Here is a 144,179-nt window from a genome sequence, read left to right as displayed (position 1 = left end):
GTTCAATGTTCCTGCGGGAAAGGGTTTTTTTAGGATGAGTTCAGGTCTATATTGGAGAAGCCTTTCCTGGCATAATAATGACAGAGTGTGAGATTTCTTGTGACATTTTTATACTGGAAAAGTCCTGGTATATACATAAAATTATACCAGATAAATGGGCTTTCATCAGCATAGGGTATTTTACTTGCTAACCTGCCATAAGCCAGTCCAGGAAAAGCAGAGTTTCATTTGAAGGAAATTATCTAAACTGAGAAATCTTTTCCCAGTGTGAAGACGGCACATAAACTGTCTGTGGCAACGCGATTAGTGAACTGACTTTTCTGTCCAACAGGTGGAGTTTTACGACCACTGATGCTCAGATTCTCATACTATGCTTTTCATTCATTATAAATTAAATTAGTCCTAAGTATGTATTAGTACTGTTTAATATTGATAACGCCAGGTGTATGTACGCACAGATGAATGAAATATTGGCCTTTTTCATCTTTATGTAGTATGCAGGTTGTTAAGACACCCAAAGTCAGCAGCACTCTTTCTATCTTTAGTTATATTGCTGAGATATTAAAGAAATGGGATTTTTAAATTTTTGTTTTCAAGCACTCTCACATTACCTACAAGGCAGACATCTTGTTTAAAAAGAACTTTGCTGCAAAAATACCAGAACACTTTGTTCTATCAAATATTAATAAGCTTTACATTTTTGTTTTATCATCTGATGTAAATGACCTTTCAGTCTTTTCTGCACTCCCTGCATTCTTGATAGAATTAGTAATACATATGTCAGTGATTGTCCACCTTTTAATTACAGAAAGACATTTTGGTGACTTCCACATTATGATCCCATATTTTCAATAAGAAAAATTCTTAATTGTGTATTTGCTTAACACTGTGCATTCTGCAGAATTTTCATTCACTTTGCAACACAACAATCCTCTTACTGCAACTGTAAGAACACCTAACAAAGGCAACTGCAATAGCCAGGGGAGTGATCATGGACTGAGCTGGGATGCATAGATAAAGAGCTGTGGACTGACAGCTGCTCCCCAGCTTTAACAGAAATCAGATCCATTCCTTTGGGGTTTAGTTCCAAATTCTCATGTTTAAGTCATGCTTCTTTATTGTACACTCTCCTTCTAACCTGATGAATCTTGCATGGCTCTCTGCAGGTGGTGTAACCAGGATCACATCTGGAACAGCAAGACTTCTGTCAGTCCCAACAGGTGGAAGAAGAAACTGAAGCTTGATCTCACATACACTGGATATGTGTGCAACCTGGTTTGTTATTACATACAAAATAGGTGTGGCAGTACCATTGCCTGTAACCAACCTGATTATTGTTGATTTGAAAAGGTTGTGCCCTGATTATTCTTTCAAAGATGAGGTGCAAAGACCTGATCTCCAGGGTGGACTCCATGTTCTGGATACCAGAGGCAGGGAGGAAACTTCCTGAAGCCTTGAGTCAGGTACTTGGGCACTAGGTGAGGATGTTAAGCACATTCCTGTACCTACTGTTTCTTGTTGGTTCCCCATTTTGAGGGTGTAGGCCTTAAGGTATGCCTACGTCTCCCGATGACCCATGTAGGAAGTGTAGGTGACTAATTCTATGACCTGGATTCCATTTGAGGAGAGCCCTAAAATTAAAATGTTAGGTATGCACGCATTTAAATCTTTTGTTTAGTCCAGTCCATATTTCTTCTAAAAATCTTGCTGGGCATTTCAGTCATTATGTAATCTTGGCATTTACTCCAGGAATTGCCTGGAAGAAATATCTTCTGCTACATTTGGTACAAATACATTAAAACTGGTGTGGAAAAAATAAAACACACCAAGATGGGCTCGATGGGACACATCAGTCAGGTAAGATCATCAAGGTTCCTGATGCTGTCTGTTGAATTAATCCTAAAAATTTATTCAGCCAGCTATTACAAACTGGTAGAAAAGCTAAAGAAAAGAATTAATTGACTGGCATCATCCATTACTGACCACATCTTTCCCTTTTGCAGTCGAGGCTGAGAAACTGCAGCTTTAGCAGATTTTTAAATTTTGTGGGTGTTCTCTTAAACCAGGTGTATTGAACTGGATAGAAGCCAAACATAGAAACATCTGTAAATTATCACATGTTCCAGGGCATTAATAATTTTGGGGTGTCTCTGGCGTTCAGAAGAAGAAAATTGTATCTCAAAGCAAAGAGGCCAAGATAATACTGTAAATGCTGCAGGCAAGAAAATTAACAACTGCATACCACGCTGTATGCATATTCAAATGCTATAGTCTGGCATGTGGTTGCAAATAGCAAAAAGGAGCTAGAATTAGGTTTTCTCCACTAAATTATTACTTCATTTATTAATATGTATATAATCTCTCAACACTAAATGTCATGGTAATTTGGATGCTGGGTTCATCATTACTTACTCAGTAGAATAGCATGTTGATAACTAAAGGATGCCCAGCATTCTGAAATGGTGATGTGTAATATTTTTCTTGCTGGATAAATATGGATTTAGCTGAACTGGTGAAATCAAATCACCCACAGGGCAGTGGCTGTGAGAACTAGGGTTAGCTGTAGAACAAGAATTACTTTCAAATGTACTTCAGGGTCATCATATTTTTAAGTTGGATCTTGGTGAAACCAAGACTGAAGACAGGGGAAGCACACTGCCTACAATAGTCCAAAAGCAGGGGTTGCTCCAAAGCCCTTTTCTTGCCCTAGGCTCACTTCTTGCTGGGGGTTGCTGTCTGTGTCTTTCAAGCTACAAGGCACTTAACCTGCGCCAGCTTTGTGCTCAGGCTGACCACAAAACCCACCTGATTTGCTGGTTGCTACAGGAAGATGCCACAGGATCTTTTTGGAAAGACCAAGGCAATCCTTTCAGCTAAGTGTCACAAGAACAGGCAGGATATATGGGGCAACCTAGCAAACCAGTGGAGTCTTGGCATATCTATGCTGTGGGTAAATATAACACAAAGGACTAGTATGGATACAAGTTTTCTCCAGTATTTCCTGAAAGTAACTTTTCTACTATTGAGAATGATGGTGGAGGTTCCCACAAAGTGGGTGGCTGGCACATAGGATCAGACATGAGTTTTCACACTGCACAGTGTAGGTATATCATGTGAATCCCCTGAGCACTGGAACACCTCCATCTTTCACCTGTGTAGCCGTACAAAAATATTGTACAGCTGTACAAATTCAATGGACAGTCTTCCTTATAAAATTATCAGCCACCTTAAAAAAGATGTTCCAAAGAACACACATTACATGCTTCAGCTGAGATTTCCATTTCTCTGGACACACTTCTGGAAGTGAAGTGAAACTGCTATGTGTTAAATGCCAGACCGTCACTTTGGACTGCAGTGCTGAGCCCAGAGTGCTGCGTGCCAGACACAGATAGGAGGACTATGGTCTGCAGAGAGAGCAGTGCCCTTTCTTTATGGAATTTGCCCACCTCTGTACCAGCAGGAATGAGGAAAGTCTTCTCTTATTCTTTAAACACTCAGGGCTAGAACAAATTTTACACTATCATTTAAGCTAAGTGCTTTGTAGAAACCACGTAAAATGCAAATCCTTTTCCCAAAGGCTAAGATTAAAAAAGAAGACAAAGACTGATGGTTTAGCTGACTGAGTGGTTAATGGGTTGCAACTTAAGAGATCTGATTTAGAGGGAAAAAACTCTTGACACTGTTTAGGGAGCACGGCCTTTGAAGGAGTCTGTCTTGAGTAGCAAGGGCTGGCAGCATCCTGGGGGTTCCCCTGGGGCAGCAGGGCAGGGTCTGGCTCTGCTTCTGCCTCGCTGGGGCAGGGACCAATGGCCCCAGGGGTGTGACATGGGGTCCTGGGCTAGGGCAGGGTTGGGGGAGGCCAGGCAGAGACAGTATGGCCCCATTAGTGCCATCAGATTTTCAGATTACCAGATCTTGCTCAAACCTTGGTGCCAAAATCTAAATGACAATTGTAACATGCAAAGGAAGCTACTTCACCCATAAAGAATGGCTTGTCTAGGAGGGACTTCAGCTGTGGCTCTACTGACTCATTTTAGTACGTGATACCTTGTAAGAGTTTGTAGTCTTTTTGCTGTTTAAAGCCTGGAGAAGGAGGAGATTTAACTTGATGTGCAGTTCAATTAGCAGCTGTGGGAAGTAACTCCAAAAGGGGCTGGTGTTCTCAAAGCAAAACATGCTTCTTCAGCATCTGGGATGGTTGTTGATGAGAAGGGTGAATTTTAGCATCAAAAAGACTAGGAGGTGGAAACAGTGGAATCACAAGAATGGTCAGATCAAGATACGGTAGATTTAAAAGAAACTATTTTTCTAGAGAAAAAAACCTAGATTTTCATCAGAGCACAAATATGAGGGAAGTAAGAGAGATGATCCCTCGGATGTGATTCATGCCAGGGAACAGAACCATGGAAAAAATGTATTTTCTCTGTGTGGGACACCTTGAGTTTAAGAAGTCTGTGTGCTAGTGTCATGGTTTTAGCTGGGATAGAGATAATTTTCTTCATTGCAGCTGGCATATTGCTGTGCTTTGGACTTAGTATGAAAACAATGTTGATACACACTGATGTTTTGGTTGTTGCTGGGTAGCGCTTGTACTAGTCAAGGACTTTTCCAGCCTCCCATGCTCTGCCGGGTGCACAAGAAGCCAGGAGGGGAGGGGGCACAGCTAAGAGAGTGGATTCAAACTGACCAAAGGGATATTCCGTATTGTGTAACGTCATGCCCAGTATGTTAACTGGGAGGAGCTGGCCAGGGGAGGGAAGTAGCAATCGCAGCTCGGAGATGGGCAGCGTCAGTCGGCGGGTGGTGAGTGGTTGTATCATTTTTGTTTCTGTTTTTTTCCCTTTTTTCCCCTTTCCTTTTTATTATATTATCATTATTATTATTATCATAATCATTATTATTATAATTATTATTTTATTGTAATTATTAAACTGTTCTTATCTCAACCCAGAAGTTGTTTTTTTGTGCTTTTGTTCTTCCAATTCTCTCCCCCATCCCACAAGGGTGGTGGGAGTGAGCAAGCGGCTGCTGGTGCTTAGTTGCCAACAGAGGCTGAACCACAACAGCTACCCAGACTGTAATGGAGACTTCCCCTGTGCCTATTGTAGGGTCACTGTCTTAGAAGAGCATCTTGGGCAGTACACTAATGTCCATGAGTTGCCTACAAAACAATGGGGACCAAAATGAGGCTCTGAGGGATGCCAAGAAAGACTGAAAGAATAGCTAGGGGGTAGAAGGACACCCAGGTGAACATCCTGGAAACCATGGGAAGGAGCAGAAAACCATCCAGAGATTAAAAGTCAACAAGTATGAGAGGAAGACAGCATAAAGCTCTTGAAGCCCAGCCAGGAAAATACGTATTCAGACTCTTTATACTGTTTCTGCTGCATTTGCTCTGTGAATAAATACCAGTTTCAGGCAAAACCAATCCAGTTTACAACATTTATCCAGGTTTATACATTTCAAAGAATACAGCTAGACATTTTATGCCTAGCTTGTATCAGGAATAGTGTGGCCAGTAGGACTAAGGAAGTGATCATCCCCCTGTATTCAGCGCTGGCAAGGCCACACCTTGAATACTGTGTTCAGTTTTGGGCCCCTCACTAAAAGAGGGACATTGAGTTGCTGGAGCATGTCCAGAGAAGGGCAATGAAGCTGGTGAAGGGTCTAGAGAACAAGTCTTATGAGGAGCAGCTGAGGGAACTGGGGTTGTTTAGCCTGGAGAAAAGGAGGCTGAGGGGAGACCTTATCGCTCTCTACAACTACCTGAAAGGAGGTTGTAGCGAGGTGGGGGTTGGTCTCTTCTCCTAAGTAACAAGTGACAGGACAAGAGGAAATGGCCTCAAGCTGTGCCAGGGGAGGTTCAGATTGGATATTGGGAACTATTACTTTACTGAAAGGGTTGGGAGGGATTGGAACAGTCTGCCTTAGGGAAGTGGTGGAGTCACCATCCCTGGAGGTATTTAAAAGACATTTGGATGTGGTACTTAGGGACATGGTTTAGTGGTGAACTGGCAGTGTTAGGTTTACGGTTGGACTCGATGATTTTAAAGGTCTTTTCCCATCTACATGATTCTGTGTATTTACTACTGATCTCTCTTATTCTCTTCCTGAGTTAGTCCCCATGATGACCACAGAAATAATGGAAGTAGTCCTGATTTTCAAAGTTGTAGACAAAGCTGGAATCTGGCCCAGGAACGCATATTTTGAGATAGCTGACACTGGATATGAAAGTCCCCTAAATAAGTAATGGGCTCTTTCTGTGGCCCTGCTTGGTCTGTGTGCACCCTGCCTGCTGCTTGCACAGCAGACACTTAAGAACTGCTAGAGGAAAGACAGAGATGGCAGACAACTAGGTTGAACATAAGCAGTGATACTAACAAGGTTTGGGCAGCACCTATTCAGTGAGCCTGTTAACTGCCAAAGGCACTCCACTGTGAGGCAAGCTTATGTCTGCCCAAATTTTTTCTCACTGAACACGGACATATTTTAGAATTTTTTACAGTGTTCCCGTGGAAACTTTCCCTGTGAAACGCATGTTTTACTTGCTACAGGTCACATCCTATTTCATCCTCGGCCATTATTATTATTATTAATGTAGACAGCAGTTGTTTTACGACTGCCTTGCAGTTCTATAGCTTGCATACTCCTAAGACCACCCTTTAAGATAAAGATTTAATTGACCTAATTGTTACGATTTAGTCTGCCATTTGCTTCCTGTATATGATATGGCATGGAAAAGATCCTCATGTTTGCCAAAACAAGCAGGCTGTTTCAAGTAAAATGTTCTAAAATAGCATCTGATGTGATTTGCATAGGATATTCTCATTTTGATGTCTGTAATGTTCTGAACCCCTAATACATCTAGAGAAGGGTCATTAAAAGGGTCATTAATTGTAGCTCTAATAGCTGAGCCTATTATAGGACAGTATCCACAAGACAATTTGCTGTTTAGTGGTGTAAAAATCTGTATTTGGGAGAAAAGGGCCAGATGTGTTTTTCTTCATTTTGACTAGTAACATTCTAGATGTAAACATTTTCAGACAGATGCTGCAGCACTTCCATTATGATGATCTTTTTTCCATATATACCTTCCGAAATTTTTACCTGTTGGACCCAGGTCACTACAGCCCAAGATAAAGCATTTTTGGATCTTGACTGAGTAAAAATATGTGTGTATATATATATGTATGTATGTATGTATGTATGTTTTAAAATAGCTGCATTCTGCAATCGCTTGACTAGAAAATAGTTTTTTAGCAAAATAGCCCACAAAGAGGAAAAGTATATGAATGTGTTGCTGTAAATCAGTTTAGATCTGGCCAAGCTACAGTATGCTGAAAATAACACTTTGCGCAAAAGTAATCTTCTTTTAGAATGAGCACTTAAAATTGAAAAAATGCTGCCATGAGTGCAGAGCTAATACAATCACACATTTTCTCCAGTAACAGCTGTTTCTCAAACAACTGACTGTAACACACACCTTTTTGCTGCGGCTCCTTCCAGTTCTTTCTAATAAACAGCATTCTACATTCCCATATACCATATGCTTAGTATGTATTAAGACAGAAGAAAAAGCTGTACTTTTATATTTAACATATAGAAAGAGCAGGTCAGTGCCTACCTGTGCAATCCTAAAGAGCTAATGGATCAGATGGAGATTTGGTCAGGACTGATCCCCTGTTTCCTCCTGTTTCTACAGGATTTATCCTGGCTTCTTTATAATTTTAAGAGGATGGAAAGCCCTACCTACCCCTACTGGCAACGCACTACTGTCAAGGGTCCGCCTGTTTACAATTCCTTATCACACACAACAGAGCATGAGAAGCCTACAGGCAGGGAATAAGAAGTTAGGCAGCGGCTCCAGCGACGGTGCTTTCCCTTCATGGGCTGGAAAGGAGGAAATTATATAGTGAATTGTCTTCTTGTTCTTTCACTATATTGGAACAAGAGAAGTCCTGACATACCTCCCTTTTACATCTGCTTTTAAAGTATTTTTTGTCATGTACCCTTGTCTTCATGCTAAAATATGCAGTGCCAGTATTTTCAGTCTCTTTCCAGTGCAGAGACACTGTTGCACCTTTATAATTTTTCTCATACTTTTCTGAGCTTATATGAGGTACAGCCTGTCTGAGGTAGATAGATCTGCATAGCATAATGTATGCAGGTGAACCTGCACCACTGATTTGACTAATAGCTGACTTCCCTTCTTATTTGCATCTTTTTCCTCCTGCATCTAAACACGGCTTTGGTCTTCAGTGCCTGGCTGCTCATAAGCGTGATACAGCTTTTGCTGCAATTTGGTCTTTTCACAATGAGATGTTGGTCTCTTTTGTTGGGTTGATAGGAATGGTAGGCAAGGATGCAACTGCAGGCAATTTTTTAATATCCAGCCACAGAAGAGGGCATCCATATTGACAATGCCCCCTTAATTCTAGGTGGCTTTATTGTCAGTTGTATAATTCTAGTGTTCCCTGAATATATTTTTGAAGCAATACAGAAGTCATCACAGTGGAAGATAAAAACATTTTTGAGAGAACTCTGCTTTGTTGGAATTCATGCTTTATCAAAATTATCAGAATAATAAGATCAGGATGAGAAACATCTCTCCTCCCAGCATTTCATGGATCTCCTCTGCAGTAATGTCAGCATCTTCAATCAACTAGCTGATTTAGTGAAAGAGCATTTTCATTAACAGAAAGGAGGGATGGCTTATCCCATACTCTCTCTGAAATTGTAATAAAATAAAAAATTAACTTAAAAAAATGTAGTTCAGATAAAAAGCAGGCAATCACACATAACCGATTCTGTAGGTTTTAATCTCGTAAAGCACTGACCTTTGCTTAGATCTAAGTCTCTTTCTGACTGTTTTGCAGTAAGATTGTGCTTTTTAAATTCTTTTTATATCTCCTGAATTGTTTTAGAGAAACACCCAAACATACTATCTCTAATTTCCTCAGGATACAGTGTCCACAAAACATGAAACCGTGTCCTGTGTTAGGATGCACAATCCATCATGCAAGATAAAACTAAGGCATATATTTACAATTTATTCTATTCCATAAATATAGCTTCACCATTGTAGTACCTTTAAGAACTAATCTTAATTGGGACATAAGACAAGTTCAAACACAGATCAAACGAGTTTCCTGCAGTGTTACTCCAACTGCCACAGATCCCACAGTATTATAAGAAGGATTTGTTAACACCAAAATGTTATCTCAAGCCTCCTGCTGCACTGCTGTATTTGTACTCTAAATGGAGACCTGGGGGAACACAAATCCATGCCTGCTTTGAGGTCTCTTAAACTTACAGTTTTGCAGCTATGGAGTGAGTCAACCTACAACAGACCATGGGTGAGAATAGCGTCCAGGCAAGGAAAAGATATTCAGAAACAAACTGGGATGATTGTAAGAATGATTTAACTTAATGAAAACAAAATGTTCCTGAGCCATTTAACTGTGATTAACTCTAATCAGAATGAACTTTTCTTCATTCTCTAATGTGTTTAAAAGTCGGGTTTTCTTTTAAAATGTATTTTAAATGCCAATCCATTTATCTTAGATGCCCAAAGTCTGCAGCTCTCTGTGTTCACCTCAGATCCACTGTGGCTGTATCCATCAATACACACCATAGTTTGGGTTTAGATTGTAACATCCTCCACTAAATTTCACAAGAACAATTTGCACAAACTTGCATATCCCTAGGCCCTTATCATCTGTGCATGACCATCTAAGCTAATTTTAACTTGCAGAGTTTCTTGAATACTCTGCAAACCTATAGTTGCCATGGAAACCCCTGCACCTCAGCATGCACATATAAAACTTCCGCAAGGAAAACCACAGAGGGGAATAGTGCCTGTTTTCAGGTTAAAGGCTAGTTAGAGTTTACAAATATTACATACCTCTAAATCATCAGTATTTAGGCATTTCATAAAATGACGCGGTTTCACTCACAACAGAATGCATGAAATGGTACTAGGGAAAATGTCCCACAAAACAGAAGGAAAAGCATGCTTTGCTATTATCAGCCTGGACAACACAATAACAGCTTTGCAAAGTTTTCATTAAAAAAATGACCAGTCCTTGTATAAAAGTCGTCTTGTCCATTCTTATCACGCTGAGGATAAGAACTAAAAAGAATAAGGATGTTTTCACTTGTCCTTGTAACATGTGACTTATCCAGGCAAACAGGCAGATGGAATTTTGAAATGATGTCTCAATAATAAACTCTTCAATAAACTTTATAATACTAATCTGGACAAAAATCATCAGCTGAAATAAACAATGCACATAGAACCACATTAACGCATTAGTCAGTGGCCACAAATGCATGCTAATTTTGGTGGGTTTTTTAGGAAGGGCAGGCTCATGATAAGCAAGAGATCCATACCACAGAAAAGGGGAAGAGAGAAGGAATATCAGCCAATTGAAATGTTCTTCCAGGTGTAGCTTATCATGGGGCATTGTTAGTACCCACTTTTAGTGCATAATTATTTGTTCTGTATTGATTGATTCAAATGGTTATGTCTGGAGGGGTTTTTTTACCTTCCCTTTATACTGGAAAATATAAATAATATATTCCAAAACAAAACATTATACGCAGGAAAAATCAGTTAACTAATGCAAAGGTCACAAAGGATATCTTGTATGCTTCCACTCCACTGGTTATAGCTTAATGTTGTTTAAATTGTTTTGCCTTTTACCGCCCCTCTGGATTTTGCAGTTGTTGTAGTGGGCTAAATCTAGGTTAGAACTGAGGTACGCCTGACTTCTGTTCCTGACACTGACATTTTCTGGCTTTTTTGGATGGTTCTTTTAACCCGTCTCTTTTCAGTTTCCACATTTGTGTAAAGGAAGGCCAGATTATCTATTTCCAGTGGGTACTTTTGGTTTAAATTAATGATATAGCATTGTAAACAGATAAAACAGTGTATATACCAATCATTATTGTTATACATATAAATGTTATGGCTAGATTGAAAAATGAAGGAAAAGAATGATATAAAATCAAGAAGCCACATATAATTTATAGTTTGTACAGCTCTGATCCCAGCTTGCACTACTTTGTAAGCTAATGTATGAATTTTAATCTGAATGTTTATAAAGTTTTTGTATAAAATAATGGAATAAATATCCGAGATGCAGAGCTCACTAAGATCCATTAAGAAATAACACAAGAGAGAATTCTGTATCAATTTCAGTAGATTACCTCTACCTGGTAAAATATTTCTTTATTGATTTCTTGCCTATTAATCTCCGTAGTGTCTTTCCAGAGGGGATGCTTACCAGCTTTTAACTAATAGCATTACAACATCACTTCCACCTTCTCTATCAGTAATAAAATGTAACAAAACAATCTGCAATGGAACATCTGCTATGGAATATGAAAATGCTCTGTTCAGATTTATGTTAATGGGCAAAGGTCATGAAAAATGGAAAACTAATCCAAAGTTTTTTAGCAATTTTCATATACATCCCATCTGATTTGAAGATGGGTTCACTGCTCTGAAAGCATTTGGTATCTTTCATACAGGGTTGGGTTTATACAGCTGTTTTAATCGGCTGAAGATGAAATCAAATAGAACAAAAACAGAACACACTATCAATAGCACCATCAGCATCTTTCTTTTGATTAAAACTATTGTAATTCCAGTCTAAACCCCAAACAGAGATGTAAGGAGAGAGTTATGAGATATTGAGCATAATACAAGTTCATTTAGAAGTTAGACTTGATCATAAGTCCGTATTCAAGTCAGGTGCCCTCTTTGCCATAATGCTACAAATTTAATCATCCAGCCAAAAAGACACAATGTATAACAAATGTGTAAACTTTATAAAGTTATTTTTTTTAAAAAAGAGCATCTAACCTACAGGCCTCAATCCTGACTAATTAAGGGTTACATTTGATTTCTTTGCTATTAACCACCCAATGGAAGAGGGTGACTCAGTAAGTCCTTTGACAGTCCAAGAGTCTAGAAAAGCAGCGGTGTCTAGCATGATTCCAACAGATTCCATCTATGAGCCATGGGGGATTTTACAAGCAATAACAAACCACAACAATGAAATAATGTGTCAGGGAGGTGTATTTTACATTGGTTTTACAGATGGAAGAACTTAGGGAAATTACTGTACGAAAGATCAGACAATACATCAACAATAAAAGCAATACCGAAGCCCCAGGTCCCAACAACTTGAGTTAAGAAAACAGTAATTTGCAAATTCATAACATGGCCATGTAGGTTGTTAAGAAGTTGATGTGTTGAATAATGCTATGAAGATGCAGATTACTACTGTATTAAAACAAGGTGTTAGGACTCCTGCCCTCTGTGCTGAAGACATTAACTTTGTGAATAGTTTGAAAGATTGTTAGTCAGAAAAATACACTGTAGAACATGTCAGGAGACATCTTAGTAACTTGTGGATATAAAACTATTTTTAAGGGGTGAGAACATTGTTCTTGTTCTTTTATCATGTGCCTATGCATCAGACAGGATTTGGAGTCATGTTGTAAAAGGAAGGTGACAGGTGAGGAAGAGGAAAGCTCTTCTCCCATAAATGTTTGTTTGATCCAGTAAGATGAGGTTGAAAGAGGAAGTACATACAGTTTTCCCTGTATGAAGGCTATTTATTTAACTTTCATAGAATCATAGAACGTCCTGAGTTGGAAGGGACCCACAAGAATCATCATGTCCAACTCCTGTCCCTGCACAGGACAACACTGAAATTCACACAGTGTGTCTGAGGGCGTTGTCCAAATGCTTTTTGAATATCGTCAGGCTTGGCGCCATGACTGCCTCCCTGGGGAGCCTGTTCTAGCGCTCCACCGTCCTCTGGAGGAAGAACCTTTTCCTAATATCCAGCATAAACCTCCCCTGGCACATCTTCCTGCCATTCCCTCTGGTCCTGTCACTGGTCACCAGAGACAAGAGATCAGCACCTGCCTTGTGAAGAAGCTGTAGACTGCAATGAGGTCTGCCCTCAGTCTTCTCCAGGCTTGAATAAACCAAGTGATTTAGCCACTCCTCATATGGTTTCTTTCATAGCCTTTTTCTTAATGGTTTGTCTGTTTTTTTGTCTGTTGGTATTGGGATTTTTTTGGTGAAATCACTTTAGTAGAGGTGGAGACGGAGAGAAGGAAGATGTCAATGTATATTGTGTTATTGTGCTGTATTGACTGTAGATGGTGTATTGGACATTTTTTTGCTGAACTGAGGCCAAAGTGAATCTGTTTGGAGGATATGATCTTTATCTTTTGACAAGCAGCTACATCACTGCCAATAACAATTTGAATGTTAGCGTATGGGTTTGTGCTTAATGTCTTTATCTATATGCTCCGCTACTTAAATTCAGAAATTTTTTTCACTGTATGTGTAGACTCTTTTGAACCCTCAACATCTAAGCAATTCTCTGGTTCAGAAACAGTCATTTGTCAGATAGTATTTAATAACTGCAGCCACAGGATACATGTCACCGGGCATCTAAACAACCTCAGCATTTCAGCTGCAGCACTTGTGAACCTCTTCCCAAGCAAAGGTGGGGAAGTCGGGGTGAGTGTGCCAGGGCGAGCCAGCTATGAAGGAGGGCCAGGCTACACAGTCAGACCATGCCAGAGGAGGGGAGCAGCATCTCACACCCACACCAAAGGCAGTAGCTTACACACAACCCTTCACTTCTGCACCAGTAGAGAAAACTCCCTCCTCCCACTTTTGCCACAGAAGCTCTTGCATGTGCTTTGTACCCCGGTGATGAGGAGCCACATCACCAGACTTTACAACCAGTCTAGACTGGAGATGGTTTTCTCTATGTTCCTCTCTACTAAGTGATTGATCACTCTAACATCCTCATCCTGTCTCATTTGTCCTTTGTCTCTTCCTTCATGGTTCTTTCTTTTTATCCCCTTTCTCCATGCAAAAATAAAAATGTTTATTATTCTCACATTATTAAATCCTCCAGCTCAAGCCCTTATAATATGTTAAAAATTCCATTCCCCAAAGAGGACAAAATAACCCCAAGCGCAAGTATGACATTTTCTTTCACAGCCAGATCCCTCCCATTATAAGTTGTATAAGGTTTTCTCATCTTTCCTTCATCATGCCTGTTTAAGGCTTAAGAGCCCTGAGGCTGGAGTTGCTCATGCGTGTCTCAAGCCTAACTGGGAGGATCAGTGCCACTCTAAAACTGGTATTAGAAGTACATTTGTAACAGTGATACCTAAAGATTGCGATTGAGTAAATTTGTTAGTGATTTGCAAACATAATACTGAAAAAAAAGGCAAGAGTGGCAAAGCTTAAAAGCTTATAGCTAGTTGCTGAAGACATGAAAAAGAAAGGAATAAAGAGACCCATTAAAATCTTGGACAATTTAAAAAAAAAAATATGGCATAAATCTCAGCACTGAGCTACTTAGCTAAAACACTTACTGATACTTCTCATTAAAAAGTTTGGTAATCTTGTAATAAAATCCTTCTCATGCAAAAGTCAGTCTAGCAAAAGCATGTCTCTGAGGATGAAAAACACTCCTGTCAAGAACAGGCTTATGCTGATGAAGCATAATTATGACTTCCCATGGTGAATAAACTCTATGAACTGAGACGTGGTGAGCTTGGGAGACAGCGGATGAGATGGATGAAACAAATATTTAGATTGTTATCATATGTACACTGCTTGCTGAAAGACCAGGGCAGCTCCTTTTTAGCAACTCTTAATTCCTGTAGCCTGTGTACCTGTTAAATAGAGAGCAGAAACTGTGGGACGCTAAGTGTAGTTGGCTGCTACCGCAGAAATTGTTTTAGACATTCACTGGTGTTTCTCATACACCAAAAGCAAGTAAATGACACACAGAAGATCAGTGAATTATGTCCTCAGAAACTATGTGAGTTTAGATTAGTGCTAATCACAAGGTATTTGTTTACACAGCATCGTATTATACTTCAAACCCTCACCTAAAGCATTCTCAGCAGCTCTGACGTGTCACACAGTCTCACCTGTCCATAGATGCTTGAAGAGGAACATCTCTTAATCCAGACTTTTACTTCACATATTTTTCTCTACCCCTCCTACATACTCTCACTGCATGGTCTCACTCCCTTGCCGGCATGACTCTCCTTTCTTCTATTATGGATTTTGTCCTTCCTCCAGCCTCAGTATTGGACTTGACCTGACAGTGCAATGGGAAAAAATGGGTCTAGGCAGGAGTGAACAGATGACCATCAGAGACTTTAGAGAGACTTTTAATACTAGAATCTGTTCACTTGCTCTAGGGCTGAACTCAGTTTTGCAACACAGCCCATTTTTCTCTTCCGTCTCCTGCACACTGCCTCATATGCAACACAACAGCCTTGCTCCTGTTGGATCTCAAATTGCTCAATGGGTACAGTTTTGCATAAAAGCAAGGAAGCAAAGCACAGTGGCCATGTGGTGTGGAATATACAGGATAGCTAGAGATGGGTATTTTAAGGGAAATCATAGAGCAAAAGCCAGCTGCTGCATGGTACAGATGGCAAAGCCCAAGTCAAAGTTGCCTTCGGCTGCAGCCGTCACACAATACTGTGCAGCTTTACATTCTACTCCAGCTTCTCAGATTATCACTGACATCTTTGAAGATGTGCTTGCATAGCCCAGCTGATAAATATCTTTAGCATTATGGGAAAAAGCATTTGTTTTACAAGATAAGATATGTTTTGAAAGTCTGCATTCAGTAAATTATGAAGTACCGTAGCCTGTTTTGTCATACTCTGGTTTTGTGGTTAGAAAGTAAGTATTTGTAGCTAAAGAAGAACTGTTACAAAACAGCCCATTAAGCAATCATGTGTTCAGGTGGCTGTACAGAGAGAGACTAATTCCTGTTTAGATTTAGTTAAGTACATATGTTGAAAGAATACCATTAGCTTGAGTTTTCATGTTTTTCTTACTCTAGTAATGTCGTAGCTTCAGCCCATGGGAAAAATGGGGGACTACTTCTACCATGTCAAAAAAACATGGCAAATAAGTGGTTCATACAGTGCTCACTGGCTGTTTTACTAAATAATTTCATGCTCAGATCTGGTATAGAGCCAGAGATACTAGCCTATATTGACTGCTTGGCGGATATATCACACAGCCCTAACCTTCTGGCTTGAGATACCCTAATATGCTGATGTTCCTTACACAGACCAGCAGTTAGCTCCCATCTCTTCCTTTGCACATGCAGCATTTGGTGTGAAGGTCATTTTAGAGATAAGTGAGGTAAGTGGTGAACCTCAAGGTGCAAGATCCCAGGTTGTCCAGATCAAGGACCTTATTTTGGAATGCCGTTACCCCCTTTAGCTCTTATAGCTGAGTTTCCTCAGGAAAATGAGGTTTTCCATGAGAAAATAAGGATTGGGTGAGATGAGGGAAGGTGTGATGAATGACGAGATCTCATTCTGACATGGAGGTGACCAGGAATCAGGGGATGTGGCTGGAGATATGAGCCCGGAAATGTTCCCAAATCCTCCAGGATAGACATAATCCTGACCTGTTGTTAGGATTTCAGTTTATCTCAGGGCTGGGGCCAGACCAGACTGATCCTGGTCTCAGTTACTGTAACAGTCCTTTGGATGAAATCCTGACTTTACTGAAACCTGCTGATCTCCTCCAAGTCCTTGGCAGGAGCAGGATTTCAGCCTTTATTTTATAATTTTTTCTCTAAATGTATATATGTGTATATAAAAGAAAGAAATCAGGGGTGTTGCTGTTCTATGTCTGTTGATTCACTGATCACAGTTCATAGATTTGCTGTCCCTCCACTCAAACAAGAACTGAGGCCAGAAATTCTTTTTTATTTAAACTGAATACTGTGATTTTCAAAAAAGTATCACAATGTGGTTTTTTTCATATTAAATTGGTATTTTTTTTAAATATAGTTGACAATCAGAACTTTTTATTTAGAGTTATTTGCAGTTAGTGGTTTCTCAATGCTAATATTTAAGTCTCAGGGAGGAGAACCATCACAGTAGCAAACTGAGAATAAGGTATGAAAATGACACTGGTACACTTGCTGTGACATAGCAATATTTTGCTATTAGTGCATGTAAAACTCTGTTTGGAGAAGGACCTCGCCATTTGTATGTTATATATATTAATTAATTATAAATACCTAGTACCAGACTCCTGAGCATCCCTCTAAATTCTCAAGTCCCCTTTTTTTCCTATGTCTCTAAGTATCCTTTTTCTTTTTCCCTAACTATGAAGGCAAATATATTGCTGTTTTCAGATGTCAACAGTAAAAAATATTTGTTATTTCTCATTCTTTATGTTTATATTAGTTATCATCATCTATCTTAGTAACAAAATCTAAGCTCAACATATAACCTAAGGGAATAACCATAACTTTGAAAAACTTACCATGTGAGGAAATTGCAAATTAATATCCCTTGTTCGTATTGTTGATTAGTGACTATGTATGAATCACCAGATGTATAGATCACCAAATCTATTAAAGAGAATAGATTATATCATTTGTCTAAGATTATATGGCATAAGTGCACTAGAATCGAAAATAATACTTATTTCTAACCACTACTCTTCTGTTTTACTGTAACAGGAATATATAGTAATCACACTTTAGAAAACTTGATGGTTTTGAAGGCAGCAGTTTGTATTTGATAGTTTTACTTTTTGCTGGGCTAATGCAATTGGGTAGTGTAAACTCCTATGTACAGTTCTTATTCCCAGCGATGTCCCTCTTAATTAATCAGATGACGTCACACTTAGTATCAGTTTAGAAATTCTTAAAAGTCCTGATTGTTAACTTTATTTTTTGAAATACAAACTCAAAAATATATTATAGACCTTTGAAAGTAATTTCTTTATGTGTTTAAATAAATATTGAATTACTTTTAAATCCTTAAGTCATAAATTATAAAAAATACATTATAGGTCTTATAAAATATTGAAAAATCTCAGAAGTGAAACCCCTCATTCACATAAAAGGAAATGGGGTATAGATATTGTAGATTCCATATACTGTATTCCTCTGAATCCAATATGCATTTGCAGTGCTTGTTTTGCTATGCATATATGCATGTAGCATTCTAATGCCAGGGAACATCAACATGATAATAGCTGTCAGCATGTAATAAAATTTAGAATGTAGAATATGTCTGTGCACTACCAAAAAACTTAACAAAAATATCTAATACAGTCTTTCCTTCATCAGTTGTAAGATATTAAACAATATGTTGGTGGCTACACTTCTTCTGCAGGCTATTGGAAGATTGCATTTAATGCCTTTGCTAGCTCAAGCAGAGCTTGATATCTGTTCAGTCCAGTTTGCCTTTCAGGCATTTCTAGAGATACAGTGTCTGCACATACATAATGCTTTCAGTCTGAAAATGAAAACATTATCACAGTGACTTTTCGAAACTGCTGAACCCTTAGGCAACTATGCAACCTGCAGTATTTTGAGGAAAAGTCATGTTATACTTATTCTGCATTTTTGTTTTTATAAGAATTGTCAACAGTTCAACAGTGTTTTTGTTAACACAGACATACACAAAAGATACACATCTGTAATACTCAAAACATCAACTTATATGGAAGACAAAGGACCATATGCTATTTTCTCTTTACTTATAGGGTACGGAGTTATATTTAGGATTTTTGTTAGCAGCACTGCAGTTAACTTATAAAGTGTTTAAGTTAATGTGGCAAAATAGCACAGATGTGCCCTGCGTTGTAAATCCCCCCCACTGGCCCTTCTGTTCTGTTAGTTTATTGGAGGCATAAAGGACCTGAACTTTTAAATTCACAGTGTAAAAAGAACGTTTTCAGAGTATGTCAGATACCCTGACTTTTATAGTTTTCTGAAAACTACCTGTCAAACCTTAGGATGACCTATTGGTATTGCTGTTATGTCGTATTCTTTCTACATTACCATAACCATAGTCCTGCTATAAAAACTAATTTTTTTATTATTTTGTATTGTAATATTTTGCATTAATTACAGTACAATAATACAATAATTTTTTTAAAGGCATGACGGACATAAGCGACTGCTTTATAGATCCAAGTCTCCTTTTTGCACAGTGTAATACGCATGCATACAGGATCTGTCCTAAAGATTGCCAGCCATTCTACTGTTGCTAGATCCCTTTTTCTTAATCTTGCAATTCAGTTACACTCTAAAGCTTGCTTTATCATACTGACATTTATGTACACAACTCACGGCACTGATGTTTTTCTCCTTTCCTTTGAGGTGAGCCAATACATTATGCTGTTGATATACCATAGTAGTCACCTATCAGAGTTTTGGAAGAATGTTTCTCCCCATTTTTAGAATTGAGATTTGGTTGATTCTATATGCTATCTTTCAGAAATGTTAAGGAAATTCAATGGCCAGTCAGGTAAAACTCATGCCAAACACTGCCATCAGTTACTCTTTTTTTTTAAGGACTTACCCTTTCATGTCAGTTCACTGCACATTCTGAAAATTCACCACAAAGAAGGAGCCACTGTTGACCGGGGACTTGAACTTTGGAGACTATGCAAGTTGTGAAGGGACATATTTGCTTTCATACTGAGAGGAATCTATATGCAAATCACATGGTAAACAGAGAAAAAACTGAAAAACTGCTGGTTTATTGGAAGATATTTGGAATGATTTTCCACTATCACCAATCCTACTCTCTGTGAAGTTGGCATTTATAATCTTGATGTTGGCATTTATATTGGACTGTTAAGGATTTTGAAAGTACTGTTGTCATGTTTGCTCGTATTCCATAATATATTCCATTCTTTGGAAGGATGATTCCCACATGCCTAATCCATTCTCCTCACTCCAAGAAAGGGAGGGATTACCTGCTTGAACCAAAAAGGATACCCAGCACAAAGATGTTGGAAAACAAGTGATTATGGAGCTGATGATCCTGTTAGCATTGTAATTAATTTAGGATTACTGCTTTCACCTAAGCCAAGAGGTTGGGACTGCTTTCTGTAAACTGAAATGAGAAAATCCACAGCCTACACTTATGTTCCAGAAATAGACTTTTTTTTCCAAGTTTGCTTTTTTAGTATATAATTGCTAAGTTCATCCATAATAACCAGAGATTGGTTAATTTGAATATAAATGCTGAGACAGTGGGTCTTAGAGCTAGATTCATTGAAAATGCTGCCCCAGTTATTATAGAATTCATAAATGACATGTTTAGCATGTCTTTTGCAGTGGTAAATTACTATTTTGCTCGGCAGTGTATTGAAATTAATCTACTGCATAGAGAAGCCTGCCATTTCATTTAAATGATTATTGACCTACTTCTTTTTTTTTTTTCCAGCTAACCTGATGGCAAAAACTGCACACTGTCAGTAACACAGGGTTATCTTTCTACATAAAATGACTGACTGCTTTTTAATCAAGCAGAAATGAAGAGAGTTCAGAGGTAAGTGACAAAAATAATTAGACTCAAGGAAAGACTTCCATATGAATAAGAATTTAACAGTTTAATTTCAAAGGGAAATTAATAAGAAGAGACACGAAGAAGTAGACTGTTAACGATAGGATATTTGCCAACTGCAAGCGGTGGGGATTCTTTCACCTTCCTTCCATTTAAGCGTCTTGTGGCAACCTAGAAACTGAAAAAAATGTTCGGTCATCTACCTAACTCTGCTGTGTCAGCCCCAAATCTGCCTAATTCCCCGTTAACTTAAAATCCACACATGTCCTGCACTTTTTACGCCACAAAATCTGGAAACACTTTGTTACCTCCTTCAAAAATACTTCCCATGTTTTAAACATTCATCATCAAAGGTAGTCGGGGAGAATGAATGAGCCCCCACAGAAGTGTTGGGCAGAACCCACAGACTGCATTAAACCTGCCTAACAAGTGCCAACTGAAGCCTTCCTAAAGGCTGCCCTTACCCCCTTCTCCTTCAGCTGGACTTCGAGATGATGCCACCAAGAAAACAGGAGCAGAAAAGGGGAGAAGTAGGCTCCTTTTTGCCCTTTGAAAAGAGCCCAAGGACTCTTCTTCCTGATGCATAGACATGATCACTGCTCTCTCTGCCAGGCAAAATCCTCCACTGCCTGTCCCTGAGTGCTGTGGAGTAGTATCACATGGCTAGTAAATACATGGGTAGGCATATTGACCGTTCTTCTTTGGAGGGTTTCCTAGTGTATATGGCAAGGAACAACTCAAGACGTATGCAGCTTCCTGCATCACATGTGTCAAGTATACTGCTCTCCTTAAGAGATAATACAGACATAACCATTATCTATTTTTGGATTGTTATTGTGATATGTCCATGCAGGCAGTTTCTATTTTCTGAAAACTGTTGCACAACTTGGATTATACAAATGACATTTAAGGACATGCTCTGTATGAAAACCTGAGGCAATAACACACCAGAACACTGTTTCAATGTACTGTAAAAGTCAGAAAATTAGATTTGTTTCACCAAGAGAAAAGACCATTCTGGCCTGAGCTGTTTCTTTTAGACCTACTTCAATGTGGATGTTCCTGTTGAGCGATTTTACTGGTGCAAAGAAAATACAGGAATCTTGTTATATCCGTGTCCTGGTATCATCTGGAATAGAGTTAATTTTCTTGGCAGTAGCTAGTATGGGGCAATGTTTTGGATTTGTGCTAAAAACAGTGCTGATAATGTGGAGATGTTTTAGTTGTTGCTAAGTAGTGCTTTCACTCATCAAGGACTTTTTCAGCTCCCCGTGCTCTGCCAGTTGCACAAGAAGCTGGGAGGGGACACAGCCAGGACGGCTGACCCAAACTGACCAAAGGGATATTCCATACCATATGACGTCATGCTCAGTATATAAAGCTGGGGGAGAAGAAGGGAGTGGGGGATGTTCGGAGGTATGGTGTTTGCCTTCCCAAGTAACCATCACACATGATGGAGCCCTGCTTTCATGGAGATGGCTGAACACCTGCCTGCCCATGGGAAGCAGTTAATGAATTACAGAGTCACAGAATCCCAGGTTGGAAGGGACCTCAGGGATCATCTAGTCCAACCTTTCTAGGAAGAGCACAGTCTAGACAAGAAGGCCCAGCACCCTGGCCAGACAACTCTTGAAAGTGTCCAATATGGCTGAGTCAACCACTTCCCTGGGGAGATTATTCCAATGGTTGACTGTCCTCACTGTGAAAAATTTCCCTCTCATGTCCAATCAGAATCTCCCTAAGAGCAACTCGTGTCTATTCCCCCTTGTCCTCAGCATGTGACTCCTAAAAAAAAAATTTGTTTTAGCAAAACAGCAGCCAAAAGCTGCCCCAGGACGTGCGCCCCAGCCCTGAGCATGTGCTGACCAGCACCCACCATCAATCACAGCCGATCTGCTTTGCTTGTGTGCCTGGCTTTTGCTTTACCTATTAAACTGTCTTTATCTCAACCCAGGAGTTTCCTCACTTTTACTCTTCTGATTCTCTCCCCCATCCCATTCCAGGAGGAGTGAGCGAGTGGCTGGGTGGGGCTTGGCTGCTGACTGGGGCTAAACCATGACAATCAGCATTTTGCTTATCTCTTTAAAACACTATGTGGTGTGGAAAAGCAGTTGTGCAAAGATATGTGTATGAAGGAGGTGAGCATAACTCCTCATCCCTATACTGTCAGCATTTACAGTTTTTCCATGGTCTCCATACCTGCTCTGTCTCTATCAGGGTACCATGCCTCACCACACCACGGACATATGTATACACGTGAATATGTGTTGCAGCATAGATGTACAGGAAGCAATAAATATGAGTAGGGCAGTTGTGTTGATAGTAATGGCAGGTTAGTGTGGGTGAAGGTAGATGTACTGTGTCTTATAAATATAGGACAACAGGAAACAAAGGCTCATTAAAGCCATATGTAAGAAACAGACAACTCATCTATTAAGTCATGACTGTTTCATGTGCCAAAGCCTCCATATCAAAATTCAGAGTAATTACAGTTGAGTCACGCAGACAAGGAGACTAATTCAGAGCTGGGTTTGGTATTGCCAAGACATAATAGAGCAGCAATCACCTGGGCTGGGGAGAAGGGAGGTGCCGCTTCAAAATCTTGTCAGGGCCCAGGACCACATGATGGGATCAAAATATCTATGTTTATTTTTAAATAAAATATTCCTCATTCTATCTGGATATGAAGAAACCCTTAAAAATATAGCAGGCTACCTGTTGCTTAATGTACAGCCTGAAATATTAGCTTCAGTAGGAGTAAACTGTCTTGCTGTGCCTTTCTGAAATGTGTTGCTGGCTAAAGGAGGAGCATCTACTGTGGGGGTGAGGAGGAGCAGAAGTAAGGAGAAGGTCAGACAGTGGAGTTGTAAGCAAAGCTTGGCCTTCCTTTGGCTCCGAAGGGGCTCTGTACATCCTGGGTGTCATCTTCTTAGTGAAAAACCTATCAGCTCACATTTTCTTCCTCCCTTTCACATGGTGACTGTGAAACTACGAAAAGATGATTTATGCATGAAGTACAAGAGGGTATGAGTCACAGTCAAGCGGTATAAGTTCATTCAATGAAGTGTTCCACACTAGACCAGCTGTTATTTGAATTCACTGCCTTGGTTGAAGATTCCTCCACTGCTTTGCACAGCAAACAAATAAAGCACACAGTTAGCTAAGCTACTACTGGGAACACAGCCATGCATCTTTAGGAGACTTGCCCTGACACAGCAAGGGATCACACAGAGTGCACTTTGGGGAGATGGTAGCCCTCAGGAAAGTTCAAAGTGTCAAAGTGTTCTGTCAGCACTGCCTAATGAATCAAGTATTTGCAGACGTCTATTCCTTATGCAGCGGAGGTGCAATGCTGATGTAGCTGCAAGGGAGAGAAGTCTCACTTTCAAGTTGAAGATTACTACAACTTTTCCTTGGCCTGTTGCCACTCTTGTAATGTCCCTGTGTGCCAGGACAAAGTCTGGCACTGCAGACTAGGTTTTTGTGGGACTTCAGCCTCTGTTCTTTTCTCTAGCAGAACTGTGCCAGTCCTGTGGGCTATTGACGGACAGCCAGGTTTCTGCTACATGTGTTTATTGTGGGACCTCCCCATTTTCCTATTTAAAATGTACCAAAATTTATAGAAATACATACAACTTGACCCAATCACTTAAATAAAAACCCTTAATACTCACTAAATACATAATATATTGAAAATACATCAGGTTTAGTAAGATTTTTGTCTTGTTAGTATCTAAGTGATTAAATGTATGTTTGGGTAATAAATTTCCATTATTAATTTTAAAGAAAAATTAATTCTCTCAGTCACTAGCTAAAGTAAAAGCAGTATCACTATTTCCTAAGTAACTCTGACTCTGCAGTCTTTGCTTAGGGGGTATTGATTTGAGATTTTGAGAATCTGGAAATGAAAAAATTGCAAAATAAAACAATGCATTGAGAAATGCTTATGATTAGCTTTTCTTTAGTTAACACAAAAATAAATACAAATACAAAAATAACATTGCTAACTTAATAGCTGCACTGTATATCATTCTGTGCATGTTGCCTGTTTGGATGTAAAAGAATGTAGGTATAATGACCCTTGATGGACAAATTGTAGAGATGTCTTTTTGCACTTGGACTAGAACTAAGTTCACAAGCTGGGATGAATGTGAGGTAAAATGCGCTGTTTTGTAAGAGCAAAAGTTACTTTAAAAGAGCTAAAAATATATAGTATAGAGTAACAAAAGCAATAGGCAAAACTGGAACAGCTGTTGCCCTTGGAGTCTGTTATATCTTCAGCTGAAGTCTGGTTAGCTCATGTTGGTCTGTTCGCTGGCCATTAGGAACTACCATGACTGGAAGCAACCTAAGTAATCACCATTACTAATAATGACTACTTTATTATTAACAAAAGGAAAGGATAATTCAGGAGGAACAGCAGTGCAAGGAACAGATAGTTCCCTCTTTTCCATACCCCTCCGTAGAAAGTTTATGCTGATGATGATACCAGTGAGAGTGAGTCTGTTCTTGGAGGGGCCTAACAAGTCTTGGTCTCACAGGGAGACAGGGGGATCAAAACTGTATGAGGGTGGGACAGAAATCCAATTACTGGTTACTCTAGAGGACACTCCTAATCTCTTTGCTCTCTTAATAAAAAGTTTTATTTGAACACATCACAAATACCTGAAACAACAGGTAGAAGGACTGATAAATTCATCTGTGGAAAGACAGATCCTGTTTGCTATATTACAGATAATCTATGCAGTTTATTACCTGTATACTGTTTATTAACTGTGTAAATTATCCATGATATTGATAAGCGAGAGAAATCATGAGGATCAACTCTTCAGTCAACCTCCTTCATTTAAACTGCATTCAAAGGAGGAAGTTTTTATCTTTTCAAAGTTGGAAATCTATTTCAAGAAAATCCAAATAACATTGCTCATGCAAATCTTTCATCTCACTAAATTAATGGAGGGTTTCTGACTTTTAAGTAGCTATTCAAGAATGCATTATCTTGTTTTCATAATCTTTTTTCTCTTAAAAAAGTGGGTGTCATATGAATCATTTCTTTTTGAGTTGCATAAGCCAAAGGCTTGCGTATGACAGCTGGCCAAATTAACTTCCCAATTAATATAAATAATCTAACATAAATAGCTACTTTTTTTAGTAACCAGTGTAGCACCTTGCTGTACTGTACATAATAAGCATTCAGGCAGTAAGGGTACCAAATAATTACTACCTGGCATGTGTTAAGATATACAATATTTGCACCCGTAATCTGAAAAGAGGGATAATGTCTCAAACATTTAAATACCCAATGTTTTCATCCAAGAAAGAGAAGACAAATTATACAAACAACTTGGTAGAAAAAATTGAATGGTCAAGGCTTGTTTTGAGATGAAAGTATTCAAAATGTTCCCAGCAGAAAATGTTTCCAGTAAGAAAAATTTCACCATCTGTTGAATATAAGTAAACGGAAAAATTGTGCCATGAAAGAGTCATGGCCTTGGGGGCACTGATGGTCCTGACTGTCCCTGTCCACCCCCTGGGACTCCCCCCAACCTGGCCCAGGACCCCATGTCAGCCCTCCAGGGCCATCAGCCCCTTCCCCAGTGAAGCTGTGGCAGGGCTGATCTCCAGCTCCCCACAGCCCTGCCCTGCCCATCCACAGGCCCTGCCAAGCCGGGCCCACCCATGGGCCCACATCCTGGCTTGGCCTCAGCCCATCGGCATGGAGGTGCCCAGTCCCTAGGGCTGGGGCTGCCCTGGTGCCCCCCGGCTGCCCTGCTCCTGGCTGGGGAGGTGGGACGGCACGTGGCTGCCAGGCCCTGCCCTGACGGACCCCTGGAAAGCCCCTGCCGCTCCTGGCCCTGGCCCCAGGGAGCCACCCCAGGTGCCCTGGCAGGATGGCTGCACTACAGCCCTGCTTTTGGTTCTGCAAAAACACGCCTACATTCCTCAGCCAAATTTCTTTGCAATGTTTATTTAATCCACAAATTTCTGTTTAAAACATAAATACGTTATAAATCCTGCCTTCTTGAGATAAAGAGCATATGCATGCCAAAGCTTGAAAGGCAGAGATTTCCCATTCTTCCTCTCAATCAGAGGAGCACCAGTTGTCAGATTTTATAGGCTGCTTCTTGACCAAACAGCAGGTACCTTCACAATCTGATTTTTTAATATATTTTAACTTCCAGCTGAAGACTTCCAGTTTGTCAGTCATACAAATCATGATGTCCAAGGCTTACCTAGAGTTTCTAGTCACTGGGGACCTCCCCTGACCATCATGGCCTTTTAAAGGCGATAGAGCCTGGTCTGACAATACTTCGGCCGGTTCCCTCGGTATACTGTCTGGACCTATGACTTTATGGCCAAAGTGCTCATGCAGTACATATCTCAATCCTCTTTTACTACAGGCAGCACTTTTCTCCCCCAAACTCAGTCAGCACAGAGACCTGGAGATGCCTGAGGAAACACCTACTCAGTAAAAACTGAGGCAAAGAAGGTACTTCTTTGTGTTTTCCATGTTATTATTCAACCACCTATTCAGCAGCTGGCCACATTTTTGCTAGTCTTAATTTTGCTGATGAGGTACCTATAGCAGACCTTTTTACCTTTTACATCTCTTACCAGCTTCAAATCCAGCTGAACTTTGGCTTTTCCCTGCATGCCTGGGCAAGGCCTCTACACTCCTCCCAGGTAACCTGGCCCAGCTTCCACCTTCTGTACACCTCCACTTTGTATTTAGGCTAGGTGACGGGCTCTCATTTCAACCAAGCTGGCTCCCAGTCATGCCTGCTAAAATATATTTAGGATTTTCAGGAAAAAAACCTATAAATTTGTTAGATACTCCAAGCATCTTGATTATAAAATGTGTAAGTATTATCAATACCTATTTTGAATAGTTGTGATGTGTGTGAGTCAGTATCTCCTTTGACATCTGGATTCATCAATAAAAAAACATACAAAGAAATTATAATATCTATCTAAAATTTGTCTTCCTCCTAGATTTCTTGTACTTATTTCGTACAACTAAGTCTCTAAGATTCTTTCTTGCTTCCCTTCTGTACAGAGGTACGGATGAAGTAACATGCCATCAGCCCGTAAATTTATTGTGCAAGTAAAAGAACACTGTAAGTCATCCAGTCAGTAATGCTCCTGTTCAGTAGTCATCTTAACTATTTTATTGACTATTAGAAATTCATATTGCTTAATTATTTTATTAGTCATCTATTTAATTTATTCTAATATGACTTTTATTGTGATACATCTTGTATTCTAATACACCTAATGCATCTTAATATATCTAATACGTTCTAATACATCTTAGTATAGACGCAAGAGCTACACTCATAAAAACTATCGAATTACAAATTGGTAGAATCATGCTCATTTTTATGCTTCATTACAACCATTGTAACTCATACCCGGATTACCTTCTCTCATTTACTACTTTAACTGGTGTGTAAAATTTTAAAAATCCTGAAGAAAGTTACAGAAAAAAATGAGAATTGCAAACAATTTACTTAAAAGTGTTGGAAAAATCCTTAGAAACCAAATCATAAAGAACATGAGATGATAACACATAATTATCTTTCACTTGTGTTATTGTCTGCATTTGTGGCATGAAGGTTATTTATCCTATGAACTGAAAACTCTTTAACCATGTGTTCTGCCTCCATTATCTCCTCACATCTCACAGACTGAGCAGGAGGAGGATGTGTCATGGTGAAAGCTACCCAGGTAGTATTTAGGTAAGGACAGCAACCAGGAGAACTAATTATTCATACGTGAACTGTGGTGACTCAGTGCCTCTCATTGGGAGGACTCCACCTTTGAGATGCAAGAATGACAGAGAAATCCTCTCTCCCATCTGAGTGCCCATGGCACGTAGCTTCATAATTATGGTCAGCCTTGCATTCTGCTTCTGGTTCTGCTGTGTCACATTGGCCCACAATCCCAACAGTACTGGAGGAGTAAAGGAAGCTATTAGCCTAACCACCCTGTTCCCAAGACTGACACCAATTTATTAATGTGTCATATGCAATTTCTTTAAAAGGTACTTATGATGTGTGGGTTGCAAAATGTTACAAAATTCAGGTGCTTTCACAAGGTAAGCTTGTAGCTGCAAGTCAACTGAATGTATGAGCTCAAAGACATGGATGAACGACTCAGCCTTCTGAATCTCCTCTACTTACATCAAGGGAGAGTCATTTCCAGTCAGCCTAAAGATGCCTTATTTGGATTCCCATTGCAGGTCTTGAGGCATTAACGTAAATTGTTTTGTAAATTAATATTAGTAGATCCAGTCTTTCACTCCTGTATGTGCTTTGGTAAAGATGAAAGGTGTGTAAAACACAGATATAGAAATGGTTTATCATCAGACATATTAATGGCTGACTTGTTGCAATTAAAAATTTAAAAATTAATAAAGAAAATGTATAGGTTTGTGAGCTGCAGTGGGTATCTGAGACCCACCAATAAGGACAATATTTTTCATATGTACTTTTAAGAAATTTATGAAGTGGAGTGTTGGTTATGGGCTTGTTATGTATTTGTTTTTATGATTATAGCTGAATCATGCTGAAATGTATTCACATATTTTCCAGATCTTGCAATAGAAAATCATATATATTAGGATAAACACTGATAAGAAAACAGACAAAATTATTGAGGCCACCAGAAGCGTAGGCTATGTTCACCTACCTCTTTCTCTACATGCTCATAGTGATGCATCCCAGATCTTGTCACCGACTATGCACACAGCTGCATAGTCAGAGTAAGCTGTGCATTCTCCTGGAGGAGTCAAGGACCTGAAGGCTCATTGTCACAATTATTTCCCAGTAATCAGGATCCTAAACAGTGCCAAAGATGTGGTTAATAATGAAAAACAGCATGTGATAACCTCAGAAAAATATCCAAATACTCCTTGGTTCCTGAGAAGAATACCTTAGAGAGCTCTGGGTTTCCCCAGAAACTCTGCATATTTCTTCCACTGAGCCATGAAAGTCTTTATGACAAATGCAGATATTCTTTTGATGGGTGCTATATGCACTATTTTAAAAGAAACTGACTACATGATTTCCAGGAAGAAAAGAAAACTGAACACGTCATCTTTGGTAATCAGGATGCATCTTTTAGGGTGATAAATAAAAAAAAAAAGGCACAAGTGTTCTTGAAAATTGCATCCGAAACATTTTTACACACAGTTGTTGTAAATACTCTGCAAGATTTCTGACGGTGAACAAGATGACAGAAAGAAGTCTCTTTTTTCTTTTTTGCATTTACTTCATTCAGTTGACAGCATTTAGCGGACGGCTTTTCCCTAGTGAGGCCAGATCAAGCAGATACTTGCTTAATTTTACAGACATGAGTAATTCCTGTCCTGTGAGTTACTCCCTCATGTTCACTCATTTGAACACACCAGGCATTACAAAACCAGGGTTCTCACCAGCCTGTGGATGATAACATGGATCACCTTTGCAGCACGTCATGAATGACAGTGTAAAATCAGAGAACTGCTTAGGCAGACAGCATATATTTTTCTCACTGGTTTAAGTGAATGTCAGCCACAGCCACTCAAGGCTTTCCCCCCAGCCCATGCACCCTGCACTGCACTGGCAAACCACCCATTGGACATGGTCAGTTTGTATCGAGAACGATTAGAAAATTATTTACTTTATATTTTTAGTAGAAGCCATTCTCTGATCATTTATTTCCTGGGATGAGCTGCCCATGGAAACAGGAGGAGCCAGCACTGTGGATGATGTGGGGTGAGGGGTATTTATGGCTTCAGGAGAGTAGGCATGTAGCTGCCCCACCTGAGGTCAGTTTAAGTTGCTGTACTACCACATCCAATAGGCAAAAATATTACTTGAAATTACTTTCAACTATTATTAAACTTTATTAACTTTCATACTGACAGTTTCCCTGAAATACTAGCTGGCTTCTTTCTTTTTCCCCATCTACAGAAATGATTCTGAGATGTTAATGAAATGAAACTAAACATGCTGAGGGGAACATTAATCGGCTCATGAATACAATAAAACCTCCTCTCTTAAAAGCTCCAAGCTGTTCTAACAGTAGTGCAGAAGTGGTTTGGGTTTTGGTTTGTTGTTTTTATAAGGCAGACTACAATATTAAAATAAGCAGATCCATCAAGGGACACGTGTCATAATGTATCTCTGGGGTTTAAAGCATGCAAACAAGTGAAGCAGTTTCTTGACCTAACAGTGTTCTTTCAATTTTATACTAACTTTGATGTATAAGAACCAGCTGTTTTGGCTCTAAGGCACTGCTAGAAATTATTAAGCCATTTAGCAAAACCCAAAATGACTACATGAAGCACAAAGCAGTAAAAGATCAGGGCTTTGGGTCTGAAACCCAAAGGAGGTTTAGATGCCTTAAATCAAAACTCTGTCAACAGCACCCTCTGAATCCCTACTTTGCTTCAGTGTGTTCCGTTGTGGGTCTGCCCAAAAGACTATTTCTTCTACTAGAATCCATGGGTGCCTAAATATCTGTCCTAAAGACTCTCATACAACCCCCCTGAGCTTCTCTACACAAACCTGAGTCATAAAATAGACTGTCCTCTCTCTGTTTTAATGCATGACCCATATGAAAGTCATTCTCAAAGCAGTGTCAGTGTTTTTTTCTAAGACTTAATACCTGTGGTGCCTAGCCTAGATAGCCTCTTTCTTAGCTTGCTAGGTTCTTTTAATCCTGTTTTTAGTCTCTACATAAGCACCCACAGGCTGAAAGTGGGGCTAATGAAGAATTTGGAGACCTAAAGTCAAAGAGTAGGTAATCCCCACCCATCTTTTCATTTTTCCAAAAGTCTTTGGGCATGTGCGTTTTCACCAGAACAGTTCCTGAGGCACCTACAGTTTTTACTTTGTGGACTAATCTGGGCTTCTCATTAGCTGTAACTCTTTGGACCAACCTGCTAGTAGTCTTTCCATCTAAGTCCCAGTCCAGCAGGCAGGTGTAGGTGATGTTTGCTAGAATCATCTCTGCATTGTACATCAGACATTATTAAAAGTTGCATTATTAAAAGTCCTTCTGTGGCTCTGGCCTCTGATCTCTCAGACATCAGCAGTTTTCATGTCCAGACTAGGCTTTTTTTTCTTTTTAAATGGTACAAAAGTGTGTTTCTGTCATGTTCTTAGTCTTGGTTTTCTTTTATCATTTGACTTCCAGAGAACAATTAGCAATTAGAAGACAGTGCTTCAACTATAAACACTTCTCGTAAAATTATGTCCTTTCTTCACGGCTTCATTTCCCTTTGACACCCTTCAGGTACATTATCTCCCCCCTTCTTGATTTTCCTTTAAATGCATCTTCCTTAAAACATGGCAACACTGCCAAGACTCAAGGTTCCCTTGCTTTTCTTCACACTGCATTGTGGCTACAATTTTAGGTATTAACATAAAACAGATAGAGTATTTGTGCTGATGAGTAGAGACCAAAAGAAATATGAATATCAGAATTGGGAACAGAAATATCATCAGGAATCAAATCTTCCTTTCTCTCAGAATGAGGTACAACACACTGAATGAGGGGGACAATACCTGTTGTCTAACCGTGCTGTAGACTTTCCTGGAGGCTTTAATAAGCCTTTTCTTGCCCCCAGATCCAAGCTATTTCATTTCAGTTTTCAAAACTGAATATGGTTTCTCATATATTTATGTGACTTTGCAGTGCTTGGTTTAGGTCTCAGCTGCAGGCAGATTAGCAATTCTAATGCTACAAGGACAAAAAACATGCATGCAGGCAAAGAAGGTTAAAATTAGATGGGTTGTTTGTTACTTGTCACATGCTGTTATAGATTGCATCGGCTCCAGGTATGTTGTACTGTAAAAAGATTAATCAAAGCCAATGAAAGGAAAATAATGAGACTTTAATACACTGGAAAGGAAAAATAACTGTGTACCATTAATAGTCAAAGCCTTACCCTCAAGCACATTTTTTTTTTTGTATCCTTTTCTTGGTGTTTTCCTACTTTATAAATAAAGTTATAGCATGTCTTTAGGGAAAGCAACTGGTTTACAAGATTAGAGCATTTAAGCCTACACACACACACAAAAAAAAAAAGAAAAATAAGTTAATATAGTAGAACAAAATGCTTCCATATAAAGGATAAATGGTTAAAATGACTCCACATGATTATCCATGAAAACCTATGCTTGAATCACAGATTCTATTAATAAAAGAGATGTGTACAATAAGACCAAACCATCATGACACATGATTACATTAAACAGATACAGTACATCTTTCACAGCAACTGTATTTATAACACACAGGAGAAATAAGTGGCCTTTTTAGTAAAGACTTTTCAGATTATGACTCCGTCTTCTCTGTTGACCTTTATATAGCTGATGAGTAAAATGGTGGTCAAAGAATCCTGAATAAATCCATGATTAAGTACCAGACCCAGGTTTGCTCAGAGCATTGGGAAGGATCGGGGCAGAATCTCAACTTGGCAGAATTCTGGCTGCTTGATAAGGTTGATTTAGTTAGAAAATAATTCTCTTATATTAGGGAAGATTGTAAACATTCCCATCCTATATGTAAAAAAAGCAAACAGGAAAGTGGTTTGAGGCTAAGCGTCCCCTAATTTTCTATCTTTCCTGAATTAAAAATACTGGCATTATATTGTTACTCTTGCAATATATGGATTTTATTAGCATTTGATTAACACATACAAAAAATGAAGAATAATTTATGTGATTATTGGATAATATTTCAGAAATTAGATATTAATGTATATTTGATAATTAGCTATAAGACTTATTTTCATATCAATATCAATTTTCACTTCAGCAGAAAAATTGTTGGAACAAATGTTTTAATGAACAATTTGTTTGCCAAAAAAAAGAGTTTTGGCCAAAAGAAGAGGGTGTTTTCTAACACAAAAAATGAATAGTTAATTTCAGAAATACAGAAACACTTTGCATAAACATTTTAAAATTATTTTATATCTTGCTACTCTTAATTTCCAAAAACATTCTTCCTTTAAGAATGTATCAAAAATTACCAAAAAAAAGTTAATAGTGGGAAATGATGAACAACTAAGAGTATCATTTCATATTCAGTCGAAAGAATAGTTTTGAAGTGAATTAAAAAAAAAGATATTTTTAAATCAAAACCAGGTAAGTATTTCTGTTTCACTTGATCTAAAATAAAAATTTCCAGTTTCTCTGGTTAGTTGAATAAAAAAATACTCAGGAATTTCTACTGTGTACTTTACATTCAACTATTATAAAAGAAGGGAAACACATTTCATATGTCTTACATTGGTGATTCACTGGTAAGCTTTTAAGAAAAAAAGATAGATGGTATACTAAAGCCAAAAAACAAATACAGTTTACCAAAAAAAGGATTAAGGACATAAGAATTATGTAAAATTACTAATGCAATTTTTCTTAGAGTTCTTGGAAAGATACTCATTAGCAAACAGAAGTTGCAGTGCTGTTGGTATGTGATAAACATAATGGAAGTAATTGGAGAAGTTATTGATGCCACTTTGCAGTGGTTTGTCAGAATAAAGGTAACAATGTTGCAAAATCATGTGTTTATTCATATTATAATAAATTAATATAAAAAATGCAAAAAGAAAACCATATTATTCCAAGGACCTGTGAACACATTCTCTAAAATCTACATTTTATGCTTGTGGTGATATGGATAGGAGTGAAAGAAAGACAGAACTTTATTTGCCCACTGAATACACACGTTTTCATTACCTGAATATTTACCCTTCCAATGCTTGGCAAAAGCATTAGAAAACTCTATATTCTTCTGTTCACAGGGACGAATCATTTGTTTGAAAAAATATTTTCATTATATTTATAAATGGGCTACAATTAAACTTTATTTGTTATGCATTTACTTCTGGATTTTTCTAGTAGATGGAAACAGCCAGGTATTTCTGTCCAAAGTCCACATTTAATCGGAACGTAGAGTCAGAGGAAGGGCTCACTGCATTCAGTGTAATGAAGATTCAATTGCATCACTGAACTGAAGTTCAGTTTCCAGTAAGTGAACAGATGAATAAACTAGTTTCATGTAAAAACAAAACAAAATTAATAAAGCAGACTAGGCATCCAGAGATCCAGACCCATTTGTGCCCTTATAGGCTGCACTTAATCCCTCTGTAAAGAGTTTTCCTTAAATAAAAGTTGTAGGCGTTGCTGAACAACTAGGGATTTCAAGGAAATGACTGAAAAGGATTCACAGTGAGAGTAAGAAATTGGAAAGGGTTGGATTTGTCTTGCTTTGAAGAAAAAGGGGTTTATTCAGCTTGCATCATCTGACAGAAGAGATCTGCTTTCTTCTACAGTGTCCAGACAGTGCAGGGAAATGGTAGGCGATATTACAGATTGTTCCTACTGCCTGTTTTATATGATATAAAGCTAGATCCTTACTCACGTGGACTCTTCCAAGGCTCGGGAGGAAGGTGGGATCTAAAGGTGAGTAATGATATCTAACACAGACTTCAAACTGAACTCCTTACGTGCTGACTGGTTGCCATCCAAAACAACCACTTACACAGGTAATGAAAATAGCATGAAAATATACTTTTACCCATATATACATGTAGTGGTTTTTAAACTGAAAATGGGAAACTGCTACAGGGATTGGATTCATAAAAAGAGGAAAACTTGCTGTCCTTTACCAGACTACAGTAAACTCTTTCTAAAATATCCTGTCTTGAATAGTAAACAGTTTCAGAAGCTTCAAAAATGTCTAAACAAGAAATGGGAAATCTCAGCAATTTAGAAAGGGAAAATAATGATAAGAAATTACTTAAATATTTATTGATCAACAAACCAATAACAAACTCTTCAACTGCATATATATCATGTTCCGTATTTCCAATTCCATTATCTAATCAAGTCAACAAATCTTAAAATATGTGCATGGTCAAGATTAGCAGATGGCCATCTTTCTCTGCTCAGAAAATACTTTAAAAAGCTGGTCTTTGAATAGCAGTTGGCAGGAAAGATACGCAGATGGCAGAAGTAACTTTAATATACATCCATTACTGATATTAAATTAAAAGGGATAGATAATTACACAGCATAATTATCTATTGATTAATTGCAAATATCGGACATAAAATGTATATATTTCATATGCTAATTCTTAAAGCGGACTGCTGAGGCAGCTAGGCATTGAATAAAACAAATCCCAAATTAGGTATGCTGTTGGCAAGAATAAAACCAAGGAAAAATCTGTAACTAGTCAATCGGTAGCTCAATAAAATAAGCATCTCCTGCACTGTGCCCTGAAGGTTAGCAATCTGTGACTCTGACGGCATGTCAAGAAGAGTGATTTGCTTCAGCTGAAAAGAAGTCTGCACAGGACACACAGCATTCAAGCTTAAGAACGAGTAAGAAGAGCATCTAAACAAACCTGAATTGCCTTTTCCAGGGTAAATGCTATCATCATTGAAATATAGCCAGTCTGCTTTAAACTTAGATCCCTTTTTCCCTCAGACAAACAGGAGATAATATGTATTCGGTACCTTACAGGCATAACAAAGACCTTGATCAAGCAGGCAACAGAGAGCTGAAGTAGCTTTAGGCTACCTTTGCAACCTTCGCAACCTTCTCAGCTTGGACCACGAAGGTATGGCAGTGATTCCTAACACCACCCAAATGGTCATGGAGGCCGTTAACTTACAAGCTGCATTCTGGGCTTTTGTATCATGTATAGCACTTTGTATGCACTGTAGAGCAAACAGACTTCCATCCTTTACCTTGAATGACTGTCCTCCACACCAGCACTACCTCATGCCAACATCACACATTCCTATAGGGTCCTCAGCGTCCTCCTCCAGCCTGCTATTAGTGGTCTAAGGGCTTGTGTGTCCCTGCTGAGGCAGAGTTCTCTCCCCAAGATTGCTGGGTCTACAAAGTACACATAGAGCAAACACAGACAGCATCAGCATCTAGGCAATGCTCCAGCGAAAATAATTTCCTTTTCTGACAAGAGGATCAAAACCATGGAGGGATGACAGTTAGAACCCAAGGGTTATGTGCAAAAGGAGGGAAAAAGATGGCCAGTAAAACTACAAGTTAATATTAAAAAAAAAAAAAAAAAAAGATAGCCCAGTAAAGAACAGCCATAACCTTTCTGGGCACTACTGATAGCGACCTTCCTCTACTTTGGGTTAACAGTATCAAGAATAGAGGCAATAACAGATTCTGTAGGATGCATTTTAATCTTTTTATTTATCATCAGTCCTAAATATTATTGCAATTCCACTTTCATGCCATATTCTCTACCGCCTTTTTGAAATACATGTTAATAGAGAACAGGGGAAAACATGGGGAAAAAAAACACAATGTCTTTCACTAACCTTTTATTAAAGGAAGGTTCAAGACAATATGCTACATGCTGCCATGTCTTCTTTTTCTGTGAGGATGTTCAGCTTCTCCTTCAACAAGCAAACATTGACCGTAATCATCAGAAAGGGACCTAATGTGTCCGCACAGCTTTACTTATTCTATCAAATGACTTATCTGTGACACAGTAATTACCATAGTATCTGAGCACAGCATAAACAATGGCAGCTTTACCCTAGTATGATGAACAGTGCATTGATCAGTGATATGTACGTCAGCCCAAGTCCATTTAAAATGTTTTCTCACAGCTTCCTGATCACCAGCCTCAATTATTAGTTCTGTTGTTGACGCTCCAGCAGTTACATATTGCAGTCCCTGAATATTTATCAACAAATATTCCTATCCTGGTCCCATAGGAGTCGTGAGTCTGAGTTTAGGATTCTTCTTTCAAATAAAACTCCAGAAAGGCAGAGGTATGGACGAAGATAGTGCACAAGGGAGCTGCCAACAGAAAAAGATAGTTCAGGTACAAAAGCCACAGTATTTACCTGTCTATTGACAAGGTATTTTTCCTACAGGAAAATCAGGTTTCAGTCATTGTAACGCTAACAATCAAACCTTTCTAATTAGTAATGAAGGCAAAGACACGACCCTGCTTCAGGTTTAACCATTTTTTTGTTTTGTTTAATTCTAGTTTCTAGGCCTGCCTGTTTTGAAATGATGGCTTTCCAAAACATTTCAAGTGTTTGGAAAAGAGTGAAATACCTTCATTCTCTCAAATTATCATGGCTCAAAGCCATTTTGCCTATTATTGTTTTCCATTCTCCATCAGTCTACTTAGATTTACAAAAAAAAGTTTCCTTGAGAAACTTCGCTTGAGAAACATCAAGAATATTGAATGTACCCTGACTAAACAGCAGAGTAAGATTAAACCATCTCCACATGGTTGGCAGGACTCTAGTTTTGAAGGAAGATATCAGCTCAGAATTTCAAAACCAGCTGGCTTACTGAACTTTAAAATGCCAGACTGATGGGTTTTGTATGTGATTTCAGTCAGTTTCAGCTGGCCAACAGGACCTGTGGCTTACAGCAGTACTGCATATGGGTAATTGTACATAAATGACATGTTTTTCTGGCACACTGTTGTAGTGTGCCAATTTCTTCAACTGCCAGATGACAGGAAAATAAAATGTAGGATATAGAGAGGCAAAACAGAAATGGGTGTTTAAATCCTTTGGCCTGTATTGTCTTTCTGACATTTTAAGACAATGCATATCTGTGAAATCTGAATTTCCTGAAAGTTATAGTAGCTTTGCAATTTAATTTAATCTTTATGATTGGTGAGGACAGAGCATGTTACCAAACATATTTATTTCTCACACAGTGATTTATTTTTATGACTTCTCAGCATGAAGGAGAGATACAATTTGTGCCTATGGACCTGAAACAAAAATTCGTATGTTTATCTTGAGAATAAAATACATGTGAGGCTATTCAACATCTAGACTTATTTAAACTGGCTCTACAAATTATCTCTCTGACACCTTTATATAATTTTGGCTCTGAAATTTATAATACATACAAGTTTCCATGAAAAGTTTATTATAAGAATGGACAATCTTTGTGATAGATAACCAGTTTCACTGAAGAGTATTAATGATTTTCTGCAGAAACAGATAGCAGTGATCAAGTGTAATTAAAAAAAAATTAATTAAATCATTATGAGTTAACCTTAGCCATCCAGAATTTTTATTTAAGATCTCCACTAGGGAAGTGCATTGATTTAATTATACTTTTTTATACTTTTAGTCAAAATGTCAAAGGTATGCTCTGAATTGGATATTATCTGAGGGCTTGATTACTTGCTTGTTAATAATTGTATCACTCATCTGGAAATAAATTCTTCTGACATTTAGCTTTACTCTGTTTGCTTTTTAAAGTGAGACATGATTTAGCTAAGGCATAGAAAAGAATACGAAGTAGGAAGCATATGGAATTAATCATTTACTGTGTAAAATGACATTTACATTAAACTGTCTTAGACCAGATCAGCTGGGTTTTTTAAATGCTGACTGGTTCTGGCTGTGGATGGTGCCCTTTTTGGATTCATCTGCCCCCATGTATGAGATTGGTGTGCTCTGCCCTCTGCTCTGCCTACCCTCTGTGCTTGCTCCCACCCCTGCTGACCTGCCAGGAGAGCTCCTCACATTTCACCCAGATGTTCCAGGTCATCAGTGACTGTTTGAATAGTTTAAGCTAACAGTTTAAGCCACCACATTGTTTGGACTAATAAAAAGATGTAATGTTAATAATATATTACTTAAGCTAATACATGTCACTGCAAATGAAATGGATTGAGAAGTCATCACATGAGCTATTGCTGCTGAGCATAACAATTTCTTGCACAGCAAAGTTTTGGAAAGGATACACACCCACAGCTAAGCTTTTATGTCGTCTTCGGTGTTCAGTGTGGATAGGTCATGCTCTGGCTAGATCACATCTTTCAGTGATAGTGTTCCCATCTAAACATCAAATGCTTTGATCATACATACTCTGACAACATTGTGCAAGAGCTAGGTCTGAGCTGGCTCCCAGCATGAAGAGCAGAGCACAAATCCTAACATGCTCTGGGTTCCTCTGTACTGGATGCCTAACCATGCTGAATCCAAGCTAGTTTCTGCTGCTTTGACCTGTCTAGGCTTGTTCAGCAAATGGAAACTGAATCCAGGAGAAACTGGGCTGAAGGACTGCTGACAGCCCAGATAAAATTTCGTCACTGGATTTGGCTGCAACACATATTTGGTTTGGGGTAATAACTTTATTATGATTATTCAATTCCATTTGGTACTGCAAAGTAGACTGTTAGTAATTATCATTGGGCCTGGATAAACAATTTTCCAAAATCATTCCCTATCAGGTTACAAGCAGACTGTATTCTATTAATTTCCCTGTTTCTTGGTTAATATTAGCAAATAGTTTCTACTTCCTGGGCAATTAGGGGAAAAAAAGTGATTGTAACATATCATTTTTCCCATCACTGTAACTTGTTCCTGCATGGAGGGACATGATAGTGGGAAAATGTTGCACTTGTGTCCTTAAAAATGTTACTTCTAATATTTTATGTAGCAAATTATAAACATTAGTAAATTGTCTCAACTAAGTAAATTGAGTGTCTTCTGACCCTTTCAGTCACACCTCACTTTCCACAAGAGCTCACTCGACTAAGGATCTTCGAGTTTCATTGTGACGCATGCCGTCCAAGTCCGATGCAGAGAATGTCTCATGCCTGACTGCCAGCACCAAGCGCTGTGCCTCGTGGTTTGAGGGATGCAGAACCAATGAGGTTTTTACAGTGATGTCTAGATACATCATAGCAAATTATCGCAATTTAAATATTTCCTATTATTATGCTGAACACTACGGACAGGCAGAGTGTCAAACAGAAAACGGATGTGCTGATTCTGCTGTTCCAAAGTGCTGATCCCATATTCATCCCTCTCAACAAGAGGCTGGTGCTACACCACCACAGCCTATTTGAACACTGTCAATAATTTAAATGCAGTCAGAGCCCAGATAAGAAAATGGGCAGAGTCATGGTTCCAGTTGCTGGTTTGCAAATCACAAAGCAGAATCTGTTGTTCAAAAGGGGGTAAAAAAGACAACAAAGCAATTAAAACAAAAAGACAAAACTAGAACAGGTTTGGCCAGCTCCCAGAATTACTGTGTACGTCTGAGCTCAAGTGCCAAACTTATTACTTGGACTTGTCTCAGAGGTGCTGTATGTCATGCAGCAATTTCTGCCCTGCTTCCTCCTGACACCATTCACCTTCTCCCAAGACCATGTGGGTCAGAAAATGAGCCCCAGGGTTTTACTTAGACAAACACAGAAGGATATATATTAGAACAGACCAATGATACATGTAATTGAACATATTGCTTTGGCTTTTCACTTGTACTCAGTGCTTCAAAGCTACCTTTAAAGAACTCAGACTATGCTTACCCAGCTTAGCAATATTATGGCATGGGTAAAATTAATTCCTGATACTGTGAAGCTTGGTGATTTTAAAATATATGCTAGTTGCTGAAAAACTATGCACTTGTTGTATTCATAAAATACACTCTTTTCCTGTTAATGGAGACCAACCTCCATAGTAGAAGTAATTTGAAATACACTGTGATCATGATCCATAAGAAAACAAATAAAATAATTAAAATAAACCATAAAAAGTGAGAAGAGAAATCTAGTGGATATAGTAATTTCTGTATGTTTTATGTAACTGTTTAACATACCCTTCTGTAAGAAATAATACAAAACATTCAGAGGAGCTTTATCATGTACCAAAACTAAACTATAAAGCTGGAAAATGCATCCGATGAAAAACTGGACTGGATCTGAGACATGCTAAGAAGAATGTAATTTATAATGGAAAAGCTTGTTATTCTCAATAGTTTGGGTTTATCATTAGGAGCTGCCACACGGGGTAGTCCAGAAAAGTCGAGGCTGCCTCAGCCCCATGTTCCCAGGGGGCTGCCTGTAGCAGGGCTGAGCACATACAGCCCGCAGGCTCATGTCAGGGCACTAATAGGCCTGACTGTCCCTGCCCAGCACCCCCAGGGTGCCCCCCACGTGCTCAGGGCCCAGGACCTTGTGACAGCCCAGGGAGGTGACCAGTTCCCCGGGGCTGGGGCTGCCCTGGTGCCCCCCGGCTGCCCTGCTCCTGGCTGGGGAGGTGGGACAGCACCTGGCTGCCAGGCCCTGCCCTGACCGACCCCTGGAAGACCCCACTGCTCCCAAGGGAAAGCCCTCATGGGGAGGCCAAGCAGGAGCTCCATTTCCATGCCTGGATTATGGGGCCCCCACCCACTGCAGTTCCTCTGTGCCTCACTTTGTTTGTGAAGATGAGCCTTGAACCTGACACGTGCGGCCAATGAACCCCACGAAGCAGGAGTGGCACTGGGGAACAGCAGAGAGACGTGACCTGCCGCAGACACCTCTGCGAGCCTCTATTTTGTCCAGGCAGTGCTGCAACCCCACAAGTACGAATACAAAGCTATTATGGCTTATAAAATCTCCTGCTAATTTCAGTTACTCGTGGGACATTCATAATTTTATAGCACTATTTTGGAGAATATTTGGATTACATCATTTTACCTATACCACAGTCTTCTTTCCTTTTTCCACTAAGTATTAAACCTTGAGCCTTCTACAGTTCAAACACCAGATCTTTTTAAAAGGCCACTGAAATCCTTGCTGCATACAGTAGGTGTGCATGCACATTGACACATGACAATATGGCATCAGAGGTGAAGAATTCAGTAACTGGTACTTGTGCATTCATTTCAGTGCCTTGGCTTAGCTAAGTGAAATGCCAATGTGCTATAGCTAGCACTACTGCCATTGCCCACTTTCACAGGGCTTTTGTGGTACCTTTTCTATTCTTTTTTGTCCTGTCTTACCGGTGTTTTTGCTCATGAAGTCATGACAATCTCATCTTCTACTTGTACATTGTGTTTGTGGCTTTTGTGTTATGGAAGTAAGCTGGAAGCAGTGATTCCTAAAGATTCAAAACCTGGGGAAAAAGGTTAACGTGGCACACAATAGTTTACTTTGTTAAAGCCTCAACATTTTTAAAAGCTCAGTATTGGTAATGTAAGGAACATGTATTTCAGGAGGCAAAAAGGGTTTTCTGCTTCCCTTCCTACCCATTTCCATATATAACAGCCAATAAAGAGGCCAAGAGGCATAGGATCCATCAGGCAATTTTTTCATAAGCATAGAAGAAACTGTAGTTCTCAGTCCATTTACAAGGAGCAGATACCAAAAGATGAATTGAGCAAGAAGCAGAGGAAGAAGAAAAGAAACACTTACAGAACAAAATCTCTGCTCCTGAATGTTTGCTGGCCATATATATTCAGGTCTGCGTTCTCCTTTCTTTTGTAAACCTTGTGTTCTTGACCATGTCATTCCAAAGTGAAGAGAACCTTACACAGTAGGACTAGAGGGAGCATCAGCTCTGAAAAGAAAGTAACTGAAAACCTTCTCCCATTCCCTCCCTTCCTCCCTCCCTTCCTCCTTTCCTCAGAAGATATTCTTGCGCTGTACCTGAGTGAGGTTCTGACAACTGCCCCCACCTTGGAGTTTAACTGAAAATGCATCCTAAGAGTCATTTAATACTAACTGCAGATTATTTAAGGCATGGTGGTCAGATCCACTGCAGAAGGATCACATAATTAATGTAAGTGCAGTGATCAATATCAGCACTCTACCTGCATTTGGCTGTAACAAGCAATTCAGCTAAGAGAGTGCATGTCTTCTAACCCATGGTATCATCGTTCATTGCCTTGGTCTAGGTTAACACTTGTGGAGTGCTCTCAGCCAACATATTGTGAGCATTAAAACATGAAATGGTCTAAGTCTTGGAAACATTTCCCAGAACAATTCAAGCTGATGTGGTGGGGAAGGCACACTGAAGGTCTGTATGCTTCTCCCTTTCACTCCTTTCTTTTGGAAACACCACAGTGAAAATGGCATACCAGCAGCAGTGGGGTCTTAAAATTTCTGCAATGCTGAAACTTTTGGGGGGTTTAACCATTATGCCAACCACTGCTCAGAAATGTGTTGCTTTCACTCTGCAGAGCATGGCAAAAACAGAAAGAAATGACTTGGCCATGAATTGAGTGTTGGCAATTCAAGCGTTGGCCCAGCAGTCACAGATGTTTTAAGGGCAGCTCGTGCTGGGCTGTCCACAAGCATAGTCAAAACCTGAAATATTCCCCAAACAGTTGTCTTTAATTGGGTTTAAATGGATGTGTTATGGACTGAATGCATATTTATCACCAGATATGAAACAAGCAAGCACATTAATAGAAAAAACATTATTCAGAAACTTGGGGGACTACTGTTCTCTGTGAGTGGATTAATGGGATACAGGATGCCTTCATTACCCAGAGATCTGTTATTACGTGCATGCCAATGTTTTGTTCTCCCTTAGCACTGTCATAAATGATGTGTCCATGCCAACCGCGGTTTTAGGCAACCCAAAGAACCATCTGCTGCCTTGATTGCAGACACCTTGTCCTGACATGTGCCAGCAGGACAAGTGGCAGTGTAACAGTGCTTGGAGCACCATAGCGGAATGTGATCCTGGCCGACTGACAACAAAAGGGGCTGTTTTCTTTCTTGTTTGGATACTGGGCATGTTTTCTTCTTCACAATATCTCTGTGAATAAAGAAACAGCTTTGCAGCCACCAAATACTTAAGGCTATCAAAGGTGCATTGTCTGTTGCAGCAAAGACGATAAGGAACACCTGTATGTGTTTAAATTCTCAGGCTTATCAGCAATGTGTTGAAACTTGTTCAACGGTATTATAGCTCACTAGTGCACTTGGCTTGTATTTAAATTCAACATTTTTGCAGACGTTCAATGAGAGTGAAATAGCTGCCTGACTGTGGTGAAAAATTATGAAAACATTGCATACAACTTCATCACATCCTGGTTTTGCATTATTTTGACCTCATTCTTGGAAGCATGTCACTAACATTGAAGGAACTGATTCTGTTGCACGTGAACCTGATAGAGGAAAATACAGTTTGGAAACATATAATATGATTCTCTACTTGCAGTACACAGCCATAACTGGGAAGTATGACTTTTATCTAAAAAAAGAATCCACTGTGCTAGCTGAATCTCCAAGACAGTAAATTTCTGCATACTGTGAAACTTTTAAATAGAATTGTTTTCCCCAGGAAAGCAACCGGAATGTTAATTATTAATTATCTGTAAATAATCTTTCAAAAATATAGATTAGGGTAATGATAGGATCTAGACCTCAGCAGGGAGAGCCGTAAGTAACTATTTTAAATCCTTTTCAACATGCTGCAACTTCATAAATACTGTGCTGTTCAGATATGAGCATGGAGGAAAGATCTTACTTAAGAAAGGAAGCTTTCCACCTGTGCAGGCAAAACCTTCCCATGTCCTGTCAGGTAAATAGATATTAAGTTGCAGTGATAGCAAGACACCTTCTGTATCAAAGAAACTCAGAAATGCATTGGAATTTTTGATGATCCAAAAGCTATATTTTATTAATCTCTAGGAACAAGATGAGTAAGAGCAGCAGTTAGAGGATAATACCTCAAGTATGGAAATGTCTCTAAGGTCCATTACAGTAAGTCATGCTTTGCTGGGGTATGCTCCATGAAGCTTTTTATTTTTGCATTAATGCTTTCCATTAAAAGATACTCTTGCATTCAAACACTGGCTGCTGCCAGTTTGCAGGAAGGTTTTTCCCATCACCACTATAAGCAGAATAACAGCATGAGCAAGGAATAAAGGCCTAGCAGAGCTGGCCTATAGCATGGGGAAAACATCCTCTGACTCGCTGCAGCAGCAGCAAGGGATTGTAGCACAAAACCCACCCACAAATTTTACATTCGTTGTGGAAAACAAATACAGGTGAGCCTATCATACCCCATGGTGATGATAATTTTCCACTTCTCCATTAAGCTCACTTATGTTTGTCCTTGTCCAAACTGAAGAAGAGATCATTTGAACCGAGAGTGATCTGATCAGCCTTTACTGGGGGCTGCATGGAAGGAGAGGTTTGCAGACATCCTGGTTTTGAACATGTACCCTTCATTAAATAAGGCTCATTGCTCACAGCACTGTAGAGCCTGTGTCCTTGTTCATCCTCCTGGCATCCTCTTTACCTAATTCTTGCCTTCATGTCCAGTTGCCTGGACACTGTTATAAGCCCCTAAGTGTGTAGACATAATCCTGGACAATTCAGTGTTGACTCTGAAGAACGAAAATCATGTTTTCTTTCTCCCTTTTGTCCAAAGTTGTATCTTGGGGTCACTTTCCAGCTAAGCAGTTGCATGGTATTATTCCTGGGTCCCTATACCAGTGCACAGGATGGATGTACAACAACTTGTGAAAAAACAGCATTTTGATCTGATTTTAGCAACAGCTACTTTGACTTAGCAGTGGAAGAATAAGCTTTTTTGGTGTCTGGGTTGTGTATACAATGGTAGGGTAGCTTTGCAAGCATTCAGAAAAAGATCTGTTAAAGAGACTATGCAATGCAGAAGACTAACTGCATGATGTCTGCAAAGAAATGAACACATCTACAAACACATGGATGTGATGGGCTCTGTGTGTAATCTGCATCTTACCTTGAGTTACTATAATTTGCAGAAACCTTTCTGATTCATTTACCTCCTTTATGTATTCCCTGAGAGGCTAACAGCATCCTGCTCTGGGGCTGTAGCAGTAGTAACGAAGCACACCTGCTGCTGGCTCTGTTGTTCTGGGCTGGGAGTAGGATGGGGAGAGCCGAAGTACTGCCCATTTCAGCTCCACCTGCTAGGATGAAAATATAAAGAGACGCTTAGACCCAATGTCTGGGAAACCACAAAGAGGCAGAAAACCAATTACTCATCTTGTCTGGATGACAGCAAAAGCAGTAATCTTGCTTGGAACTCTTTTCATTACTTTAAAGTACATAATTTTTTGCATAGTACCACTTCAATCATCCAAAAGATCTGGCAATTTAAAAAGTTGAATTAATGAATGAGTTTCATTTGTGTTGTAGGCTTCTCAGCTTTTAGGGTTCATGTTTTCCAGCCTACTTTTATAGGTATAAGAGTAGAGACATTTGGTTTACTGAGAATTAATACCACCTAAGATTGTATGCTTATATTCATCTTTCTGGGAAATGTGGCATTTAAAATTCCAAATAATGTGAGATTTATAACAAAATAATGAGAAAAAACCCCAATATTTTGTAGAAGACATGGTAAAGGACAAGGACCTTTCTTCCATTTTATTATTTAGTCACAAAATTAATTTTGTGTCAGAGCTGTCTGAAGCAACAAAGGACCATAAATTTGAACAATAACCTGCAAAACACTTTTTCTTCCGTATTTGTAAGCAGCAGTATTTGTATGACTTTTGGTCATGAGTAGAATTTGTGATGTTCTTGCTCATCCTGCTTTATAAAATGAGTCTTACAGCTTTCCGCTTCAGCAGATACCTGAACCACCTCATACGTGAGGTAGCTGAAGAGAAAATTGAATAAATGTTCTTTTGGAGACACAGGTGGCCCACCCTGACACAGCATGATCTTTTTTTCCCAAACCTTATACTCACTTTTCTCCAGGGCAATGGAAACCTAAAGCAGTTTCAGAGTCACAGTGGAGACAAGAAGACTGAGTTAGCTAGGGAAATTTGAAAGTAGACCATCTGTAGTAATAATGAAAGTATTTGCCCTCAGATGCAATCTCCCTTTCATCTGATAATAACATTTAATGCTATCCAAAGGCCAGAGACCTTCAGAGTATTTTATTCTCATTCAGTAACCCTGAAAATGAAAATATTTTATTGCAAAAGCTCTTTATTTCCATGGAGTCTGTTGAAATGTTCGCCTGATATTAGAAAAAAAATTTCTCTTTGGACTCAGTTCTTTCAGGATGCCATTTCACCTGTGAATTTCCACTTTCATATCTTTCAAATTGTTGTGAACATTAGGACCTTAAAATCCCAGCATTTCTGAAGTTCCTATTTAAGCAATAATTTCTCTCTCAATACATGATTTCTTAAGCTGAAATATAGGTACAGCAGTGGTAGACTTAAATAAGTGACCTGACGGTCCTGAAATTGTGCGACATGATTTAAATTCTGCCACAATAAAATTTTTTAACAGCTGAGGTTGTAAACTTGACAGATTTTCATATATATAACAATATGACAATTTAAATAAAAAAATAATTCACAGCTGTTTGTATACAAAACCTCATATTAACACATTTTAAAATCAACAATAACATAGATTTGAGATTATCTACAAACTATCTTTCCAATCCCATGCTTTAGAAACTTCATTGTTGACTGAAAGAAGTTAGACACCAAAAGGGTACCCAAAGCTCTTAACACATTTCCACTGAGAGCGCTGCATTTTCAGGAAATTAAGTAATTAACTGAGGCCTGAGCTTTACCTCACCTTCAAATCTCAATGAAGTTTTTTTTTTTTTCCTTCCTTTTGTCTTTGCAACTGCAACTGTGGGGACCTCTTGTACCAGTCCTGTAACAAAACTCAGGTTCTTTAAGCCCTGGCCTCAGGGCACACATGACTGTATGTCCTTGACAAACACAGAGCTAAGGACTGAGCAAAACACGGCTGAGTGCCAAAAGGTTTTTCTTCTCTTTTCTTCACGCTTATTATACCATATCTCTTTCTCTCCCCTCTTTTCAAGCTTATTATGAGAGCCGAGAGCTCATTCCAACCATCAGTCACATGCTGTAGAATAAATCCATATGGATTTATTGTATTGCTGGGCTCCCCAGCTCTCAGAAGTATATACACTCATTTTAAAAAGAGTAACAGTAAATCTTATACTACATAATAGACAGACGTCTGGGAAAGCTACTGCACGCAAAAGACTGATAAAGAGCACCACAGAAAGCTGGGGAAAAGCATCTATTTCAATATTTTAACCATTGTTTTTAGGGTTTTCTTAATTGACAATTTTCATTTGTATTTCAGAAGCTTAATCAAACAATATATTAATTAATCTTAGAAATTATACCTAAATTAAGAAAAACAATCAGCACAGAGAAAGAATAGCTCCAGAGAAACTAGGTATATGAGTGGCAAAAATCAACTAACACTGAGCTCAGAAAAATGCAAGCAAATACAAGATAGAAAACATTCCAAAATATCATGGAATTGGTAATGGGTAGAAAACTGTTTGTGAAGATCTTGTTTGATATTGCTGAAACCCAAATTAAAAAGTTGTGGGGCATTTGACTTGTATATGCAGACCAACCCATTAGTACGTGCAGTGGCCTCCCTCCATCTGGCGCCAGCAGGGTTATACCTTGAATACCGTGTTTTCCTTCTTTCGAATACTACAGAACATTGGAAAGAATTCAGAGACCATCAGTTACCGAGTGAAGTCATCTTACAGGAAGAGCTGGTAGTCCTGAACTTGGGCAGCTCAACATGATAAACAGTGATTTCTGGTGGCAACATCAGTATCTATAGTACTCACTGCAGGTTGTAATAAGAGAACCATTAATGCTAAGTGCAACCTAAGACAAAGCAAAATATGATTTGAGTATGAGGCAATACTTAGTATTAAGGTGGAACCTGCTAGGCTCCGGAATGGCCTGTCCAACAGCCAGGTCAGTAGGCTCCAAGGCAAAAATCATTTGACATGCGACCTGACCACAGGCAAGAGCGCTTTCTGCACAGCTGGGTGCTACCAGGACCCAGTCCCAGGTGTCACCAACACAGAGGGGAAAATTTCAGTGTGGGAGCCTCCCATGACATCCCTCCCATCACAGGGCCAGGGAACAACCCAGAGGGAATTGTTTTCAGAGACTCTGTGGAAGAGTGTACCCATACCCTGCAAACAGGGCACTGATGGTCTCATCACTGGCTGAGAGAACTTGGTCTGGAAGTACTGCTGTTGCACTCTGGAAGGTGTAATTAGTTCCTATTGCTGCTTTTGAAAAAGGAGAAGAAATGAAATTGTTAGCTTTCGGTATGATTCTTAAGTATTACTGCATTGAGGGATACGTCAAAACTTGCTAAATAGCAATGACAGTTAATGCAAATGTATTTTCTGTAGCCTCTCTTGGCACTAGAGATTTTAGAGCAAGTCTTCAAGTAGATTACTTTCACAAGTTCCAGCTGAGAGACTCAGAATTATTTTTTTACATCTCCTTCCCTCATTGGCTTTCATTTGATAAACACTAATATATGCTGTGCTCTTGACTCCTGCAGTTCTTTCTTACTACACTTGTAAAGAAAAGCAAAACCAAGTGCAGTTTTCTCTGTAGAATCTGCTTTCCCCAGCATTTCTAACGGACTATAGGTATTTTATTCCAGCATTCTATGGATTACACTTCTTACATATCTCTTACATATCTTACACTTCTTACATATCTTGTCTCTCCTGTTTTTGAAGGATAATTACCATGCTGTATTTTTCTGCCAGCCTCACATTGCTGTCTTCTTGTGGTTTCTCTCCTTCCCTTTTCCTTTTGAATGTACTCTCACCTTTGGATCATTTCCTCTCCCTCTACAACTTCAACTTCTTGTTAATTGACCTCCTTGCATTACTTATGTTCCCATCTTTACTTGCACATTTCCGACACCTAACCTGTGTCCATTCATTTAATCCTGTATCCAGCCATTTTGACACCTCCTGAAGGTCCCTTATTTTACAAAGTCAGTGCATCTAAACCTGAATTCCTATTGCCTCCTCTGAAACCACTGACGATAGCAGTGGTCGGAAGGGTTCCCTGTATCAAAGTTAGCACGCTGTGTGAAAAAACCAAGTTCCTTATTTTCGCATCAACCTAACAGCATGCAAGCTGAAGGTAGCTACAGCACTGAGTTCCCCATTTTGAGTAGCCTTTAGAGAGCCTCTGCTGACAAGTGGAGGCTGATACTTTGAATCCTGTAGCTATATTTTTATATCACTAGTTTATTCTCCATATGTGATTCCCCAAATGAGCAAAAAACTCCTATTGTTTGTCATATGAGGTAATAACCAAAATTGCTAAAAAGTAACTTTTAACCAATCTTCTGTGAAGCCTATAAATATATATTGCATACATTTATTATCTAATAAATGTAAAAGCTGGTTTTAGATTGTACTGATAAAATTCTTTGAAGTATAAAATAACATTGCAATTGTAACACTTTCTATTTTAGTAGCATACTAGTTTAATTATGATTTTGTAATTATATATTCTAATGAGAACTTTGCAATCCCCTGCAGTACACAGAAGTATCTTTTCATTCACTGTTTTCAACACACAGTTATCAAAATGTTCTCAAGATGTAATTAGTTTCTGTGTTTTCTTACGATTCAAGCCATTGCAGAGGATGTTTCACACAAATCTGTTATCTGAAAATGAACATGCTTAGTGCTGTGTATCCTATATCCGGATATTCATTTGGGGCACACAGCCAAATCTGGCAGTTGTCTAGAATTTTATTTTCATTGAGCAATCAGTTGAACGTTCATTCAGCATTTTTCCATATTTTGACAGCAAAGCAGCACAGTCAACAGCTGTTTTTCTGACAGGAATTGTTCCTCCACTCATACTTACTTGATTTTAAATCCTAGGCACAGTGATACACGAACCATCCCCGTGATATAATGTTGACTCAAAATCTGGCAATCTTTATCATCCTAGTCTATGTCCAATTTTTTCTTCTTTGGTAATTTGTCTGAGATTCAACCTTTCTTTTTGTCCACCTATATAGGTTTCTCAGAAAAACTGTTTTTTCTCAGTTTATTTACTCCAGACTCTTCTTGAACGGCCTCCTGATACACCAACCACTTGTGCCCACTGTTAGCAAGCTTCCTTGCCAGAATATCCATTGTGTTTTCTTCTCCCAGGAATCAAGATTAAGCTTCACATGATTTTCCAAGACTTTTGCAGCTCTACTCTGCCTCCCTGGCTGTTTACCGCATTATTCTTCTCCCACACTGTGCTTGCTATACTACACCACTGGAGCAGTGTGGAGATATTCCCAAGTTAGCACTGGTCAGAGCCACTCTGAAACTGGAAGCAGTGCAGTTGCTTTTGTGCGGTATCCCGTTTGGGTTCCCAGTCCTGCTTCTCAGTTCAGCTGCTGGTGGCTACGTGGCTTTTGTTTCCTAGTCTGCAAGAGTTTGTTGCTAGCTAGAGTATACAGACCAATATTAGTGCTGTACTGAGCCATGCAGACATACGCATAAGGCAGTGAATTACTCTTCTAACAAAATCCTGCACTAGTAAAAATGTTCGGCAATATGAGCTTAGGATTTAATTTGATTTCCCATGGGAAAGGCAGCTTCAGCAGAACTCAAATTGCAGAATTGGGCTCCTAGGGTCTCCTGCATCCTACCTAAGCACTGCATTACTTCTAGGCCTCTCTACACTAGTTCTTAGTGAGGATAATCCCTAACTTCCCCATAAGAATCTCTAAACTGTAATGCTTACCAGTGCATCTAGTCTTGATTGCGGTGCCCACTTCGGGGCAGTTTTTATGTACAACACCCAAACTTTAAAAATGTCCTGGAGATGAGGGCAGCTTTGCATAGAGACTGAAAGAACCGCTATTCCAGGTTGTCTTAATTCAAAAGGGCTGGAAGATCATCCTTCTTTACGTGAACAAGCAGGGAGGCAACAGAAAGACATGCGGGGAGGTCAGCAGACCCCATCCCATAAGACAGTACTCTGCCATGTGCAAAAGAAGGGCATGGTTGGCAGCTGGGCTGATTGGTGATAGATCTTCACAAGTGGATTTTGGTGGGGGAGCAAATCAGATTTCTCTAATGGGAGCTACGCCATTTATGGGAACAAGCTGCCAGTTTTCTGCTCATATCAGGAGAAAAGACAGTTGCCAAGAAATGCTTCCTCCATTTAATGGGAAAGAAGCCTGCAAGATACATTTTCCTAATAGCAGAAGTCCAGGCAAGGTTCAGGAGAGATAAAATAACAAAAATAATGAGCCAGACAAGAATGTATCTGTGCAAATATATAAAGGCCATCCAAATTTCCAGCCTGACCTTGGACTATTCAGAAACTACATCTTCTAGATTTCTAGCTCTTGAAAGCCACAGGCACTATCCAGTGCTGAGCATTTTTTAGTATGAATCCACTGTATTTCTGAAACAAGTAAGTCTGAGGTGTGTTATGTTTAGACCTGGTGCATCCTTTAGTCAGCCATGCAGACAAACTGCTTTAGTACTGGTTTTGGTGTTTGAGAACTGACTCTGTAGGACCATGAAACAGTTACTCAAGCCTGTCCTGAAATAACCAAGGGTAAATAAGTTAAATGGCTGCCATGTGTTTTCAGGTTCAAGGATCAATAGTGATGCTTTTGAATCTGCCTTTTTGAAAAGCCTTGAGACACTCACATGGTCCTGATAAATCAGACGCAAGTTTCATTTAAATCATTAACCTCCCATGAACTGAGTTTTCTTTTATGAAAATTAAATTCCCAGACAGCCATGAGTTCAGCCTGCTGTAAGATTCTGCCAGGAGCGATCAGTACAATCTTAGTCAGATTTCACAGAAACACACAGGTGCTGGGCACTCAACAAGGATGTCTCACAAAGCTGGTCTTGGTACTCCATGGCCATCAGCTTCTCATCCCTCTGTCACTCATCCCAACCCACTATTGCTGAGGCTTCTTGCTTCCACACACACTTAGTTTTCTGTCTGCATTTTTGGATGGCAAATCAACCAGTGACAAAATTACTGAAAGAATCCTGTCCAAGACTAACATCAAATTTAATGTTGCTGGCTGCCTGACTGGCCTGAAAGACTCCCTAAACTACAAGCAAATCTACAGCTTTGTAAATCCTTTCTGCAAAACAGCTACAGGCTTAGGTTTGGCTTTCAGATGGGAAACTCACGCTGGAGTCTGAAGAACTATCTTTATCCAAGTTTTCTTCTCATCCAGGATATTTGCTTTTCAGGTGGAGGCCAGCAGATAGAAGGGGAAGAAGAAAAGGACTGCTTTCCCAGAGAGCTGATAATTTTGTTTCCAGCAGTTCTCTGAACCAACTTCTGAGCTACGCATCACACTTGTCAATGAGCCTGTAGTACCCAGCACTCTCTCCTACCCTGTGTTAAGTCAGTCAGTTTTATTATCGTCACTTACAGCCCGTTTACTTGTATTTTGCTATCACATATCGCTAGAACATCTTACTCCAGAAATGAGAACATTTTCGCCCGACGACGTTCATTCCCTGCAGCCCCACACACGGGGTGCCGGTGTCTCACAGCCCGCCCCGCCCCCAGGGTGCCGGTTCTCCGCGGGACGCTCCCCGCACCGGTTTGCGAAGCCCGAGCCCCGCGGCTGCCCGGGGACTCCGTGCCCAGGCCGGGGCAGAGGGTGCCAGGCGGGCCAGCGCTGGCGGCCGGCGGCAGCCCGGAGGCTGCCTCCACCTTCCAGGGTGCGCCGTGAAGGGAGCTCTGGGGGAGGGGAGCCGCGGGTGGGAGATGGCCAGGGGCAAGCCCGGGGTAGGTCACGTCCCTCCCGCCCGGGCCTGGCCGCCGCCCGCCGGGGCAGCCCCGGCCCGGCGGAGCCGCAGGAGGAGCCGGAGCCGTGGCCCGGCCCGGCGGGGCAGCAGGGGGAGCACCAGCCCGATCCGCGCGCAACAGCGGGGCGAGCCGGGGCTCCGGCTCCCAACAGCCGCCGCAGGAGCCGGGCGGCGACTCCTCAGAGCCGGAGGCGGCGCGGAAAGCTCCGGCGCAGAAACCGAGGATGCGGCGGCCTCGGGCTTCGGCGCCAGCGGCCTCAGCCTAAGCCGCGGGCGGAGCCCCCTCGGTGGCAGCCGCCAGGCTCCGGCACCCGCCGCCCCTCGGCGCCGGGGAGCAGGAAGCGCCGGGAAGGAGCGGGAAGCTCGGCCGGCGGGTCGGCTCCCCCCGCCCCGCGTCCTCCCCGCCCAGCGCAGAGCGGGCGCCGGCGGCACAGGCCGCCGCGGGAGCAGCAGGCGCTGGCGTCGGATGCCTGCGCTACGCCATCCCGGTGCTGCCGCGGCCTGGACTCGGCGGGGAGGCGGCGGCCGCTCCTTTGTGTCCCAGGTCGGTGCGGGAGAGCGGCAAGGGGACGCGGGGCGGTGGGGGAGAGCGGCGCGGCGGGCCGGGACGCGCTGCCGCCGGGTGTTGCGGCCCCTCTCGTAAGGCTAGGGCTGGCGGGCGGCAAACGCGGCGCGTCGTGACCGGCCTGTGCCCGCCGCGGGCATGGCGGGCGGGGGGGCTTGTTTGTGTCGGGCGGGCAGCGAAACTCCGGGAGCCGACCAGGGTGGGCTCCGCCGTACCCCCGGCTCCAAGCCGCTTGCCGCCACTTCCCTCCGGCCGGGGTAAGGCGACGGCAGACGGCTTGGAGCCGGGAGAGTTTCTGCCCGAATGGCTGTTCGCCGTTGTTGATTGTTTATCGCTCTGAGGCGGCGCGGAAAATAGGTCGGTGATAATGTCCAACCTCGTCCCCTCGATGAAGTGCCCGAGTGCCGGCCGCGGTGCAGGGGCAGTCGGAGGCGTTGCTGCCTTCCCCCTCCTTGCTCTCCTTGAGAAATACCGGGTTCTTTCAGGGTTTGCAACGGTGTTAGGGGTGGGGGTTGCTTGTTTATTTATTTTTAATGTAGTGTCTTCGTGCGGTGTGGAAAGTTGCTGGCCGAGCGTTAGGAATAGCTCCCAGCTATTTCCTGGTGCGCCGAGGGCGGCTCTGGCGGCTCCTTCCCGCCCCGCCGGGCTCTGCTCGCCCGGTCCGAGCAGGGGGGAGCCTCTTCCCCCCACCCCCCCACCCCAAAGGGCAAGGCTGTGCGTTGCAGGGCGAACGGCAGGGCACTGCAGTTAGGCGGTGCGTGCTCTCAGCAGATGCTTCTAACTCCTGTTACCATCCGTAGGGTATCTTTAGGGGTGAATTAACCTCAGGACGCTTGCAGCAGAATTTGCACGATCAGTAAGCACTCCTGTGGAAATAATCTTTGTCTTGTGTTGCTTTAAGCAAAATTTTCAATAGAACTTATTTGAAAACTCTATTTCAAGATTATATGTTGCAGACGTATCACTTTGAAGAGAAATTGCATAACGGGTTTTAAGAAATTCTAGTTGGGGGGATTTATGGTCACGTCAATATAACTAAAGAGGTGTTCATGCTGAAGTGTTTAAGCCCACTTCCTCTTTCTCCTGATTGCAGTGGATTTTTCTGATTGAAAGGTGAACAAAATTCTCTTTGAAGTCTTGCATTTTATCAAGTAAGAGGGCATCTATTTTGCTTTACTGGGTTTTGCTTTGTTTTCTAAGACTTTCAGTCAACTAGCTTAATGTTGTCTTATACATGGGCAAAGCACGTGTTTTGCTGGGACGTTATGCCTTTTTCAGGATGAAAGAATTCTGGGTTTGTGGAGGAGCAAATTAAATACTTTGGCATAGTTTTTATTATTCCATTCAACAATTCCCTTCTCCTTAGAACTGAAAATAATGTTTTGTAGGAAGTGAACAGTCATACAGGCTCTGGCTGTATCTTTGCAAAGACTTTAAATGAATGAAACACAGAATTGTCATCTTCCTCTGTTTCTTCCATACAACTGTGCCAGTAGTTGCAGTGTGGGGAACTGCATTCGATATGTCAGAGCACAGCTATAAATCTTAGTCTACACTTTCCTTGGATGGACCAACTCATTTTCCTTTTCCTGCCTCTCATTTTTCCCCTGTAAGTAGCATAAGTCAATACTTAAGGTTTCTTTCAGTAATCAGTAAAAATTACGGAACATTAATTCAACCTCATTCTTTGGAATGGTTTAAATTTCTGTTATGTGAAGTACAGTCCTTTAAAACTGGTATGAGTTGACTTATATAGATGTGAAAATATGAACTTTGTTCTTAAATTAACACCTGCTTTATTAACAAAATTGATTTATTATCTTCTTTAAATCTTTAAATTACAGCCAGTATGACTGGCCTGGGCAGGGTTTGGCGTGAATAGTCATCAGTAATAGCAAAGCACACACAGCAACTGAAATCTGTCTTCAGAACTGTGGTTTTCAAAATGTGCCAGACAACGCAACACATTTGTTGATTCAATTTAATTCAATTTGTGTAACATTTAGTTTTGTTTTGAGTTCAGCAAAACCTCAAAAAAGCACCTTGGGTTCTGTTAAAGCTTCAGAAGAAATAAGCCCTGGTGTCTCTTCTGAAGGCACTGAAGCCCCAGTGACAGATGTGAAACTGGTACATGGCACCCTAGTTTTATGGTTGCAGCATTTCCCTTGGAAGTATCTGGGTTCCAAAGCTCGGTTCTAGGGCTGTCTCTGGCATTTTATCCCACCTATAGGAGAACTAGTGAATACAGTTCCTAAGTAGAGACTGATGGGAAAATTGAGATCTTTCACTCTCTCTAATGTTTCCTGTTGACTTTGCTAGTCAACGCTCTGCTGAGGAAGGCTCTGGCAAGTTCTGGTGGACTTGATTGTTGTGGTTATAAGACCTTGTGAACACCCTGTGGCAGGATGTTACCATCAGTATCTCACTCTCACCAGGCTACATTCTGACATTGTTTTGGTGCGAGCTCTTCTTTGAGGGTGCTGGAAGAGACTAGGGTGGGGAGTGTGTGCCACAGCCACCTGGCTAGCTGTAGAGGTGGGTAGGAGAGCAAATTCTGGCAGAGGGGGGAAGCAGATTACTCTGAGTGGCAAGGTTTTGAACTACTGCAGGTAAAGATACGGGAGCCCTGTCTGAGCTCTGACTCTTGTACTGTTATTTTATTTCTTTGAAGAGAAGCTAGCTGTCCACACCAACCTAGAGACAGGTACCTAAATGTTTATTAAAGTAATGCTGAGAGTACTGGTGCCTGTGTCTCTCTCTTGCCCTGGGTCCTGTCCTGAACAAATGTAAAAGTTAAACTGGTACCAAAGATGGACCCCAGTGTGAGAATTATGATAAATGGTTGTGGTTTCTTGTTACTGTTGACCTTGTTTAGTATTTGAAGTTGCAGTTGATACGAAGTGGTGCTTTTCATCCTTACTTGGTGAATGATTCATATTCTCTTTCGTGTCTTCTGTCTTGAAATATTTTTGTTCTTTTTCAACCCCCAATCCCTATGGGATAGGCTTGGCAGAATATACCCTCTCGTTAACCAAGGTGGAAGAGTTGCATTTTTGCTGTGTGGGGTTTCCCCCTTCCGCTTTTCCTCCATATGGAAAAATACAGTCTCACTAGTGCTCTAATTGCTTTCATGACAGGATAGAGGAGGAGCATCTGTGTATTGACCAGCAATTGTTCGATGTTTATTTTGCCAGCCTGCTGTTGTATGTCAGGTACCTCTGACAGGCCATTGGATCAGAGAGTGTGTAGCCAAAATAGATATTCATATGAAGTACCAGCATGTTCAGTTTCTCTTTTGGTTAAACTGTGAGCATAACTCGGAGTTTCTTGAATGATGAATGATTTAATCTTGCACTCATTTTCCCTCCTAGTGAAAAAGCTTGGAAAATGTGGTGGTTGTTGGTTTTTTTATGAAAAGTTTGTTTACGTAGCAATCTTCATATGCTCTATGTGTAGGATATAGGATCCTACATAGGAACTTTCAAGACACAGTCGTGCTGTTTTAAATCAGGAATGAGAGACTGGGTTTGACTGGTTAAACCTGCTCAAAATCCACTTGCTTCCTGTGAGCTTGCTACAGTCAGACTATGTTTCTGAATAAATGCTACTTCTCTGTTTTTCTGCCACAGCTAGGCAAAACAGCAAATTATGTCCTTACATTTTGTTGACATTCGTGCACCGTATGTTTTCTGTGTGGCAAGACACGTGCTTTTACATTTGTTAAGCATCTGCTGATTTTGGCCTACTCTAGCATTTTACTGAGCACTTTTTGATCACGTTCATTCATGGGATACATCTCATGAAGTATTGTGTATAGAAAAATACGTCACTGTAGAAGTATGAACATAGCAGTTAAATATTTATGCATTCACTTCTAGCAAAAGCAGTTGGTATGTTGATAATGCGGTGTCACTGATATTTGTAGCAGTCTGTCATACAAATTGTCTTCCTCAGAGAACAATACATGGAACATTTGTGGTAACAAGAATATATAACAAAGAGTATACAAGAAGAAAATCTGAAAGGGAGGAAATAAGTTTGCCATAGTTTGGGGTCAGGGAGAAGTCAGGTAAGTGAATCGCGTTTACTTCAAGCAGGAAATCAGCGACAGCACTATTCTTAGAAAGAACAGGCAGAGAAACAAGGAACAGAATGAAACCTCACAGGGTTCAACTTACAAGCAGAACAAAAGTTGAAAACACTAAAGCAGATTGAAATGACATCAGTTCTATTTTTCATTAGGTAGTTTCGTGCTACCATCTTTTAAAATGGATTTCCTTTAGAGGTTTTTGGATTAGGAACATTTTCATTGCTAAGAATCTTGAGTTTTATATTTTGCAAGCAGTTTTGTTGGAAACAAGGTACAAAGTCTCCCTTACCAATATTTCTTACTGAAAATAAACAAAAAATTTTCTCATTTCTGAATTGCATGGCTTATATCAGGAAAATTGAAAACATATACTTTTTACTATTTTTAATTCTCAAGTGAACAGTTACAAATTTGTTAACCTCTAATACTATATAATTATACATACTTACGCATGCATATAGTTTGCTGAATCTCCTTTATAAAATAAGTCACAAACCTGTGTACACTACACCTGCAAATTCTTAGAATTAAGAAGAAAAAATCTACAGCATTCATCAGTCATGCAGGAAGCCTTACCTTTGATATAGAACATTTTGAAATAATAGACTGGCTTCTGTTTCAGATCTAGCTCTGCTTACTATAATCACAACCTTGTTCATGTGTTGTAACCTCATGAATCTGTCCCTGCTACTGGTCATGACATAGATCATTCATTACCTGTTGTGTAGAGGATGTCAAGCTAGGTAAGTGTATCATGCTTTCTAGCTATAAAATAAACTGAATTCTTTTTATGCTTTAAATTATTTTTCTGATGTTAATAAGCAAGGTTTCATTTTAATGTTGGTATCAGAATGGCTTGCAGTATATCTTTTATCTTGTTTTTATTTAAACTTGCAAGAGAAATGTAATAGTTCTTGCTCTTCTGCAGGTTTAAGAAGTCTTATTCAAAGAAACTGTACTTTCTTCCCAGGCTGTCAGTTCAGTTGTCACTTGATTTTTCTGCATAATGACTATATATTTCCATGTAAAAAAAATCCAACTAAACTGTGTTGCTAATGCTGCTGTCTTTTACTCGTAGAGGTATTTGCACATCTAGTACTTCTGAACTACAGTATATATTGCTTGCCCGCCTCTATGTGGCCCCTCTAGCTTTCTATAAATGCATGTATATATTTTTTGAAGATTTTCTGAATTTTCTGGGCAAACTCTGAGATTATACCAGCTATCAGATAATTCTGGTGCCTATGGTTTCATGAACCTCTGACCTTAAACCCCTCACCTCAGTGAAATAATTCAGACAAAATGTGCTAAGGTATTGAGGATATTTGAAGTGCCAAAACAGTGACACATAGATAGTAAAAATGTATGTTTTCCACTGCTTAACATGTAAACCAGCATAGAGGAAAGGACCTTATAATAGTTGAAGTCAATACTAGACCTAAAGTTGGAAGTCAAAACTTTGATCTCCAAGTTTGCAGCCATTCTGTCAGGCTGGTCTTCCTTTTTCTAGTGAAGCAAAGGCCTTGCTGCTGGAGTAGAAGCTCTGGCTCATTGGGTTTTACTTAGTGCTAATTTTACTTTGTGTATTCTTAAGACCTCTTCTGTGGAAAGTACATTGTATGGCTCGGAAATTAATTTGAATGTCATCTAATGCTACAAATGTTTGGTCTGAATTTGCGTTGGTGACTAGAAGCTGTAACAGATGAGTGTTTGACTTGTGAAGGGTGTAGAAGCTGGTGGAGTTTAGATGGAAAGATGAATTTTCAGAGCCAGTCAATATGGTCAGCTGTCGGTTTGTCTTCTCAGGTAGGACAGGAGGGAACAAGGTCCTGTTTGAAAACAAACCAGCTCTGCTACCTGCAGGGTAGGGAAAGCGTCAGATGACTTTGGTTCCTGGTTGTTGGGTCGTTTTGCCCTGGATGCGTTATGTTGTATTTAATAGGTGGTTTTGCTTATTCTAGTTGTAGCAAATTTGAAAGCAGCATATAAGGGATTTAATGATTATGAAACCTCAGTACAAGAATTTCTGACTAAATATGACAAGTAAATTGTAGGAGAAAAGGCGTGAACAAAAACTGTTCCATACAAAACATTGTCAAAAATTGTTTAAATAGCATTGGTGACGGTTCAAGCTAATCCAAAAATCAGTTTACTGCTTTGTTTTGATGTAACCCTTCAAGTCTACCCGTTGAAGCTACTGAAGGTGATCATTAGCCTTGTTTTATTTTGAATGTGTTATTTTGGAAACAGAGCTATGCCATTTTAAGTTTGTGTTAGTTCTTTTAGCAGCTTTTCAGGTGTCAATGTTGTTCTGTTGGTTAAATGCCGCGTGGGGAGGGGGAGGTAAGAGGGGCCTTAAAGGCACAAAATAAACAAAAGTAAAACTTGAATTAGGTAAGGCTGCTATATTTATCTGTTGAATAGGGATTCTTTAAGTAACTTGTATTTTGGCAGGGGGAAGCAATGCTGGCACCAAGAGGGTTGCAGCCTGTGGAGCTCAGGTGGGCATGGAGATAGAGCAGGCTGTGGTGACAAGGATGGGCCTGTCCCTCTCTTCCTCCGTGACAGGGAGTGGTCGAGCCCTTCTTCAGCAAAAATTCTTCCTGTCACGCAATGCCAGATCTGTTGGTTGTAATGCTGCGAGCAAGAGCGTGTTTCTGGGCTTGTTGGGACAAAGAGCTGCTGGAAGCTGCTCGGCTTTCCAGCCTCCTTTGCCTCCTTCGGGAAAGAAATATCCCTGGTCTGCATTGCCAGGGAGGGTTCCCAGGTGGGTGGTTGCTTCCTTGGGAAGCTAGGTCTGTGAGGAGGGAGTGGGACGTGCCGTGCTGAGTAGGGAAGAGGTTGGTTGGACTGGGCTGGCGCTTGGGCTCTGGGGCTGTGTCCTTCCCTGGTGAGGGGGAGTACTGTCTCCCTTCCTCTTTCAACTTTTGAAGTGAATATAAGGAACAAATGGAGGGTATTTTATCTCAGGAATGGCCATGAGAAAAGGCAGTTGCTCTCGCCCTGCCACTTAAACCTCTTTGCTTTGCTGCACTGAGGCTGTGGCTTAAGCAGATGGGCACGCTGAGGGGACAGCTACCCAGAGGAACTGCTGTGTCGTGCTGCCGCGCACCTTCCCTTCCCTGTCGCTGCAATAGCACTGCTATTTGTGGAGCTGTGCTTTGAAACAGGATAAGGAAGTGATCTGATCAAGCCCTGCAAAAATAGATTATTCTAAAATGGTAACTAATTCATTTTAAAATACTGTCCTACGAGCACTGTGTTGGCAGTGTTGTGGGGGCGATGTACTGATGCTGTGAAGATGGGAATGAGTACCTGGGGCAGAACTTCTGAAGCTGTTGCTGGTGTGGAAGACTTCGTGTAGTTTCACTGGCAAAGGTAGCTTAAATTCTTGCTGTGCCCTTGCTCACTTCTTCAGGGTTAGATGTTAATATTGCCATACTCTTTCAGATGTATCGGTGCAGCTGTTTGTGGAGCCATGCTGTACTTAAATCAGGGAAATGTTCCGGTTTAAATAAAAACACCAAACCCAAACAACTTACAAAGTAACCTCCAAAATACCAGTAAAGGTTTATTTTGGTGGTGGCGGGTTTTTTGCCCCCCACAACCACCAGCACAGTTGCAGAGATGGCTGTTTGAGGGGTAGGTGGGTGCAAGTCTCCAAGGGTAGCAGAGGGAGATCCTTTAAAGACTGCTGCTACTAATACATAATGTGCTGTTCTCTCATAGTGCTTACTGACATCCATTCTTCTTATAGCATATATGCTGAGCTCTGCTCAGTTTTTCAAGCTGCCATCACATTGTCCACCACTGCTGATCAATGTTGACTTTACTTCACATTTGTTTCTTCAGAAACTTCTTGTGCTGAGTGTTTGTCAATTGAAAGCATGGAATGTAGTCTACATACTGTGTTTAGTCCCTTCTCCTCTAAAGCAGATAAAGGAAAGCAGGGAGTGAGTTAATTTTTTTTTTTTTGGGTGGTAGTTGTTTTTGTGTTGGGTTTTTTGTGAGTGTTGTGTTTTTTGGGTGTGGGTTTTTCCCCCCCCCTCCCCCTGCTAGTAGCTGTTGGGTCAGATCTGGTTTGCTCCAGGCTTCAATGGTAGAAAAGAGAGTGGGGGACATCAAGGACAGAGCATTAAAATCCAGTGCTTGACTGGGTTTGGTAATAACTAAGTGAACTTACAAGGTTAGATATGTTTGAACTTAATGCTCTTCAGTTTGGAGGTGTGCTGGTTTTGGCTGAGCAGGAAATAAGTTGCTGGACGTGCCACCTGAGGTTGCAGAGAAATGTATGGCTCTTCCTCCCCTGGTCAGTATGAAGATAAGCAAGCAGCAGGAGCTTAAAGTCTTACACCAAACTGACATATAGATGTTTGTTTGCTACAATATGTTTTTCAAAAGCTTTAATGCAGTCTGAAATACTTTCCCATGACCACATTAGGTTGTTGCTTGCAATGACAGTCTGCTTAATTGTCTTTCAACTTTATGCTTGTATCATACAACCTTAACTAAATTGCATTTTATACAAGAATAATACGGATTTGACTGAAATTAATGCATGTTTTGTAATCTTCTGTAACTAACAGAAGAAGGGAGGGTCTTGAAAGACCTATGGTCAGAAAATCATTAACAAATGAAGAACAAAATAAGAAACTATGACATTTCTCTGGCGGGTATTGAATAAAGGCAGTAGACAGAAATTATGAGAAGCTGAAACAATGTTTTATATTTACAGAGTTTTTAGATATTTTTTTTTTTGCACTGAAAATGAAAGATTCAAACTTTTAACCTAAATTTATGTGCTGTAATGCTTGTCTCTGTTTTGTTAAAATGCTAGGAAACTGTAAGCCAAACCACAAGGAAAAAAGTGAAAACAAAGACTGTTTTTAAAGATGTTGTACTGTAAAGCCATCTCCAAATCAGCTGACTTTATATTAGGCAATTAACATTAGGTGTTGAAAAATAATACAGGCTTTGATACAGTGCTCCCATGTGTTTCTAAAATAACTTATATCTGTGTGAAAGTCCGAGCAGGGTCACTGTTTTTTCCATGTAGCCCATCCAACCTATTACCATAGATGATATTAATGTAGGAACTACCAAGGAAATGGTTTTGTGACAACCGATCCTGGATCAGATTTACTATCAGGTTATCTCCTAATGTAACTTTGATCAGGGAGGCAAACTATCACATTTCTTAAGTTAATACGAGTACACAATATATCATTTGCGTGACTTAATGCTTACTGTGGGAGGAAAGACAGTAACTATTTGGCATAAAGCCTTCCAATAAAAAAATCAACCTGTCAAATCTAAGACAGTATTTACTGTCTTGTCAAACCATAACCTCAGAGTAGATACTGGAACAATGACTCAACTCCTTAAATTGTGCTCTGTTTTATTTACAGAGGGCAATAATATGGAATTATTACTTATTAAGAATAATTTACTGAGCATGTACAGCTAGATTTTTCATTTCTCTTGAAATGGAAGCTTTACTCTTTTGACAGTAAGTTTGCTTGGGGTGGGAGAGAAGTCACGACAACTTTCTTTTGGACACTCTTCTGATTCATAAAATATGGCAGAGTAATGACATGAACAGTCATTACAAGCATTTTAATGCCAAATTCATCCATCCGTGTGAGAGCTATTTTTCATTTAATGGCATTGCTTGCGACATGGAATTCAAAGAGATTACTTTCTTCCTTTGTATGAGTAGGAAAATGAAGTATGTTTTACGTACGCTAAAATAGACCCTTAATATTTTATGAAGAACCTGTTCAGTTGGGCAGAATCAAATAATTTTAGTAAGCTTCCCTCTCCTACTTTATTAATTCTTACCCAGTGCCTCCTTCATAAATTCTTGAGATTAGGAGGTGAATGTATTAGGATACGCATTTTGTTCTTTAAGGCAAAATACCACAGCTCCCAGTTTATATTATTTTTAGTTTACTGTAAGATCATTATATGCTTTTTATGTAAAGTTCCAGAAGACTTTTAATTAAGTATTTAGAGTAAGCACTTCATTTTTTCCTCCTGTATTGCTCTTCTCAATAGATTGTTAGGAAAAGCTAGATTGATTGCATTACTTATTTTGCTTTTAACTTTCAATTAATTAATTGATTTACAGATGTATTTCTAGATACATTACTTCTGCTTTAGTTAGAGGCATTTATTTTCATCACTGTTGCTAAGGTAGCTTGATGGTGAACGGACAGCTTAACTGCTGATTTGCACTGTCTACTCTTCTTGGTTCTTCACATGAGTGTGCAGTAGTATTTGGTTCATTTTTGTCACTCAGCTGGTGCACAGGACCAAAGTGGAACTAAGTGCTGGATTAATGTGCTAGCATATATTCTGCCACTGCTTTTCATCAAAATGCTGCATTTTGCTGGTTTTTACTGAAAGGCAGTCACATTTGTGCCAGTTATTTCATACCCTTTTAATCATAACTTTTAAAATGCGGGTTTTCTTTTTAGAGGAAGTCTTTGTAAAAGGCAAATAAAACATTCAGCTTGGTTTGCTCATGTTCTGTTTCCTCTTTCTTTGCAAATTAGTGTTGAAACCATTGCTCAATTCAGCCTAGTGTGGAAGAGGAGAAGGGCTCTCAAAGATGATGAAGTCTTTGGTGTAAATCAGCAGCTGAAGAGAGAAGACACTAAAGTTAGTGCCTTTACTGGGAGGAAAAATACAGAAGTCAGCTAGCATGGGATCCATTTTGCAGCAGCTAGCCAGTTGCTGTGGGTATAGCTTCATCATACCTGGGAGTTTGTGCAATCTTTTGCCTAGTCAAGGGGCTGTAGAAGGTAAAGGCTTATCGTGATTAGAGGGAGAAGGACACATCAGGAGGAAAGCTGTGCTGCTCACAGAACTTTTCATCTTAAACTTTTTAATGAGGAAGCTTAGAAATAACATCATCTGTCAGACAGACAAAGACCAATGTGAGGGTAGAAGGGAATAAGCCTAAATTCAGGATTAATTATTGTATCACATATATGATCTATTAATAGGGGAGAAGAAAAGAAAGAAATGCAACATATTAATGACTTCTGTGCTCAGTGGGAATAATCAAGTTGTCAGCTCAAAGTAGTGAGTATGTTGTTTTTATCAGTGTGCTGCATAGAGGACCAGATATTGGTTCTAAATTTAAAGCAAAAAGTAGAAAAATTTGAATTTCAGTGCTTGATTAAGCTGGTTGTTTATCTAGCCCATTAAAATGTCATAGATATCTTGCATTAGCTTTGTTAGAAACATTGAATCAAGCCTTGTAATGGCTGTCTGGGAAGTAATCTAGGCTTAGGGAACCAGGCAAGAAGAAAATTGTAATAGCTGAGTTTTGCCCTTAGCCTATGAAATTAGGTCATTGTTCAACTATATTTAAGTAACTGTGGTTATTTACATATAATTATTTATAACCACAAAGCTTTAGAAAGAATTTAATGAATAAATCCTGTTTAAATCCTGAATAAAGCAGTCCATTCTGTTCTCTTTTTCTGAATGGTGGTCATGTTGCCTTTTGGGATACATGGGATAATTGGGATAACGAATTGAGTAAGTTATCCTAGATACCTCCAATAAGGGTTTTTTTGTTTGCTTACAAAATTATTATTATGTAAGAAAAAAATTAATTTAGCATATCTTTTCTAGGCCCTCACCTTTTTAATTACAGGAGGCCAGAGCTTATCTGTAGTGCTGGAAGCTCTAGTCTTCAACCAGAACACTGACACCGGGTGCGGCACAGCTGCGAAAGGATTTCAGAGGAGGACAAAAGGGTTATGCCTGATGCAGTAGTCCAGGCTCGCTCTGCAGGGGATGCAACAGAGAGGTGAAATGATCAAAATAACAGGCTGGTTCTTTGCAGCACCATGCTGAACTAATCCATGCAGTGAATTATGCTTTTTCAGCCTCACAGTAATTAAAACAAAAGAGGATATTAACTTGGATGAGTTTTGGCTGTATGGATAGATGGGACATATTTCTAATCACATGCAGAAAAATTTGGCAGGTCTTGTGCATAGTCTTGCCAAAGTATGAGAACCCAGAGAAAGCTAAATGAAAAATACTGTCAAGGTTTGCAGTCAGATTGTGCTATTGTGTATGCTTAGAAAGTAGGTATTAGGAATACCCTTGCAGGTCAGGTCAAGAACTCTGTTTTCACCACACTGAGTTTCAGTTGAAGGTTGTGTCCAAGAAACAGCTAAAATTGGAATTGAAGACAGTTCTCAGGTGGGGGGACAAACCTGTGAGTCATCGGCACAGAGATAGATGGTGGCTGAATTTGTGTTGGCAGGTGCTGGATCTCTGAGTATAAAGGAGAGGAGAACAGGGGAAAAAAAGGTCAGGGATGGAGGTGTACAAAGCTCCTACAGCAACTTAGAAGAGAAAAATTATCTGAAGACTGTGTTAAATGAGCAGCTAGAATAAAAACAGGAGGAAAATGAACATTTTGTTGTATTTTCTTTTGTAGGATTCTATATTTTTGCTTTTGACTTCCACTGAATATAAAATATTAAATCTAAGGTTTGAACAAGTTCGACTCCACAGAGTTTTGCATGTTTTTTTCTCTCTCTCTCTCTCTCTCGATCGAAAAGAACTTAGTCCTTTTTAAGAGAGAACTGGTATGACACAAGCTGTATTGCATTGTTAAACAAATGGAATAAATGTCAGTGCCATTTTGATGCGGTGTTATGCTATCAGGATTTTACAGGGGCATTATTGATAATTTGTGGTGTCAAAGATGTAATACCACATACGACATGCACAGCTGATTTCTGTTTTAAAAAATTGCAAATAATGTATTTTTTATGCTCCACTTTCTCTATTTTCTTCTCTTTGAAGTAAGGCAAAACCAGTTTAGTTTCATGTCTTGCCTGCACAAGCTGTGATAGCTTTTGTGTTTATATTTCTCTGAAACATAAGTACAGAAAGGATGCAAAGTTCCTCTAAAAAGGGATAAGTAAGCATTCTCTTTTCTTTGCATCTAAAATCTAAAGGTCGTCAGATAAAAAGGAGGCTTTGGTTGTTTTTTAAGAGTATTTTTAAGAATACCCTAATGGTTTAAGAATACAGGGGAGATGACTGATTCTTAACAAATGGTTTTAAGGTAGTGTTTTAGCAGGAGCTTCAAGGAGGATTTCAGAATATTAGGTGGTGTTGACCTACCTGTAACGTTTGCTCTAAGAAAGAGGGTTCTTGGTCTTTGGGCTCTCCCCCTTGTCCCCTTGAATTTTATTTCCTGAGGAAAAGGGACACGAGACACCAGGAGAATTTCATCTGACCTATTCTTATAAGTTGTCTCCTCCTGGGTAGCTATGTAGGACTGTGGGGGGGGCTTGAGCTGTATTTGATGACTCAGGTCAGAATATCCTCCTACCTTCTCATCTCTATGTTGCTGCTGCTGAGCCGAGAGTCTCTCTGGAGGTCGGGGAGGCTGTGGGGTGGCTGGGGGCACACGGGAGTCCTCTGGGAGGTGGATTTTGGAATTCCTTGGTGAAGACAGGAATAGTTTGGCTGGATGTGGCAATGTCAGCTTTGCCAGAGCATGGACTTCACAAGAAGTTTTATTTTTTTTTAACTTTATTTTGGAAAAATAGGTGTCAGACTGCTACACTTGCAGAAAGCTGAAAACTGCAGTGCAGGAACTGAGGGCAAATCGGAGAATGCTGGTAGGTGGCACATGTGTGATTGTTGGAGAGGACATGATAGGGGCTGTTATTAGGATGCAGGAAAAGAGAATGAACAACATGAGTACTGAAAAGTTCTAGAGATATTGCTCTTAGTAAAACATTTTTTGTTTGTTTTTTAGTTCAAGCAGTATGTTTTTGACAGCAATAGCGAAGAACTGGAAGACCGGTTAATTGAAATACTAAAATGGAGTATTTACCAGTGGAGGTAAGACATTCTTTGAACATATGGCGATCTTGTTTCTTAGCATTGTCTTGCAGTTCCCAATACAAGTAGCTAGATTTATGGCACTGTTACAAAAGCATTTATCTGAGAACAAAACTGGTTTAGGAGGTTCCTGTACATCTCCATGAGTCTTTTCATTGCCCACTCAGGTGCTCTGATGCAGCTGCTGTAAAGTATCACTAAAATGATCAATTTAGAAAAACACAGAGCCAAGAAACATTTTTTTCCTTTTGATGGTCTTTTAAAATCTGATATCCTGTGATCCATTTTGTATTGTGGCCTCAGAAAAGATTATTTTGATAACTAAAGAAGTGGCAAGCTAGCATGGGGACAGCATGGACTGGCCAGGATATGTAGGAGATTTTCCAACTTAACAAAATGAATAAACCCCAGAAGTGTGAGGGAAAGTAAAGTTTTGGCCCTCAATATAGGAGCAAGTGGCTTTAACTGACATTTTAACTGTAGGAGATGCTCAGTCTCAGTGTTTAAGTATTTTTGAATATTGAAATGCTGTTTTGATTGTGAGTGTTAAGTAGCTACCAAAATTTACGAAACCTTCTGTTTGTTCTAACCTGTGTATTAGGATATTCTTCTCATGTATTATCAGATCTTCTGATACCTATGTTTATGCTGTGTTAACCTCTGTTGCTTGTATGTAGACAGCTCCTGCTGAAGGATTCTTCTGCTTTTTACAGGCAGACAGCAAATGCACCGTTCAGTAGCTTGGTTTCTGAATGCTAATTATATGCTTTAAAATACAACAGTAAACTCATTAAATATTAAAATGAGTTGTGGACATTTAATGTCATTAAAGTTAGTGAAATTTAGCTGTAAATTTGAATGGAATCTATACAAATAAATACTTCTACGTGAGTTTAACTTTTTGTGTTGGCCTTTGTGTGGTTAGTGTACAAAAATTAAAGACATTGTCCAAGTTTGAGTTTTTCCTTTAAAATATTTAATCACTGCATAACACTTTGTATTATATAGTTCAAATAACACTGTTTTTCCTTTGCACTGAAAGACTTTGACAGAAAAGTAGTGATTTAGTTTGTAAGCCCAGTGAAGGCAGTGAACGCTCCCCTTCACCCAGGTTAACGTGCACGTGGAACAAGCTGGTGCTTGGCAAAGAAAAAGCCATCCTCAGAGGCCAGCTGATAGACTGCAGTCCCTGGCACCTGCAGTGGCATGCAGCATTGCTTCCTGGATGCACCGTTTTGTGAACTGCGGCTCAATATTTTTAACTGGTTTTGCAGTTGATACTGGAGCTGGCATGGGTGCCACTTTTCCCAAGTACTGTTGGTGGTTGAGCAAGGGCTGTGTTACTGGATTAAAACACAGGGTGCTGTGTTGTGCAGGACTGTGTTTGCTGGACCCTGTGTTCAGTCTGCAGGGATTGCCTGCCCAGGCAATTTTTAGTGGGCTAGCTGGGGATGCTAGGTCAGCTTGACAGAGGAGGGAGGGAGTCGCCCCAGTTAGATCCGTGTTAGGCACAATAGAAATGCCACAAGTTCACTGGACAGCCCTTTTGGCAATAATGCAAGATGTGGCTCTCCTAGTTTTTTTTTGTTGAATTAATTAATTCATAAAATGGGCCTTTGAACTTGTCTGACTGGACTAGTTCTGGATTGTTCTGAGTTTTCCTACTGCAGACTTGAGGGACTCTGAAGCATTTGGGAGTGACTGCTTGGCCAACAGCTCCGGCAGGAACAGTTTTCGCTTTTCTTAGTGGGGGCAAAGTGTTCAGGCACATAGGCAGTGCCACCCTTGTGCTGGGGAGTCAGAGGCATGTGATGTCTTCCTCCCTTGAAAACGTAGTTTCCTCAAAATGCAAGCTGGATGAGACTGCCCCATGGCATCCTTCATCTAAGTCCTTTTGCTTTTTCCTGAGTGTTTTAAAGTGGGCTCCTTTCTCAGGTATTGGACAGTTTCATCACAGGTTTTATGCACAGCCCACAAGGCCTGTTGCCCAGTGGTCAGCAGTCACGGCAGGTCTAGGATCTCTGGATCTCTGTTCAGTGGCAGGTCAAGTTCCATTTGCAGAAGATCTGCTTGCATTTTGGTAGGTGATGCACATGCGATAATGCAGTATGGCAGCCCCAGAGAACTAGAGTGCAGAACTCGTTGATTGTAGCTCTAAAGACCACTGAGGATATCCCTACACAATCATACAGGCAAAGCCCTGGAGGTTATCAGTGACAGTCTTCATGCTGCATACTGTAGCAAAACTTGTGGCATCATTCAGTTAATCTGTTGAAGTCCCTTGATGGAAATTTGAATGATGACAGGATTTTTAGACAAGCTGGGTTAATAGTGTCATCTAGATGCTGTAGTTTTGGTCTGGCTGTAAGGGCCCTTGATCCGAGTTCTTCATCTTGTCATAACTCAGCTTCAGAAGCAAAATTCCTTTACCCTCTTCCCTGTTACTTCAGTAACATACTGTTTCTTTGTTTTTGTAACGTGCTCACAGTGTCCTTGTACTGACTGTTAAACCAAGGTCAGAATTAACTTCTTGTTTATAGTTGAAATCTAGGCCTGTGCCATGGTGCTTGAAGCCTTCCAGCTCCTCTAGAGTGAGTACATAAAGGTAAATCTTATCTTGAGTCATATGCCAAGGTAATTTAGTTGATAGGCTAGAGGTAGCCCCTAAAGGTAACTTTGCTTTCAGGTGACTGGTACCTGCTGTGGCAATGACTTTTTTTTTTTTGCCAGCTACTCTTGTTTCGGTCTCGGTAGTACTGCCTGCTGCTTCACAGACACCCAAATGCATATTCAAAATTTTAGAAACAAAAAAGCTCCAGCCAAGCTAGCTTTTTTATGTTTACTGCTTCTGCATTAGACCTAGAAGATGGACTAGTATGCGTGAAGGATAGTCTGGTTTAGGTTTTTTGGTTTGCTTATTTCTCAAACCAGACAGTGCTTGCAAGAACTGGGGAGTTTGAAGACAAGTGTTTGCAGAAAGCATGGTCTGTTTTATTAATCTAGTTGACATTGTTGAAGGAAAACCAGCAGAACTCGGTAAAATCTGTAGGATTTTAATTTAAGCATCAGCAGGCCGTTGTGAATTAGCAGGAGGGTGCCAGTCTGTGGCTGTGAATACACAGTGAGAATTAACACTTTACTACTGATAAAGACTGACTGAAAATGGGCATATTGCCCTCATTAACTCCTGTCTTCCCTCTAGAATTGCTCTGCCTAAAGCCTTACATGACCTGGTCAAGTACGTTCTCTGCATTGTTTGGCCACCCTGTAATTCAGCTGTCCCTGTCCTCATGTCAGAGGTGAGGCACTGCTGCCTGCACGGTCATTCTGCTTCAACAAGAGCTGGAAGCAGACCATGCTCTTTTTCTCCTTGTCGGCAGTATTTTTACTTCTCCAGCCAAGTACCAGAGCAGAGCTGCAGTATGTAGGTATCAGTAAGTGCCAGGATTGTATTATGCTGATGATGTGTTGTGATACTTCTCTGATAACATTTGATTCCTTCACAACAAAGATAGAAGTTATTGTGGGCAGGATTTGGTTCATCCTATATTCTTGTTTACCCCAGGGCCTGTATATTTAAGGAAGCTGTGCAAAATTTTGTAGAGCGTTGTCCTTCTTAATGACTAGATAGGCATTATCCCCAGCTTGTGTTCTGAAAAGTTTGTTTTGTGTTTGTTTTCAGTAACTAAGGTGCTGACAAGTTTTGACTTCTTCATCCTCATAAACATGAGTGAAGTTCAGGCTATGGTAGAATTCTCCGTGGAGCTCCACAAATTCTTCAATGTGGATTTGTTTCAAAGAGGGTAGGTAGTGTTTCTTTCAAACTTTACTGTGGTGGATAGCTGATGTTGGAAAGACCTTACTGGGTGCTGGCATGTAACATTGCTCCATGTATTATTGACTATTTTTATAGTGATTTGAAAAAAATTTTATTCTTTATTGGAAAGGCATATGTTTTCTAGGAATTAAAATTAAATACTCAAATAATTTGGCCTAAAACTTAAATTGTAATAAATATTTTTTTTCTAATTGGAGAAGAGGGAAGCTCTCTGGATTTGGAGGGTAGATTATATCCTTATCCAGGCATTTACAGTTTTGTATCTTAATTTCTGTAATCCCTTTTGTTTGAGTTATGATAGGTGTTTCTCTTGAATATTTTCAGAATGTTTTTGCCCCATTTAACTTACTCATTTATCAGCTTGGCAGTGGAGAACTTCACCAGCTTCTCTCCTCCTCACACTGTGCTGTGCCTTCACAGTTACAGAGGACTCCATAACTGCCTCATTAGACTCTCCTGGCCTCTTACTCCACCTGGTCTCTGTAGAAGGCTTTTTCACATTCCTTTCATTTGAGATTACCCGATTGTCCCCAGATTACTTTCTAAGGTCCCCCTTCCCCATGGCTACATAGGAAATAATCCTTTGCAGTTTATTTTCGAGTTATTAAAGATTATTGGGTCATCTGGTGTTGTGGTGCATTGCTCTTCTGTCAGTCTTCTAACAGACTACAGTAAAAATACATGTTAGTGTTGTAGTTTTTATGGTGTTTGTTTTAGATAAATGTGGTTGAGGCTGTGTCAGTATTTACACCCAGGGAGCAATACATATCAGTGTTGATTTATGATAGGTCCTTTTTCCAAAATATTGTAGAATAACTTTCCTTAGGCATATTTTAGTAATAAGAAAATACATTCTTGTTTTTAACCTTGTCATAATTCAATGCAGGTGAGGGGGTTATTGTTTTTGGTAGGGTTGGGATTTTGTGTGTGTGTTTTTTTTGAAGTTTGGTTTTTTTTTTTACAGGGTGAGTTGGTGGAGGTAAAGTAACAGAGAAATATAATTGCTTTAGGATGCACATAGTTCCTCCACCTTGTCCTAACCATCTGAGGTGGATATTTTGGGGAAGAGTGATATAAAAAAAGTAGTAGGATTGGGAAGGAGCTCAGGAGAAAGAGGCAAAAGTACTGTTACAAAACATATCTTGGATAACTAGCCTCTATCTTTGTCATGTTTCTGTTAGTTTTAATCTATATTTTATTAAAATGGGCTTTTCTCTAAATATGACCTGAAGCTGGTACTGACAGAAGTGATTACCTATTATGCTTGCTATCATTTGCAGTCAAAGTATATGCAACAAACTGTCTATGTCTCCTTTCTAGGGAAAATTGTAATTTCACTTAATGCCAGTCGTCTTCATTGGAAGAGGAGGATTAAGGAAGGCTTAAGAGGTCTGGGAAAACACTGAGAATATTCTAATCACTTCAACCTAAAAGCACAGTCTGTTGAACTGTAGCCTTTCCTAATCAAACCGGTGGGGAAAGAGAGGGTAAAATATGGCAGCATGTTAACTCTAATAGAGAAGAGCCTGAATAGAAGAAAGTCTTTCAGTTGTCTTAACCTTACAATTTAAATGATTCCTCAGAATGTTAGTTGAGGAGCAGAGCACAGCAGTATACTCAATAGTGCTTTACCTGGCATGTTTCTTTTTAGCTTGCTGTTTAAAAAGCAGTAAATTCACAGGGCAAGTTCAGAGAGGCAGAATGCTGACATAGTCAGAAAAGTGACATGAGTAGATACTACCTCAGTGGTTTCAAGCCAAACCTTTAACTCTGGGCACGTTCCCTTAGAAAGCAATGTTGGGTGGGAGAGGGAGCTTCCAGAATAATTGGAAAAACCAACTAACGTGACTACTGCAATAATTCCTGTCAATTTTGGTAAGATCTAGTATTTTTCTAGGGAACTGTATGTATTGGAGACTGGATGTAATATTTACATTGCTGGAATAGCTCTTGGATAATGGATTGAATCAGCAGAAAAGGGAATCTTGAGTTTCATTGTTAGCCTCCTATTTTTGAGCTACCACTGTGTTTAGCATGGTTTCTTTCACCAAAAGTCAGGTATAGAATTGATTGTATTCTGGCTTTGTTTGGGATCGTGTGCATTCCAGCTTACCCAGCTTAGCATGCCTGTCTCATGGTGTTAGAAGCATAATGACCTTCTGAATTGTGTAAAATGAAATGTCTGCTATTGCAAGTAATCACATCAAGCTGATCAAGCTCCTTCTTAAAACTTAGATTTTTATCCAAGCTTTTTGGTTGGAGAGTGAGTCCAGATTCTCGCTCTTCTGATTATTGGAGACATCAGAATTTCCAGCCTAGGCTTCCTTCTGATCAGTTTTTAGTTTTCAACAGCTTTTTCCTATGCTTTGAATGACAGTATCAGTCTGAGTGTTCACTGTGATGTATTTTTACAAGTCAGTCTTTTGTCTCTTTTATTAAATATGAACTGAATCAGGTTGTCATTTGAATTTGTGGCACATTCCCATCCCCTTTTCTGTAGAGTCCACATATCCCACTATCCAATCAAAACCGTTGTTATCTCTCTTCCTGGTTTTGTAACTGTTTGAAGAAATTTGCTGGCTATTGCATCCAACTGTAGCATATTTTCTTGGATCTGTATCTGTAGTGATAGTATTGCTAGAAGCACTTATGACTGTGTTCACACTAACAATTAATTTGGTACTTTAGGAATGAATTACTAGAAGCAGCATTGACGTCCCTATATCCATGTAGTTCCAGGGTTACTTCAGACTAGATTTAATCTCGTCCTCTGGACCAGATGTTTTGCATCGTGAACGTATTTTGAAGTTGTTCATACCAGTAATTGGTTCAGACCTTTTTGCCCCCCCCGCCCAGGGATTGGAGTGCATTTTGTGACAGATCAGAGCCTGTGCTTTTGCTTTCTCCAGGAGACATCTAGGTTATATACGTGGAAAGCTCTCCATGAACTGAACCAGCGTGCAGCAAACTGGAATCATAGGGGAAAAAAGTGCTTCAAAACCACTCTGCCAATCTAAAACAATCAGTGGAGCAGACTCAGTCAAAATTTGTTACAGTATTTCACTCAAGGTCAAATTCACCTGAAGGGTCCTCTAACGGGCTCACTGTTAGAACCATGTGATTCTCCTAACTAACCCTTTAAAGCAGACTTTTAGATGTTCTAAAAATATTATTCTAAGTGGAGGAGAAATGCACAGAGCTAACACTTCATTCTAATACAGGAGACTGGTCTGCATGTGTGGCTCCCTGCTTCTTGTCTAGTTCAAGGAAGGTTGTTCCTGTGTCTGTGGTGATTCTGGTGGTTAGGTTCTTCTGAAAGTTGCACCGTAGCTGTAAGTCACAGAAGTCTGTAGTCTAGTTAAATAATAGTTTAGCATCCTTATCTAATACAGCTGTTTCATTATATTTTCTTATAAATCTGTGCCTCTTGCTTAAAACCCAGCTTGCTCCGGGTAGCTCTGTTGGTTTATTTTATTCTGTGGTTATATTCGAATAAGCCTTCACATAATTTTCCTTTTTGAACTAGTGGGATGTGATGATGGGAATTTTTGCCCAAACAGTGATTGATATGTGTGTATTGTGTGACAAAATGAATAAAAGAAATGTAATTGTTTGGGCTCTGTAAGAGTGATGGTCTGAGATAGCAATGCTGCAGGCTATTTTGTCATCTTAGCCCATAAAAGCTCCAGTCAGATTTGGGCTCTGGAGAGCTGACTTTTTATAAATACAAAGGGAAACATGACATATCTTGAGTGAGATGTGGAATGCAAAAGTGGAGAATGAGTTGAGTGGAAAACTGGTAGGATGATTGGGCTCAAAGAGTTGTTAGTGGTGCAAATTCCAACTTGCAGCTGATGAGTAATGACATCCCTGATGGATTGATACTGGGTCAGTAGTGTTTTGATTAACAACCTAAACAGAGTGTCTTCTCAGCAACTTTTTGAATGATAACAGATTGCAGGGAATGGTTAGATGTGCAGGAGAACAGAGCTGCTCTTTGGAGGGACGTAGCCAAATTGGAGAAATGGGCTGATACAAATCTCATCAAGTTGAGGGCAAATATAAAGTCCTCCAGACGGGGCTGAATAACCCCATAGGTCAGTGCAGGCTGGGGGCCAGCTGGCTAGAAAGCACCTTTGCAAAAAAAGCACCTGGGAGTCCTGGAGGACAATGGGTTAAACATAAGCCAGCAGGGGATTGTATCAGAGGGCAGCCAGTTTCCTCTTTGAAATCTTCAAAATAGATGCTCAATACATTTATATTTTTTTGCAAAAAAAAAGTCTCATACTCAAGAACTACTAGGGATACAGGGTTTCTCTGTGATGAGAGTTACTGACCGGAGTCTGGGATTTCTGGACATGTATGATCAGTTTAAGATTACTTTTTGTCCTGGAAGTGGGGAAAAGTATTTTTTTTTCTGTTTGGCCTGTATCTTTGGACAAAAGCTGTTTCCTGAAATCATTTTTTGCCACACTGACAAATACTGTGTCTGCGTCACTGTGCTTCCCTATTTATATTTCCATTCACATGTTGCCTCTTATTTCTGTGAGTCCTTTAGCATAAGAGCTCTTCTCTGTTTGCACAACAGACAGCTAGTTAATTTATTAGATTTATTACTGAAAGGCCTATTCTGCCTACTTACCATTAATAAGAATAACCTTTTAATACTTTATCAACAAGCTTGTTCCAAGTAACTGAAATGAAAAACAGTTTCGGACATGGAGCAGATGACAATGTTCTCTTGAAATATTTTCATATCCACTTAGAGCATCACATTCTTGATTTTTCTAGTGGTGATATTATCAGCTCTAGATGGACAGTTAAAATAGATGATGTCCTGGTAGTGTAATTTTGACCTATCTTTTCCTGATTAAAAGTTTGTGCAGGTAGGAGGTTTTGGGACACCAATGACAATTTTAGCACACTTTGTAACCAAAGTTTGGGATGCTTACTTAGACCACTTTCTGCTCTACCTCCTGCTTTTGCCTCCTGATGATTATTAATGTTATTTACGATGCTGCTCTCCAAAGACGTTGAAGAGACTTTAGCAGATTCTCACATAAAAACATTTTTGGAGGTGTAACATATGTGAAATTAGGTTATTGGTAGGATTTCGGTAGCACTGGGTTGCTTGTGAACCTAAGCCCCATTGGAAGTCAAAGGAATTTAAGCTTCGGAGACTGCTGGAAATTTAGCCTTATGGTATTCTTCTCTTGCATAGATTTATGTTTTTAACATGTGCAGATACGTATTGATGTGTCTGAGCAGCATGGATATTTTATGCTTCAAGCTGAGTGGTTGTGTACCATAAAAGAAAATACACTGAATCAGAGTATGAATTTTAATGAATCCTACTATGATTACACAGTAATTTCATGAAAAATAGTACAATTTATTAAAAGTATTTTTAAATGGATCCAGTGAGTTGTCTACATTGGTTTTATCATTTATTAACAGGGAATTAAAATTTTGAGAGTACACTTTTTCATAGGACTACTTTTCATACTCCTGGCTGCCTCAGGAGTGAAAAGGTTTTGTCCTTAAATAAGTAGCCTCTGCTAATGTTTTGTATTGTTAGCATATGGTCAAATTACAAACTCTTAATGGACAAGGAACATTCAGGCTCACCTGTTTGGTTTTTTTTTTAATTCATACAGCCCAGTCATACTTCTGCTTTCAAACTATGTTTCTGTATGACACAGCTTTCTGGAAATGTGTTGTGAATTGCCTTCTGACATGCAGCTTATCTTCTGTAGTACTGTGATCTTTACTTAATGTAATACAGTCTTTACAAAGGGAGAAGAAAGCTGTCAAATATGTCTAACAGTTGCAAGATAAGCTCTGTTCTTCAGCTTATGGTTTTACAGTAATACAAACAGCAGTAATATGGGTTTAAGATTTGGAGGGCTGGGATGAAACTCAAGGGAACAGGCTGTCTAGGAAAAATACTGCAAATACTTTTCTTTCAGTTCTTATTTTTTAAAAGTGGATCAGCTTCTGATTCTAGTTCAACAGTGGATGCACATACACAGGTCCTGCTTGCTCTGAGGCAAGAATGGGTAAGACTAGGGATGAGCAGTGAGGAAGTCGTATTTTAAGTTGGTATGGCTTCAGAAGTTAAAAGTTAATATAATCAAATATCCCACTAGCCCTTCTAAAGCTGCCTGTCTAAGACACCAGTGACATGGTCTGGTCCCAAAGAGCAAGAACAATTTGAAGAACCATATGATAGTACTTCAGAATCTTGTCGCTTAAAATAAAAAGCATTGTATTTGTTGAGGAGTTGGAAAAGTAAGTGGAAAATTGAGAACTGCTTCCTTTGAGTTAGCTGAGAAATTAAGGTTTTTGATGTATTCTCTGCCTTAGCTATGTGAGTGGAACTGAAGACGTTGAGAGGTTGTACTGCTTGTCTTCGGATATCTGAGTACAATGCCCCTGTTAGGAGACTTCTGGCCACATAAGGCAGCTTATCAAGGTGTCTTCTAGAGCCATTGTAAACTGGGCTTCTACTCTGAAACCTAGAGAATCCTCCCCACCCAGTGCTCATTCCTAAAAGACTAGCCTCCAAGTTAAGAAACTAAATCAGATGCCTGAAGCTACCTGTTTTGGGTACATATTCTGATGTGTAAAGATGATGGTACAGGTGCTTATTTCTTCAGTCATTATTCATAGAGGTATAGCTAACCATTGGTAATTGTAGTTATCCTGGGGTATGTTTTATAAAAACTTAGGTGTGTTGTTTTTTTTCCTGCATCCCCCCCCATATTGGTTCAAAAAATAGACCTTAAATTTTGTCAGGTGTTGATTGGTCCTCATTGCGTATTCTAGGCTTCTCAGATAATGGGTACAAATTTCAAGTCACCTGAATTTAGTTCAGATTTTAGCTCATAGACCAGAGTAGTACTTTTGGAAATTTTAAACATCATAACTTTTGCAACTGAAATTGTTAACTTGCAATTGAAAAATTTTGTCAGCTCAGAATTAAAGCTGCCTAATGGCATCCCATACCCTCCAGGCATTGAATGTGGCAAAATTTCGGATTTTTAGACCAAAAAAATAAAGAGTTCAGATGTGTACTTAAGCCATCTTAATGTGTTGTTGGAGCCTGACAGCACTGTGATAGGTACAGCTATGTGTGTGACAGCAAGATGATATGTAATTGTGATATGGATTATGTAATTTGTCTTCCTTTGAGCACTGTATTTGGAGGGGGCCTATGTAATTCCTTCTTTCTTTATGAGATCAAAGAAAGATGTGTCTTCAGTATGTAAGACCAGGTACCATTTCATGTTGCAAAGTAGAGATTGTATATCAGCATGCCTTACCATGAAGACTGTCAGCAGAAACATGATCAGTGAGTTTAGGTTAGTGAAGGATTAAATAATAGTGTAAGACAGTACTGAGTATAAAAGGATTTTCGCTGGAGAGGGTCCATTTTTAAAATCTGTAGAACCATTTAGTTAGCTTTTCTGTGTAGTACGGAGGTAGAATGGGAGTAGGTGTTAGCTGAGACATCAGAATAACGGTTTCTTGAGTATGTACTTTCTCTTTCTAAATCAGTTTTACTGATTTCAGTATTCTGGAATGGCATGTGACAGCAGTAGCAGTTTTAACTTTGCATTAAATACATATTTAGTCATTAAAATTGCTAATTTTGAGACTCACTGGTTAGTGGTCTTCTGTGCAGAAGTGTGTAGCTTCTGCATAGGCTTACAGTTCAGACCTGTCCCTGTGTAATGGTAGTATAAACCATAGAAAAATCTGGCGTTCCTAAGTGTTCTGTCCTATTTATATGTGCTTGTTGAACATACATAATAGTTACAGCCGAAGGGTGATTATGTTAGTTCTTTAAGTTAGTTTGCCATCTGTAGGTATCTGAAGTAACGGAGAAAGATGCTTGTTCTGTGTTCCAGAGTCCTGACTGCCTTGTGATACGACAGAAATTCCTGGCATGGTGTCTTTTTGTCTCGCTTCTACTACACATACATCTAATCATACCTTTAAGTATACCTGTATCTGTAATGACAAACAGCAGTTTACTGGATCATCACATACTTCAGAGAGCATATAGCTCTACCTGAATGTGGAACCAGGCTCAGTACCATCCTAGACTTGCTCCCTCTGTCTCCGGCTCAGTCAGGTGCTCTTTCCAAAATATCTTCCTCTTTTACTCCTTAAGCCTCCTGCCAATGACTGTACTCCATATAAAGTAACTTCTCAGATTTTTGGAATTTTTTTTTTGCCTTATTTTACCCCTGTCCACTTTTCTCCATTTCCCAGATTCTGACTCGTCTTGGCAGTTGGGAAAGAAGCTCAAGACACCTCCAAAGGGTTAGAGGCTCTCCAGACAGGAGTACCATGTTCATTCTTATCTATAACTTTCTTTGTTTCTCCACGAAGTTTTAAAATTACTTTAAAAATGTTTCTTGTTTCTCCAAAAAGATGGTGCATACCATACACTAAATGATCAAGACCTCTGCTCCTGCTCATTGTGTATTTTCATGTGGTTTTAATGCCAGAAGTAAGTTTCAGGCTATTGGAGGTGATCAGACTGGGAGTGGAAAGAAGGGGGTATTTTTCACCAGTGCCAGTTTCTTTGATATGGATGGTTGTGTAACTACCTGCCTGAGCACCTGTTTTGGTGGAGGGAGAGGGTAAGAAAGCGCACCCAGCGTGGCCCACTGGTAGCACCATGAACTTGAATCTGTTGTGAAACAGTGATCTCATCTATGGATTGGTAGTTGGCTTGAGCCAGTACAGCTGCACATGTCTGCCAAAAGGTATGATATGCATGGTTGTCTCCTGTTCTGTGTGCTCTTGCAGTCATGCAGTTCTGTGGTCAATCAGGCAGGCTTGCTTTTGGCAGCAGTGTAGTCGGAGAGTGGGTTAAGCTGGCAGGAGCACTGGGCTAAGGGCGTAGATGTTTCATCTAGGGAGATCTGTTGGATAGCAGCTGCCTGAACGGGGTGGTCCTACTTCTCATGCTTCCTGTGTGCCTGCAGTAATGCTCTTCTACCTTAGGGTTGGTCAGCTCAAAATGGTAAGCCAGCAGAAAAACTAAAAACCACAGAATATGGTTCTGGTTTTGCCAGTTTATCTCCCCGACGCACATCAGGGTCAGATATTCTGTCAGTGCTGGTGCAGAAGGTGTATAAAATACACAGAAGGAACGGGATTCCTACTTCTGTCACCAGCTAGCTTTTGGGCTGGTTTAACTGTAATGCTGGACCACCACCTGAGGGAAGTGTCTACAAAAGTTCCAACCTCTGTGTTAGGAAGACATCCTTCAAGCAGGAGAGGCCATTATATCAGTATGATCTGCTGATTGAGAGCTGCCCAGAGTATGTTTTGGAACAAAACCTCTGTTTGAACTTCTGCATTCATCTCAGCTGGCATCCCTGCCCAGAGGATACACAGTTATGACAGATGTCAAGTTATGTCAATGCTAATTTCCCTAAACGCTCATGCAGAGATGCAGAGCTTGCCTGACAATGCCAGTTTGCAGAGTTTCTGCATTCCTTGCTGCTGGCTGCGTTGTGCCACTGCAGTGCACTGCCCTATTGGATGTGTTGGCTGAGCTGCTGTAGCGGCCTGCTGTAAGTTGAGCTGCTGAATTGGACCACTTTGCAGCACTGCTCTGCAATTAGTGCATTGGTTTAATTGAGAGGGGCACTTGGCCTTGTTAAATCTCATACAATTAGCCTTGGCCTGTCGATCCAGCCTGTCCAGATCGCTCTGTAGAGCCTTCCTGCCCTCGCTGCAGTATCTTGCAGGAGGAGGGGCAAGAGTGAGTGTCTGGGAGGACAGGGCAGAGGAAAAGGGGAAAACAGAACTCTTTAAGCTTGACTTCTTGCAAAAATCCTTATATTGTTAAAGTATAGTCTCATTTTCAAGGCATTATTCTTGGTATTACCCAGATGCCAGCTTGCATGAGCAACAAAGAGAACGACTCGGACAGCTGCAGAGGACAGAGGGACCCACCCCGGATACTTGCTGGGGAGAGGGCCTTAATCAGCCCCAGCATGCCAAGTCCCTTTCTGTAGGTCAGCTCCGAAAAGAGGAAGATGATAGAGAGTTTGCAGACAGCCAGAGCAGCAGGGACCTCCCAGCTTCAGCTCCCCGAGGAGAACTTGGATTGTTCTTCAGTGGGTTTTGCAGATCCCTGCTTACAGGGAACAGTGGCAGGAGGTCAGCCTCATAAGGGGAACGCAAGGATTCAGATACCCATGTCCATAGGAAGCCTGAGGCTGCTCAGTCTACGTACGCGGTAAATCACAGTATCACTGTGATGATCATCTTTGCACTCCAATCCTATTACTGTGGTTAGTGCTTCTTCCACGCACCTTTTCCCTTTTCCCCATCATGTTATTCAGCCCTTCTCAATATTCATCTTGTTGTCTTTTTGCATGCCTTCCCTTCAGCAGTCTTTGTTTCCTATTTTTCCTGAATACATTCCTACATACAATTGATTTCAAATTATTTTGGATACCATCTGAAGTTTTCCGCAATGCTCATTACAGTTTCCTCAAAATAAAAGCCTTTGACAAAGTGTAGACTTTGGAAAAACAATTTTTTTTTTTGTTTGGTAGCTTGTTGAACAGGTTCAGTGGGCGCTGTGTGTCTTTGGGATATCCAGCTTGTGGAACCTGGCAGGAGAAGAAGGGTTTTGGCTACTTAGTCTGTTTGTGCCTGTGTAATTTGTTTAGTTTATTTTAACTGGTATCAGAAGGGTAACTCTTGTGACTTTGGATTTTTAACTTTGCTCTTCTAAGGGTATATTTGCTGCTGTGTACTAGATGGGGTAGGTGTTAGGAAACTGAGCATATTTTTGCTGTAGGATGTGGCTCTACCATGGCAAAAATTAAAAGTCAATCAAAGCACAGCAACTTTGTCATTTTCATGGAGGGTTAAGAAGCGATGTGTTTGGGAATCTCTTGCTTTCAAATCTTGAATGCTCACCTTACCCTTTGACATTCGTGAGCTTTTAGGATCATCTTAATAAGAATGTGAGTTTTGGAATTTAGAGAATCAGATCTTGACTTCTGCTAACTTTTCATAGCTTGCTTGTAATATTGCTCTGGTAATATTCTCTGAGATTATTCCTTAAGAATTACGTTAATAATGAATGCATAAATACCGTACACAGTGAGCAGATCTCAGTCTTTTTAGAGTTGAAACTCTTGAAGTTGAGGAAAAAAAATTTACAGGAAGTGGTACTACAATTTGACATCATTTCTGAGTGTGGAGTCCCACCAGTAGCTCAACCTGACCTAACCCCATGTCATGTCACTGAAGGGAATAGTCTTACTTTCTCCCCTGCCTGTGCAGTCCTCCTTTCTGTAATAGGATTATTTTTTCCCTTTCCAGGTCGATGAGCATGTTGATTTGATTTACCATACAGTTGCTGGAACATCAAAACTTGTTTGAGGAGAGGCAAAAACATGTAAAAGGGATTTTGGAGTGCAAATTGCTCCTACTGGTGGCAGCACTGTCTTAAGCTGACATAAATGAATCATGAAACTGCAACTTGCTTGAAGGAAAGATGATAGATGCTTCTGATTCTGAAAGGCTTTTTCTTTCTTAGTGTCCTATTAACATCTCAGAGCATTATGTTTGAAACGATAGTGATCCAATTTAAAAAACTGAACTGGAGGAGCTAATCTGACTTCCCTGAATGACATGACCATCTACAGGGGAAAAGCTGAAGATGTTGGTAAGGGATAAGAGTGATGACCTTTCATTTGATGTATCTTACATGAGACACAACAGTTCACATGGGCTTTTTTGTTGTTTTTTTTTTTTTTTGCAACAGTTTTCGTTGTGGATTCTGAATTTCCATCTCTGGTTAAATGTACAATGCATTTGCTACTGAAAGCAAGATTGCCTTTCATTAAAATAAGCTGCAAAGTTAATTGAAAGGCTTATACACTTGAGTACTGGCAGATGAGAGGAACAGAATTGCACAGCTGCAGAACTAAAAAAATTTGAAAGACCAGTAAATGCCAGAAAACAAGTTGTCAGACTTGTCTTCTGGTCTCCCATCTGTTGTGTTTGCTAAACCTTGATTTCAAAATTAACATGTTATGATGTGTCTGAGTAAAAACTGCTGCCTGTTAGCAAGGGGTGGAACTCTGAAAAATTGTGACCCTGATTATCAGGAAAACCCATCATCCCATAGCTTTGTCCCCAGAAAACCAAAACGTTCAAGCTATTCAGTGGTTGAACACTTGTAAAGTGTCATTTGCGAGGCTAGTGTGCTGGATCAAAATGTCAAATGAAAAATCATTTCAAGCTATATAAGTGGTAAGTGGAGTTAGAAAGTTGTCTTATAAGGGAATACAGGGAGTCAATAACCCTGAAGATCATAGAATAGTTTGGGCTGGAAGTGACCATTAGAGGCCATCTAGTCCAACCCCCCCGCAGTGAGCAGGGACATCTTCAATTAGATCAGGTTGTTCAGAGCCCCCTTCAGCCTGACCTTGAATGTTTCCAGGGGTGGGGCATCTACCACTTCTCTGGGCAACCTGTGCCAGTGTTTCACCACCCTCGTGGTAAAAAATTTCTTCCTTCTATCTAGTCTAAATCTACCCTCTTTTTAGTTTAAAACCATTACCCCTTGTCCTATTGCAAGAGGCCCTGCTAAAAAGTCTGTCCCCATCTTTCCTACTGGTAGAGTTAGAACTGTTGTGACTAAAACTTGTTGCTTTGGGGGAGTCAGAAATGGTATAACTATAGTCCCCCTTTAAGTACTGAAAGGCCACAGTAAGGTGTCCCCAGAGTCTTCTCCAGGCTGAACAACCTCAACTCTCCTTCAGAGGAAGGAGAATCCAGTCCTCTCTGATCATTTTTTTGCCCTCCTCTGGACCTACTCCAACAGATCCATGTCTTTCTTGTACTGAGGGCTCCAGACCTGGACACAGTACTCCAGGTGGGGTCTCACCAGAGCGGAGTAGAGGGGCAGAATCACCTCCCTCAACCTGCTGGCCACGCTTCTTTTGATGCAGCCCAGGGTACAGTTGGTCTTCTGGGCTGCGAGCGCACATTGCCGGCTCATGTCCTGTTTTTTCACCCATCAGTACAAGTACAAGATGAGCTTCATAGAGCTGTTATAATTTAAAAATGCAAGGTAATTTAGTATCATTTTCTTGTTCCCTTCAGTAATAATAGGAAATAAGAGAAGAACTAAAATTATAAACACAGGATAATATAAGATTTATTTGATTAAATAAGATCTAATCTAATATTGTATTTTTATATGGCTCTTTAAAAAACACTTACTTGAGAGTATTCCCCTTTCAAGTTTTTAAATATTTATAACCACTGCAGGAATTCTGCCTGAGTGTGCCTGTGGTAAGAACATGGAGAAAAGGCTTTTGTAATAATAAGGCAAAATCCCCAGCCTTCCCCTCTCTCCTGTCTTACGTACTTAATCCTGTTTCATAACAAGCTGTTGTGACTTATTTGAGGTATAAGTCTGCCAAATAATTCTCATCAAAGTTTTGGTCTAATAAGTGTTTTGTTTATATATATCTTTCATTGTGAGAAATAATGTGTTCTATAGACGTGAGGTACTTTTAAGAAGTAATTCACTTTCAAGGAAACTTGTTTTCAAATAAATGGGAACCTTTATTTCCTTAAGTTTGTAGTTTGTTTTATTTATCTTAATACAAATATGTTAGCCAGCTGTGAAATACTTGGATTCAAAGTCTTTTGGGCACAATAATTTTCTTGCTGCTCAAGTATCTGAATTAGAATTTGCTAAATGAGATAAACTCCACAATTATAGCAGGGTGTAATCTCATACTGGTCCAAATTAGAAGTACTTACCACAAAGTGATTGCAAGATAAGAACTTAATTTGTGTTTTATACCTGTATTAATTAATTCCGTGTCTAGATAACCCCTGTAACTAGTTTGGTGGCCATTTGGTAGTCTGTGGGCCACAGGTGGGTTTGGTAGGATTACATTTTTATAGATGACACTGCATTTCTCCTGGTGGGGAAGATTAAGGAACAAGTCTAACCAATTCTCTTCTCTTTTTACATTTGTCACTTTGAGAATCAACATTTCACTGCCTGTGCTTTATTCTGTGTCTTTCTATATTCTCTTATTTCTGTTCCCTTATACCTTGTTTTACTGCCTTTCTGATTTTCCTCTTTGCTCCTTATTTGTGTGCCTTTGCCTGGAGTGCCTTTTTGCAGGATATCTATGAGGTTACCACAAATTAATCAGAATTATTTGGTAATATTTAAAATAGAGTATTAGTGTTCCAAGATCATTTGAAATGCTTTGAACATCAGAAGCATACTCAGATTGCTGTGAAAAATGCATGTATGCTGGCATTTGTCGGTATAGGCTTGTGACTGGTTGTGTGAAATGCTAAAATATTTTTAATGCTTTTAAGATGGATTTGTATAAATCCATGAAAGAATTAGTAGTGGAAGGTCTCTGTAATAGCAGAGGGCTTAGTTTGTAGGACAGAGGGATGTTGAACAGAAGTAAAAGAATGTTCTCTCTCGTTGTTGGATTTGTTCAATATTTTGCTGACTCAACCCCTCACTACAGCAGGAGTTTGTTGATGTGGGTTTGCTTCTGTGGGAAGAGGTGTGATCTGTAGAAGACACAGCTCTGCCAGGGCCAGCCTGACGCAGCCATTACAACAACATTGCTGTCCCCAGAGCTGCCTGTCCCTCAGGAGACTCCTGTCTATTTTTCTCACAGTTCCTCGTTTCAGTGCCACGTTTCATAGTGCTGCATCCCCAGCTTCATTTCCCTGTGCACCAAATAAAGCATGCTTGCCTGAGCCACTGCTCTCTCACCTTGGAAAAAGGAGAAGTCTTAGTGGTAGTCTGCAGTGGAGAGTGTGTTTTCAACAGGGCCTTGCATTCAGTAGATCCCAAGAGCTCTCCTGAGGTTTTGCATATGCAGGGTCACATCTGTTCCTTCGTTTGATGAACTGATAAATTTAGAAGCTGCCCTGCAGGTGACCCAATGTGCATGTGAATTTTGCAGTCTATGGTGTTCAATGCTTGCTCTTGTTAATGTGACTGAACACATTTAAGTGTGCAGTGAGCACCCTGGGATTCATGGAAGTGGAAAGGACTCTTCCTTGAAGAGGAGTCATGCTCCTGCCTTTCCTCTGCCTGGCAAGAGGAACTGCAAAAAAGTTTCACCTCACTCTCATGAATTGTATTATGAAGCTTTTTCAGGACATATGTTTCCATTGGAATGTACTTTAGCTGATGAAGCAAGTGGTTTTTAAAGTAAATGCTCATGCAGCTATCTCTGTAAAAGCACATGCACTTCTTTTATGCATGAGATTAGTTGTTTTTTTTTTTTAATAATGGTTGTTCTTTATGACTGTATTAGCACACATTACTGCCTGTGGTTCCATGTGAGAGCATTAAAAAGTCAAATAACCATTACTTCCTACATTTCCTTTCTGGTTGGTAACAAGATACATTCTGGTTATTGCTAAATCTGCTTCTTGTTCAGATTATAAATGATGTTTTTCAACAAATGTGATGGAAAAAAAATTACTTTTACCCACCTAAATGATGATCCCAGTGAAAAAAGAAACCTGTCAATTTTCCTGTGTGGGAAAGCGTTTTTTGGCACATGTCAAATTTTGAATCTTGAAGATTTTAGTGCAGCTGGATGTATGAAAGATTAAATCATTTCCAGGATGGACAATAGAGGTCTCCTGCCTACAGGAGAGCTGTAATTCCAAGCACCTTTTTCAGAAGACCTTTTCCTACAAGGCCTTTAGTAAGGACACTAAGCTCCACATATCCTTGAACCTTTTAATAGTGTGGTTATGGATTTGCATATGATGATACTGAGACCAAATGAGATAAATGGACATCAGCAAGTATGTGCATTTTTTTTACTGAAGGGAAAAACTGCATAGGCTGCAGTTGGCAGAAATCTGGGCTATTTACAAGCTCTCCATTGGTGACTTTGGCTTTGCTTGTGTATGCTGTCTCGCTAAACATCTCAAATATTTAGGCTAATTCACATATTGTGAAGCAGGTGCAGAGGTACCTCTTGGGGGATGGATGTGGAACTGTTTCGGGACAAATCTTTTCAGCAGTGCAGCCAGAACAAGAGGTCTGGTGGTCATCCTCAAGCTGATGGCTGTAGCCAAGATAAGTAAAGGTAAATGCTGGAAACATTTAGAGAAGGAGAGGTTGGCAAATTTTAAGAGGTAGTGTTGCAGATTGTCTTTTCTTTTCCTCAGGTCTATGACACTGGAAATTTAATAGGAACTGGAAGATGCTGCCTTTCAGAGAAGCAACCAGATCAGCTGCTGGGAAGTATCTTGCTTGTGTACACGCAGGAATGTTTTCCTGAGTTTAGACTCGGGAAAGTCAGGAGCTGGAATATGCTCTATTCACAGCTGTCTGGTCCAACTTGGTTTGTGTACCAGCTCCCAACCATACACACTTCGCTGTGTTGCCTTTTGGTCACCATGTTGTAAACTGCTGAACCATGTGTGTAGGTTTCCTTTAGCCTCTGGGATCATAGACTGATTCAGGGTGGAAGGGATAGTAGCATGTCATATAGTCCACCCTTCTGCTGAAAGCACTTGATCCAAACCATGTTCCTTGGAGCTCTGTCCCCGCAGGTCTTGAAAGCCTTCATGGTGGAGATTCCACAGCTTCTCTGGACAATTTGTTCCAGTGCTTAAGTATCTTTAGGTCTCAGTTTGCTCTGGAGAATGTCCTTCAAATCACTCTTACATCAGGAACATGAACTTCAAGCAGTTGTAACCTCCTCATTGTCTTCACAAAATGGTGCTAAAGACTCACTCAAAATCTTTTCTTTGTGTGGTGTCAGACCTTCATCCAACTGTCAGTCTGCTGTTCATCCCAGATCTGTTCCCTGCGCTGCCTGTACTGCAGTGACTCATATTCAGACTACTTCATTAGCTGCTGTTGTAGCCTAGACTTTTAAAATGCCAAACTGTAGCTGTATGATCAAAGATGATCCAAACGCATCTTGCTGAATTATCAGGTGGTGGTTCCAAACATCATGGAATAATCTATCAGGGTCATTTAGGAACTACTGCATATCAGGTCCTTGCTTCTCATCCATTTTTTAGTGCATATTTGCATCATATTGTAAGTTACAGTTCTTGGTGATACTTCTGTTTTATTCTCTGTTTAGTAAAATATTCAGCTATCCTGCTTCAGTTAATTCAGCAAAAGGTAGCAAAAGGTCCTTACACTCATGTATGCTACTGTTTTCATGGGGTATTGATGTGTGTTCTTACAGTATACCACCTTCCTGAATACCATTGATTCTTTTCCTCAAAATAGGAAGAGTAGCTTTAATGCATCTTTGTAAAAATATTTCTGACTTCTTTGTTATCTGAAAACTGCAACCCTTAATAATCTGAAAATGGTGTTTTCCTTATTGAATGTAGTCAAAAGAGAGGTTAAGGGACAAGTTATAACACAGTTTTTCAAAGTATTCTTCAAAAATTTTCACAAAAAAAGTCACTATGAGTCTAAGCTTTAAGAACCCCAGCACTTTTCTGGAATCTTAATGCTAATTGCAAAGCTTGATCTTTTTTCTTTTGTTAATATTTTTTGCTCTGAAAAACAGTTTTAGATAAATCTTGAACACAGAGCCCTTGTCTCTGTTATCAATCAGTAAGGCATTTTTCCAGGTTGCCGTCAGAGTCAGGATTTGAGAAGGAACCAAACTGGTGCAGGGACAGTTCAAGTATTCCTCTGTCACGTTTCTGGGACTACAGCTGTGTGTCAGAGAAAATGCACTGGACCGAGGTCAGGCATGTGAATCTTCCTGACTTTGCTTTAGCACAGGCCATGCCGCTGAAATGTCTCTGCCACGTTCTCTGTTCCCGTGGGCCTCAGGGAGGCATTTTAGTACAGGCACACTGATGGACCCAAAATGTTATACCCACTGAAAAGTTGTAGTACTAAGCCTGCAACTGCCTCATGAGGTCTGCATATGCCACCTCTCGGAAGATGCTGGCCTGGGGTTTGAAAGCTTTGGTAGACCCAAGCTACTTCATCTAGTTGGACGCATTTGCTATACCATCGGTGGTGCATTCTGTAGCGTTGTTATTGTCTGGGGTTTTCCACTACCCTGGGTACCTTCATTCTCTCATTATGTAAACTAATGGAGACTTGATTGTGTTCAGATCCTATTTACAGAATATTTTAAGGATATTTGGGATAATTGAATGTGACAAATCCTTGATACTGAATTGTTACGTAGAGGCCCAAGCCTCCAAACCCAAACCTAGATGAGGTTTATGCTTCAGTTGGTGTGTTTATGAGAACTAGTTGGTGTGTTTATGAGAACCAAGGAGTGTTTATGGTACAGATGGGAAATAGTTGAAATTGACTTGGTTTTGTTTTGGGTTTTTTAAATAGGAAAGGAAGCATCACAAGACAAATTTATTAATGAGTTGAACTGGAAATGGAAGGAAGATGAGGAAGGCAGGGCTTGAGGGCAAGAGAGTGAAGAGGCTTGATGCATTTTTTTGAAATGTCTTTGAAAATTTGCTGTCAAAGGAGGAGTGTATATCTTAACTTTAGAAAGCATTTCCTTACTTTATGTATTACAAATGTAATTCCTTTGTGAATAAAGTACCCTGTTTCAGTATCATAGCTCTTCATTTGCAGATAGGTCCTTAATATATATGGCATTTAAAGATGAATGGCAGTGAATAATTTGGGTAAATACTGTGTAGGAGGTTGTTTTTCTTATTTAAATATCTTGATGCATTTAAATAATTGTTTCAAGTATCTAGGCACACAATTTTGAATTAATGATTACAAATTTGCCCTGAGCTGAACACCTACAGGATTTTATTATTCAGATTAACAGGTGAATGTTTTATGTTATAAACTGCTTAAAGTATAAATCTGCTGAAAATCACAGCCACCTGTCTCAAGCACGCAAACAATATACCTTCTTCTCCCCATTAACCCAAATTAAAATATATCAGGCAGGTAAAGTGTTTACTGGATAAAGAGTAGAATAATCTGCTTTTGATTAATTGCTAGCAAGTAATAATAGGAAAAGGAAGGATGTCCTAACAGCCTTTCGGTTTCACAAATGACATTCTAAGCATGAACAATTCTATTGATTGCTTTCTTTGAGGCCCAGATTGTAAACAGTCACTTAACAGCATCTTTAGGGCAAACAAGTCTTAATGCATTAAGTAATATGAATATCTCATTGCACCTTTTTTTCTGTTCGGTGCACAGGTTTTATTCTGCCTTTGTCTCTCATTTTACCTTGTTACAGTCCTAATTCATTGCTCTGTTCACATTCAATGAAGTTGTTAAGCCTTAGTTAAATTTATGCTCTGTAGAGCTGTCATGTTGTTCTAAACATGAACTGAGAACGATGCAAATTTTGGATATTTTAAAGTCTAATAAAACGACTCAGTTTGGTAGAGGGTTAGGGTGAGATGAAGTAAACTATCTGGCATGTCTCTTAACTACTGAGACGTAATACAAACCATGCCAACAATACCACATTCTTTTCTTGATACCTGAAGCAGTATGCTCTGCCATGATGGGCTATTCATTTGGGCCATGGGAAGATCCAGCTTCTAGTGGTAGAGTGTCAGGCTCCTGAGAAATGTTTACTGTGGATCCAGAAGTGACACTGTGAATCTGGGGCTGGTGGAAAGTATCTCCTTGCTGAGGCTCTTAAGCATTATAATGTATCATGTGTCATCAGTATAGGTGAAGTGAGTAACTGATGGAAGTCACATTTGACCCAGGGAAAAGGAGTCAGTCCATCAGTGTGCTAGATTGCACCCCCCGGATTAATATTGTGAGGGCACTCTTAATCTCCTCAATTCCTTTCACTCTTGGAGAAGACAACATATATATTTTTATATATATATATATATACACACACACACATATACATATGTATATATACACATATATATAACATATATTATAATTTTTTTTAATCCAATACAAAATGAACTAATTTACTGTTTATGAATCAGTTAAGAAATGTATATGGAATCATGTTTGACCTGTGGGTTTCTAAAAACAAAATATTTAATTTTCAGTTTGCAATAGCATAAGTTTTATTTTTTTAAAGGTAGGAATAATTTTGCTGTCATCTCTTACCTCTAGCAATATCACTCACTCATTAAGTATCTTCTGTTATAAAGCATTCTTTGACATACAGTTTTGACCAGACTAAAGTTGACTTTTTAATTTTGTGGAAGTATTAAATGAATAATTTTTTTATTGGTTGACTGTTAGGCTAGTACACAGTTGCATCAGTGGCTGGCAAAGTTCTGGATGGTCAACTTTAGTTGAAGTGTGAGAAGCCAAAACAAGAACACAATAGATTAGTGTGGATTTGGATAGTGGCGGTGATGAAAATGAGCCGTAAGATTGTGAGTGCATGTACGCTGTGAGTGGAATACAAAGAGTAAATCACATACTCATAAGGGCATTTAAAACCTTACTTCTGCCTAAAATGCATTTTTGTCTTCCTGCTCTCTGCTTGTGAATGTTCTTGCTCCCTGTCTTTCATTAGTGTTAGTGTTTGTGGGGCTGTGTGGTAGGTCATGTTAGCTTACTGAGGAGATGAAGCTAACCCCTTCAGACAAAAATAAATTATCTAAGATGGGATGAGATGGAGAGAATGCATCATCTAAGTGTATTTATGGGTGCTTGTGTCATGTAAAGACTTCCATAAAATCAGTATGGGTGCCAGTTACGGATTTCACAGATGAAAAAGTTGGAAGCAGTATGGAGCTGAACAGGATTAAAAACTGTTTAAAGATGGAGGCAGAGACCCAGAAAACAAAGGCTTGTGTAGCAGTTTTTTTTTTTATTTTAGGGTTTAAGCCTGCAGTTCCTGCCTTTAATAGCATAAAGGCAGTAGTACTATGTCTTAACACTGCTAGTACTGTCATATTTTGCCTAGTGTGACCCTTTATTTGCACTTAATATCTGGTGGCCAGAAGCAATGTAGAGAGTGTCTGGTAAGCGGTGTGTTTTCTGGGGATCCTGGGGCATGTTGCAGTTTCGCAAATAGCTCCTTCAGTGGCAGAACTGGCTGTAGCAGTCCTGTAGATGTGCTGCCTGGTAGATCCTTCTGAGATGGTTGTAGTATAGCTGCCAGTCCTGATTTTTCGTTCATATTACTTCTCCAGTTTAGCTTACTGTGTATCTCCATAAATGTTTGCCCCAACACGGTGGGGTGTGGAAAGATTAGTCCTGTGTTGAGGCGTCCTTCTTTTATTCATGTGTTTGGCTGCCGCTCTGGTTAATGTTTAAGGAAAAAAAACCCAACAGGATGGAGACTCAAACTAAGACTTCCTTGCCCTGTTCCTCCTTCTCACTCTCCGTTCCTGCCCTTGTTGTTGTGTATCTGCATATGGTAAATGAGGTGTACTGTACCGCATGTGTTGCAATTTACTGTCTTTTGCTTTAGCTTTTACCAGATTCGTGCATCTATGAAAATTCCTCCAAGAATACCACACAAATTAGAAGCTAGCTTGTTACATGCAACTGGTAAGTGGAAAAACTTGTAGTAAATGAGGTCATTATCTTGCCTTGCTAATTAAGGAACATGCTTTTTGTCTTACATTGCTATAACTAATATAAAAGTGTTTTTAATTTTGTTATTAACACAGTAAAAATGTAAGTTGTTTCATGATAACCTACTGAAAAACTAGCTTGTTCTTAGCAATGAGGCTTATAAGTTGATTACAGAATTTGTGTTACTGTTTTTTCCTCTGTTAATTCCCTTTGCTTGTAGCAAAACAGGGTGATTCCTTTATATTAGTGTCTTCTGTTTTTTCCACTGATCCTCTGTCTTCTCCATGATTCAGACTAAGGTGACCAAGGGCAGATCTCATTTAAGCGGAGATCCTCAAAGTAGTAGAGAACTTAAGATACAGACTCTTCTACAGATGGCTAAGCCCATCTTTTACCAAAAAGAATACTCTGAAAGGCTCCAGTCTTGCTGTTGTCAAACTTTTCAGTCTTGCTGTCTGGTGGCAAAGTTGAAAATTGATCTAACTTCCTGAACAGAATTACCCACTCCCTCATCTTTTCTTCTTTTTTTTTTTTAACCTGGCACACACTTATGTCCAGGCAAACTGAACCTGGAGAGACCTCTTAGTGCTGTTCTAATTCTGTGAGGCCCACACATCAGCATGCTGTAAAAATGTGAAAAGCAAAAAATTAATTAAGTTTTCAAATGTCAGGTGGAACTCTTGGAATTGCAAGGAAGAAAACCCTACGACGGTCTGAGAAAATGTGATACGAGATTACTGAAACCTGAATTTTTGAGGCTATTTTAGAAGTAACTCTGAGTGCAGCAACAACATAGGTACTGAATTTGAGACATGCTTCCTGAATATTTCTTGGATTTGTGTGAAATAAATAAATCTTATGAACCAAGATTATTCTACTTCAAAGGCAAAGTTTAGTGTGGTTTAGGGAATTCAGCTCTGCTAAACTGATCCTTTAATAAACAATACTTTTTAAATAGTCTCACTTAATGGTATGTTTAATATCACTGAGAAAAAAAGTTTTTCCATTTCATGATATATTTTGGAATGGTCTTCAGTAATTTTTTCAGAAAGCTGCAGTCTTGTTAGTAAATTGTGACCTGTGTTAGCTCCTTTGTGTCTCATTACTAGGCATAAAGGATGTAGATACTAAGACTGCAATTTGATGTGAGTTTAGATCAGCAGTGCTGTCAAAATCTAAGCCCGTGATTCCCCCAGCCACTCCTTCTTACCTTCATATTGCTGTGTGCTCTGTGGACACAAGTGTCTGATTTGGCCTGGGAACTCAGCTGGGGAACTCATTCAGCTGACAAGCAGCTGTTTCACCAAAAAAACAAACCCAAAACCTGGAGTAGTTTTTAGATCAGTCTCAGTTTGATTTATGAGGTAGCTGCTGATAATGTTTGTGCCACAACAAAGCAGAGAAAAGGGTACAAACTGGTCAATGACAGGGCGTTAGTTTATCCTTCTTGTGGATATGATCATGCTTGGTCTTGCTGAAGACCTCTGCCTTCCATTCATTTCAGCTGCTTGCTTAATTTAGCAGAGCTGGATGCTGTAGCTCTAACTCTAACTCCTGCTCAAGGTGGTGGAATAGCTAATGCCAGTTACTGAGACAGATGTTATTTGTAGAAAGTAGCTGCTGTTATGCTATCTGTGGACTAGCACTAAGAGGGTTGACCCACCATCTGAAAGTGTCTGTTCTGTGTTGACCAGAGGAGGCTGGACAGGAGCCCACAGCTCTCACTCTTGAGAATGATGTCCTGTGTCTGTTTTCCTCATACTTACCTGTTCTAAATCCTATTCCCTTTGAGAGTGTCGTGGTTTTTCCACTCGAGCCTGAGTCATTTTGCCTGCTTCTAGCTCTCCCTAGCTTCTGCAGAAGTCACCTGCAGTTTCCTTACCTTAGCTGTTTTTCGCTTTCCCACAGACTGTTTGATCTGTCTCTTGTTTTTATTTCCCCAAGTCCAATACACAGTCTCAGTTTTTCCTTCTTCTTGTTCCTTTGCATCTCCTTCCACCCCTTGCCTGCCCTTCCCAGCTCTTCATGAGGTCCCATGATAATTTTCTTCCATATCTATCTCCCACATACTTCACTGGTTCACTAGAGTTGCTCGGGACCAGGATGAATGTTGTTACACATGTGATATGGCAAGCCATTTGCTTTAGCTCCAACCTTGCGAAGGTGTCCTGGCATTCTTGTAGCTTGAAGGGAGATGTGGTCATGCTCTAGAAAGTTAAAAGAAAAATGTACATAATTCTAGCCTGTATGAGGTTGTTTCAAATTTGAGGCTGTTCTGAATTCCTCTTTCTATCAGAAACTCATGGCTGGTTTCCAGGGAAAAAAAAGAGGAAAATAAAAAGCACGTTAAGAATGAGGTGTCCATTTTTATGATGCAAGAATAAATTAATTCCCCACTTTTTTTTCCCCTCCATAGCTGAGGTGGCTTTTTGTGTGGATAGAAGCCTAGAAATAGTCTTGGCCAGTCAGTGCATAGTTGACTTAAAAAGTAGTAATTCTGTCTTGTTGACCTCACGTTTGTGAGGCCTTGCTCCCTGCATAGATGTGGCTCAGCCTATTCCTGGCATCAGCTTTTCCTCTTTGACTCCTGTGTCTCACTTCTGAGGGTGCCGTTTCATGTTACACTGAAGTCAGCAGAACCGAGGGCTGTAACTCAGAGCTGGACGCTGCACAGGAAGTGGGACCTCAGCCATGTGTCTCCGTTACTTCTTTTGTATCAGACTAGAGTGGGAGATTCCTTTTGCTGATGCTGTGTGGTCATATCAGATTACGTGTTACGTGAAACCATACCCGCTCTGCCCTTCACCTGTAATAGATGACACTGATGGATATAAACTGAAAGTGGCATTATATATGGGGGAATTAGTCTTCAGTGCTTCAGCCTTTGTAAGCATTTTGTCCAAGACATCTAACTTGATGATACATATGAAAGCACTTCAGCAAACCCTGGTATTTTTACTTGTTTCTAGTTTCTGAAGGGAAGTTGAACTCAGATGTTAGGAAGATTGTAGAGTGGGAATATTTGCCAGGTGCAGGGATTCTCAGTCAGAGGCTTGTAGACCCCAAATCTTTGCAGATTATTTTTTTTTTGTGGATTCCTTTGAAGCGATTTATTAAGAAGAATCAAAAGAATTTTAAAAATGTTTGGGACCCCCATTTATACAATTTTTAAGACCTTATGTTTTGGAAGAGGTTAGTGTTATTAAGCCTGCTTGTAGAGGAGTTGTAGGAAAGTGTTGGGATTTTTGTTACTTTTGTTCTTCCAAGTTCTATCTTCTTTTATGTGTTGTTTCACAGGATAGTGCCCATCATCGCATTTCCTCGGTGATAACCCGATGCTATTATGCTAAATACTTCCTCAGTAACTGTTTTAAACCATTCCCTTTCTCATTTCTTCTACCTTTTTTTGGCAAAGGATTCCCCAACCATTTATCACACTTTTCTGAACTCTTTTTGATGAGCAGCCTCTGGATTGAAAGCAGAAGTGTCGAATGAGAAGTGTAAGGTTCAGGGTATACACTTGGAACTGGTCTGGCAAGAGGAGTATGCAAAGATCTGGAAGGAAAGAACAAACCACCTCTGTTCTTGATTAATTCAGTGGAATGGTATATGTCATTTAACCTCTTTGTCTCATCTGTAGGTAATTAAGAGTTCTCAGTGTGGTTAAACCTTGCAATTCAGCATGAATACTGGATGAAACAAGACAGATCTCAGGATTTTTATTAGAATTTTCGATGCCTAGAATGTCTGCCTCCACTTTGGAACAAAGCAGAAATTCTTCAGTCTAGAATTTACATTAAAAGCAAGTCACATTAAAAATATTGATACAGTATTTCTTTGAAACAAAATGCACTCCATCAAACTCCAGCAGTTGCTGACTGAAATGGAAACTGCTGGTATTGTTGGTGTTACAGTTTAATAGTGGTCATGAAACTGATAGGAATGATAGTTGCACTGACTAACTGCTCTGGGGTTTCCAGATTCTAGGCCAACTGTATTAATACTTGCTTCTCTTTTCAGGTACAGATCTTGCCTTTCCTGCTTCAATCCATGACAACATAGTTTGCAGTAAAACATTTCAGATTCTTTACAAAAATGAGGAAGTTTCTGTGAATGACGTGATGATTTTCAAAATTAAAATGCTGTTAGATGAGAGGAAGGTAATCTGCCACTCAACTTTACTATATTCAGATAACTCTTTGTTATGTACAATTTGGATTAGTATAAATAAAAGACCTGAAAAGATTTCATGCCTCTACAATTTCTTTTTAGATTGAGGAGTCTCTTAATGAAATGAATTTTCTGCTAACATTAGATCTACACTTCACGGATACAGACTATTCGTAAGTTTAAATATTTACAGATTTTATTAAAGCAACAGTATGTGTTAACTTTTTAAACTGATTAAATTTGTAATATATATAGACATAGCGTGTTCATATTAGACATACATGAGGGTAAAAAAGAAATTCAGCACTGAAGTCTAATATTCCATAACTGGTGTGTCTCATTCTGATTTTTTTTAATGGGTGTTGTGTTTTTTTTTTCCCCGGGGGAACTGTCATTGCATTCCAAAGTATAGACCTATGCTAAATTGCAATCTGCGTCAGTTTGTAATAACTTGCACTTTAAATATCATTGTTCTAATTGTATGTTGTTTTGTTTTAACTTCTTTTTAGACCAGATGACCTGAGCACACTACAGCCAATTAGTAGCCGAACTTTAAAGTTGCACTTTAACTTACATCGGGGCCTTCATCATTATGTCAATGTTATGTTTGATTACTTCCACCTTTCTGTCGTATCGGTTATAGTCCATGCTTCTTTGGTTGCTCTGCATCAGCCATTGATAAGGTAATCTCTTGTTAATAAAATGCAAATAAATTATTGAGTGTCCAAATGGAAATGTTATAAAAGTGGACTACTTAGGAAGGAGTTAAATCTATGGCCGATACGGTTTTCTTCATGATGATTTTGCAATTCAGGGCCCAGAGGGATAAGAAACTGCTTGTTTTCAAAGTTAACCTGGAACAAATTTTTAGTTTGTTTTTGTTAGAAATAAGACTATGTAGCGTAGGAGAGAGATAACGCCCAAGACCAGAGAAGAGGAGGAATGTATAAATATCTGCATTTATACATGCATATTTATGTGTATAAATATTTAAACATTTTCTTAATTGGGAAGATCTGCTGCTCACTCTAGTTAGTGACTGAAATAGGTACCATTAACACAAGTAGGGCATCTTCTGTGAGCTGCCTTCACAGTTTTCAGTTACTACTGTAATGACAATGATGTCTTCACATGATGCATTTACCATATCCTAAAGTAAAGAAAACTGGAAAAAAAAGTGGAACTTTAAAAAAAGCTTTGCCTATTTTTTACTGAAGCCTTTTTATTTCATTGACTTGTGTCACCCTTTGCAATCTCGGTTTACCTCACTCCGCTATCTCCAAAGTGTGAAAAAGGGCCATACAGTCAGTCACACATATGAAGTGTCCTTTACACAGCTTTTTCATTAGCATATCTATCTTTGCCTTCTTTCATGGTCTTCAAATGCTCCATGCTACTTCCCCCAGGTTTCTTCATATTCAAATCCATGCTGTGCCATAAATGCCCAAACCATTAACTAAGGTATTCCCACTACTTGTCTTCTGCTTGTGCTTGTCTTCACATCATGGAAAGCTATAGTCTCTATGTAGGTTAGACAGCTGTTCTGTGCTGGTTTGGAAGGTTCAGCTGGCTTTTTGTCTTCTTTGTCTTTTCTTCTCCTCCAAGTTGGATTGTTTTGGTGATATGGTTTAGCCATGGTTATATGGTAACTCAGCTGGCACATCTGAAGGGATGGCACAGCATTATTTGGGAAAGGAGCAAGTAGTGAGGAGGTGGGAATTATCTTAAGGTTATATTGTGTTGAAGATTTGGTTTGATAAAATAACACACTTAAAGCAGCAGCAAGTATGTAAAGCGTAAGCTGTCACACCATACCACAGTGAAATTAGTGTATTTCCCCTGTATTCATCCTGTAGCTGTAGGGTCGAACTTCATTGTGGGAAAATGAAAAACAGGTTTTGTTACTAGTTTTCAGACAGAAATGTATTTGTCCCTGTTGACTTTTTAAAAGGTTGCAGAAAATCCGAGGTCTTTCATAGATTTTTTTCCTCTGCTTCTGACTTTTCAAGTGATGATACAACAATGCTATTTAATTCTAAACTCAATATCTCCTTACACAAGCTATATCGAAAAAAACCAGTAACTTCCATGCTGCTTTGGTTGTCTTTAGAATGTTACTAGTGTCCATAAAATCACTTTAAGGGTCCAAGTTGTCCTTTAAATTAGTTTGGAGTGGGGAGAGGAAGAAACTTTCAAATTTACCGTGATGTATTTCAACTGGGCTATCCCATATTGTAACACTTAGAAAATACTTCATAGTTGCCGTACCCATATCCCGCTTGCTTTTCTGGAGCATCTTTTCCTGAAAAACCTGAACATTGCAGACTTCATGCCCCTTTGTCCTTTGGGCTTTTCCTGGGTGACAGTTTGCTCCTCTGGGTCACGCTCACGTTATTGGCACCCCTTCCTTTCCTAGGGGGTCACTTTTTGAGTGTTTCATTTTCAGAGTAGCATCCAGGTTCTCCTGCTCTCAGGAACAATCAGTATTAACATTTTTCTTGAAAGAGAGGAGATAATTCCACTTGCTTACAGCCCTGGAGTCCTGTACAATCTACTCTTTTTATTATCCTGTCATTGATTATTTCTGTCCATTATCTAAAAGTCCCCACTTTTTGTGTTCATGCATCTTTCATTAATTTTTCTTAGCTTTGTGTCCTCACAAGGCTACTATTGTAGGATGCTCTCTTCTCCCCGGGGTTCAGGATGGGCTTTCCTCCTCCGTAGGGAGAGGTCAGACATCACTTAAGAGAACAGCAATGGCAGTTTGTGTGACAGCTTTCCAACTGCTTGCTGCTGCTTTACTTTCAGGAACTGAAGTCCCCATAGCAAAGTTGGCAGAAAATCAATGCCTCTTGCCTGTAACAGTTCAAAATTTATCTGTATGGCTTAAACTTTCAGGTATATTGTTTAAATTAGTTGAGGTTTGCATTGGAAATAATGAGGAAGAGTTTCCGCAATCTCCTGGCAGAGTCTGCTGACCTTCATGGTGAGAGACGGCAACAGAACAGTTGCGGGTAATAATTTATAACATTTCTCCAACTAGCCAGAGATATGTTTTGAAGAGAACTGCTTCAGAAGCACTGTTCCCATAGCACACCACCAGACACTGAGGTATCTTGGCTGTTCTCAGGGGTTTTAAAAGGGCAGCCCACCATGCTATGGACTTAAAGAATATTACTGAGTCCTTTATTCTACCACTTCTCAAGAAAAATCAAGGATTTATTATAACTGTGATAGGTTTGTGACACATGCTATGTTCAAATTATCAGTTCATTTCTGCTTTTTGCAGTTTTCCTCGCCCAGTGAAGAATACATGGTTGAACAGGAACGCACCAGCACAAAACAGGGACTCTGTGATTCCTTCTCTTGAAAGTGTGGTCTTTGGCAATAACTACACAAAACAGTTATCAGCAGATGTAAGAATATATCAGTGTAACATTTTTTTTATTTTGTTGTGCAGTATTAATTTTATCTTTCCTGCAGAAATATTACTTGCTAGAGAATGAACTTTGTTAGACTTACTGCGGTAATGCCACGTGATATGGAAATGAGAAAAAATGTTCCAAAAGGCTATGTTACATGCTTCAGGAACACGCAGGTGGAAAGCTTACAATATTTAGTGTTTAACTTTGCTTTTAAGGTATTGCAATCCATTTACAATCACAAAAATATGGATGAGGTTTGTGAAAAGAGGCAATTTATTTATGTCTTGTTTTTCTGTTAACACTTCATTTACTGTGCAAAACTAATATGTGCCTCATCTTTTTTTTTTCAGGGTTGCAGTTTTGTTGTTTCAGAGTCTTTCCTCAGCCATGCCTATAATTTCCACTATACACTTTGTGCCAGTTTGCTGCTTGCTTTCAAAGGGTTACACAGCTATTTCATTATGATTACAAAGGAGCTCCCCTCTTCTCACCGAATTGAACTGGGTATGTTGAATTTAATAAAATGCATCACTTTCCTGTTGATGTTCATTAAAAATACCCCACTTCTAGACTAAACTGGCATAAATTTCATACATCTTGTATATCTAAAATCTTTTTGCTCAAACTGAGCTGGAATTTAATAACTCAAGAAAAAAACCCCAAGTACTGTCACATTACTAATAAAATGAGGTTATAACAGCCTGAATTTATGCAAATATAATTTTTCTTGTTGGTCTTGATTTGCCCTGTTATTTCAAATCACTGTGTTTAGTGGTGAGAAAGTTCGAGAAATGCTTAATCCAAGTAGCATACTGCACTTTGTGGTTTGTTATAAGGAAACAATTTATATTTCTGTAAAAATTAGAACTCAGTAAGCTTTGATTTGAGAATCATATTACAATGGAAACTTATCTGAAAAAAGACCTACAAGAAGAAATTGCTGCTGACTCAGTTTGTAGTGTAACTTTTTACACAGACTTAGTTATCTAAGGCTTAGGGGAAAATATCTGAATAGACAAGAACTGTTTATGTAAAGCTGAGTAGTTAAAATATGCTTTCAGAGAAGCTATTTCTTTTAATAAAGTTAAAATTAAACTCTTACAGGACAGTCTCATAGAAAGAAATTTAAGTTCTATGGCAATGAAGATTTCTAGTAACTATATTTGATAAAAGTAACTCTGAAAATAATACATGAAATATAATGTAAGGAAATGTGCATTACATTTCTGTAGAATGCAGGCATATTAGAGAGCCTAGCGTCAACTGGTGAACTAGCAGAGCTGTGAAAGTAAAAAAGGAAAATACACTGGCATTATAAAGGAAGATTAAGACTTTTTCCTCATCAAGGATATACCTTTTTAGTCATGTAAAGTTCTATATAAATCAAAAAAATAGGTCTTTTGGAATTTACATTGATTGTGGTCAGCATTTATTGATTTTTGTGTTGTTTAATTTTATCAGTGTCAGAACTAAGCATTATGAAACAGTAAGTTTGGAAGTTGATATATGAAAACTATTTTTAAAATGTGATGTGGTCAATTAGTGATTCAGACAAAGAATGTTTCACTTGTATATTAAAAAATGCAAACTATTTTTGAATTATTTTTTTGAGGGAGGGAGTGCATTACAAATCTGTGTAAAATACCAGAAACTGAGGCTTTTTCTATATAGAAGCAAAAATACTGCTACAGTAATGGTGCAAAAAAAAAGTTTCTGTGTCAGTTATCTTAATCTTGATATGGAGGGGAACACCCTATTAAAGGAATGACTCAACTCTTGGTCTTCCTTTTAAGAACAAAATGTGCTTTTTTCCAAATAGAATCTGTTGGCACTGTTGTCCTTGTAAAGATAGGCTTAGACTAAGTTGTTGTACTTAAGTGTTTCAGATAGGAACTTAAACTCCCCTAAAATATTCGTGCAAAATACATGATAGAAAAAAGCCAGTCACTGAGTTACATAGTTGGGTTGTATCTGTCAAACCTCATGAAGTCACGAAAAACATTTTCATAAGCTTCAGTGGAACTTGAGTCAGACCTTTTGTCATTTCTGTGGGTAATTTAGTTTACCTTTAGGAATGCAAGCTTGAACAGAAATGTTCAAAATAAACATACGAAGAGAAAATTACTACTTACATTTAATATTCATTGTACATATTCTGCTGATGGTTTGTTTCCTGTGGGGTGTTTTTGATATTTTTTTAAGTCTCAGTTAGAATTACTTTGTTTTCTTATTTGTAAATCTGTTTTTCATTTATTTCAGTTATTTTATATATACACTGATTGGGACAATTGGTGTAACAAAAAGGACTAATAATGTAATTATTAATTCTGCTGCTATTGCTCACATTTTGCTCATGCTCATGAAAAATAACTAATGCCTACCATTAACGCTAATTTTTCCAAAATCCATCAACAGTAACAAAAAAAAACCCAAACCAAAACTGTTTCCGTGATGTCTATAAAGAAATTGAAGTCTCTGGACTTCACAAAGTACATAATTGTCATTTGCATTTATTTTTAATTTTTAAAGTAAATGAACTGTTTTATGTGTGAGATTCTCTTTTGCAGAAGAGAATCTCAAGTCCTCTTTAATTCCCAGATTTGTCACTTTTTTGTTTTAAATTAAATTATCTCTTTGATTTTGTTTCTTCTATTTGCTTTGCTGTTGCTCTGTCATATAATTTTAACACAAGACTGTGATTTTGCAGAAACGTGCAGACAACTGTTGGACTCAATAACTATCACTGAGCATTTAAGTATTATTGGGCTTAGGAAATAAAAAATGCTAGCTTAATGTATATCACGAGTGATATCTAATCTAGAAACTACACTAAAATGATATTCTTTCCTGTACTGATCTAACTGCACTAATTGCTAGGCTAGCAATAAGCTTTTTTACTAACTTTAAGGCAAATAATAAATCACAGATGAAAAAAGGAGTGTAGTAACTAGTGATGTGTGTGCAATCCCTATAACTAGCCAAGGCCAGCATGCAGGTCCTTTATGAACGCCTTCTCAGAAGAAAATATCCACGAACCCAGAGAGACGCCTACCTAGGTATGTTTCCAAAGCAGGTGATATAACCCCGCAGATTTTTATTAATAATATAAAACATTATATTCTTATTAATAATACAAAATATTATATTCTTTTGTAAACAGGAAGACTATTTCACTATTCAGCCATAGTGAACATATGTTGATCTCCGAAGTGTGCAGAACTGAGCTATTTATTTCTAGGCTGAATATAGATAATAAAATGAGAAATTATAACTGGTTTTTGGTTTAGTGTTGTTCTGTTTTACTAAAGAAAAATTACTGAAGAGATCAGTCAGTTGTCACCATTTAAATAAAACAGCTAAAAATTATAGTTGCATTTAATTCACCACAGGTTCAATTTTTTAGATAAGTAAAGACTAATACCTTTCGTTCCTGAGAAATCTTTCAGATTGCTTCTGGTATCTCAAAGCTTGACTCGTCCAAACATTACACAAGGCATTCTCAAAGCTGAAGGTGCATTTGTCCATATCTAAATGGCCAGTTCTCCCTTCGGAGAACGTCAGTGCCAGCTTGATGCTGGACAAAAGACAGCAGTGCTGTTTAAGCACAAGGAAGTTTGTGATGGGAAAAGAATAAAATGGCAGTTCAGTCTCATAGTAGGTCACCAGCTTAATCATCTATAACTTCATTTGGGCTTTGTTCTAAAAAGAAAAAAACTATTTTTTAGCAGAGCCAGCAAAATTGCATCAAATGTTTGCTGGGTGAAGATTTAATTTCCTTTTGTCTTGTATTGTCTCCATTCTGGTTTTTGTTTGTTTTTTTTTTTTTTAATGTAACATTGTAGTTTTGGATTTCCCATCATGATTTTGGACTTCAGAGTTTTAAACGTTGTTCAAAGCCTATTCTCAATTGCAGTGATAACAAGATAAATAATCAGTATTGTGCCTCATAAGTAAGCCACTTAATTTTTTCACTAATGACAAAATTTGTGCAGCCACAAACACACCAAAAGTAGTATCATATCTTACGCTGTTTTCATATATTTTCAGAATAATTATCAAGTACTGTTTAGCTAATACAGGTGTATGTAGTTTCTTTCAAAAACAATTCTACGCTTCATTCTGAGAACTTCATGCATTTCTGCAGTTTGCATATTTTCTCAGAACTTTGTGTGAGTTAATTTGTTTGGCATTATGTTTAAACCGAAGTATAATGGATGCAATTAGTTGAAAATCAATATGTACTTACCAAATCTACGTGATATCATTTGAAGTCAAGTTGTCTAAACACACTGTTGCCATTCTATAAACCTGTGTTCATTATCCATATCCTAAGTTTATTATTGTGGGTTTCAAGGCATGTTTTGTTGGTGTATGTTTTCAAGAACCATTGTAGTTTTTTTTCCTTAATACTGTGTTTCAAAATGAATTTAAATATAAATATTTGTTACAGATGTTTTTAGGGTTTATAAATTGTTCCCTTTTTACTGGTACCTCAGATGTGGAAGGAAATCAAAACATAGTACTAAATTATTATTGAATTGTTCAGATTTCCTTAGGTAGGGTAGGAATGATTAACAAGGAAAAACATTTTACATGAAGGAATAAATCTGTTTTCTTTATATAAGTCATTCAAGGTTCAGATCTCTTAACATTGAGCTATTGAGAGAAACATCAATTAATGAACAGTGTTATCTGCCTAAAATGTAATTCTTCAGACAGTTAAAGAACTATAGTTATATTCATGTAGCTTAAAAATCAGATAAACAATACACCTGTAGAAAAATGGCATTGAAATAAGGTTTCTCAGGAAAATCAGAGGTAGAAGAGGAGTTGTATTACCTCGGGTGTGAACAATGGCATTGCTGCTGAATAGTTGAATGGCTCTCAGTGGATAAGATGCAAATTGTGTCATCTAAATTACAGTATTTTCAAGTATAATTTTGAATGGAAAATTAGTATCCTTGACAAGGTATCGTGACAAGTGATCATGATACTCAGTTGCAAACCTTTTTCTTAATTGTGTTCTGTCCTCAATCTTAGAATTTTTTAATGGGAGTTTATCATTTACTTGATTTAAAGTTGATTGTGGTACTTAATATGGCTTTAAGTTTTATTTGGGGCTTTTTATTTATGAGCTCTTTTCTTTTTGTTTTCAAATTGGTTTGTGAGATAATTGGGTTTGCTCTGCAACTTTGAAAGTACATTTTTCATGGATATGTCCTCTCATCTTTCCAGAAAACATAGATGTAGAAGTTCGTCTTACAGAATTGTGTGAAGAAGTGAAGGTACAATGTTTTTTTTCATGTATTAAATAAGTGAAATAACTATAAAAGTAGGGTATGCTGATTCCGTATTCTATTGGGAACTAAACTGTTTGTTTCGGTGATAACATGCTGTATATTTTTTTGCTAACTATTGATCTGGTGGCTGTAGTAGTATTAGATCAGTATCAGTAGTAGCCATGGTAACTTTTGCATACTATGAAACTGAAGACTATAGAAAGGTGGATTACTTGTATTAAAATCACGTTTTGAATTTTCTGCATTTATAATTTGAATTCTTTGGTTTTGATGGTACGAAATAATAATGATAGAAGATGAAGCAGGAGAGTAAGTTGTACAAAAGCAGATTCTCCAGGTCATCCCCTCATCTGGAAGGACTCGTCCTGATGCTGTCTCCTTCTCCTGTTTTCCCTACATTCTCAAGGAAACATGGTCTACTTCAGATTACTTAGATTTGTCTCCCCAACTCTCTCCTAAGTCAGAGCAAGCCACATCTGAATAGCTAATTTCCTTGTCACAGTAAAGTTTAAAGCACAGGTTTTAAAACTTTTTTGAAAGATTGTCCATGCTTTGCTACAGTGGGCCATCTGCCCAGCTTTTGAAGAACCTTTCATTATTGTAGTAGTAGTATAATTGCAAGGAAATGTAATACTAGCTTTAAAAAGATACCATTTGTATAACTGGAGACAAAGCCAGCACAGTTAGCTCTCTACGGGCAACTAATGATCTTACTTTATATGTTAAAAGTTTTTTTACATTTACATAGCTTCTGTAAATTCTTTCAGTACCTATGCTATTTTGTTCCATTAGTTTCTCCCTTAGCTTGCTAAAGTATGTTTGTATTTTTTCCTTTTTCTCCTTTCTGTTCTTTTGTGCAGTTCTCATCAAAAGTTTGTCTTCCTTTTATTTCCACTTGTGCCTGCTAGGCTGGCGTTTCAGTATTTGCAATCCTTTTTCTACTTGCTCTAATATTGCTGGAGTTGGGTCTTTACCATCTCTTTAAACCCTTTGCCTCAGTGCCTTTATGTGCCTGCAGTGAGTTTCTGAAAAACTTTTTTTTTCTTCCTAAAATGGCAGGGAACATAAGCCTAGTAATCTACAGTTGACTTGTGTGGAACTATACCACAGGATTACAGTATGTTGTTAAGAAAGAGAAACCTGTTTCACACTGAATTTGTCTTGGTGTGATCTGGTTCTAGGAAGCCTATACTGTAACACTGTTTCCTGAGCATATTTAAAGTGTATGTAGATGTATAGCACCATATAAATGTTATTGTTAGTTGTGACTATTCTGAAATGGAGATGTCTGTATTAAATTTTTACAATTGTATGAAATTTGGACTAACATAGCAAGTATCGATTTTCTGTTTCCTGATTGCTGATTCCTGTTGCTTTCAGGCACACTGTATTTTTGTATGTCAGAAAACACAACAGATGCAGTTCAGTTACGATTGCCATAAATGGAGTTGTTGCTGGACAACTGGATAATATTTAAAGGAATATAAAATAATCTGTTAGTGTTGTAACATAGATTAATTGAATTCTGATACTGCGACAAAACAGTTCTCATGTGGAAGTTACTTTTTAAATTAAAATTCTCACTAATATAAAGTACACTCTCTTTGATTCTTGTCTGTACATTAAGGTCTCATCTGTTAATCACATAAATATGTTTTCCTAACTTCAGAAAATGGAGAATCCTGATGAACTGGCAGAACTTATAAATATGAATCTTGCTCAGCTTTGCTCACTTCTAATGGCTCTCTGGGGGCAATTTCTGGAGGTCATTACCTTACAAGAGGAGGTCACAGCATTGCTAGCACAAGAGCATCACACATTAAGAGTAAGTATTGACTCTGGCTTTAGGAACTCTGGCACAGTCATACTCTTACTGGGATACATTGTTATGGAAATGTGTACCAAAATGAGATTCCAGGTACCAAGTTTTCTAGTTTTATTTGGGAAGGTTAGTTGGAATCGTAAAGGGAGCTGTTGCATTTGTTAGCTTGTGTATTATGTTGTTAGAGCTTGTTCTTGGAATATAACACACAAAATCCATGATCTGTATTTACAAACCAACTAATTTTGTGATCTTTTGAAGAAGAAATGCAGTTCAGAAGGCAAACTGTAGTCTGTGGAGTGAGAAGTATTTGTGCAGAATGATGTATTTTTCTGCAGGAGGCATGCCTAGTGCCCACCCTGCATTTTACTTTCCTACTGCATCATAAATCAAAGTGTACTTTCCTTCTGAATTAAGAATTTATAACATTCATAAGCTTTGAAAAGTCTCTTAAGTGGGATTTTAGAACAGAAGAGATGTGTCGGAAATGATCTGGCATGTGAGTATGTGTGTATAAGTTTAAAAATATATATAGTGAATGCCTACACACACAGTTGATCTGTATGTATGTATATGCTTTCTACATGCAAAACCACAGCAATGCTGGTTCCCATAGTGAAATATTTTCAAATATGAACTAAAGCCTTACCCTCACTTTCTAATAAATATATTTTTCTCTCCCATCTTTTGTGGGCATGGATTTGAAGAAACCTAACATTTTGAGATTTTCAGAAAGTAAGATTTATTAAAACAAAACCAAATAACAATGACACCCACCACCCCTGCTTGTCAAACACACAGCTTGATCTTCAGTTGGCCTGGTATCTTCACTGTCTGACATCACAGTCTGTGCATTTGTCTCACACATGTTATAGAGTAGGTTATTTCAAGATATTTTCTAGAGGTGCTTCTTATACAACCAGTTTAGAAGGTCTGGTTAATGAGAATACACATTATCAGTGCTCTGTAATAGTCATAATCCAAAACAAAGTCTGTTCTAAGGCATTATTTCTCAGAGACTTGATTTGTCTCACCAGCATTTCTGTCACTTGCATCAAAACCCTTTCTGTTTTGGTTCTGGAGCGGAAACTGATTATGAAGGATACTTGGACTGGGTCTTATGTACAGACTTGATAAATCACGTTGTTTAATGAGGGAACCATGGTTGTGGAAATGGCCTGTTCTGGAGAATAAATGGAATCTTTCAGAAAGAGCACAAGGCTTATTTGTTAGATGTGATAGCTGTAGGAAAGTGTGAGTGTTTTACTGGCTATCTATGAATCTTACTTACCATTCCGTGCTTTTTGTATAAATTCTGGATTTCTTCAAGTTAACTAGTGGAAGGTATGAAATGAGAATACTGTTTCACTTGACCTGCACTTGCATTCAACTGCTGCTATGTTAGTGTTTGTGCAAGTATACATTTAATAAGACTGAAAGAAGTATTAACTTTTACTGCTCCAACATTTTAAAAAAAGAAAAGATACTGCTAATGATTATGTATTTACCTTCTTAAATGTGGTTTGTTTTAAAATCTCTAAGTCATTCTAGCTCTCAAATAACTTAATCATTGAATTTTCCTGCAGTTATTTTAGCGAATATAAATCAAAGTAGTTAATCATACTATGTGAATTGAGATACTCTGTGTATTGAAAGTATTTCTGTGATGCTTTCCGGTTTTCATACAATTTGAATATGAGTTCTCTTCCTCCTTTCTCTTTTTTTTTTAAAGTATCATTTGATTTCACACCTGCATTTTTTCCCTTTCCAGTTGCTGTTAAGCCCACTTGTTTTGGTATCTGTCACTACGCATAAACAAACTTGTTTCAGGCACCACACCATGTTTAATTTTTGCTTTTTTTAATAAGAAAAAAAGCAAATTATTCTTTGTTAAAAGCCATAGAAATGTTCTTTTCTGGAGGTATGAATCCATGCTTATGGCATAGTGGTGTGGAGATGAAGAGTCTTAACATAGTGCACAGTGTAGCTTGCTAGTGAGGGACACCGAGTCTCTAAAACTTAGGAGCCTTCTAAGTTGAGCTCAGAGATTATGTTTGTTATCACTGAAAAAGTTGAGCTTATTTTATTTTTTAAAGAAGTGGCTATTGCTGTTTCTTACTGAGTTCTGCAGTTACTGGATATTAAATTATCTACCCAAACATCAAAGACTGAAAAAGAGATACAGGACACAGAGAACTTAAACTTACCTTTTTATTTAGAGCCTGGTAGCAAAGAGCACGCAGGCTGACTCTAAAATTGTAATAATACAGCATTGAGTAGGAAATTCTACCTGATCCAACTTACAGAGAACCAGCAATGTGTTGTTACTTGATTTTACAAGCATTCATTTGCAAATGTGACACTTGTTTTCTGTATTCCAAGATGTGAAGAGCTCGTGTGAATACTTTGCAAATGTATGTAATTACAATATATGTCAAAAGACATAGCTTCACTGGGTTTCCCGTGTGGCAGTAGAACAGGAGCCAGCAATCCATAAATTCAGTAAACATTTACATTAAAAAGAGATAGTAAATTTGAGCCTTGACATTTTTAAGAACATGTTTGGTTGTTTTGGATCCTGTTTTGCAGTGCTTAGTATAATAATTCGTAATTTGTATTAATAATCTCTTGAGAATGGATATTCTAAAGGTTCGCATAAACAACTTTTGGGAAATGTGCAATGATCATGTTTCACTAGAGGTGGTATCTGCACATGTCAAGTGATGCAGACTTTCTGGTTAGTGAACTTAGCTGAGACTTGAGAGATGGCCTATGAATTTTTCTCTTGAGAGAATACTTGTCCTTTCTGGAATAAGATTTTTGTACTATACAAAATTCTATCTTTCTAAATAATCCTTTTTATTTTGGAAATCAGTACTCTGTGTTTGGTAGTGAATGCTAAATCATTTTTAGTTTTACCTTTTTATCTTGCAATATTTAGAGGCTATACCCTCCACAGGAAATTTGTCCCTGGGAGAGCTTAGTATTACTCTAAAATGAAGCAATGCTTTTACGGAATCATTCATCTGACTGGTGTAGATATTTGTATTAAAATGTGCCCTAGAAATGCCTCTCATCTGTATTTGGTCAAATGACTTTCACCCTCCTTGCACAGATGCTTATGAAACTGGTATTTCTGATGAAGTGTTGTAGAAAATAAGGTTATAATGAAATAATATCCCGTAAGTATTTAAAAATATTATTTAAGCATTTTATGTATTTTTACTTAATTTACTTGAGTTTTTAAATACTTAACTATTTTCAAAGACTTTGAATATTAAGCGCTACGTTAAAAAATCAGGAACACTTTAGGTTTACCAGAATATCCGTCAACTACATTATCACACTGATAAGATTTACAACTGCATTTTATTGAAAGAACTGCTTAGAGTCTGTTATTTTATATTATGAAAATTTGCACGCTAAACTAGTTCACCTGTTTGTTCCATAGTGACATCTTCTGGTAGGTCTGAACATGCTCTTCCAAAATTATTTCTTTTAGTTTGATTAGTCCTAAAATAATGAGAACTGAGAACTAAGATCTCAGACTGCTGCTCATAAATGTGTGGGGACTCAATATATACTCCACAGCAGTTTTTCTATCCCATTTTTCCTCCTCTTCTGTTTGCATTGGGAGGACCACAAAAAACATAATTTTGGGAAGTCTGTAGGGACTAGGAGTAGTGGATACAGTTTCCTTCTGCAGAGTTATTCTGGAGTTGGCCCAGGTCGGTAGCATCTGAGTCACTAGCACCAGCTGGTAGATGTTCTGGATCTGCAGAGCCTGTTTAACAACATCCTAGGAAATCCCTTGTTCCTTCCATAAGCTAAGCACTAATTAAACATTATTAACTACTGTTGGTTTGGGTTTGTTTTTTTTCTCTCTCCTTAATATTGATTTATGTGGGCTTTTGGAGCTTGCTTTCAACGAGTTTTATACCGTTGCTATTATCCTAAGAGCTGTCTGGAGCTGATAATCAGATTTTCTTCAAAAGCACTGGAGTTACTTAAGCAATTACAGATGGGATTTACTGCAAACAAACAAACAAAAGCCTTCCTTTTTTGTTTGAAATAGTGGCAGAATTCTAAAGATCTGGTTTCCATATAACTCCATTTACTTCATGTGGTAAAGTGGTTGCTCGCTTCTAAAGTCAAAACCACCTTGCTTGCCTCCTGGGAAACACCATAAAGCTGTTCCTTGCATGAAGCTCTTTCCCTGGTTTGAACCACAGACATCTACAGATTAGGCAATATTTCTGGTTTGTTTGGTTTTTTTCCTATTATATAATTGATTAGGATCTTTAATTCATTTTTAAATTGCTTGGTTTAGAATGATAACCAGTCCAGTCTTTGCGATCAGTTGCTCTAAAGTCTAGTTTTTTAACCAGTAAATTGTCTCTAAGTCTATTGTAACGATCTTTTCCCTTTCTGGGGGAAAGGTTGGGGATTAGCTTTGGCATGACAGACCTGTTTGGAAAGTAGATGTCTGTTTAGAAAAGCCAGCCGGGGAGGTGCAGAGGAATACTTAGGAACACTGATTATAATCCCACGTGAGTACGCATAAACTCCTAGCTTAATTTCTGAAGGAGAGCAGATACATCTTGTGCGTGTGTGTGTGTTTCTGGTCACTGCTGAGACTGGAAGTTGCATTTACAAGAAAGTATTGAATTTAGCTTTTCTTTTTACTTCAAAACATTTCACTTCAGACTATTCACAGATTATGTTATCTCTGAGATTAATCTCATATAATACAGTAAATTGAATTCTGGGAGGTTGGGACAGGACTTTAGACTTCTAGTGCAGGTTAGAGATTGGGGATTTAATGTTTGTGGTTGGGTTTTTTTCTTAAGCACCTTGGTACATTCTTTTTCCAGTTTTCCTTTTATTAAAAGAAAAAAGAGGAAAAAGTAGAAGCTACTGAACATGAAACTTGATCCAAACAGTACACTCTAAAAGTATACTGGGCAGTGTATCAGGAGGGGAAACTAACTCCCTGGGAAGTACTTATCTCTGAACAAAAGTTAATGTGGTCCTAAAAGTCTGATGTTTGCCAGTTAATGCAGAGGATTTTCCTAGTGCCATGTCCATGATCAGGGTGGACGCGGATGCTGGCCGCAGCTCTGAGTGAAGTGAAGGAGCTGAGGGAACTGAACTAGCTCGGATGCCTGCTCCACCAGATACACTGCGAACTGTGACGCTCTGGTTGGGAAATTAGATAGCTTAAGAGGAAGACCCAGAGTATATTGAGGATATAAAGGAGTAGGAGGCCAGGAAGTGGTTGGTAAGTGACTAAGTAGACTAGCAACAGATGTGGTACTCTAAGTGGGATAGAAATTGTGTTTTAATTGATAGAAACAAATTTATGTTTATGGCACAAGCAGTTGCCAATAGCCACTGTACAGCACATTTTCTTTTTTTTTATAGTTCACGCTCTATTTCCACACTATATATTTAATGATGAAAAAATACGCTCCTCTGTGTATTAAAATACCATTTTAGTATTGTACGGTTAATTGACTTCAGGCATACAATTAAGTCTTGAATACAGTGCTTGTAATTAGCATACATTTTGTTATTGTCTTTGTCATTTGCAGCTGAAATCTTCATAAACAAAAAAGACTTTTTTTGCACCTAGTTTACTGTGGGCTAAGGAATATTCATTGAAAGTTTGAAATGCATACTTCTCTGTATTTTGAGACTGCAGAGTATCTGCAGGGTTTCTACTTATGAAGGTAATGCTGAAGCACAGTCAAAAGTGTCCATCAAACAGTCATTTCCTTTCTTCTCATTGAAATTTCTCTTCAATATTTTTGTGTGTTACTGTTTCAGGTGAGCCTGATTTGGATGATTGATTTCCTGGTAATCAAGTTTTCAGCAGGCAGTTGAATCTAATATAGTTCCCCTTAGTTGTTCAGTGCACAAATTAAAATACTTATTTCAGTCGCTGGTCTTGTCTGTGTCATCCTCTTCCCTCCCACTCAGCCTGAACATTTTAAAAAAAAGTAACTGTCTATATAATACATACAAGGTAATAATATTGCTGTGTAGGAATGCTGGTGGAATTTAAAAAATTCTGTGTAATATAAAATAAGCTCTAACTTTATTTGGATGTTGCAGGTGCGCAGATTTGCAGAAGCATTCTTTTGTCTTGAGCATCCTAGGCAAGCTGCCCTTGCCTATCAAGAACTGCAGTGAGTAGCCTTTTGAAGTGCACAGTATGTAGCATGTAATACTGTTATTCTATAGCTTACGTTGTGTAGAAATACTGTCTTGCAAAAATACTTACATAACAAGTTCAAGAGAAACTTCTCTTCTAAATCTATATTTAAGTATTTTAAGAAAAGTTATATAAGAAGTTACTAAATAACTACTAAAGCTATTTAATTTGCTTTAGTATAAGCTTTTTTACTAATCAGTTATTTAACTACTGCTGATTTCTGTTAATGTAAAAATAGATAGTTATATTTTTTTCATATAGGACTACTTCCTTTTTTTCAGTGCTCAAAGTCATCTACAGATGTGTGCAGCTATCAAAAACACTTCCTTCTGCAGTTCTCTTCCACCCCTCCCTATTGAATGCAGTGAACTAGATGGAGATATGAACTCCTTACCTATAATATTTGAAGATCGATATTTAGATTCAATTACTGAAGGTAAACACACCTCACAGTGCAGTTTTCTTTTTGAAGACATAAGCAAAAATTATGTAAATTCTGAGTATTTTTCTTTACATTTCTTACTGGCTTTAAGGGGGTACTTTTATTTCCTAGGAAATGTTTCTTTAGTTTGAGTTTTGAGGATGCGTTAAGTTCTATAATTACTGTGTTTTATAGCTTCAGTTACCTGCATAATCTTGTTATAAACAATCGTTTTTCGTATTTCTTTTTTTCCCCCTTGCTTTTTTTGGTGAAAGATCTGGATGTACCCTGGTTGGTAGTTCAGAGTCTTCCAAGGTCAGAGTCCAATAAACTGGATAAATTTGAAGCTGAAGAAGGTTTTGTAGCTGGTTTTACTAGCCCGGAACTGAAAATAAGACCTGCGGGTGCTTCCAACCTTTGGCATTCAGAAAGTGAAAAGGCTCTAACAAGAACTTTGAAAGGGAAAAATGAGGATGCAAATAAATCCAAAGTTAAGGTTACTAAGCTCATGAAAACAATGAAACCTGAAAACACAAAAAAAGTCGTGAAACAGAACTCCAAGGACTCTGTGGTCTTAGTAGGCTACAAATGTTTGAAAAGTGTAGCACTGGAAGATGCCTCTAGGAGCTCAGAAGGCAGGCCTTCATACAATGCTAATGAAGGGCTGGACCCTACATTTGGTGGATTTCCTTATGATACAAAGACCTGCACCAGGCAAGTAAGTCAAAGAGAACTTCCATTTTTGCCATCTGGAACTGAGGAGAAGACTGCCAAGATTGAAGGTGTCCAACCAGGTCCAGGTAGCCCCGTGCACTGTGAAAATGTGGCTATTTTTGGTAGACTTACTATCTCCCAGACAGGTTCTGGAACTATACAAGGAGGTAGTGCTTTGCAACCCAGAGGTACACTTGAAGGTTGTCATGGGGGTCAGCCAGCTTCCTCAGGAGTCAGGACAATTGAGGTCAAACCAAGTAATAAGAATCTCTATGAAGGGGAGAAAGTAACTGTTCACATTGGATCATGGGCTGAGTTTCCGCAAGATGGAGTGCAAGGAGAGAATTTGCAGACACCCAATATCCAGTCTTCAGAATCTGGAAATAAATTGAATTCAGGAGAACAGGAACCAGCGCTTGAAAAGGAAGATATCCCTGAAAGAAACTTCCGACATACCAGTGACATCTTGACAAAAATGAAAAGTAATCAGCCTACTCTTTCTACAAAAGAAAGTCAAGTTGGTACAAGTGGAGACATGACTAAATTACCAGATGTTAGTGTGACATATGCCTCTTCTAGATTTTCAGATTCAGGTGTAGAAAGTGAACCAAGTTCTTTTGCAACTCACCCCAACCCTGATCAGGTTTTTGAAAATGTTCAAGGGCAAAGTGCATACAATGGTGAGAAAGTATTTCCTCAGCTTTTACTAAAACCAGACTGTGCTATAAAAAATGCAATAGAAAGCCATTGCACTGAGAGTACCAGCGCTGTAAGCGAAATACAGTCGTCCCTGACATCTATAAATTCTCTCCCTTCAGATGATGATGAGCTGTCCCCTGATGAGCATTCAAAGATATCTATTGTACCTGAATGCCAGCTAAGTGACAGTAAAACGGTATTGGATCTTGGAGCAATTGACTTACCGAAATGTGATGACAGTAAAATATCAAACACCAATTTGCAGCAAGAGTGTGTTGTGTTTTCAGGGCACTCAGATAACAAAATTCTGTCTATACATTCCTCGCTCTCAGGAACAAAAGATCTCTTACACTTAGTTGTTTCAGATGAGGACGCGTCTACTGATGTGAAAAGTTACAACCCACAGGCAGACCTTGGCACAACCTGCAAGGACTCTCAGGACCTTGAAATGCATCGCAGCACTACAGAAGAAACAGTTAAATTGCATTTGGAAATTACTTGTATGGGTGAGCCATCTGTGGTTTCAGGTTCTTCATCTGTAAATGCAGTGTATGAGGCTGAAAAAACAAATGAAGGAAAACTTAACGAGCCTTTAGAACTAAAGGAAACAACTGAAGAACAGTCAGTAGCTAAAAGTGAAACTGGTACAGATAATCCTTCTCCAACCAGTAGTACTGACATGGTAAAGCAGGGGCTTGTTGAAAACTATTTTGGCTCTCGAAGCAGCACAGATATTTCAGATATTTGGCCTATGGACAACAGCAATCCTGTTAGCCCTCAAAAGGAAACATATGAGAAACAAATTATTTGCTCTTCCCAGCAAGATGAGGAAGAAGAGGAGGATCAAGAAATGATTGAAAACGGGTATTATGAAGAAACAGACTATAGTATATTAGACGGAGCTTCCAGTGCTGACCAAGATCATGGCTCAGCAGGAGAGAGAGTCCTGAGATCTGAAAGGATTGATAGTGGGCGTCTGCGAGACGGAATGACTGTGCCTCCTGTGTGTACTCCTGGTTGTCTGTCTTTTCCTTCTTCTCTGAGAGACTCTCCTTGCAATGTTATCTGTTCTTCAAGGAATAAATCTGATGCAATTACACAACAGCCAGGCAGCACGTTTTACAGCTCAGCTTCATCTGTTTCCTGGTATGAAAGCTCCCCAAAACCTCAAATGTTAGCGTAAGTGATTGTTTTAAAACAAAGTTATTTACTTTTAGAAATTATGTTAATATAGAAGGGGATAAGAAGCATGGTTAGGCTCCAGAGTGCCCCCAGGACTGTGGCCTGTGGATTCTGCACACTCAAGTAACAATGTTTTAGATGTTCAGGCAGAAAGTGTGTTAGCACTGAATTCCTTCTATCAGTTATCCTGTAATTTCATGTGGTTTGACAAACTTCAAGCAAAACATGATTTTTGTTCGTTTCTCTGATATGTCCCTTTAAAAAAAAATAAGCTGAAAAGTGATGTCGTAATGGCTACTGAGCATAAAAATGGTGTTTTATGAAATGGAAGCTGTTAGAATAGCAAGCATAGGAAAACATGCTTCGAGTTTAAAAACATAAATAACCCCCATTCTGTGTAACTGGTTGTCCATCTAATTAGTGAAGTGAAGCAAATGCACAACGCTAGCCAAGGTGATGGCCGTATTTTTCAGTCTTAACTTCAAATATCCAAAATGTAACACCCTGGAGACCGTAGTGCTCTAAATTACACTGTAATTGGATACCAGGAAAGCCAAATTCAGAGGAACATCAGGGATCCCAGGTTGTACCTCCTCTTGCTGTAAACCTAGGTGTTTCTCTGATAACCCCCTGCTGCTAACAGAACACGGGAAGCAGCAGCCTAATGTGTTGTATTGGAAATAAGACATTGCTACCAGAAAGAAGAAAGCTTAGAAGAGAGGAGAAGCAAGGAGAATGCTAAGCAGGCAGAAAAGATAAAAGACCAGTTAGTTTGTGGTAAGCAGCTGAGAACAGGAGGAAGGATTGAGCAGTGGTGGAGGAAAACAGGTTAGAAGTGGACAGAAAACTAACTTCTGAAATCCTGGAGAGTGGGTAAAGGTGTGGAATGGGAGGGATGAAAAGCACTACTTAGGGTGTTCTGTAACAATAAAAGAGGGAACTCAGAGTAAAATCAAGGACGTGGCCTTGGGGAAGGCAGAGTCTCCCGGAGCATGGGATAACTGGGATTCCAGAGGGCATAATCTGCTTCATAGAGAACCAGCCTTGGTACATTCAGTTCAGGAAACATGCCCTGAGTACAAATGAAGTAACTTCTGCTGCTGAGTGATAAGACCCAACTGCCTGCAGTGGTTTCTGTTCAGGCTGACTTCATTGAGAATTGTTCTCGTGGTTAGTGAGGAATGAGCTAAAGATAAAGCTGAGAAAACAGAACAAAAAGTAGAATGGGAGGAAAACAGTAAGCAGGCAGAAGAGGATGTGATACAGCATGAGGCTGTGAGGGATCACGTGGAACAGATGGATTAAGAAGGGAATGAAGCATAAGGAAGCATAAAGCTTGAAGTGCTGCAGGGAAACTGATATGCAGTTAATTAGGTAGGAAGGTCATACACAAAAAACCAGAGGAAGGGGAAGAAAGGGAGGGATACAGGGAACTCCAGGCATGTGGGGAGATCAGCTATTAGAGACCATATAGTGTATGTCTTCCTATCATATCTAAAAGATTAGAGGTCTGTATCTGGCTTCTTCTGAAGCAAGTATCAGTTATCCAGCCTAACAGAGGGGCTTTCTGGTGATCAGTTACAGCACTGATGCCAGCTCTCCGCTGACCTATGAAGTAGGTTTTAAGTTTGGCAAGAATTATCAAAAGTCAGTGGAAATCTTTACCTTGACTTCTGATTGGTTATAGTTCCTGTAATCTTGTTACTGCATTTAAACAAAGCTGTGGCTCAGTCAAGACCAGAACTAACCCAGAATCTTCAGTGGTTTCAGAAATACTTTAGAGTTTGCAGAGATGTTCAAAGGAGAGAAGAGCGTAGAGCTTGGGGTATGGATTGTGTTACAGAGGAAAAGGGGCTGTAGGAAGCTGCAGTAAAAAATGTTTTGAGGAACTGGCTTGTTTTGTGAAAGTAGTAATTTGATAAATATATTTTCCTTCATATCAATTTACATAGAAGACAAAGTAAAAAGATAGTAGAAGACTATCCTAGGAGACCCTACGTTTGTCTGGCAATAGTAAATGTTGTTTTATCATAAATATGGTTTTGTTCCAGTTTCCTACAGGCTAAAGAAGAACTGAAGCAACTTAACCTTCCTGGATTTATGTATAGTGATGTTTTCAAACTGGCTTCTTCAATACCTTATTTCAGTATGGAAGAAGATGACTGTTCAGAAGAAGGAATACATCTTATAGTGTGCGTCCATGGCCTAGATGGTACGCTGGGAAATATGATACTGAATGAGATAGTGGTTCAGATTACTGGTCAGGTTTAGCTTTTGTCTTTTGAACACTGAATTGAATGCTTCTGAAATAGGTTTCCTGGAGGGAAATGGGAATCTGACATTGTACTGCTACGTTTGACAGCATGTTCCACAGAATCATTGAAATTAAGAGTTTTATGTAACATTTGTCTTCAGTAAAACTTTCATGCACATAAAACCATTTTATGCCATAGTTCGCATTACGTATATCTTCCAGTTTTTTGTGTCATACAGGTGTTTGTATTGAGGTAACAGAATGGAGTTACTACAAAACAGTTTTATTTAGAATTTGTAATGTCACATTGTCAAGGAAAACAAAATCTGTGTATCTTATTAGGAAAAAGTACTATATGTAAAATGTAGTCAAGTGTTTTTAAGGTTTTAAAAGGCTAGATTACTGCATCACAGAATGGTTGAGGTTGGAAGGGATCTCTGGAGATTGTCTAGTCCAACTCCCCTGCTCAAAGCAGGGTTACCTACAGCAGGTTGCCCAGGACCCAGCCTCATTGCGTTTTTGAATATTTCCAAGGACAAAGACTCTACTGTAGTAGAAATGAGGAAATCTCTTGCTAATTGAAATCAGGATTAGGAAGTTTAAATAGCTTGAATGTATTCACCTGCTTTTAGTTCAAAGCATATGTGCATATTAAGAAATATCTCCTCTAGTTAAGATATTCATGGCTTTCTGCCATCAATGTTTTTATCGTCTTTTTTTTTTTTTTTAATTGAGAAGCTTCTTAAATTACTGATACAAGGAAACGCAAGAGGGCAATAGATAGAATATCAGACTGGACCGACACTGCACAGCCTTCTTGTTCATTCTTCAAATTCCTAAGTTTAAAAAAAATTAACAGAATGGCTTTTCTTTCTTCCTCTGGGCAGAAAGCATCTTTTGTAAGTGCTTTTCAAATGGAACTCAGAAGTATTCCTTTTTACTAGCATAGATGTTCAAGTGCTGTTGCATGTCTAGAATTGACACAAAAGTTAACTTGGCCAAAAAACCTGTTGTTAAAAAAACATGTCTTTGAAGCCTTAGAGAAATCCATATAGTTAGAATTTTCTTACAAAATGGTGAGTTTGTACAAGTTCTTTCCTATTAATAACAGATTTAAATAAAAATCCTTTTCTCTAATTAAGGCATAAAAAGCACTCTTTCTTCAAAAGCATACATGATCATTGATGTAGAGAAGTCTTCATGATGCTAGTTTAACTAGCATTTTTTGTCTTGGGTACCAGTCTAAATGTATCTTTGTCTGCTGACAGTCCACTCTGCCTTTTTATTCTCTGAAAATGTTTACAAATTGCCCTTATTCCTGGTTCCTTCACTAAATTCTTTAAGCTAGCTCTGAGTTCTTTAACTGACTTTTATCAAAGTTAATTAGGTTTTCAAGAATGTAATGTTCACAGTGCTATGTGTCTGTGGATGCTAAGACAGAATAAAACATGACTTCCTAAACCCTTGCTTTTCTAAAATGGTGTCTGCATTGAATGTCTTTTTTTATAGACTGTTTTGTCACTGCATTTGGCATTGCAGTTTATCATCCTGAGCCTCACTGAATTTTAATTAGGGCTGAGAATATCATTAGCTGTGTTTAAATATAAAGTTGTGCCATAGGTTCATTTCAGTATTCTAGGTGCTTTTATTGCAAGTTAAGTTCACAGTATGTAACTCTTGATTGTTTTTCCTTTTAAGGTAACAGCGCAGATCTAAGATTAGTGAAGACATACATTGAGCTAGGGCTGCCTGGAGGGAGAACGGATTTCCTTATGTCTGAGAGGAATCAGGTATTTGCCAACAAAAAAAGAATTTTTATAAAGCAACGACCAGCGTACATCTTCAGATGTGTTTGTTTAATGGCACTATCAGTTTGCAGTTTACCACATTTGGTATATTTTATTGTATTCTCATGTAATCCATTATTTGATCTGTGGCTTGCATTAAAGTATTAGAAAACCTGGTATGATGTTGAAGGTAGATATATAAGGAGTAAGACTTGTTGCTGCCATTTTGTTGTGTGTACTAATATCTCCTAAGTTCTTGGCATAATCAGTTAGGATTGTAGATAAAATACCCTCTATATTAATGGTAAAAATTACGATAATGAAAACTGGTGTGGCAAGAAGGAAGATGTGTTATTTCACAGGATCTGAGAAATACAAAATATCTGTCTCTTGTTCTTTTGTCTGCGTACTGCAAGATCCACATCATGAGACCATCAAATTACCTCTTGTGTTAAACTTTTGTGAATTTTATTATTTTCAGATGACATAAACTTGCCAAAGCACAGAAGACCAATTTTTGCATTTTTTTAATGTGTCTTACATATTGTATTAGACGTAACTCAGTGATGAATTAGAATAAAGTCTCTTCAGTGGCTCAAACGAAAGGTTCATTTAGTGCACTTGCGCTTTCTGGCGGTAGCTGCTGGGATGCTTTGCGAAATAGGCTGGACAGGCACCAAGCCACGCTTTCTCTTCTGTAGCCCTATAGTTTTTGGCAGTCAGCAGTTCTGAAACTTTCTGATTTGGGAATTCCATTGAGGCCACTGAGCCTGACAGCTGCTGACAGTCTTGTCTCCTTAATGATGGCTGACTCTTTTTGAATCTTTTTGCTTCAGGTTTCCACAGCATACAGTTGAGATTAATTCTATGGTTCATATACATTACTAATTCAGTTGCAAACAAGGAAATTTAAACACATCCCCCTGTAGCTTGTTTTGGAAAAAAACAAAACAAAACAAAACAAAAGTCAATAACCATTCTCCAATTTCCACTTCAGTTAATTAAGTATTTTATAAACAACTATAATTTCTCCTTCAGGAAGCAACTGAGGAGACTTAGTCCATTCAGTATTTCTCAGGATCGCATGTGAAACAGTTTCTGGTCATCCATTATATCCTTCCCTGCCTACTTTCAAACTTCTTTTCATTTCAAATAGGATGATCAGAACTAGACAGGGCATTTAAGATGCTTGTGCACTATGGACTTACAAAATGCTATATTGATATTTTCTGTTCTTTCCTTGCTTTCCTAACGTAGCTTATTATACAGAACACAGATGTATAGATTGTTTGCATATATGTTTAGGGCTGTTTTTCCCTATATAACATTGTTTTGCATTTCTTGCCATTTTATCACCAAGGCATGCAGTACAAGATTCTTCTAAAATTCTGGTCAGTTCTAGATTGGACTATCCTGGATATTTAGTTTTGTCTCCAAACTCTGACATCTCATCTCCTTCTTCCCTTTCCCAGATTATTTATCAATATGTTGAACACTACAGATTTTAGCACAGATCCTTTGGAACTTGTGTTGAAAAGCTTTAGGCAGCCTTTCCCTACCTCTGTTTTTAATTTCTTACTGCTAATCATTGTAGAGAATCAGCTGTGAACTGGGAATAGGGCTTTAAGGTGTGTGTTTGTTTTGTTTTGAATAAACTACTAATGTAGACTCTTTTCTGCTGTTGCAGTAATTGTCTAATTTCTATTTCATGGGCAGTCTGATTTGGTTCTGAATATGCAGTTTGGTCTTCTGTTCCACTACAGTTAAGATTGTGTGTAGGGGAAGGCTTAGAAGTAAGGCCGGCTGTGTAATGTTAAGATTCCTTTTGGTGTACTGGAAGAATGTAGTCTTACAGTAAAATGTGTATGACTTTATTCCATGTTACAAGAAAAAAAACTTGAAAAAATTATAATAACTAGCTGTAGTGTTTATATTCAAAGTTAATATGGATGCTTTTATTCGTGTGCTGTTGATCAAAACACTGGGGAATAACAATTCAGACTGAATGCAGAATGTATATTGCTGCATTAGAAAATACAGTTATTATTTTTTATTTCTTTTATTTTACAGAATGATACCTTTGCTGATTTTGATTCCATGACAGATCGCCTTTTAGATGAAATTATACAGTATATACAAATTTATAATCTAACCCTTTCAAAAATCAGGTAATATCTGTTCTATACTATTTATAGAAATAAACTTAAAACTAGAGCCCTGTGTTGTTCTGAACTGTGATGCTCAAGAGCAGGCCAAAAGAGAGATGGGAAAGAGAAAGTCAGGGGGTGGGTGGAGTAGGGGAAAGGAGGACAAATGAGAGAAGGAATTCCCAGCTGAAATGTTGCAAGCTTATCTAGTTGTGTTGGTGGTTTTAGGGCAGCATTAAGCATTACATTTAAGGAACTGCTGTCCTGTGCTTCCTCAGATCCTACATGGTGGGGTTCTGCAGAAAAACAGATAATATTTTGAGAAAGTTGAAGGAAACTAATAGCGCTACGTCAGGATGAGAGTTGCTTTCTTCTGATTTGATAGTCTCTTCGCCAAGTATGACATAGCAGACTGTCTATATTGTCATTCCTACAGGGAAATTACACCTTATCTGTGACGTTGAAGGGCAGCTGCATGAAAAAAATAACTTTCATTTTGATGCTGAAAAGCATGGTTTACATCTTAATAGAAGACTCATCCCAGTCTATGCATTCCTGTTTCCTTTTTCAGTTACTTCCAGGGAATACATGTTCTCAAAGTAGGGTATAGCGTTTGGGCAGACTACCTTAGGAACTCAGCGGTGTTGCTGGAGTTAGCTTGTCAACAGATGAAAGGAGTTAATTCAACTCTGACATCATCCATTTGTTTAGGCATCCTCAAATTATACATCTGGAAGGTTTTTTGACTTGCTAGTCACATGTATTTCCTACAAGTTTCTGCATACTCACGTGTTCGGTAGGCCTTATTCAGCTAGAGAAAACATCTAACGTGTTTAAACATAGTCTCACTTTTTAAACAAATGTTTCTATTTTCAAATAGGCAAGATTTGACATAGTTAATTTTGTCTAAATCGATGAATTAAAAAAAAATAAAACCTCTGTGTGATTAACCCCGTTATCTTCTCGTTGGTCATACCTGAGAGTTGAATTCTTGTTTGCTTTTGGTTTCCTTCTCTCATAAGATTTTTCAGTTTGTAAATATTTTTTTCACCTTTTTTTATTACTTGTCACTTGGAAGAAAAAAGAAACTATCAATTTTTAGTTTAGTTTCCTTTTCAAGGTGTATATTTTTGTTTGGTCTTGCCAAAGCAGATGCCTTCATCTCTCAAACTTTAGCTTTTCTTATGAGAAGGTTGAACCTATCAGCAGATCCTAGAGCCGTTCCCTGGTAGCTACATGAGAGAGCTTTCAGCAAGAGATGTGCTTATATACAAGTCCTTGAAGGGGTGACCCAGAAAGTCCAGGAAGTACTACTGAGAACTCCTCTGTGCAAGCAGCCGATGCATTCCTACCTCATTTGAGCTGTCCCACTGTAAAGAAGACGGACTTTGTGCTAGTTATCCACGCTCCCCTGAATGATGCTAGTTTCTCCTCATGGAATCTCCCCATCTAGTAAGGGAGGTGTTCTCTGTACAAGTGCTGCTCAGTAGCTGAGTCAAATTAGAAATCAGTCTCCAGACCTATAATGATTTTGTATGACAAAAAAGCTGACAGCATTGTGTGTCAGAAATACTTGTTCAGTCTCTCTTTTACACTCAAAGTCTTGTTATGGGCAAAACGGAACACACTTCATATGCAGAGGTAAGAATTTATTGTTAGTCCAGTTAGTGTTTTCATAATCTTATAAAAATGCAGCAAAAAATTACTATCAGTCTATTTACAGTAGTATTAAAATTCATAGTCCAAAATAATGCAGAAAAGTCCCATTACTAATACAGCTACCGTTGTTAAACAGAAACTTTCTAGGACTTTTTCTCAGGTGGTAGGTTCCCCTTCCAGCAGCTCTCTGGGTCCTAAGATTGGTGGTTTCTTCCTTAGATTGGTGTCTTCCTTAAGCAGTGGGACACCCGCATCCTGGGGCTTCAGTGTAAGGAGAACGATGCTTCTGGGGGTTTCTGCCTCCTTGGCCTTGGGTCTGCCTAGATTTACTTTCATAGTTTCATATTTTCAGCCTGCCCCCCCATGCTCTTTCTTTTGTTACTCATTTACTCAGGGTTCTTTTCCTGTTCGGTTATCCCCAACACAGGCTTTCTTTTCTGAGTTACAAGATTGTGCTTCTGCAATGACCATTAATAGACCATTGGGGACCTCCGGCATATGATACCTGTGTCTGCACTCTTCCACGCCACACTTTATTCTGGTGATACACAGTTCAAGCCACACAGAATAACTACTTATTATTAACAGAAACTATAGTGAAACTAAAGCAACTTTAGGCCTGACTTGCTGCCAGACTGCCAGATGATTGCTGTCACAGCTAAAACAAACTGAAATCAGCTCAGGCTTAGAGGAGTCAAGAGAAGTTCTGAGATGCTGCGCTGTCGGGTCAATGCAAAACCTCCTGCCTTCAAGTAACGGCAAAATCCTATTTATTGTGCTACATTCTTATACTGAGATAAGAAAAGGCACTCGCTGTACCATCAGACGCTCTGTACTGTCTGAACCCAGAGCTGTACTACGGTGTCAATTTCAACAAACCAACATTTTTGGTACTGCCAAAGCTAATACTGGTTATTGTACCAGTACACTACCCAACATGTGCGGTGATCTCCTCTGTACAAAATCTTTGTGCTCACTACAAATGTGTAGCAAGCACGAACTGGAAGCTTGATTCAAACCAACAGCAATTTGTCTTATAAAGCAATGGTTTGGTAAAGAATTGCAGAATACTTGAGGTTGAAGGGACCTCTGGAGGTCATCTCGGAGCAGTTACCCACTCACACTGGTGCCGCCTTCCAAGTTAATTTAACTTTGAAGAAAGTCAAATTGCTCAGTCATACCCATTCCAGTTTTGAGTATCTGTGAGGATGGAAATCTTTCCAGGTCATCACACAGACAGGAAATAAACCACATGGTCTTACAGAGTAGTTTCAAAACCGTTCCTCATGTCAGGTCTTACATAACTTTCTGATAACCTGGACTTTTACTTCAGTTGGATTATTCGGCTTGTCATCCTCTTCCCTAAGTAACACTGGCTCACAAAAGAAAGCAGTTTATGATGCTACACATTTATTAAAACATCTGTTCATTGTTTCAGCACCTTTTTGATGATGGGTTTTGATGGATTTTTTTTTTCTTCCATGAATTTTTATAGTTGGACAGGATTTTTCATTTGTTAGCACAGGATAATGAGGTTTTATTGTGCCTAATTTTCCAGTATGATCCGAATTGGTAGACCTGAACCATAAAGTCCATATAAATACTACGTTATACTTCTGTTCCTTCAGTGTGTTAATGTTATCTTGTATTCAGAAGACTGTAATATTGCCACCTACTGTTCAGAAATGTGTTGGTTTTGCAGAGCATCCCACAGTTGCAGGTATCCATAACAATGAGTAGGATGGGTTATGTTTTCGTCTTAGACTTCAAAACTGGTTTTGAAGGGGTTTGCTTTTCCTTCCTTTTCCTTTTCGATTTGAACAAATCCTTAAACCTCTATTAGAAAATAATATTAAAGGCTTATTACATGTTCACATAAACATCTGAATTTGAGCACAATATATTACTGTAACCTTTGTTATTTTCCTAAGCCTTTACAAATTAAGAACAAGTGTTTAATCTGTGAGGTGCATTCACATAGCTAATTGTGAGCACCTTTTTTCCTTCAAATGGATCTTTAATATTTCTGAAGTTTTGGTTCAGGTATGCCCATATTCTTGCATATGGTAGAACTGATTGATGGATCACTGGTTTTTCCAGAGGTGAAATTGTCCTTTGTACAATATAAGAGTTTCTCATCCTTTTATGATGTTTAATAAATAGTGGATGAACTGTCAAGAGAGCATCTCTGCTAATGTTCAGATCTTCTTTAGAAAATAGTCACTTTTACTTTAGAGCAATTGTGCGATGCATATCATCCTCAGAACAAACTAACTCAATTCTGTGGACATTTTCTTGTTCCTAAAGAAATCTGCGGTTTTCTTTGTCTTGTATGGACTTCATAATGTACTCATGAGAGAATGGTTTTAAATTTTAGTATTTAAGAGAGTCAGCAGCTCAGTATTTTGTTTTGCAGATGCACTGCTGTTGTGCTGACAGCAGAGAGGATACATACCTTTAATTTCTAAATTAGCAAACAGCAAGCTGCAGCAAAGAATTTCTGATATTGCAGTAATTTTATAAAACAGGTAGTAAAAGCGAACAGGAAGACTATACATACAGGCTTAAACTGTGTATCGGTAAGGAAAAAATAGCCTATTCTGTCATAGAAACATAATTATGTTGGAGTTCAGGAGTTCAGGGGTGGCCCTGCCATTCTGTAACCTAATGTTTTTTTATTTAGCTTTAAACTGGAATTTTCCAAGTCAATAATTCTTGCTTGGGAAGCAATTAAACAGCCCAAGTCATTTTTTTAGCACTGTATTTTACACATTATTACTGTTAGCTTTGTTTGAGCTATTTTTGTTGGTGAATGTAGTGATATGGAGCAAACAGGAAGGATGATTTTACGGGTGTAGTGTTGTGGCGCATATATGATCGAGCCACGATAGTTCTGCTATATATTTTTGATGGTTGTCTGTTAGCTCCGTGTCCTGAGGTTACATCTGTAAAACAGGAAGGCACTTTTTCCTTCTAATTTTGTGAGTCTTGTCTCTACCATATCCTACTCAAGTCAGCGCCCAGGATGGTGTGGTCCTTCCTCAGCAGGGATCTGTAAGCATAACTGCATGAGAACTAGAATTGTTTTATTTTGCAGTGTCTTTTCTAAAGAAATGCTTTTTATACAGACTTGCGGGTACTACAGGAGGCAGCTCAGATTAAGTAATAATTCATTATCTTTAGATACATGAAGAGTCCTGTCCATCTTTCCCCTGATTCGCTTAACCAGGGCAACAACTAAATATACTATTCTCCTGGCAGACAGATATTCTTCAATTGACTCACTCAGGCTGATAATCACTTATTTTGGTCCAACTGCTAAGCAGATTTGAGATGCTGCTTCTATTTTAAAATAATCAGATTCAGTTAAGTAATGGTTTTCCCCCTTATAGGAGTACTTCTGGAATCCTTCTGCACTAGGTTGTTTCAGTAACTCTAACGCATTTATCATACTGAATGCCATCACATGCCAAAGTAGTGATTTATTCAGTCATGCACAGCTCACAGAATATTTTGTGAATACTTGGTGCTAAGGGAAATACAGCCAGAAATAATCTTGGGTTTGTTTGGGAGGTGCTGGTGGAAGGATAGTTTGTTTTCACTAGCTTTTCAAAAATTATGTATAAAATAATTCTGGAGGAGCTCAGAACATGTTTGTGATGAGTTTTTGCAGCTTGGGAGATATGGGCAAGCTGTTTTCTGTGTGACCTAAAACACAGGCTTCTGAATGGACACTTTTCATTAATTTTTTCCCTGTGCTCTTTCAGCATTTTATGATACCAGTTTTATTTTCCTCTGTTTAAAAGAAGAAAGATTGCCATCAAATTCTATGTTATACTGTTTTTTCTTTTTAAACAGCTTTATTGGACACTCACTGGGTAATTTAATAATCCGTTCAGTGCTCACAAGACCTCGATTTAAATATTACCTCAACAAACTCCATACCTTCCTCTCTCTGTCTGGACCACATCTTGGTACCCTCTACAACAGCAGTGCTCTTGTTAATACAGGTAAAGTATTGTTTTCAGTAGTGTAAGTTTAGGGCAGATTTTGCCTTTGAAATGCATGTAGCAGTTTCATGTGGGATGCACATTTCTGCATTACTTTGATTATAAGAAAGTGCATGTTTCACTGCCATAAGGAGAGAGAAGGGTTATAAAAATAGGACAATGTGCAAGAGATGGTTGATATAAGCGTTTTCCTGTATGTTTAATTCAGGTTTTCTGTTACACCATAAAAAACCTCCAGTTTTAACGTGTTGAGCTCAATTTGTTATAAACTGAATTTTAATATACTTAATCTGCAAAACAAGTAGGTAAGATGCATTAAAATAGTTCTGAACTACTAGTTCTGTCTTGTCTGTCTCAAAAATGACGTACAGTAAACCTTACAACCTGCAGTGTGTTTCTGCAGATGTGTTTGTACCTTATGAATGTCTGTTTTTCTAAAGATTAAATGTAGCTCTAGGAGATCTTGCAGAAACTGCTGACTTTTGAGATAAATGTTAGAAGATATTTTTAAGTAGCATCAAATTTTTAAATGAAAACTTGTTTCTGAGATTACCACCTGCCTTGGAGAGCCCAAACCCCAAATGAGTAACACTTATGTTCACTAAATATAAACACACTCATTAAGGTCTTTAAAAACACTCTAAAAATCATTAATTACTTTTAGTGCCAGTTTATTTATTGGTTGTGTTATTATTTAGTTTCATACAAAAATGAGGAGGAAAAGCTTTTCACTCACGGCCGTTGAGCTTAAAAGTGGACAGGAATTACTGGCTAACTGGAGTTGCTGTTGGAGTTTACAGAAGCAGGAGGAACATGAGAGCTCTTTGAATTTGGTTGAAACAATACCTTGAATAGCCCTCAATATGCTACCAGGGAGGCTCACTTCAGGTTTAAGTCATCTATAATATAATTCACTATGGGCACATACTGGGTGTTTAACCTAGTATATCTGTGGGCAGTTTCTTTTATGTATTTTAATCTGTAACTGAATCTCGCCCAAATCACCCAAAAGTGTTAACATTGCTTTGCTTTTAGGAATTGCAGTTTTCCCAGATACAAAGAGGCAGGGCTGTTTGCTTGTTTATCTAATCACAAGCAAATGCTTTTGGTTAACTAAGGTTAAGGCTATCAAAGTATAATCCAGAGTAAATTCACTGAAAAAATCAGGATTTCTGGAGTATTTTCTCTCTTCTATAGTTGGAGACTGTACAAAATGTCCTTTTCCTATAATAATCTTCCACTACATTTCAAACTCCTTAATATTTTGGAAGATGCCAAGATAATAAGTAATGGGTATTGAAATCTAAAGTACTATATTGTATGTATAAATTAATGACCTTCAATAAATTGCTTCAGTTAAAGATAACTATTACCTTGAGGATTGAATCAACACATTCTGGAGGCTGTAAGGGCCTGGTTGCACACTTTTCTTTTGCTTGGCAAGGGAGAGGAGATTTTCTGAAGGGCCAGTTAGCTGGCTGGCTTTACTAATTGACTAATAAAGAGGGTACAGCATCACAGAAATACAATATTGTGATTTTCCTCCCAGAAAATTCAGCTTCCTTTGTTCAAGTTATATTTAATAAATTCAATGGTTCTGTAAAGTTATTTTTGGAAGTCTGAGAAGTAACGCTTGTTTAGTGCTACATATTTCAACATAAAAGTGTTCTAATATTCTGTAAACAACTGAAATAGAGTTTGTACATTGCCTTGTGGCTAACTTATTAATGTATTTTCACTTTTTGTAAGTGTAGTTCTAGAAAGGCATGTACATTAGTGGAAATAATGGTCTTCATGCTTTATTATAGATGGACAGGAAAGAATTATGAATACAGATTTTAAGTGTTTCTGGGCTTGGCAATACTGACATGAAGAATAAACATAACATCTGAGGAGCTAAATATATGGACTTTACATACTTTTACTTATGTGTAATGAGATTTAATATTTTGTTGTGGATCTATACTCACGTTGTACCTAACAATGCAGGACTGTGGTTTATGCAGAAGTGGAAGAAGTCTGGTTCTTTATTGCAGTTGACATGTCGAGACCATTCAGATCCACGACAAACATTCTTATACAAACTTAGTAAAAAAGCAGGTAAGCTTTGTTAATGCTTATTATCTTTTAAAGGCCACTGTACATAAATGCAATAGGAAACCTAGAAAAAAAATTTCTACAAGTTCCTCTTTCAGTTTATGTAAGAGTTACTTTGGCTTTAGTCCCATATTCTTCAAGCAAAATAAACAGTAAACCATTTTGGTTGCAGAGGTGGACCATTGGTTTGATACTTCCCTTCCTAAATAATGAGCAGAAGTTCTGAGTGCAGTCGCTATGCTGGGGGTGGGGTGTGGGGTGTGTTTATACGTATATATACACAAAATCAGCTTTCTCTTGAGCCACTGAAGCTAGTGATTTTATTGTGCTAAGTCAAGCACATATACACTCATTTAAGATTACCTGTTTCTGTATCTAATTTTACTATCTATTTTTTAAATGTAAAATTCTGCTTTAAAGTTTTTGGTAACCTGTCTTTTATTTCCTCATTAAGATGGTCAGGGAACACAAAAACTCATTTTGATAAAGAAAGGAGAAATTAGTTAGTTAGAAGTGTCTTGGGCCACAGCCTCATACACCGTCTTGTTTCCAGGTCCTTCAGTGAGCTTGGTGTGAGGGAGAAGGAAACGTTGAGGGAGAAGGAGGTGTGAAAGTTCAGTAAATTTAATTAGGGAGGAAAGAAAGCAAGCTTTACTCTTCCCTAAAAGAAAAGGAAGAATATGTTCCTTTGAGGGTTGACCTAATATACTGTATATATACTGTAGGTGTTGGTGTCTTTAACTCTTGAGGCATGCTTCTGTCCTGCCATCTCTCTGTTCATTCAGTTGGCATAGAGTATTGGCTGTGCTTGACTCTCAAACACCAGATGAGAGGAGTGTGGGATTCCCCGAACTGTACAGTTTCTCCTCAGATTTTCAATCCAGAGAATTTGCATACTGTTCTCTATAGGGATTCTAAACATAAGTGTTTCCAGGAACCACTTTATCCCAGACTGCATGCAAGAGGTTGACAACACTGTTGAGAAGTATAGTCCTGATTTTGCAACTTCTATAGGCTTAGAAAAAAATCAACAGGAAAATAGGTGTCTAAGGTGAAGAAACATCTGTTGCTGCTTAATGTGGTGTTTTCCTCGGACGCTGGGTTTGCAGCTGGGAAAATCCCTCAGGCAGCAAAATCTGCTACTATTTCAACTCTGCTATGGTCCAGTTCGTTTCAAGATTATCCATAAAAGTGGCTGTAGATCTGCCAGGCAATATTTTGAGGGTCTGGGTCTCAGCCATGTTCTTGTATGGTGGTTTGTGGCTCTAGATCTCAAATTTGCCAGGGAACATCTCTGTTAAGCACACTGTCTCGTTGCTTAGCCCCAAAATGGATGAATACTTTCAGTCAAGCGTTGTAGGTGAAAGTACACTTGAGCATCTCCTCTTCTACCCTTAAGAAGCAGCTCCAGTATGTACTAATGCTCAGCACCATTCAGAAATGAGAGATTTGTGCTCATATCCATTCTCTGTTCTTAATCCTGGAGCAGTACCAGTTAATACCAGAAATCTTGCAATCCTGAACACATATCTGATAACTGTCTCAGCATGGCTTCTATCACAACAATGCTTCTAGGAGGATCTATGACAAACATGACAAAAGGCCCTGCCATTTGGGGCCAAGCTGGGCATGGCTGGACATCACCTCAGGCTCTTGGATCTCGGAGTCAGAAGCAGCACCAGTCAGACTCTCTGCCATTGCAAAAGTTTCTCAGCTCTTTTTTCTTCCCAGAGATCTCTCTCACAAGAATCTGTTCTGAAAGGAGTTTTAATGCTTTAATGCAGAGAGCTGACAGAATAGTCCATCACGAGGAGCAGTTTTGTATGTAACGTAGTAAAAAGAACTGTTAGTCTTCTGAGCATATGCAAAACTCTCACCTAACAATAGATTCAGAAAAATGAAACTGAAAAATTATAAATATTAATAAATCCCTCCGATCTATATAATGCAACTCTTCCTTAGTACGATGTAAGTCAGTCTGTCATTACTTGCTGAGGGAAGTTACCCAGAACTTGCTCTTTTCAGTTTCCTTAGGTTCTCTATCTCAGTTTTCCTATACTGTAAAAAATTTTTAATAGGATTTTTTTAAAGCATCCAGTAAGAAATAAATAAGTTTTCTGAATAGGTAGAGTTGTTACAGCGCTGCTATTTGTGCATTGTATTTCATCCTTTGCTAGGAATGACAGTTATCCAATTTTGAGATAAAAGCTGAAAGTGTGACACATACGTGGTTATACTCAAGCAGTAAATGCTTATTATCATTAGTTTTTGTCTGATTATTGTTTTGTTTTAAAAATAGGTGGGGCCAGGTCAAGTTTGTTATCTGCCGGAAAACTTGGTGTAAATTGGTTAATATGCTATGTTGTGCCTGGTAAATACAACCACATGCTGGATTAATCTAAGTGACAAAATTTGCATTTAAAAGTTGTTTTTGTTACTAATTGATGTTAGCATTCTTAAATGAAAAGGAAATGCGTTCACCTAAACACAGATATCTATGATTTAGAACATGTTCGTTTGATTGTTCTTTTAGAAGTATATCTTGATAAAAGTTTTGTTTGCCAGATTTCCTCAGATCTAGTATTGGAGATCCAGTTAGCTCTCATTTAGCAAGTGAACTCTGGGAACATTTCAGTTTCGTTTTCAACTAATTTTTCAAGGCAGAATGACAGATAACTTATTTTAACACTTTTCTTTATCTGTTTCTAGTGTATAGATAGGAATTAATTCTTTAAATTGTAAATGCCTTTTGAAATGATTGATTCAGTAAATTACAGCAGATGACAAGTGATGATGATGATGAACTGCTCTTCTAAGTCTCTGTTTTTCTATAGCATTGTATGTCGTTTATCAACTAGTTTTGCTTTTACGCACTTACTGGAGTATTAGAGTTGTAGAATATTTTTTAAAAGTCAAGTACAACTCATTCATTGCCCAGCTATCAAGTTTGTTAAAGCAGAGTGACCTTAAAAAGTTAAAGTGTTAAAGCAACCTTAAAAAGCCCATTTATGTATTATCTTCAAGTTTAAGAATTACAAAAACAAAATAATTTTTCTGGACCATGTAATAGCTTACCCTATGAAAATCTTTATTTCAGAGAATAAAACCAGGTAGTAGAAAGAAATTGAGACTTCAGTATTTGCCATTTGTGATTGCATTGTTGGTTTTTTTAAAAAAAAAAAGGAAATTTTTTTTTCTGGACTTGACTATTCAAAATTCTAGTAAATTACAGTGCCTTACTGTCTTACAACTGTCATCATTGCTAATTGCTGATAAGAGCAAAAGCTGACCTTATTTGCTTATAAAGATCAGAAGGTGATAGGATTATTTACTCAAAGTGAAGAGAGATAAAGTTTATGCTATTTCTTGAATTTTAAATTACTTTAAGCACTGGTCACCTTATATTGGCAGTTGAGGGATTTATACCGTCTTTAACCTAGTGGAAAATTTAGTTTTCTGATGTTGCTTCTTCATAATGATAATGTTTAGAATTATGTTCTTTGACAGTATTCTCCTATAAATCTGCTTGTCATGTCTTCAGCAGCTGCAGTCTGTCTGGTAATTTCTGGGGGTCTTGGCAATTATGCTTAATTTCATACCGTGACAAGAAAGTACACCAGCAATGCTGATGTGTGTTCAATACAAACACAACTGTAGTTGCACAGATGAAAAAAATACATGAAAATATCTGCATTATGTGTAAATGTGTTCCATGTTGTAGTATTACGGATTCATCAAAAACTAAGTTTAACTTTTTTTACATTAACTTGATAAGATTTTTTGACACAAAAATAAAAATATCTAGTCCTTTGTTATCTAATTCTTGGGTTTTAGACGTTAATATGGTCTATCCGCTTAGTGGAAATTAGTACTTTTTGTAACTGAACAGCTGACGTTTGCCATAAAACTTACAAAATGGTAATTATGCTGACCTGTCCTTAAAGGGATAATGGGAAATGAGTTAAGTATTATTTGAACCTAGTGAGTGAATTAGTTGAGCAGCACAGCACCATGTAGGGGTTCAGTGCCAGGTTCTAGAGTTTGCACAGCTCCTGATTTCTGTTTCCACTTAATCTATTGGTTATGCTTAAATATTTTCTATAAGTGATAACTGCACCTTCATGTTTATCTCCTAACATCAAATGGAAAAACCAGCTAGTTTATGAAATGCCAACTGATTTTTGGCACATCACCAAAATAATAATTATAATTAGAATTTTAAGAGATTAAGGAAGGAAACGCATTTGATCAGTGTATTCAAATATATAATTGATTCCAGCTGGAGCACACAGTAATTTTTGTCTGCGGAAGGGCAGTAGCTCCAATGAAACTGAAGATGCTTTCAGGCGTAACTTGAGCACTGTCCCAAGCACTTCTCCCAGCTTCCCTAATTCACTTTGGTTTGTGTGAGGTAAACAAAAGAAGCTCTTTTTTTTTTTTTTTCCCTCTTCAATTAGAATATTTTGTTTCTTACCTTATTTACATTTCATACTCAGCTAGTTGCATTTTTCGTAAAAATTAACATATTTCAGGAAGTCCAGGAAACTGAACTGTAAATTGTTTATAGCCATTGCCACCCAACAAATCTGTACTTTTCTTGTTCATGGTACTTCAGATGGCCATTTTTTTATGGGTTCAGAGCCCCTGCCTCATGTGTTAAGAAATTAGCAGTGAGAGAACAGTTTCATTAATACATAGACTGGTTTCGATATTGTGATAATCTAAGAAAAATCAGTGACACATGACATTTGGCTTTAGGTTGATTTCAGACAAGACTTTTATGTGTTGATACCTTGTGTAGAATGCCAGTACACTGGTCAGTACAGGTATTAAAAACACAGAGTCCAGTTCCATCAGTTGGTCTTTGCCTGCAGAAACTTGAGCTTGTCAGTCACCTGAAACAAGATTAACTGAAGACCCTGGAGGTAGACCCCAATTCTATATGAATTGTCATTGATCATTTGCAATTAAGGACTTGGCAAACAGACTGACTGCAAAACTCCGGGCAGAACTCGTTCTCCTGTAATGAATAATGATGTTTGTCAGAAGCATGGCTTGCTGAGACTGGCTTCCTCAAAATCCTGTTTTCTGTCCCAGTTACAACTCATTTGCTCACTGGTGGGAGTGCTTCTTGAAAAAAAGTTTAGAACTAAAGGTGAGGTGGAAAAACTTGCAGGTCCAAACTTTGTTGCAAGTCCCATTTCTCAGCCATAGCATGTGCCCACATTAGCACTCAGGAATGCGTTCAGAAGCAAATCTTTTCATGATCCCTCTTTACTTCAGCATGCAATGAATGAGCTTTAGCAGCCAGTGCACATTGCTTCCACAGAACCAGACTGGAGCCTAGTCCAAAGTAAACTCTCCTGAAAATGGGCATTATGATGGATGAGGGATTCTTAATACCAATGGGCTTGTTTTACAGTTCTGTTCCTCTTATGTCACAGAGTTCACAAATGTGAATGTACAGCCATAGTCTCTTCCAGGATGTTTTTGTACTTAACGTAGGTAGGCGTAGATTCATATGTCTTAGTACTTCCGCAGGTCTTGATTAGCGGAATTCTGATGTGCTTGTTTATTGCCTTGTCTCCCCTCTTTAAAAATGTTCATCTCCTAATCTCTGAAAGGAGGAAAAGATGTTTGGTTTTCATTTACATCCACGGATCAGCCGTGAATAAGCATGGTTGACGTGTTTTCTTCTTTGAGATGTCTGTTATGTACAGGATATCAGCTTAGCTTACTTGGTGCTCTTTGGCTTTGTGGAGGGAAAAAGCATTTCAGCTCTAGTCTTGAGGGAGTGCCTGTTTATAACTCGTGATGAGGATGAGACTAGAATTGAAACAGCATCCCTATTGGTAGCACAGCCTGGAGACTAACCTAATCAGTTCTGCTAAGAGGAGGGACTTCCCAGCCCTCAGTAGCTCTGTTCTGACAATGTTGGAAGAATCTGGTAGGTTCTACAGCATCTGGAGCCAGGTTCTTTAAAATAAAATCTTCAAGGCAGAGTTTGAGCTGACATGAAACTCTCGAGTTGATGTAGATCTAGCTCCCTAATCAGTCTTCTTGTGGAACTGCAGCTGAAAGTCTGAGCGTCCTTGCATCTGTACCATGGCATCTTAACCTGAGACCTCAGCTGACTCAGGATCTCAGTACTTGTATTTTTGGGGCACGATTCTAGCTGCATGAGTGATGTGTTAACTTCACAAAGCAGTGCGGAAGACCAGCTGCAGGAGGTGACTGTCTTCCAGGGCATAGTTTTTGAAGTCCTTATTTCCATACTGCATTTTTGGCAAAGGTTCCAGATCCCTATTTGCAAACAAGTATGTAAGTGGACAGAATCGTAGAAGACATTGGGACTATTGTACCTTGACAAAACTGAGATGTTTCCTTCAAATCAAAGCAACCAAGTATGACCCTGAGCTACCTGATCTAACGTCAAAATTGGCCCTGCTTTGAGCGAGTGGGTACAATCAGCCAATCTCCAAAGGTCCCTTCCAGCATAAATTATTCTTTTATAGGATTCTGTAATTAGTATATTCCTAAAGAAAATGGCAGTTTACTAATGGGATCAGATTGTTGTACTTTTTTTAAGCTTATCATAAGTGATTTGATTTGATTATGCTCAAGAACTGTGGTATCCACAGTGAATATTGTCCATTGCAAATAACTGAAACCTTGTTTTGAATTAGTTAAACGGTGGTGGGATGGAATTTTGTCACCCTTTTTGTCATACAAATCTCAGAGAATATCAGCAGCCCGTTCTACCAGTGGCTCCATCTCCCGTTCCCTGCTGGGAGGCTGGCTGTAGCTAGGGGGCAGACTTAACATCTGATTCTGGTGCCTGAACATATATAAAAATTTATTCCTCTGTGATTGCAGTTAGTTATGAGTTGCCAGGTCTCCGTACCTGCTGTTCCAGACAGATTTTTCCACTTGACATATTATTTGGAAGAATTGTTCATGGATTTATAGATATCATTTATTTAATAATGACTAATGCTATTATTCAGTATTCACTGGTGGACCTGCGTGGCACGATGGTTAAATGACAGAAATTGTGCTCTCTGTGTATGCTTAGACTTGCTTTGACTGAGATAAAAGCTCCCTTAGGTGATAAGGATCGTCATAAAAATTTGGAAAGCCCATTAAAGCTTTGTTACTACAGGAAGAAACACTCTTATATGGGAAAAGCTTGTTATTTCAGGAGTGATCTCTCACTAGGATTGTTTTTTTCCAAGCTATATCAAATCCTTTTGAAAAATTTAGTTGGTACTTTCCAGTTAATGACAACCTCAATGTTTTTTTTATAGTGCTCTGGAAAAATGTGGGATCTGTTCAGTAGATGATGTGATGATAGGTAAACAATAAAACTGATGCTGATGAAATATCCTATATGCCTTCTTTGCTCCTCCTGAAGAGTTCCGTCAAACACTTTTTCATAATGAAAGGTCCTGATATTTATCATGCTTAAAATGAAGGGAAGCCCAAGACATTATTTTTATGAACCAGAAAATAAAGCATAAAAATGAGCCACTGGGACCAAAAGGTGATGCCTAATTTATTAGATTGTGATGTCCCAAGCTTGTTTTGGGTTTTTTTTTTTGTTTGTTTGTATTATATCGCATGTGAGGGTGAAGAGAGTCTATTTAGATCTTGATTGATGTAGACTGATGGTTCATCTAAAGATTCCCCAGGATATCTCTTCCTTCTTCAGGTTGATGAAAAGATCTAGGCAGTCCCCTTCTTTGTACCTTTTTACATGAATGCTAATGGATGTTTCCCTAGGGAAGGCACGTATCAAAAAAACTTAAATCAAGCTAGATAGACTCCCAAGGAATTTACAAAATGATTACACATTAGCCTGCAGAGAATTCCTACCCTTGATTTATTCCATGTGCATTCTTTTCAGTTCAGTACAAAGTTTTGGAACTGGCATCTGCATCTTCATGTAAGATTTGCTGCAGTCATTTTTCAGATGTCAATTAAAAGACTCCAGTGATTTAGCTGATCTTTTGAGACAGTGTTGTTTTTCAACGCTGTTTTTCAGCGGGCACAGGCAAACCCCAGACAGGCTATTTGAAGAGGGGAGGAACCAGCATCTAGTTGGGATGCATTTTCTGTATGTTTTTATAGCTGTACAAACTTTTTTTTCCGATTTTCTGTGAAATCTGAAAAGATACATTTCCTTTTTCACATGCTAAAGTTGGTCAGCATTGTTTCGGTAACTGACTTGGTTTGGAGATGTAATCTTCATCACTTTGAGCGTACAAAATACTGAAAATTAGGAAACAACCTCTAAAAAAAGGAAAGATTTTTCACTGTGGGCTCCACTGATGGCTTTAGGAACTGGTACATATTAATACTTGGTATATATTCAGTCTGAATAAAACAGGGAAACTAGAATACAGAACTTTGTCCTGGCAGTATAGCTTCTGAAAAGCAGATAGCAAATAAATTATTGTTCCTACACAATCAGATCTCTCTTTTTTTATTGAAATAAAAGTTTGTTTTGTGGAGGTTAACACAGAAAGTGTTTGCTGCAGATTCCAAGAAGCACCTTTGGAGAATGACTTTATTTGCAGTATTTCTGTAATTCTCAGAATAGACTAAGTACATTTTGTAAATTAAAAAGTAACAGTTACAGGATCTGGCCATTATTCTCCAGAAATTAAAAGCAAGGCTAATAGCACCAGTGCAAAACTGATTAGCAGCTGTTTGAATAGAGTTGGATCCAACCTACCAACAATAGGATGTAAGCACCCAACACCTAGGCGATTCCCAGAGAGCCGTTAGGCTGGCTGCTTTTCACTGTAGCTTACCTTCACATGTGCCTGAACTGTTTGAGCATTTTCTGGTTTTGCCTGACAGTTGCCTTTGTATTTAACTGTAGGTAGCTGCGATATCCAAAAGGGGCTGTTCTAAGGCAAAGGCAACCTATTTTCCTAAAATGCAATGGATTGTATTTGGCCTAGCACCAATGGGCAGCACCAGAAATCTGCTGAAGCTTTTTAGGGAAAACATAACAATTAACTGTCTTAAGGACTGTAACTCCATCATTACTAGGGGTTCCTAACCTTTGTATCATCTCACTATTAGAGTGCTTGTCCCAGAAGTAGGAAGTCTGGGTTTAATTATAAACGTTTCGTTGTATCTGGGGAGTTGTGCTGGGCGGACCCCGCACCTGTGCTTGGGCTGGCCAAACATTACATAAGAGGCGCCAACACGCAGTGGACTGTATCACATGCTGTTGATGCCCGGCGTTCATCTTGGTGCAGCTAGGCTGTGACTGAAACATTGGTGAAGACAGGGCACTATCCATCTTTAGGTTTCTGTAAGCAAAGCGGAGGCTTTACTCCCTTCTGCTGGCCAGAAACCGACTGCTTTGTTCCTGTGAAGCAAGATGAAAGTTTGAAGCGTACTCTGTTTAAATGGGAAACATCACAATTGGGTCACACCGGTATGTGTTAAAATATGCATGGAGGAAAGGCTGGTACCCAACATTTTATTATTCTATAGCTGTACTGGTTGTCATAGATTTTTCTGCCTTTTTGTGCAAGAACTTGTAATAAATTGGTGCCAAATGTCAGTTGTAAAACGTTCAGTTATTCTGTAGTAATTGTCAAGGGACTTGTTACAACAGATACCTTTTTCTCTTTTCCTGTAGGTCTTCATTACTTCAAAAACATTGTGTTAGTAGGATCTCTGCAGGATCGTTACGTTCCTTATCACTCCGCTCGCATTGAGATGTGTAAAACAGCTTTAAAGGATAAACAATCAGGTAATAAATATCCTGCAAAATAAACAGACCACTGGGGTTAAACCTCATAGGTCTCAGATTCATCCCATGTAATTTTGGGTGCTTAACTGAGGCACCTCTATTACGTGTTCAGACGCTCTGGGCTTACTTTGTTGTAACGGAGAGAGAGAAAATCCATGTGGGAGCTGAATTGTTTTGTGCATCTGTCCTGTTCTGTTACATGCAGAAGGAGATTAGACTGCATAAATTTCTAGCTTATAGACTTTGCTGAAAGCTAGGTGGGATGAACACAGCCCTGACGCGTTGCTCCATGAATAGGGAGGACAAATAGCTTTGATTTTTGAGGACATCAGGTCGCAGTGTCAAGCACGTGGGCTGGATTTAGTTGAGGCTTGACACTAGCACTGAGAGAAAAGGTAGTTTTCCTATTTTCATTGATGGGTGGGGGTTGTATTTACTGCTGAGCCATCCTAGCACGATTGCATTCTAGCACTATATATTGACAAATAAATACCTTTTACATAGTTTAATAAATTAATACCGATGAGCACATTCTCACTATAAATGTACAAATACTAAAATGCATAGCTTAAAATTATTTTCCAACATTTCCAGGGAAATTCAACTTCCTACGTATTCTATCTTAACAGCAGCATAGCACATGTTATTCCCTCTCTTACTTTGGGATGTATTCATTTTGAGTTCGAGGTCAACAAACTTTATTTGTTTCCAGTGTTTCACACAGTGAACTTTTCTTTTCCTCTGCAGGACCAATTTATGCTGAAATGATCCAGAACCTGCTTCTTCCAGTTCTTCAGAATAAGGAATGTAATTTGGTTCGTTATAATGTAATTAATGCATTACCCAATACAGCAGATTCTCTCATAGGGAGAGCTGCACACATTGCTGTCCTTGACTCAGAAATATTTTTAGAAAAATTCTTCCTTGTTGCTGCCCTAAAATATTTTCAGTAGAGAAGAGCATCGCGAGAGACTTGGTTATTACCTCATTAACAGATGAATCAAATAATGTGTGGTATTAAAGTATAGCTGCAGCTGTATTTTAAGAGATATTTATACTTTTTATATGGAAGATAATTTATATCATCCACACTTAGGGCTTTTTAACATCAACTTTACTTTCTAGGTAATGTGGCTGTGCAATATTTTTTTATTTTGTTCTTTTTACTTTTCTATTACTTTTTCTTAATTTTGGGTACCTAATTATTTGGAGATTAAAGCACAGTGCGTAGTTTTGGTTGGTTTATTATTGGCTCTTCAATTACAGAAGTCAATGTTACTTGGCTACATTTTACAAGAGGCTTTAGATGCCAAAATAAATTGGATTTTAAAATTCTAATAAGGTCTTACATGTTCAGTTGTCGTATTTTAGCACTGTAGGAAGAAGTTTAACTGGAAACCCAATGAGCTGCTGAAGTACTGGATATTTGAAAATTACTCTATCTGTGGGTCGCTCAAAGACCGTTACCGAGTTGTCTGTTCAGATATCACTACAGCTAAACAGTTTTCTACCAAATCATTATCATCCTCGTTAAATATGTTATGCCTGTGGGAATATATTTTCTACTGATCTCAAAAACGTGTTAGTTTACACACTCAATTTTATTACTGGAACTTTAGTGTTCAGAAGCAAACGACAACTAAGGATTTTTGAATGTTTCATGATAGCTGCCTTCAAATAATTGGGATTTTGCAACCTGTATTAAAATTGCTCCTTATTCTGTCAGTTCTTCAGATGAACATGGACAGTTTTACATGGACTTCCTTGTATGTACGTAAAATAAGTAAATGTTATAAATTTCTGCAATACTTTTATGAATTTTAGCAATTTTTAAATATTGTTAAAATGTTTTATTGACTACAAAGTATTGTAAATAGAAATCAGTACATCTTCAAATGGGACAATATTGTAAACTTTACCTGTTTAGTGATACAGATAAAATGTTTTTGATATACAGGAATGTTAAAGGTCTATTGACTTTCTACTGGTGCTGAATAGCATTAAGTTTGGTTTCTCCTTCCTTCCCTTTTCTCTGTTTCAAACCACAGTTCACTAAAGGGGGGGGGGGGGGAGTTACATGTGCATTCACTAATTGTAATGAACATTTTTTGAAAACTATAAATTTGTTGTATAATGCATGTTTATTTTTAGCATTGTGTTATTGCATCTGGTGTTAATAAAATGAACAAATGACCCTAATGGAAGCAATTAAAGAAACGGAAATGTTCTGCTAATTACCAAAATTCTGGGGAGGCTATTTTGTATATAATTAATAATTTTGTATTATTTGAAATGAATATAGCAATAATAGTTTATAATGAAGTGACTTTGCACTTGGTTTGTTAGTACATTCTTCGTAATATATTTTTTTTTCCTCTGTAGCTTAAAAGTTTCAGATGACCATCTAAAGCTGGCAATATACACACTTTAAAAGTATTTTGTTAGAGTTGTGTTAGGCAAGTCCTTTCGACACAAAGGTACCTTAAGTACATTCCTGTGCTAACAGTGCCTACTTTTATTAATAATTTTTTACATTATGATGGTGCTGATATGGTGTAAATATTTAATTTAAAGTTCTAACATCTCAACTGTCTTTTGTTTAACAGTACTGGAGTAGTTGACTAGTGGATAAATTTTTAGTAGCAGTTTAGGGAGCTAGGTCTAAAAAAATTTTCCTTGGTTCACAGTGATCAAGTTAAACTACTCTTAGTACATAAGTATTTAGATGTTTTCTGTCACTACTGA

General features: G+C 38.8%; 1 protein-coding gene across 7 annotated transcripts; it reads left to right on the top strand.

Moving 5' to 3' along the window:
• The first annotated feature begins 53,612 nt into the window (after window positions 1-53,612).
• On the top strand, window positions 53,613-143,677 carry FAM135A (family with sequence similarity 135 member A). Of its 7 annotated transcripts, XM_064447829.1 has the most exons (24): window positions 65,038-65,127; window positions 65,475-65,553; window positions 66,112-66,289; window positions 68,270-68,355; window positions 72,038-72,158; window positions 93,649-93,728; window positions 97,776-97,915; window positions 98,028-98,098; window positions 98,435-98,608; window positions 101,215-101,341; window positions 101,701-101,854; window positions 104,329-104,406; window positions 106,586-106,635; window positions 108,320-108,475; window positions 114,590-114,663; window positions 114,971-115,125; window positions 115,386-117,702; window positions 119,757-119,917; window positions 121,658-121,749; window positions 123,817-123,914; window positions 129,411-129,562; window positions 131,552-131,662; window positions 141,321-141,434; window positions 142,182-143,677. In XM_064447829.1, exons 5-24 carry the CDS (start codon window positions 72,082-72,084, stop codon window positions 142,385-142,387), a joined length of 4,587 nt encoding a protein of 1,528 aa, XP_064303899.1. In that variant the 5' UTR covers window positions 65,038-65,127; window positions 65,475-65,553; window positions 66,112-66,289; window positions 68,270-68,355; window positions 72,038-72,081; the 3' UTR covers window positions 142,388-143,677. The 7 variants fall into 7 exon arrangements, with proteins under 7 accessions (XP_064303900.1, XP_064303902.1, XP_064303898.1 ...); XM_064447830.1 differs by lacking the exons at window positions 65,038-65,127; window positions 65,475-65,553; window positions 66,112-66,289 and adding an exon at window positions 53,613-53,722; XM_064447831.1 differs by lacking the exons at window positions 65,475-65,553; window positions 66,112-66,289 and having other exon boundaries at window positions 65,043-65,127.
• The last annotated feature ends 502 nt before the right edge of the window (window positions 143,678-144,179 follow it).

This window comes from Phalacrocorax carbo, chromosome 3 (assembly GCF_963921805.1).
Source record: "Phalacrocorax carbo chromosome 3, bPhaCar2.1, whole genome shotgun sequence".
NCBI classification, from domain to species: domain Eukaryota; kingdom Metazoa; phylum Chordata; class Aves; order Suliformes; family Phalacrocoracidae; genus Phalacrocorax; species Phalacrocorax carbo.
Note: the sequence above shows the minus strand (reverse complement) of the source record. Positions and strands in the feature narration are given on the sequence as shown.

Coding starts and splice junctions, on each gene's coding strand:
- FAM135A (XM_064447828.1), top strand. CDS start 54,276: ATGCCTGCGCTACGCCATCCCGGTGCTGCCGCGGCCTGGACTCGGCGG. Junction 121,750..123,816: donor TTATGTCTGAGAGGAATCAG/GTATTTGCCAAC, acceptor TTTATTTTACAG/AATGATACCTTTGCTGATTT. Junction 129,563..131,551: donor CAGTGCTCTTGTTAATACAG/GTAAAGTATTGT, acceptor CTAACAATGCAG/GACTGTGGTTTATGCAGAAG.